The following is a 144,179-nucleotide window of genomic DNA, read 5'->3' on the forward strand; positions in this document are numbered from 1 at the left end:
CTTCCCTCTATCTATTATAGTTTTCAAGATAAAAGGCAAAAATGAAAAAAAAATAGTAAAATTTGTCATTTAAGGGCAATAACTCCTATAAGAAGTCGTCTGGCAGTTGTAACGTATAAGATAATTGGTAGAGCTCAACATTCTGAACATTTCTGCTCTGTCAGAATTTCTCTTTTTATAACGGTTTTCAAAATAATAGACAAAACTTGCATTTCACCTCTATGTTCTATTTTTAGCCATGTCGGCCATCTTAGTTGGCAGGCGGGATCATCGGACACATTTTTAAAACTATATACCCCAATGATAATTGTGGCAAGTTTGGTTAAATTTGGCCCAGTAGTTTCAGAGGAGAAGATTTTTGTAAAAGTTAACAGACGACGACGACGGAAGACGGACGCCAAGTGATGAGAAAAGCTCACTTGGCCCTATCGGCCAGGTGAGCTAAACAGAAGGAAATGTGATATGATTGACAATGAAACAACTATCTACCAGAGTTCAAATGAAGTTGATGTAAGCAATTGCAAGCCTTCAACAAAATAGAAAACGCAACACCGTATAGTCGGTTATATAAAGTTTTAAAACTTAGAGCTACTGATTTCAAGGGTTCCTACTGTTACAGTAGCTTAATGTCGTTATACAAAATAATAATGAGGGTTTAGGAATATTTAATTGTTGGATCATTTGCTTTTTGTTGTCATAGAATTAAGTGTTTTATTTGTTTTAATTTTTGACACGCTTATAAATCATTATGAGAGTTCTGATAAATAACTGAAACGTGTGCGCAAGTTCAGTAAATCTTAAAGTAATTCCGGCAAAAATTCGGTTTATATTTATACGCCGATGCTTTGAGAAATCCCTATTTTCAATGGCAAACAGGTCAGTAAGTCGACAGGGGATACATCAAGAGTCTACATGTACATATCAGTTAATTTTATGTTCTGCAAGCCTTCGGTTCAACAGACGGGTAATCAAGATTTAGACGACCAAAGATGTATTTCATGAAAATAATGCTTTGTAAATTTTGTGCGTCCGAAGCGCTTTTTCTCGATTACCGTTTATTTGTAATCCTTCTTTGTCAATTTAAAACATATCAACGAATTCTAGGTTTAAATCGGCAACCTAACGGGCCCCTCGTGTGTAGCAACAACTTCTTATGCTTCCACGTTGCCTTGGGTAATTCAATGTTGTTGCGAAGCGCGTGTTGCTTAATATTAACGATTACTTTGTACAATTGTACTTAATTGGAATTGGAATTAAGTCGATTGCTGTATGTCTCTTTGTGTTGTTTGTTTGTTTGACTTTGTTTTTTGATTGCCTGAATTGTATTTTACTTTATAACAAATTTCCCCTTTGATAGTCTCTATCTAAATATCGTATTAAATTTGAAAACAAGTTATTTGAATTACAACCAGAAAGGTAAGTATTACATCAGCCATGAAATTTCAGCCTTCAATTTATGAAGGTGTGTATCATTAGGACAAAATCAGGAGAGGTTTCTAAAACAGGAAGTAAAACGGAGCGTTGTCAGATCCCTGTACGAAAGCGTTGACACAGGAATTACGAATAAATGTTCAAGAGGATAAATGCAGTCTGTCGTATTGAAATGGGACAGGCGGATCACATTCCACATGACGCTTCTTCCGTACTGTCAAATATTTAATTGGATCAGGGAATTTTATCTAAAATATTTCAAAGAAAGAAACTTATATCAAGTAAATAGTATTGATATTGAAATTCTATTCAATATCTGATCGCCAGATAAAGAGGCACTCTCAATTTAGTGTGCCTTATATTAAAAATCAACTCATAGTTAACTACAAACTAAATTATTTCTCAACGTTTAGATATATTGCCAATATAAAATCATCTCATGCTTTTATAACACTATATAGTTTTTGAAATTGAACAAATAGTATTTTTCAGGCGTGGATAAAGAATTTGATTTTAGAGGGGAAGCGACGCTAGTAATTCGCCGAGCAAAGCATTTTATGGCAAACAGATATAGTTTTCCTCTTACGTTGGATGAGCACCACCGCCTGCATCCGTTCCTATTCTAACATGAAACAGTTGTTGATTGTAAAGTAGATCAGAATACAGTTACTACATAGTCGGTCATAGTTCAATAAAGTTCCAAATTGACAGTGGTGCAAGTTGTAATGTCATTCCTTTGGACAAACTGAAACGACTAGAATATAAAATTGTAAAATCAAGTACCGTCTTGACTACATACGATAAATCAGAAATAAGACCGCTCGGAAAGACAACGTTGAAATTAGTAAACGCAAAGAATGGCGAAATTTATGACGCGATGTTTATTGTTGTTAAGGAAAACACAATTCCGATTTTGGGTTATCAGACTATTCAACACATGAATTTAGTGACAATAAATTTTGACAATATACAGGCATTAATTACCGATGAGATGAGATTATCCGAAAAATCTGTATTTCGGGAATACAAGGACGTGTTCGATGGAACAGGATGTTTACCAGGAACGTATCGTCTCGAAATAGACGAAACCGTGAGACCAGTCGTGCACCCACCACGCAAAATACCTGTCGCATTACGCGAAAAGCTTAAAACTGAACTAGAACGCTTAACCGACAAAGAAATGATTACGGTGGTTACTGAGCCGACTCCGTGGGTGAACAATCTCATGATTGTCGAAAAACCGAACAAGTTGCGAATTTGCCTAGACCCTTGTGACCTGAATAAGGCTATTAAGCGCATTCATTTACCGATACCGACTATAGAGGAATTGTTACCCGATTTGAACAAAGCTAGGATATATTTTCCGTCGCTGATGCGAAAAACGGCTTTTGGCATGTAAAATTAGATGACGATATTAACGACATTTAACACACCGATGGCTAAGAATTCCTTATGGGTTAAATTCCGCACCTGAAGAATTCCAACGTAGGCAAAATCGGAATATGGAAGGATTAAACGGTGTGCGTTGCGTTCATGATGATTTTTTGATTTTCGGTGAAGGCGAAACCGAAGAAGGAGCTTGTCACGACCATGACCGTAATTTTAGAGCACTTATGGATCATGCAGAGATAAGAATCTCAAACTGAACAGTGACAAATTAAAGTTTAAACAAAAGAAGGTACGATTTGTAGGACACCTTTTGACAAATGAAGGAATGGGAGCCGATCCCGACAAAGTGAAAGCCGTAACGAAAATGCCAACACCGACCGACGTGTCCGCCGTCAAGAGATTTGTAGGTTTCGTTACGTATCTGAGTAAGTTCTTGACGAAGTTGAGCGGAATGGTGCTCGTTAGATTCACATGATAGAGCGGTATGCGAGATTAAAAAACTAGTATGCAGTAGTCCTGTTCTTCGATACTATGATCCAAAAGAGGAATTGACGCTTCAGTGTGACGCTTCGTTAACAGGGCTAGGAGCAATATTATTGCAGAACGGACAACCGATAACGTTTGCAAGCAGAGCACTTACCGATGTTGAAACCCGCTATGCTCAATTAAAAAAAGAGATGTTAGCCGTAGTATTTAGCCTAGAACGCTTTCACCAGTACACCTATGGTCGAATCGTTAACGTTGACAGCGAGCATAAACCTCTTGAGTCGATAGTGAAGAAATCACTTTTAGCCGCCCCGAGACGTTTACAGCGTATGTTGCTCCGACTATAGCAATACGATTACAATATCAGATATAAACCCGGAAGTACAATGTATATTGCCGATATACTGAGTCGTGCGTATCTGAAAGAGACTGATACAACAAGCTTCGAAAAGGAATTAGAACTTATAAATAGGGTGAAATATGTACCGATGACAGAATCTAGAATGAAAGACATTAAGTTACATACGCGTGATGATGAGTCGTTACAAGTACTGGAAACTACCGTATTGCATGGATTGCTGATTAAGAGCAAGGACACGCCCTCACTTGCGAAACCGTACTTTGACTTCAGAGATGAGATAACCGTACAAGATGGAAGTCTTTTCCGTAGCGAAAGAGCAATTATTCCGAGAACTCTCCGTATGGACATGATGCAGCGAATTCACTCGTCTCATATTGGACTTGGTGGTAGTTTATGCCGTGCGAAAGAATGCTTGTATTGGCCCGGTATGCATTCCGACATAACACAGTATATTCAATCGTGCCAAATGTTTAAGAATAAACAGCAGAAAGAGACTTTTATTCCGCATGAAGTCCCAGTCCGACCATGGGCAAAAGTTGGAACCGATCTGTGCAGCTTCGATTGAAATGACTGGATTACTTTTCTAATTTTTCGGAAATTGACTTTCTAGAGAGCACGAAACCGAAAACCGTCATTCGCAAACTACAAACCTTATTTGCAAGGTATGGCATATCCGACATCGTGATATCCGATGATTGACCGCAATTTAGTTGCAACGAGTTTGCAAAATTCGCGACCGAATGGGATTTGAACATAAAACGTCATCTCCAACTTACCCGCAAAGTAATGGAAAAGCAGGACAAGCAATGAAATCAGCGAAGAGACTCATGAAATGTGCACGAAAAGACAACAAAGATATTTACATGAGTATTCTAGACTTCCGTAACACGACAACCGAAGGAATGTCTAGCAGTCCCTCACAACGACTATGTGTAGAAGAACGAAAACGCGATTACCAACTTCGCAGTCTCTCCTGGAACCGTATATTCCGTTATCCGCATCAAAGGAAATCGAACGAAACAAAAATAAACAGTGTAAATATTACGACCGAAACGCGCGAGACTTACAAGAGTTAGAACATAGACAATGTGTATGGATATCTCCGAAACCGAACGACCGAACTAAGACTTGGACAAAAGGCATCGTTACGAGAAAAGTGGACATTAGATCATATGAAGTGTACACCGATCAAGGTCAGAAATTTCGTCGAAACAGGAGAGACATCCGTATTAGTAGAGGCACAAACAGACAATCTGACAATTATGTGATGCCGAATGATATTGCCTTTAATCCGTATAGAATACCAGAAGACTGATTTTACGAGCCGAAAACTGATAACAGGAACATACCAAACCAAAACATTGACAATACTCCGATCACAACTCGAGCCGAGACACCTCCTCGTAGTCTGTCTATGGAACCTAGTGTCAGTCAACCTGATGTTGATTGTAATCCGTCCGACCAGTCGATTAGAAATCCACTATCTACCAATACCAGACGCGGAAGACAAGTGAAGTTTACACAAAAGTACAAGGACTTTGAAACTGAATAAATGTTTAAAACTTAATGAAAATTTTGAACTGTTTAAGAGAATTTTCCAGTCAAGTATTTATATCAGACATAAACGATTTTCTAGTCAAAATATTAACTAGTCATTACAAATTTTATTGATAGACATTAATTTTGGAAATGTCATTTTGAATTTGATTAATTAGCTTTTCATAAAAAAAGAAGGATGTAACGATTATACTTTATTCGTTTCGTTTGATCAAATCTGTAAATTTTGTTCATCACTTCCGTTTTGATTATAGAGCATTAAAAAATGGCACCCTCCATGTAGTCACATGTTTATAACCGTATCACCATGGTGATACGGTCTGATTAGTCAAAGGCTGGACGTCTGGAATATGGTAAATCTGTTAACGGTATCTCATTGGTTATAAATAACATTAAATTGCTGCATCTCAGCTGCTTCCGGGCTGCTTCTGGGGGGAAGTGAAGGATATCTTAAAAGTCTGATTGGCTATTATTGAGTTGTATGCATTATATGCCAACGCGTCGTCGGATAAAAATCATGATAAAATTATAATGTACATATCCGGTGAAGGGAATGGTTGTGGATTTTGACTGTCACAGAAGAAAACGATTTACTTATATATATTGACTTGTGTTTTCTCCTATAACATTGAAATATTGATAACTTAGTATTGCTGTAAATAGACATTGATCGTTTGTCGTTAAATATAACAGTTTTAGTAATTTTTGATACAATTTTAACGCATCGGTTTTTCGCGCGCTTTGACTGAGTGTTGCAACCAATATTGAAAAATATCTAAAATGTATAGCCATCATTAGCCGTTGATACCATATACAACTATAATCATCATTCATATTGCTTGAAATATATCTGCGTGTGCATTTTAATACATACTTTTAACATTTGACGCTTAACTTTTCTGTGTATTCTCACCGAGACTAAATATCGTCTGCCTCACTGTTGCTTTGGATAGCCGCCTACATCTATATATATTTCCTTAAATAACTTCATCAATAGTAATTATGACTGAGAATAAGCTCAGAAAATATTTAAGGAAGTCAGTGAGTCCAGAGAGGGGGGTAAAATTCCGTACCCCAGTGGTATTATCAGACAGCAAAGGTATTTACCTTCAAAACCAGTCTGATTCATCTGCAATAGACCACATAAGGTGGTGGGTAAAGAGATGAGCGAAATCAGCAGAAAGGGTTGCTTGGCTGCGTGACAATATAAAAGATAAAATTGAACATCTTGGCCCCATCAATATATATATCTGGCTAGGTACTTGTGACCTAACGTCCATAACAGACAACAAGGGCAAGATATCTCTTACTTCTTCCGACAATACCACCGTTGAAAACATTGCTGACCAATATAGAGAGATAGTTAAAATACTTTCTTCGTATACTTCATCTAGAGTCACCTTCCTGAGTATTCCTATCTATAGTATCTCACTTTGGAACCAATATAAAAAACACAAAGACCCGGCAACCTTCAACGATCAGGACATCGATCTTAGGCATCAAATTGATAAACTTAACTTCGAAATTAAAGAGCTAAATACTTCAATTAACTCCGTTTCACCAAGTTTCAACTTGGACATACTACACAACCCAAGCAGACTAACTTATCGCAACACAAGCTCATTACTAAGATTCCAATATAATTTCGACCTCTATAGAGACGGTATACATCCAGATAGGCTCTTATCTAAAGTTTGGTTAAAAAAATTAAAAATTCAAATGCGTATGGACTGCTGGACAAGAAATTAGATTAGCAGGCAACTATATTTAACTGTTTATTGGTATGAATGGGAACCTCCACTCTACACCATTCCTACTTTATAATACAAGAAACTTCATAATATGAGTGGGAACCTCCACTCTACACAAGTTCATACTTAAAGGAAGAAACTCGGGTGACTGTTAATGTACAAAATTATTTTAATCATCCATTCTAGAGCAAAGTTATTTTAATCAGACATTTTTGTGTATTTTATCGAACGTTTGTACCTGTGTTGAAGTCAATTTTTATCAGATAATTGCCTATATTTTATTGAGACAACTCTGTGCAATAAGATTTTACCTTTTTGGATATTTTAATTGTGTATTGAATATATATTTTACAAGTACTGGACTATAGAATTTATACCGGCTTTATGGTATGAGTGGGAACCTCCACTCTACACCATTACTTTTGATTACAGAAATAGCGGAATTCACACAATTTGGTTCAATAAAAAGTTCTATTTCATATACTAGTATACTCATTGCATTGCAGAGCAGGCACTAGCACTTAAAGAAACTTCATCTAAATAAGGATTTCTTGGTACGAGTGGGAAGCTCCACTCCACACCACTAAAAACCGACATCTAATACTCTCTTATCATCTCCTTAAACGGCTCACTAAGCACTTCCATAACTAGCAGTAGCAAATTATTTGGTACGAGTGGGAACCACCACTCCACACCATCTCAAACAAACATCTTTTACTCTGATATACTCATAAATTTCAAAGAAATAGCGACTTCTTGGTACGAGTGGTAATCTCACAGGCACTTGTTTCTATCCATGGGAAGCCCCACTATCAACGTATATTTACGAGTAGGTACCCAACTACTTTTTTCAACTCTCCGCTGAAAATCATTATTTCTCTGTCAATTCATTCTCAAATTTCTTGTTTCATACATCAGTCTATTCGTGAAAAGTTTTTCTTTCAGATGGTATGCATTGTATTTACCCTTACAGTACCCCTTACCTCCAATACACAATCTTTGTCAATAAATTTGCATGAGTTCATTTTTAGTCCTCCTACAAAATACAACAAGTTCCGGTTTAAAGCATCAAATTTCAATATTGCTAGTGATTGGTCGGTTCATAGGTCATAGGGTCATTCAAAAATAGAAGGTTATTAGAAAGGGAAAGTGAAAGTAATATTGTATGATAACACCATGGTTTTGACAAAAACTCAAAAAGAAGTCCTTAACAAGGCAAATGAGGGACATTCTATGGTTTTCCTAGGCCAAAGTGGGACAGGGAAAAGCTTTTTAATTAAAGAAATTTCAAAACAGTTAAAAAAAGAAGGGAAAAATGTATCAGTGACAGCGTCAACAGGAATAGCTTCTTTGAACGTAAATGGCCAGACTATACACTCGTGGTCCGGAATAAAGGACGGTAGATTTTCAAATCAGGAACTAGAAGATAAACTTAATAAAAATGAACACTATATACAGTACAAGCAAAATATTTTATCCACTGATTGCCTAATAATTGATGATGTTTCCATGATATCAAAGAAAATATTTGAGCAAATAGAAAGTATATGTAGAAAAATATTAAAAAATGATAAGTTATTTGGAGGCATACAGGTCATTGTAGTGGGGGACTTTTTTCAACTGCCGCCTGTCCCCGATCATTTAAAAAATGATGCTGGGGAATACTGCTTTAAGTCATCAACTTTTCAACAATTATTTAAACATAAATTTATACTGACTGAAGTTATACGCCAAACTCAGCCTGATTTTATCCAAGCCATTAATGATATTGCCAGAGGAGAGCTCCAAACTGAAACCGAGCATTTGTTAAATAGACTACGCCGCCCTTTACCTCCTGGTCCAGAACCTATCAGATTGTGCGCCAGAAATTTTGACTGTTACATATTTAATGTCACAAAATTAATGGATCTACCAGGGGATTATACTGTATATAATTCAATTGATGAAGGGCAAATTTCCAAACTGGACAAAAGTCCAGTAACGAAACAGCTGCACTTAAAAATTGGATGTCCTGTAATGCTTTTAAAGAATTTGAATGAAAAGCTAGTGAATGGTTTACGGGGTATTGTGTCATCATTGTCTAGTAAGTGTGTTACTATAAATTTCACAGGGCTGAATGGGGAAATCTTGACAGCTAATTTGAAAGCTGAAACATTTTTGGTATTCAGTTGTAATGAAAATAGGGTCATTGCTTCGAGACAACAAATACCTATCTGTCTGGCCTACAGCATTACCATTCACAAAGCACAGGGCCTAACATTACAAAGGGTTGAGGTTGATGCTTCAAACATTTTTGCGCCTGGCCAGCTGGGGTTGCTATAGGGAGGGCTACAGAGAAGAAAGGACTGAGAGTCATTGGATTTAATAGGTCATCAGTCCTTAAGCATGAAGCCAGCTTGTATCAGTTTTATGATGCAAGTAACAATAATGAATTTGATAATTCTGGGAAACTCACTTGTTGTAAAATTGTATTCAATAATACAGAAGGGAATTCTGTGGACACTATTGAAAATTCAAATTCGGATGACGAATTATCAGATTTTAGTGATGGGGAAATTGAGGAAATAGATTTTTTATTGTCTAAAGATACTGATATAACTGAGCCATGTGAACCAGATCAGATTCAAGAACTCTTTATAGACTTGACAGAAATATCAGCACTTTTCTCAGACTTGAATACAGCACCAATTGATAAGTTAGTAAATGAACATTATAAAAATAAATTTGAAAACGTCTCAAGTACATTGAAGACATTTGTTAACAATTTATATTCGAAAATAAGCACAATTTTTTATGAGACTTGTGGTAATATTTCAGAGAAATCAGTCGAGCCTAAAGTATGGACAAAATATTATACTGAAGTCTATCAGTATTCAGTTTCATCTGAGTATGCTGGTCTTGCTAAGTCACTTTTTCAAAATGAACCATCTTCACTAGATTTTCAGCTGTGTAGCAAAATTTTTGATAAAGTAACATCAGCTGTTTTAAAAAAGCATGCGGATACCATAACATCGCAGGAAAAATGCATTTCCTCTTCAAAAGAAATGTCAGATTCTGGGAAAGGAAAATTAAGGTACATTGTTGGAAGATGCATCGCTAAATGTCGTTATCACATTATGAAACAGGCCTTGAACAACATCTACAAAAAAAGTAACCGACATAATTCGTCAAAATTATTCTTAAAAGTTAAAATGCTAGACTCTCTAACTGCAAGATATTCAGAATTAGAAGTTTCATCAAAATACAAGGATACCCTATACCAAACACAAAGGAAGCAAAATCTTTCTCAGGGTTTAACAAACATTGGTGATAAAACATTTCAATTTGCCATAGAAATGGAAGAAAAAGGTTTTCAATCCAAACTGATCAGTCGTTCAATTTATATGGGGCTGGAATACTTAATTATACTCATGGGGAACTCTTGAAAAACAAGCCATTATTTGAACTGTGGAAGAACCTATTCTGTGATTTTGAAATAGTTGATAGTATTTTTATGGTCTGTAGTCAGGATTCAGAACAGTGTTTGATTGAGCTATATACTGATGTTGTTCTTAGATTCTGCAGAATCTCAGACAATGAATTTCGAAAAGGAATCCTACGCCAATTTGGGAAAACTAAAACTGAACGATTGCGAAAAAAAGTTGATAGCAAAGTGAGCACATCAGGAACACTTACTATGAAAAACATTTATGGTGATAATTCTCAAGGTAAAGTAAGCTCACATTTAAAACTAAAATCATTGGTTTTTGATTCTTCAAAGTCTGCTTTTAGTAATTTTGTAAAGAATGATCTCTTGAAACTGTGCCATGCCTATGCCATTCAAATAGCTTCAAATTCAACAAATGACAAAATAAAAGACAAATTATGTTCCGTGTTAAGTTCTGCATTAGAAATTCCTTTTCCTGAATATTTAAATGAATCTGGGCCTACAAAATCACCACCAACTGATCAAACACTTGATTCAACACAAACAATTGTACAGTCAGTACCTGATGTCAGTGATGTGCAAGTGCCTTCTACATCTGGACAATCAGAAGTGACAATAAAAGCTAAACCAAAGCTAAAGAGAAAACGAAAAAGATCAAAACTTGTTACAAAAACTAAAAAAAGGAAAAACAATAATGAAAATTCAGGGGAGAAAGACACCATATGTCCTTTATTTCAACGAATATATGTTGACGGCGATGAATGGATTGCCTGTGACATTTGTGATGTATGGTATGACAGACAGTGTCTTGATTTAAGTGATAGTCAGTGGAGTGAAATTGAAGGGGATGACTGGTATTGTCCAAAATGCAAAAATAATTTTGTTATAAAATTCATTTCTTGCAGAATTTGTTATATTACTTTCTGATGGTTGACCTTACACCCTTTAGATCTGATTACAAATAGCAAAGAACATTTGGAATGTCAAATTTATATATATATATATATAATAAAGGAAGATGTGGTATGATTGCCAATGAGACCACTCCTCACAACAGATCAAATGACACAGAAATCAACAGCTAAAAGTCACTATACGGCCTTCAACAATGAGCAAAGCCCATAAAGCTGTAATCAGCTATAAAAGGCCCTGAAATCACAAATTTAAAAGAATTCAAATTAGAAACCAGACACTGCTGAAACAGTATAACATAAGGAAATGAACTATTAAAAACAATTAACAAAGGCTTAACTCATCAGATGGATACAAATAGAAATACATCTAACAAAAACACAGTGGAGGTGGCCGGGTTAATCTTTTAAGAATATTTTAAATCGGGAATATAAAGTGTACTAAAAAAACAAAGAAATAATGCTGTAATTCACTGATTGCTGTTCTTTATTTCAAAGACACTTTGAGGTCATTGAGATAAAACACAAAAAAGTTTCAGATCACTGAAAGTTAAAGGTGACCATTCACAGTAATTAAGTGTAGAAGTCTTATAATAATGTATACATCCACTGCTCAAAATACTGAAATCTAATTTGAACTGGTAATTTTGGGGTGCTGAATAGCTTACTTGAACTACATTGTGTCTTGGGTGGAAGGTTGTCTCATTGGCACTCAGGCCACATGTTATTTTCATATTGAAATGTGTCATTGGCACTCAAGCCACATCTTCTTATTTTTATATTGAAATGTGTCATTGACACTCAAACCACATCTTCTTATTTGTATATTCATGTATAGCTGACTAATGATATTGTTTGTTTCATTCATTTTTGAAGGCAGTTTTGTACCAAGACATGGTCTACATAATTTATCTTTGTTGGATATTTTCAGTTGTCTCATTGACAAATACATCCCCCTCCCTAATTTATGTAGATTTATAAGAAATGAAATAATGGCTTTATTGGATAGAGTTTACAAAACTACAATTACAATATCTTCCTCCCCTTAATTAAATGGGTACACATACATCAGATGCCATATCAATCACATAACATACCATGTACACTTGTACCATTTGATAAGTAAGAGTCTTTAATAACTTATATAAAAATACATAATAATTAATTTTTTGCATTTTAATTGTCTAGTTTTTGTCTCTTTGGTGGTAGTGAAAGGGCTAATGGTTTTGCAGAAGTGCCACCAACATTAGACTTTTTTGAAGTGGTTGTTTGACCAAGAATGATACTGTTTATTCCAGTTCTGTATTCGTTATAGTTTGGGTTAGAGTTTGCCCCATGATATAGTGCACGTTGCTGGCAGAATATGTTTTCTATAATGTCACTATTTATACGGCTTGGTACAATATCTGTTTTAAATTCTAAAATTGATACTTTTACTAAAGACATGAATCCATGATAAGTGAAGTCAATATCTTCTCTTGTCTCCATCGTTATTAAACTTTTATTGCGTTTTTTTTTCATCCCCTTGCAAATGCTCACTCTCCCATGCCTTAAAAAAGTTATATATTTCAGACAACAGTTTAAGCCTTGGATCACACATTTCTTTAATAGGCCTTGAATCTGTGAAAAAAGACACCAAAGCACTTGTGTATTTCAAAAACTCAAGAACACTGACCATTTCAGCCTTTGCATATGAATTTAGTGTATCACTATAGCATGTCATCAAGTTGTACATATCAGAATCAAGTGTTTGAAAGGCGAGTTTATTGCGCATTTTTTGGGCGTTTGACGGGAAAATATGTTCATCAGTCAATTTATGATGTATTCTGAAGCTATTTGTGCAATCCCACTGATACGCATCGACCCACATTTTCCAAATAATCACATGCTCATTTACAGTCAGAATTCTCTGGTGACTGTCTAAAAATCCACTACTTAAAACACTGTTTCTAATTTTTTTTATCAGATAACAAGGATCCATCATGAAAATCATTGAACGAGTTGGGTTTTTATAACTTTTAGCCACCATTTTACTATTTACAGGATTGCTTGAAAGAAAATGCATTTTTATGAATGCCCTATTATTTGCAGATCCATCTAAACTGGTATATATTGGTTTAAACCCCCAATTATAGAGTGCATCAACACATGTCCAAAAAGTAATAAAAATGTTAGCAGGAGGTGCTTGTGTGTTAGGAAAATTAGCAAATGGCCATCTAAATCCAGTAAGACCACTAAAAACATACTGCAGTACATGATCAGCCAATTCAGATTCAGACTTCCCATTTTTTAGCACTTGCATATGTTGGACCTCACTTCCACTATTACTTAGTCCAACCAAATTTGTTTCAGATTTATAATGAACAATTTGCAAGTCCTCCTGAATGGACATTTCGTCCAAAATAATTCCTCCATAAAAACCCTCCCTTGATAATTGTTGGGATTTAGCCTCACTATTCATCCACAGCATCATATCATGTATAATACCTGGTTTTTGTTGAACAGCATTCTTATATCTTTGCAATAAGGATTCTGATGGCAAATGTAGCCAATTATTAGTTGTTATATCTCTATATGCTGCTGGATTTCTATTATATAAAGTCAGAGACATACAAATAATGTCTTTGTCCCATCTTACACCTTTTTTGCTTGTATTTGAATTCAATATTTGGGTTTCAATTAGATTTAATTGATTTGATTGCAGGTTTGGGGCTAATTGTCTTAATTTATCTTTAATCTCTTCTCGACTTAAACAATATGTATTTTCTTTATCATCATCCTTCTCAGCATTATAATGCCTGTACTTTATGTGTTTTTCACATTTTTTACATCTTTTGTTTTTTGACCTGAGTGGACTTATAAATGAACAGTCTTTGTGTCTTAAAATATTAGTAATAAAGGTTCTGTCTTGAAAAGTCTCAATAGTACATTGTGGAGAAGTTCCATATTGTTTTTCCTCTTCAGATTTGATTATATAACCTTGGCACGGATTAATAAGTTTCATACAGCGAAAAAGGGATGCTATTGAGCTAGATGTCAGTTCTACTGCACTTGGTATTAATAATGATGAACAGTCAATTTCTTTATTGTCTTTTTTGACTAAAATGTTTTTGTTTTTAGTTATAACTAACTGTAGAAAAGGCTTTCTTCCATTAAATTGTAATTCAAAAAAAATATCCAAATATAACTTCATCTGTGTTCACCTTGAAAACAAACCAATGTTTAGGTACCATTTTGTGTAATTCTTTAAATATAACTTCCTCGTCTTTACATGAATTAATTAATAGATTCTTGAAACTTGTTATTGGCTTTCCGGTTGTTTGACTCCTTATTGTAGATTTTTTTGAATTTGGAAACATTTTAGTAAGCATCCCACTAACACATCTACATGTTATCTGTTCTTCATCATTGTTGATTTCTTCACGTAAAGACTTAAAAATTGTTTCAAGGCTTGTATTGCCACCTTCAGGACATTCAATTAAATTTTTACCTAACCTGCAAGAAAAAAGATTTTTTTTATTTTAGTATTAATCTAATTTTATTTCAGGAATTATTTATTCTATAATTTCAGAAAAAAAATATTTTCATCCAAAGTTTGGTATAATTAGATGCATATATCTAAACTCCTGTGTGGTCTCTGGCTTTGGGAATCTACTCCCATATCAATGATATCATGATATAATGCTGTGAATATATATAGTGAGGCTAAATCCTGGGCTAAATTTTCTTGTGTTGGGTAAAAATGAATTACAGAAAAGTTGGTCAAATCAGAAAGCATTTAATATAAAGCAATAATAAACAACTCAAAGATTTTAATTTCAAAACATAGTTTTATTTTGGAATTCTTGAAGTTGACCAATTTGATAACTGGACCCAAATCTAAAATCACTATACATGGTTGGATGCAAAAAAAAATCTTATAATTAGTTGAAATCAAACAAAGTTTAATTTCGGACTCTGATTTAGAGCAACTTGTTTAGTGTTTCTAACGGAGAATCTTTAATACACAGTTTAATATTGCCCATAAGCGGATTCTGGGGGCCTGACCCTCCCCCCCCCCTTTTTGGTGGGGAAAATTTTGGTTGATTATATAGGAAATCACTGAAGCATGACAGGAGTTGCCCCCCTTTTTTGGTGGGGAAAATTTGGTAGATTATTTAAGGAATACTGAAGCATGAGCCCCCCCCCCTTTTATGAAAAGTTCTGGATCCACCACTGTTGCCTATCAAATACTGACATATTCTATTATACATAAATAATGCTTACCAGAAAGCTACATGGAACATATTTTGTTCTTTTTCTGTTTCTTTTTCCATTTTTCAGTTAACCACTAAAAACTTTTCTTTTTCTGTATTTATAATTTCCCTCCAAATTACATCTGTACACTCTCTAGACTTTACTTATTCATTTGTGACTCTCTAGATTTATCATGGTTACCGTTTATGCGAATTATCTAGGACCAAAACTTTAAAGACAAGATGAATAAATGCATCCAATATATTTTCTGTTTTCTAAAATTTTACTTAAAAAAAATCCCAGTGAGATGATATTTCTAGCATCGTTTAATTCTTTTTAAAAAGTATTCAGTCCGTGAAATTCTCAAACCGGAACTTGTTGTATTTTGTAGGCGGACTAAAAATGAACTCATGCAAATTTATTGACAAAGATTGTGTATTGGAGGTAAGGGGTACTGTAATGGTAAATACAATGCATACCATCTGAAAGAAAAACTTTTCACGAATAGACTGATGTATGAAACAAGAAATTTGAGAATGAATTGACAGAGAAATAATGATTTTCAGCGGAGAGTTGAAAAAAGTAGTTGGGTACCTTCTCGTAAATATACGTTGATAGTGGGGCTTCCCATGGATAGAAACAAGTGCCTGTGGGTAATCTCCACTAAAAAAAAAAAAAAAAAAAAATAACGGACATCTAATATTCTCTCGTCGTCTCCTCAAAAGGCACATTGAACAATAGCTTAACCTGAAGTACATGTAGCGACCTGTTTGGTACGAGTGGGAACCTCCACTCCTTATCATCATAAACCAACATCTATTACTCTGATACTTATTGCATTATTTTCACGGCTCAGCAAGCATTATCATATATATATATATAAGCAAATATCTCACAGAAATAGCGACTTATTTGGTACGAGTGGGAACCTCCACTCCACACCATTATAAACCAACATTTTATACTATCTCGTTGCCTTCTCTAGTAATCTCTTCGCCTCACCAAACATCGAACATCAACATAACCAGAAATAGTGACTTATTTGGTACGAGTGGGAACCTCCACTCCACACCATTCTAGATCAACATTTTATAATCTCTCATTGCCTTCTCTAGTAATCTCTCTTCATCTCATCAAACATTGAACATCAGCATAACCAGAAATAGCGACTTATTTGGTACGAGTGGGAACCGCCACTCCACACCATTCTAAATCATCATTTTGTACTCTCTCATTGCCTTCTCTAGTAATCTCTCTTCATCTCACCAAGCATCGAACATCAGCATAACCAGAAATATCAACTTATTTGGTACGAGTGGGAACCTCCACTCCACACCATTAAAAAAACCAACATTATATACTTCCGTATTGCATTCTCTAGTATTCTCTCGCTGCCTTGTCTAGATATCTCTCATCGTCTCAAGATCAACAAACCTTGAACATCAGCATAAACAGAAATATCCACTTATTTGGTGCGAGTGGGAATCTCCACTCCACACCATTAAAACACCAACATTTTATACTCCCGTATTGCATTCTCTAGTATTCTCTTTCTGCTTTGTCTAGAAATCTCACTTCGTCTCATTGGTACGAGTGGGAATCTCCACTCCACACCATTTTTAACCAACATTCTATACTCCGGTACTCAGGGTTTGACACTTACTAAATCATAACCAGAAATATCGACTTATTTGGTACGAGTGGGAACCTCCACTTCACACCATAGTTTACCGAGGTATTACCTCCTCCATTGTCTCGAGTCTTCTTTATACGGCCCAGCAAACATTATGATAAATAGGAAATTCACAGAAATAGCAACCAAGGTGGTACGAGTGGGAACCTCCACTCCACACCACTCTAAACCGCCATCTAATAGTCTTCTCTATCTTCGGGTAACACAGTAAAATGGAAGAAAATAGAGTATTAAGGTCAACAAGGGACAGGATACCTACCCAGGTCTTCGCACCATCAAAGACCAACATAACAGTTAAAAACTATATTCTTAATGAGAAAAAAGTTGTTAAAAAGCTCATTGATGCGACAGAAAGAGACATTGACGTACATTTTGAACATAAGCATGGTAACATTGTTCTAGAATTTACGCCAGCTGCATATTTACACTTTGCTGAATGTATTCAAGCTCATTTTTCAAATCACGATACTATTGATGTCAAAATTTTTTAACGAAAAGATAAAATGGGAAAAATAGTTTGAAACCTCCATGTCAGTTCTTCAAAAAGAGAACTCTAAATTTCAGCTTTACAGAATTAACATGTACAACTCCACAATGAGAGTAGAGGTGAATGGAAAATCTCACATCTTATTCATTGAAGAACTAAAAACCATAGCTAACCTGATGTCAAACAAATCAACCTATCAACAGCTTAAAAGTAAAATTCGTGAAGCTTGTCTCAAACTTGTACATCATAATGTATCTCATTTGAGTAATCCATCTACAACTGAAATATCAATAACAGCAGGAAGTACCAATGTTGATATCTGTCCAAAATGTAACAGGAAGTGTCTGAGTAAATGTATTGAATGCTCTGCTGGTAACCATTGGATCCACTTCAAGTGTGAAAAACTCACCAAGGAACAAATAAATACATTAGAGCAATCTCCTGATGTTCCGTATGTATGTACAATATGTACAAAAACAGAGTCAAGAGACATCCAGTATAAGCAGATATACTAGCCTACCCCCTCCTAATAACTACAAGAGTATAACACCAGATGGTATTGGGGAAACTCCGCTTGTACAACAGAGCCAACAGAACAACACAATTGATTGCCTTCCTGTTACATTGGCGGAATCAATACTGTTTGAGGAAGTTAACATCAGATCTGGAAATATGACTGAAAACTCAAATCCATCAGTCAACTCCGATAATCAAACCCTGAGTATTAATATAGAACCGGTAATAAATAACCTGTCAAAATCAACATCCAAAGCCTTTGATACTGTAGAAATGGAACAACTGCCTGTAAAACAAACCAAAAACAGTGGAAGCAAGACCAAATCTAAAAGAAAAAGAGCTAAGACAAAAGGAGCTCCGTTTAAAGAAATTGGAAGAAGTGCTCAAACAACAAAATGCCACAAACTCGCAAAATTCAACCGAAAATGCTAAAGTTCAAGCATACATCATGAAATTAGAAGGTAAAATTAAAGAACTAGAGAATAGCAATAGAATTCTTAGAATATAAGTAGCTGGAAATGTAGATAGTACACCAACTAATGTTGTAAATAATGATATTACAAACTCAGACCTGCTCCAACACCATACAGAGCATATCACAAGAGGTTTTCCAATGCACCTAGAAACTCAACACCTGCATTCTTAAATACAAAGTATGAAAAACATCTACAGCCTTAGTAGAAGGGTTTCTGACCTAGAGTACAACTCCTTAAAGCAAAGACTAGATGCACTCGAATTGTCGAAACAACATTGGCCATCTCCTCAAGGTAATCATCTATACCATGGGTACCAGAATCATATATCAGGTCCACATGTAAATGGGTATCAGAACCATATACCAAATCCACATGTAAATGGGTACCAGAACCATATACCAGGTCTTCAGGTAAATGGGTACCAGAATCAAATACCAGGTCTACAAGTAAATGGTTACCAGAATCATATACCAGATCCAAATGGATATGGGTACCAGAACCATACACCAAGTTATAATGTGAATAGTTACTATAACAAAATACTTAATCCACAAGTAAATGGGTACCAAAATCTTAAACCTGATATGCATATGAGAAATATACAGCCAATGCCAAATTCAATGAGTCGCACCCACCAGGACATTTGCCTCTGAGGGTGAACATGCCACATATGCACAACTCCAATAGTCACACCTATCCATGGAATGTACCACCATCTTGTTACATGAAAATGCAACCAAAATCTGGCACACAGTCTGATATCGAAACAAGGTCTGACCAGAAACCACCGACGATGAAATGTAATGCAAAATCAATGAAAAATTTTATGACAGGCCTCCCTCTTCATCTAAACTCCACCCTGCCTAACAAGCCTCTAACTGATCCATAACCTTCAAATGATGCTGGATGTTCTAATACTGTAATACAAGAATTGGATTATGCAACGGTAGAAACTAAGGAAAAAGGCATACATCATAAACAAGTTGCTTCAACAGATCCAGAAACCGAGTGCAGCCATGAATTCAAATCAAAATCTAACCAACCTCTATTAAGCACTCCTACTGTAATTGCTGCTGCTAACATAGAACCGTCGGAACAAGACTTGACAGCCATAGGAAATAATAATCAGGAGGAACATTTTTTAGGAGTAACAAAGCCTCAGAAGAACCTTGGATAGACCAACAGCCAATACAAGCACTGGATATCGTTTCTTTCAATTGTAAAAATATACGTAATAATATGGACTGTATAAAAGATATTTTATTTAAGCAAAATCAGTTGACGAGCTCAACCCAATTGGACCAACTCAGCGTCCACGGTTATGGTGGAGTTGCCATACTCTGGAGAGAAAATATCAAACATTTAATAGAGAAACTGAAGGAGGGCAGTGAGAGAATCGTCTGTGTGATAGTGGATGTGTCTCCAAAACCCTTCATCCTGATATGTGTATACATGCCTTGCAGAGGTTCCAAGTACGTTAACTCTGAGTTCAATGATATATTGGACCAATTAAGATAAATAATAAATAAGTACTCCCCAAGATATCAATTTGTCTTGTGTGGTGACTGGAACTGTGATATATCTAGTAGATGTCAAAATATGAAATTGACAGAAAGGCAGGATGCCCTGAAGAAATTTCCCTAAGAGACACATCTTACTTTCAATGAGACCGATGTAACCTTTATACACCCGAATGGCCAAGAAGTCTCCACAATTGATTATATCTTCAGGAGCAATGATATAGACCCAGGATTATATCCCACAAAACGCCTAGATATGTTACCTTCAAATACATCAGATCACCACCCCATCCATACAATGATACAATGCCATTTCGAATCAAAAACTAAAAAAACAGAGTAAAATCAGTATCCATCAAAAGTAAATTGGTCTAAAATAGATTTGGGAAAGTATCAAACAGAAATTACAAATAAAATCAATGAGCTGGAAGCTAAAGAAAAAATATTGGACGTAAAAAATCTCATCCATGCTTTAACTATAGTGCAAGAAAAATTTTACAAAAAGTCTAAACCTAACAAACAGAAAAATACTCACATCTAAAACGATGAGATAGCTCTTGCACTATTAAACAACAAAAAAGCCTTATTTGAATGGAAAGAGGATGGAAAACCAAAATCTGGTAAAAGTGCAACTCATAGAAAAAACACTAGATCTGAACTCCGTAGAGCAAGGCGGCATGAGATTGCTAGACAGAGGGACGAGAAGTATGCTGAAATTATGAATATTCGGTCCAGTAACATTAAATCATTTTACAAGTTAATAACTAATCAGCGAAGCTAGGAAAGTCCTCTATAACTGAACTTACAGTACAAGGGAAAGTTTATGACAATTCAGCAGAAGAAATAATAAAGGGGTGGAATGAACATTCTGCAAATCTGGCTACACCTGCTGCTACTCCTGGGGATGACTATATCAACTGGGAGGCAGACATTGATGTCATAATGGAATCCTGTCTTGATGACGCAATTCCGATTTCTTTTACAATTTTAGAAGTTCAGAATGCCATTAACAAATTAAATAAAAATAAAGCTCCTGACATTTATGAAATAACAGCGGAACACTTCATCCATGGTGGACCAGACCTGGTTGGTGCATTGACAAAAATAATTAACAACATCTGTATATCATGTGCTATCCCAGATTACATCAAGATGGGAATTTTATCACCGATTTTCAAAAAGAAAGGTTTACCCACAGATCCTAAAAACTACAGAGGAATTACAGTTCTTCCTATTATTGGCAAAATCCTAGAAATACTCCTTACGGAATACCTATGGCAAATTATTGCAACCATCCAAAACCAATTTCAGAGAGGATTTACGTCTAAAATATCACCATTATTTTGCGCTCTTCTACTTAATGAAGAGATCATCGATGCAGTATACAGGAAAACACCTTTATATGTAGCTCTGCTTGATGCAAAATCAGCCTTTGACGTCGTTAACCACAGTAGTTTATATAGAAAGTTATACGTAGCAGGGATCTCTGGCTCAATATGGCTGCTTTTGCATGATCTAAGTGTTGGTGCACTAACCTCAGTTCAAAGTGAATATCTGGTCTATGAACCCTTCGATATTAAGCAAGGAGTTAGGCAGGGTGGAATAATAAGCACAGAATTATACAAACTATATATAAATGACATTCTTAACCAAGTAGAGGACAGAACACTGGGATCCTATATTGGACACATTCACTGTCCTATACCAACTTGCGCAGATGATGTCACTCTGGTCGTAAATGATCCTACCAATATGCAAACCCTATTAACAACCGTGGAGAATTACAGTCAACAGGAGAAATATTCATTACAGCCTACAAAATGTAAAATTAAAACTGGGAAACCAAAATTAGAGGATAACTTCAATTTCACATTAAATGATACACCTATTCAAAATGCTGAAACTGCTGTACATTTAGGAATTATTCACAGCAGCAACCCGCGGTAAACCATCCCAATCCAAAGCCAGGAAAACATCAACAAAGCAAGGAGAACAATGTACAGTTTGATGGGGACAGGCCTGCATGGCAAGAACGGCCTTAATCCTGTAGCATGCCTACAATTATTCCAAGTTTATGTGTTACCAGTACTCATTTATGGCTTAGAAATACTATTACCAAATTCTACACAATTGGAACCAATTGAAGTTTTCTATCGGAAAAGCATCAAACAAATCCTATCTATTCCCACTAACACAACAAACATGGCTGTGTATATACTGTCGGGTACGATTCCAGTAATTAGTAAAATCCATAAACTAGCTTTGGGAACATTTCAAGACAAGAGAACTCTATATAAAGACAAGTCGTAGAAAGACAAATCCTCATCTCAACAGCCGTAAAGGAAAGTTGGTTCACAAAAATCAGATCTTTATTAATTAAACACAGCCTACCATCAATCTTTAACATTTTTGATGAACCACCTTCAAAATTAAAATGGAAGAACTCTATCAGGAAAGCGATTGACACCTTCTGGGTTGAACATGTGGTTACCATGTCTGTCTACTACAAGAGTATTTCGTTTATTTCTACATCCAATTATAAAACTGGTCATCTACACAATGCTCTAGCAAATATCATCAATAAAAGCGAGCTCTGTCCGAAATGTAGAACATTAGAAAAACTAGAAATTAGTACACAACTAAGATTGGATGCTAGTGCCTTGCTCTGTAACTGTCAATGTAAATGTGGATGTACAGATTTTCTTCATCTTGTAGAATACATAAGTAGAAAACTTTGCTTTGCTGTGCACATTAGACGTAATACAATATTATCAACATTGCCGGTGAATAAAAAGAAAGGATTGCTTGCAACCACTCAGTCAAAGGCGTGCATATTTAAAATCTAAATTATCTTTTGTTTTAGATTTTAATAGTGTAATAAACATTTAGTGGGTGTACAAACACCATATTCTACTCTGTAACCAGAGGTGTGCCTTTTGAAAGGCAGGATCTTTACACAAGACAAGACAAGACAAGACAAGACAAGACAAGATAGTATGTCATCGGTAGAAACTATAATGAAGTGTTCAATTGCTATCATAATTTAAGCCAAATTTAGTTCACGAAGCCCTGTCAATTTGATCAAATTATATCATTCTGTGATGATGAAATTTATGTTATCTTGAAATTTTGTTGCAATTTTGGTACAAAGGTGTATATTTATGGATTATTAATGTTCTTTCAAAAACAAAACAATAATACATCTAATCTTCACCTTATAGTGTGTATTGAAATATATTTTGCTATATTTCTTCATAAACTATAATTTTAAATAGTAAATACACAAAACGTGTGCTCTATGAATAAAAATAGTATCCTCATATTTTTCATTGCTTGAACATATTGATTAGAAAATATTCAAATCACGGAATTTACCGTACTGATACGAAGATGTCCTTTCGTTTCTCGCGCATTCACCGCTTCATTGATTTCTGATGTAAACAAAACAGACAATTGCCGATAAACAGCTGATTAGAAAAAAAGAAAACAAACAAGGTGAGTAGTATGGTTGCGTGTGTGCAAGGAAGCAAACGCAAAGCATCACGGTTTAGTTATGGGCAAGGGTTTTGGTGCACTATAGTTTGTTTAATAACCCATCTAGCTGGACGTCTACGACTATAGATGAAATTATAATTGAAGGCAGCTATGAGCAATTTGAATTAATATGATCGCATCTTATTTCCTAAAAACCCAAGATACTTGCAACACAGCGAGGTCCCATATGATGTTCGCATGTGGGGTAGACAGTTTAATGTACTCGTATATGATGATTTATTCTTTGGAGTTGTTGTACACCACAGGCGGATCCAAAGGGGGGCGCCCCTCCCCTTGGTTGATTATATAGCCCCCCCCCCCCTTTATGAAAAGTTCTGGATCCGCCACTGTACACAGTGGCGCTCAGCAGTCATTGATAATTGATATATCAACAGCACTGAGAACTGCATTTGATATAGATAAATCCAATTCTAATTTGTTCACATTACAATGTATCAGGTCTTACAATAAGTATATTTCGTCGTGATGATAATTACTATTTGTTTGATTCACATGCTCGAGATAATCAAGGTTTCCCATTTTAAGATGGTGCTGCTATTTTGCTACATTTGTATAGGTATTTGTAATATGCGATATTGGCAGATGGAACTGACTATGTAAAGGCTCTAGTTTATGACTTGGATGCGTTAACAATGATGGTGGTTGATAAGGAAATCCAGATCCAGGATGTTATTCCAAAACCGAACAGGTATTTTACGTATATATATTAGAATTCATCCTCCTGAACAAAGTACCCATATATAATTACCATACACCTAATCGCTTCATGGAATTCTGTCCCAGCTGACCTGTGAATCTGTCCCGCTTCAACCATTGACATCATACAACAATCACTTTTCCATTGTGGCGTGAGATATTTTGTATTATGACGTCAAAATTTTACGTGAACCTTTGTGATGGCCAGTAATGGAAGACAAATAGCAATAAGTAGGATTCAAAGCACTCTTTAATAAATCAACTCTAATAAAATATTCTTATATATATAGATGATCACATGACATCATGAACATAGACGTCCCTTAACTAGTGCCGAAAATAAATTTTTCAAATGCATCTATTGAAAATAAATTATTGCATGCGTTTCATAAGTTCTGCTTTGGACATAACTGAATAGCAATGCCGAATATAATGGAAGCATACATTAAGTTAAATTTCTTTATTTTTTACATAGCATCTGACAGCATTGAATGATACGATATGAATCAGCAGATTTGTCGTTGTTTTAGAAGTTCAACGAGAAGTTATATATTTTATTTAGTTGGGTGGATAACATAACATTTATCTTGTCATTATACATATAAAAAAGAAGATGTGGTATGATTGCCAATGAGATCACTCTCCAAAAAAGACCAAAATGACACAGAAATAAACAACTATAGGTCACCTTACGGCCTTCAACAATGAGCAAAGCCCATACCGCATAGTCAGCTATAAAAGGCCCCGAAATAACAATGTAAAACAATTCGAACGAGAAAACCAACGGCGTAATCTATGTTTGCTCAGCATTCATCATGAAAACGATCACATTATAAATCATTTTAGGAAAGCACTGTGTAGGCAGACATTTCAGGAGGCAACAAGTCTGTAGGCTGACTGTACATGTATATTATCTCAACAAGTTCATTTCTTGTCAACTTCATAATTATTTCAAACATTTTAATAGATGTCACCCATATTTGGTCTATTTCATTTAGCTTAATATTCTTGCTTTTTCAAAGTCATGTTCATTTATTTTTCAACCGCGCCCAGAAATATGCGGTTACCTTTAATTTCAGAAACGGATTTTGGGAAAGGCGACCTGGGCTCCCTTTTTAAAACCTACATTTAATGTTAATGCAGACATTTTACTTGTTCAACACCAAACCTTGTCAAGTTTGGGGCCCCCGGGCACCCCTTCTTTCCATAATTCATCCTTCATCTACTTTTGAATTTGTTGCTTATTTGTTCTTTGGTCTATGAATATCTGTCTATATATTGACAATGAAACCACATTTTCATGGTCCCACAAAAATGTTGAAAATGTGTACATTTCATTTTTTTTTCTAGCTCCTCTCATATGATAGCAGTACCTTTCGGGTCACTATCTGTTTTGCGTCTAAATATTAATTGTAACACTTTATAGTGACTGAATAGGTAAAACAAATACTTCTCAAGAAATAGTAAAAGAAGACTACTTGGAACAGCACCAGACTATGTATGAATAAAAACTCAGATCGGAATAGCATGGATGATATATTTATACATCCTTGTGAATAAGCAAGGAAAGCTATTAATAATAGTGCATTTTTTAAAAGTTAATTGGGTTTTTCATTCATATTCTGTTTGAATTTTCACACAATCTGTCAAAAAGGCAAAACTAACTTTACTGAAACTTTCAAACAATGTGAGAAGTGAAACGTTTCATTCACCAAAACACTCTTGCAATTCTGCAAAAAAAAAAATCTTGCATGATTTTGTGAATGAAAGGGGAAAAAAGATCCTGAAACAGCGCACCCGTGCATGTCAATTGCGAACTGACCCAATAATTTATATATCACGACCAGTCAACTAATACTGACATTACCAGAGAGTACACATCAAAGGAAAAATGCACAAATTACCGATAGATTGTTATATATGATATTATAGAATTAAATATGTTTTACTACAAAAAAATGTGTTCTCAATCTTGTCGATAGATATAACAGAATGTCATATCAGTACCAAAGACAACTCTCCATCCAAGTCACAATTTGTAAAAGTAAACCATTATAGGTTGAAGTACGGTCTTCAACATGAAGCCTTGGTTCACACCAAACAGCAAGCTATATTGTATATAGTCAATATCAATCATGACAATAAACAAAAACAAATAAAACAACTATCGCTTACTAATAATCCTGACTATGTATTACATGAGCTGGTTGGCATCAGAAATGAAAATATAAATATTCCAACAAACAAAAGCATATGCTTACACATGCAACAAAATATAAAGCACTAAATGCTAATACCAATATGAAGCTCTCATCTATAGAACTTACAAAAACAATTGCAAGATTACAAACCACAACAAAATATTAAAAAATATAAGAAGCCAGCTGACAACATGCTCTAGGAAATTATTTGCAACTAATATTTCATTCCAAATCCATAACCACAAAACATCTTCTTACAGTAATACTACATCTGGAAATTAGTAATAACAACACTTAATCTGTACCTTCAAAACTAATTGCTTCTTCTAAGACAAAAGCCAGATGAGATATTCATCACTTCCAGTGCTCCAGCTAGAAATAGAAGGGGGCAGGGTGCCAGTGAAGGGCAGGGCACTTTTTTATGATAGGAAAAGGCACTCCTCATTTCTTTTGTCTACGTTTCTGTGTGTATTACGAGTTCACACTCTTTTTTTTACTGTATATGTTGTTGATAAAGATGCATAAGTTGTTGTTTTTATTATTTATTCTATAAAATTTGCATTAGAGAAGTCATTCATACTACATGTTCATAAAACATGGCAATACACATTCATACATCAGATCACTATTAACCAAAAGAAGCAAAATAAACTTACTATTCCCCCCCCCCCCCCCAAACCCTTTTTCCAAAAAAACAACATAAACTAAACATCTCATAGTTTAGCATACATGTGACAGAGTTGTCTTATTTCAAAATTTTCAGCTAGAGTTTGGCCCTCAAAACTTTTTTTCATTGTTTGTGTTTAGATATTATTTAGTATAGCTTCATCAAGTTGATTTGTCATGATAGTTTAACTACACACTACCCAATATTGTAGGTTTACAGCTTGACAACAGTTATTTCGATATATTTCTAACTTTACAATGTATAAAAAATGGATTGCCAAAAGTATGATTATCAAAAATAAATTGCAATATATTTGCTTTGGTATGTTCAAAGACTGTTAATATCCTTAAGGTAACTTCTTATATAATTTTGTATTCAACTGGTTATTTTTTCCTATTTTTAATACTAGATAATATTTTAGAAGACTTCTATACATATAAGATGTAATATTCTCATATTTGAATGGCCAACTATAGTAGTCAGAGGCGGATTTAGAGAGTTTTTCAGGGGACCTATAAAACCTATACCCACAAACCACCGATCTCAATATAAGCAGCTAAAATACGGCAAGCTTTTTAGAAAAGCTATCACTTGTATGCCTTACCACTCATACGGCCCGAATAGCCAAGCACACAATATAACAGTCTCCAGCAAGATTTATCTCCATTTTTGGTCAACATTGAATTACATCTAAAATACAGATTGGATATTGAAAACGGATGTAAATATTTATATATTACCTAGTTAGCTGAAGCTTATACGAAACTAATATTTGTTACCTTTTTTACATGTAAGGGTTTACTATGTAAGGTTTTACCGGAAATCAGAAGATAAGCTGAATTCCGGTGAGTTATATATATCATTCTGACTCAATAAATTGATAAAGGAGTGTAACACATAGGATGAAAATAACAAAATAAACGGAATACCAGTGTTATCATGACTTCGGTATACTTGGTCATATTGACACTTTTTTTGTATATTGGATGTCAGACTGCTGCTGAAGGTATGGATAACCAGATAAATGAACATTTTAAATATTTTCAAAGAATTTCAAATTCAATGACAAATTGCTTCATTTTAGCTTCATCGTTAACGATATATAAAAAGTTGTAGAGATTGTTATATATGTAAGCGGCAGTAAGTGAAATTAGGCATTGCGCTTTAATCCTAGGCAATAAGCTAACGCCTAAGCATTAAGTTACTGTCTAAAATTTTCAGGCATTAAGGTTCATCATAACAAATGGACAAACATGGCTGTATTTCCACATCAAAAACTACTCCGAGTACAGACTTACCTGTCCAGTTGGAAAAGTTTTAATGCCTGGCATCCACTAGATATATAAAAGTTAAATGCATTTTGTGTTTCAGAAAGATAAAATCTTTTTTGGATTTTGATGGGCATTTTTTTTCGTTCATGCAGAAGGTGTAAAAATAAACTAAGTTGGGATACAACTTTGAGATGTTCCCTCTCATGTAAAAACTGTATTGAATGAATGAATGAATCTTTATTGCAAAAGCATAAACATGCTATGGCAAAATTAACAACATATATTACATAATATAAAACATGAATAGACAGCAGAGAACAATAGTATAATACAATGACATATAAAGTTATGAGACTATATTAGATCGAATATTCCATGCAGCTTTTACATAATTACATAATTTGATCGTAAGAGACTTACTAGAAGCTTGTAGTATATTTAATAGTTTGCGATTATTAGGCCAAGAACAATAATACTTTGGTAAAAATTGTGTTCGTACAGATCTATAAGCTGGACAAACAAGAACAAAATGGTATTCATCTTCAATAACACACATTTTACAACATTCACATAAACGATTTTCTCTAGAAATATTATTATAACGACCAACTTCAATATTTAACTTTAATGTTCCACTACGTAACTTTGTTAGCAGACTAACATTATTGCTATAAGAAAGATATTTTTCAATATAAAAAGTTAATTTAAATCTACAATAAAAAGACAGTTTACTACATTCCTGAATAGATGTTGACCAATTCTGCAAGTATTGATCCTTAATACGAGTTTTAATATTATTTATACATATTGTGCTAGCATCTTGATTTAGCCATACATAATTTAACCCAAGATCATATAATATATCCCGTATATTTGAGGCCCAGTTTACATAACCATTGACAGCATCGTCATACAAGAGTTTATACACATCGTATACAACTTTTGGTTTATTTGTAATAATATGTAACCAATATTTCAATATTTTTTGTTTTCTAACAATAAAAAGAGGTAAATGGCCAAGTTCGCCATATAAAAAACATGTTGGTATATTTCGACCCAATTGTAACACAAATCTACAAAAACGGTTATGGATAAGTTCGATATCTTTAGCACGGTGGAAACCCCATATTTCTGATGCATAGCCTAAGACGGATCCGACCATACTGTCGAAAAGAAACATCTGTTCTTCTGAAGTGATAAAGAATTGTTTGAGAGAGTTCATTAGAGATGACATGGCTCTAGATCCTTGTTGTGCTAAACGTTTTTGAGTATGTAAAAACTTTCCGTTGTAATGTAATAATATACCAAGGTACACATATGAATTAACAACTTGCAGTTCCTTGTTATCATAGAAAAAATGAGTGTCTACTGGTCTAAATCCATTTCTAAATACCACTACTCTGGTTTTATCAGCGTTTACTTCAATATTCCATTTATTGCAGTAAAGTAAAAGTTTATCAAATAAGTGTTGCAGAACAGTCGGTGTTTTTCCAAATAAAACGGTGTCGTCAGCAAAAAGTATTAGATATATAAGAATTCCATTCAAAGATATGACATCTTCGTTTACATCAGTGGAGATATCTTGAATAATGTCATTTATAAAAAATAAGAAAAGTAAGGGAGATAAGGGTTCGCCTTGTTTTACACCAAGGTGGTTATCAAAAGCCTCTGATAGTACTCCACCAGACCGCACACGTAAACGCACAGATGAATAAATAGAATTTACCATTGATACGAATTTACTGCTAACTCCAGATTTGAGAAGTTTGTATATCAAAATTCTTCTGTCCACCTTATCAAACGCCCTTCGGAAGTCTACGAACCCACAGTATAACTTTGATTTATGCTGAAGAGTATGTGAAATAATTCCATGCAGAGTAAATATAGCGTCAACAGTCGAACGTCCTGGCTGGAATCCAAATTGGTTGTCTATTATATGATTTTCGTCCTGAGACCACGATAACAAACGGTCAGTTAGAATACTAGTGAACAACTTCGAAAGGATGCTTACTAATATTATAGGTCTATAATTAATCGGATTCGTAAGATCACCACTTTTAGGAACAGGAATAACTAAGCATTCAGTCCAATTTTCTGGATATATTCCGATAGCAAAGTTCGAGTTGAACAAAGTTTTTAAAATAGGTGCGAAAAATAAAGGACATGACGAAAACATCTCACCTACAATTTCATCGTTACCTGCACTTTTTCCGGATTTAAGTCTCTTTAGTGCTTTAATAACTTCGTCTTCGGAAATGTCTGTATCTAGTAAGTCTATATTTACACCATCAAAATAAGTGCTATTTAAAAGATCTACTACTGTATCAGATAGCTCGGGTGGGTTCATACCAAGAACATTTTCAAAATAATTAAACATTTCTTCGTTGTCCACTACACACTTTGATTTGTTTTTTGGCTTTAAGGTTGACCAAAATTTTTTTGGATTGGTTTTTGCAATACTACAAAGTTCAAGACCTTTTTTCCTCTTATAATTGTACTGGGCTTTTCGCTTCACTTTATTGTAAGAATTTCTAGCAATCACGTATTCACTCCTGTTTGCAGCCGTCTGGTGACGTATAAAAAAGTTTCTCGTGACATGAAATCTTTTTCGGGCGTTTTTGCAATTTTCATCAAACCATTCATTATTCGGACGATTTTGGCGATCTATGTTTTTATGAATAGAAACTGATTGTCCAAACACTTTGAAAGCGCTATCGTAAATAATACGAGTTATCTCCCTTACAGCGTTATGTATGTCGACATCTGATGTAATATTATTCACAACTGACAATAGTTTTTCTCTATGAGGTTGTAACATTTGTGCATATTCGTCATTTTTATTTGTTTCCCATTTAATGTAATTGCGTGTTGTAGTATTTGTTCTCTTTTGACATATAGTGGAAAAGTTAAGTTCAAAAAATAAAGGCATATGATCTGAGAACTCATTCATTTCTAGAACTTCAAAGTCACTAATGATACCATAATTGTTCGGAGACACAAGAAGATAATCGTTGACACTCGTCCCTTTACTATTACAAAACGTGAATTTACCATTCGTATCGCCACCGAGTCTACCGTTAGCTATAGTTAATCCCGTGTTGTAGCACACCTGTAATAATTTACGTCCAAAGTTGAAACCCTTGAAAAGTCATATGCTGAAATAGTAACATCAAAGTGTGATAAAACAGTTCAAAAACAGAATCTGAATATTATTGTAAAAAATCTTCCTGTAGAACATCGTGAAAATACAGACAAAACCTTCTTGAAATCTAAAGTGACAGCCTTAATAAAAGATGGTTTGAAGCTAGCTAATGTTTCTGTTAAAGATGTTGTCAGAAAACAAACTTATACAGGCAGTAATAAACCAGGTATCGTAGTCATTGGAATTGAAAGTCTTGAACAAAAGAAATTGGTTTTAAAATCAAAGAAGGTGTTAATGAATTCTTCTAAGTATTCAAGAGTGTACATTGAAAACGATATCCCTTATGAACAAAGAATCAATAACATTAACAACCGTACAATTTTGAGAGCCCTGGGCAAAGATAATGATTTTGTTGTTAAATCTGGTCGTATTGTTAAAAAACAGTATAATAACACGTCAATCAATAATGTAAACACTACACAACGGACAGAGGATCAAATGAAAGCCCGTAAGCAAAATAGAAACGATATTGATTCACACTCGAAAAACGGCAAAGCGTACGAAAATTCTTCGGATGGATGGCGAAGATACTCCGGAAATAATAGGCGTGGTAGAGGCAGAGGAGGTGCCGGCAAACCACGTAACGGATAGGTCAAATGTGGGTTTTGGAACATAAACGGCTGGAGTAAAAATCCGAACAGTGACAAAAATAGTTTACTAGCTTCGTGTTTAAAGAATCGAGGTCTGCATATAATTGGTCTTGCGGAAACCCATCTTGTTGGAGAAAATATTATAAATATTGATGGTTATAAATGGTACGGAAATAATCGAAAACTAATCCACGTACGTGCTCGAACTGGATCCGGTGGGGTAGGATTATTAGTGAAAAACGATATGCATTCACAGTTCAATGTAGTGAAAGTGGACGCATCAACAGACGGAATTTTATGGGTACAATTTTCTGAAATTAACAACCAAGATAATTGCTTTTTTGTATGTGTGGTTTATCTGCCGCCGGAACACTCTACGCGTTCGGTCAACATCCATGATTTCTTTGATACGCTTATGTCCAAAATATATACAATTCCAAATGGTAGTCCTTTTTATTTATGCGGTGATTGGAATAGTCGAGTCTCCGACATTGAAGATTATATACAAGGAATTGACTTATTACCAGAACGTAATGTTGTAGATTTTACACCTAATAGTTACGGCGACTTGTTTTGTGAATTTTTGAGCAATATTAATTGTTGTATTTTAAATGGTCGAAATTTTATCAACAATGACTTTACGTTTGTGTCAAGCAGAGGATCATCGGTCGTTGACTATTGCGTAGTACCTTATGAGAAACTGTCATTTTTTCAAAACTTTGAAGTCATTCGAGCAAGAACTCTAATTGAAGAAAATGCAGCCGTAGGCTCTTATGACCGGATCATTCTTTGTTATGCTGGACATTTGTCACACCTGGTTATGATGTTCAACAAACCGTGTCCGATCAATTGACAGATAACGGTACTGTAAGACTAGTTAAATACGACACACGGAGTATTCCGAACGATTGGATGTCTGACAATGAAACAATTTCCAAACTTAACACATTTATAACTGAATTAGAGGAATCTGAAATAAACCAGTTAAATTTAGACAATAAATATGAAAATTTTGTTAAAATTGTACATACTGAAATGGATTTAAAGCTAAATAAACGTAAAACTAATATATATGATGGCAAAAGTAACAAAAGGAGACGAATGAAAAAATCGTGGTGGAACGACAACTTAACACTACTTTGGAACGATGTATGTAAAGCCGAGCGTGCGTGGCATAAGTGTCATAGCGGATGCAAGAAGGATTTACGCCATATATTTGTAGAAAAACGGAAATTATTCGACAAAAGCAGTCAGAAAGCTAAACGACAGTTTTGGTACCACAGTCAGGAACAACTTCTAGATGACCAACAACGGGATCCTCGAGAGTTCTGGAAGAAGATTGGTAAAGTCGGCGTTGGAAATGAACGACAGAAATCTATACCGATGGAAGTGACACTAGACGATGGGACAACTAGTACAGATACAAACATTGTGTTAAATAAATGGAAAAACTGTTTTGATAAATTATTAAATTGTAATAATCAGACCATTGACACTAATGTTAATATTAATATTCCAGATGATTTTTTAGATAGGGAAATATTGTTTGAAGAAGTAGTAAATGCTGTTGCTAAAAGTAAAAATGGCAAGTCACCTGGTATTGATCAGTTGTCAGTAGAATTATTTAGAAATAATGCATTGATGTTAACTTTGCATAAGTTATTTAATATATGTTTCAAGTATGGAAAAATTCCTTCTGTATGGGGTAAAAGTATTATAACACCAATTCCTAAGTCTTCAACTTCAGATCCACGAGATCCTTTATCATACAGGGGCATAACTTTAGCTCCCTGTGCATATAAATTATATTGCAGTGTACTAAACGATAGATTAGTGTATTGGTTAGAACAAAGAGATATTATTCATGATGAGCAAAATGGCTTCCGTAAAGGTAGAAGTACCATTGACCATCTAAGTACATTAACTTCAATTATTGAAACTAGAAAACTGAAAAAGTTATCAACATTCACAGCTTTCATAGATTTTAAAAAAGCGTATGATACTGTTAGTAGAAAATTACTGTTTACTAAATTGGATGATTTAGGAATTAGTACACATTTTTTATGTACATTGAAAGCTATATATTCACATGTAGAATGTTGTATTAAACTTAATGGTAATATGACAGACTGGTTTAGCGTTAATTCAGGTTTAAAACAAGGATGTGTATTATCGCCTGTTATGTTCAATATTTTTATTAATAGTTTAATTGATGTAATAAAAGCACTAGACATTGGTGTAGACATTGATGGTGAAAAAGTTGGTATACTTTTATATGCTGATGACATTGTATTCATTGCTGAAAATGAAAATAATTTACAGACTCTATTAGATGTATTAAGTAGTTGGTGTGTTACCAATTGTATGAATGTGAACTTAGATAAAACTAAAGTTATCCATTTTAGGAACCCTTCGGTTCAACAAACATCTAAATCTTTTTTGTTAAATAATAATACAGTACAAATAGTATCTTGTTACCAATATCTGGGTCTACTGTTGACAGAATATCTCGATTATAATGAGATGGCTAAAGCTGTAGCAAGGTCGGCAAGTCGAGCTCTAAGTTTATTGATTGTTAAAAGTAAAGCACATGGTGGTTTCCAGCACAGTACCTTTACAACATTATTTGATACTCTGGTCTGGTCAGTCATAAGCTACGGTGCATCCATTTGGGGCACTCGTTCATTTTCTTGTATAAACGCTGTCCAGAACAGAGCTATCAGGTTCTTTATGGGTGTTGGCAAGTATACGCCAAATGATGCTATTAACGGGGACATGGGCTGGAGACCACCTAGTGTAAAACAATGGACATGTATCTTTAGGCACTGGGCAAGATGTAGTGTCATGACCAATGACAGAATAAATTACAAAGTTTTCAAATGGTCACATAAAAATGCTGTGAATAATAAGAAAAACTGGTGTAATAGAGTCATGAAAAAACTTAAAGATTGTAATTTTGATTTGTATACTAGTATTGATAGTGTGCTGCATAAAAATATTGTTCTACAACTTGAAAACGTTTTATTTAATAAATATATTGCAGAATGGCAAACGAAAATTTTGTCACAGGGTAATGGTAACAAGCTTCGTACTTATAAGCTATATAAATCACAATATTGTACAGAGTTATATTTAAAACAAAATATGTCTATTAAATTTAAAAGTGCTTATGCAAAATTTAGGTGTGGTGTTGCTCCACTTAAAATAGAAACAGGACGATATGAGAATAAACCAATAAATGAAAGATCTTGTTTTATGTGTAAAAATGAAATTGAAGACGAAAAACATGTATTTACTTTATGTCCTTTATATGCAGACCTTCGAAATATATTGTATAGTGAAGCAGTAAAACATAATGATCAATTTTATAACGTGTCTAATGACGAAAAGTTTATATTTTTATTCAGAAATGAAGAACTATGTCAGGTAGTTGCTAAAACCTGCTTTAATATTTTATGTAGAAGAACAAATTTCTTATTTGTATATAGCTGATGATATATTTTAAATCTTAGATATATATAGTTTTAAAATTATGTTAAATATTGTATATAATTAATCATTTAATAGTCTCTCATAATTCTTAATAGAATGGCGCTTGTATATGTTTTAGTATTTAAGCTAATGATATTTTACTGTTAGTTTTAATATACTATATGTTTTATATATGTTTTTCAATATTTTATGTTATACGCAATGTTTTATATGTATATTGGAATGTATAATGTTATACAAGTGGTGAGACTTTAATAAAATATTGAATCTGAATCTGAATCCAAAGGTGTTTACAACTTTATCCATTGAGCATCGATCAGAAATAATGGGGTTTTCAAAATGATTTACACTCGTTACAAATTTATCTAATTGATCATTATATAAAACGTCACTCACTTCACCAATGCGACTGTTAAAATCTCCGCATATCAAAACAATGCCCTTTTCACTATAATCTAAAACAATACTTTCAATAATCTCATGAAAATCAATATCACAAATATTATAATATTTCGATTTCTCGTGTGGAATGTAAGAAAAACAAACAAAGACATCTTTAGTTGTATTGAAAAATGTGTGCTCAAATTTTAAAAGTAAAATACCATGGTTGACTTCTTTTTCAACAAAAATACCTTTACATAAGTGTTGTTTACAATATACAGCTAAACCACCTTCATTTCTGGTACCAATATTTTTATTTCTACAAAGACAAGTTATTTTTTCAAACCCTTCAATGTTTATAAAGTTATTTTCTTGTAACCATGTTTCACTAAAAAATAAAATGTTATACTTGTCTATTAGATTCAGAAAGTTATTATCATTATAAACTGATGTAAGGCCATTGATATTCCAACATAAACATTTTAATGTCTCAGAAAGTTCCCTGGAAATGTCCTATGGTTTATATTCTTTACCACCAACAAATATGCGGTCTTTAACGAAATACGCCTTTATCTCTTGTTCGCGCAACTCCTTAAGTATGGGTAATTTTTCCTTCCTCCGTATCTGGATTTCTTTAGGCAATTGTTCCGAGACGCCAAATTTCGAACCTTTCAAATTTTTTGCGTTTTTCTTTACCAAATCCCTACTTTCAAATGTTGAGAATTTTACTAAAATTGGACGTGTCTTTTCACCCTTTTTGCCTAATCGATGAGCATCTGAAATAACCACTTTCGTAGCAGAACCGTCTATTTTCATGTTATTTTCACAAAACCTGCCAATAATTTCAGAACAAATTTCCTCCTCAGTTTCTTTAATATTATAAAAGATTAAGTTATTTTGCATCGACTTCATTTGGATATCAATCAATTCGTCTTTAAGTTTGTTGTTTTCTTTCTTCATGTTGTCGACGGACGCATTTATTTCGTCTACAGAATTTTTTTTCCCGCTTACAGATTTCATTTGTTTCGATACTTTATCAAGTTCTGACTTAAAAGATTCAACTTTATCGAAATTGTTACTGATAAGCTGCGTCGATTTTTCAACTTGTTCCAAACGGTCGTCCATGACTTTGGCATTTATTTCTAGTTTTACAACTTTAGCATTCAAAGAAGTAACTAAGGAGTCTATTTTGTCAAGTTTATTAAGTTTATTTTCAAATGTATCCATTCTCTGAAATAACTCATCAACCCAGACTGGACGTTGTTGGGATGTGTATTGCATGACTGGCGATGAATGTTGTACCTGTTGCATAGGATATATTGCACCGGAGTTCGGAGTAGAGCATAGCTGTTGATTTTGTAGTTGAAACATCGGGTTAGGACTAGGCGAGTACATTAAGTTTGTATCTTGAGTAAAACGTTGCTGGTTCATATTGTTCATATTGCTCATTAAACTTGGATTGTCAAATAAAGGGTATGTGTGATTGTTTACATTCGTTATGTCGCCTGTGTACAGCTCACCTTTGTTTACATTTGTCGAACTGAGTATGTCCTTTTTTTTACTTTTCTTTCTGGATGGCTTATTTTCTATTTTTGTATTGTATTGAATTGATTGTCCTTGATTGACATGGACAATAGACAGACAATAGGTATCTACGTATATGTAAGAGAATGATAATCCCTTTCTTCATGATTAAGTACGAGCGTTAGCGAGTACTTATCATGAAGTAAGGGATTATCATTCTCTTACAAACTTAGAATATTGCCGTAAAGTGCTCAAGGCTCAAATGATCTCTTGATTGGTTGTATTCAAGAATTAGTTTCATTGTCAGTACAATGTTTATAATTGATGCATGACTTCCTTTTTCGGTATGTCATTTATGGATTAGTTTTAGTGATGTAAGGACTTTCTTATCATTTGGAAAATATTTAACAAAAAATGCGTTATAGATATTAAGTGACACAGCAGTACAAAGAAATGGTAGGAATTATATATGTTTCCTGATTGTAAGTATGAATGTAAATCATGTAATATTTTAGTGAGGAATTATCCTTTTTTTTTATTTACAGTTTAAATCAATAAATATATTTGAGTTACAACTTACTTTTATTTCACAGCCAATATTTTGGTCCGGCTTTTTACATCAAATACTATTTCATTATATCAGGGAAATGTTCAAATAAAATGCCTTTGAAAGTTTTTAATATATTCAAAACCTAAATTAAATTCCTGTTTTATTTTTATTTTATCGGAATATTGGAATTAACTATTCTTCCCATACCGCTGATCCAGTAATCAAAGTTTTGGAAAGCTAAAGATTTAAGTAATTTTTTTATTTTAAAGATTTTTTTTTATTGCATTGCTTTGATATTGTTTAATTTTTTAGTAATTTGAAGTTATTAATATTTTTATAATAACATTCACGGTACCAATTTTACTGCACCAGTAAACTTCCAACTTATTTTGAGTTTTTTGTTTGTTTCACAATTCAACTTTTAGTCAGTTTCAATCACTGTGTGGTAAATCCTTTCAATCTGATAAATGTGCTTCGGACATGTAACTCATTTATATAAATTCTTTGTTTTGAACTGTAAATAGACCCAAAATAATAAAATAATCCCTTACTAAGAACATGACTTACATTCATTCTTCACAGTTAAGAGGCATCAATTATACATCTAGTGAATGCCAGGCATTAAAACTTTTCCAACTGGACAGGTAAGTCTGTACTTAGAGTAGTTTTTGATGTGGAAATACAGCCATTTTTGTCCATTTGTTATGATGAACCTTAAGCTTATATCCTGAAATTTGATGAAGATTTTTCAACCGAACATCATTTCAGGCATTAAAATACACCAGCGACGTACATCCTCTGTTTAAACTCTCCATTATTTCAGGAATTGAGAGTTATTTTCTATTGTTCATCTTCATTCATCCGGATGTTTTGCCTTTTGAATATTTCTATGGACACTTTCTTAAAATGTCTTCACCCATGGAAATAATTCTAAAGAACGTAACGCGATATTGAATGAACATGAAAACTTAGTAAAACGGCTGATACTGGTTTTTTTTTAGGTGGGATCGTAGTAATACAATGAACACTAAATATCTCGAGTAGTAATTCCATCGTATAAAATATAGTATAGAAATTCACTAAAAGCAAACAACAATATCCGCAGTTTGTTTTTTCTTGGCAGAATTTCTATCACACATAGTATCCAAGCGGGTAAAAACGAATATTATCCATTGCGTGCCGTTCCTCTTCAGTCTGTGCATCTACAAAATATTAACTGCGTTAACTCAGTTGAATTATTTTGTAATATTGAACACATTAACATTATTCAATAATGAAAATTAGAGAAAGAATTTATTTCACTTAATGATTTCCTTTTCATTTTATCGTTTAAAAATCCATCTCCTTGAAATTTAAAATGTTGTATTTTGATTTTGTACAGCAAAAATCGTATGTTGCATTTTAATACTTTAATTAATAACAGAAGAGTTACTCTGATAGTTTCTACAATAATATTGTGGTGTAGTAGCATAAATATTTCAAAATGGCGTATTCGGCATATTATTTAAATGTTTGTTGTTGTATACATTTGAATTCATTATAGTACTAATGATTATAAAATTTGAGGGGGGGGGGGTAAAATTTGAATAAGGCTTCTATAAAATATTGGGAGCGGTTTTATTCAATTTTCGACAGTAACGCGTAACATAATCAAATACTTTTAGTTTGCTTGGATTGCAATTTTTGACTCATCTAAAACATGCATCAAATTTGTGTTCGTTGTAATGAGCAAAGGGAAGGAAAAAGTTGGGTTAAGCCTGAAACACTGTTTTCTTGTTGAATTTTATTACATCTAATAGAGTGGTTTGAAATATAGAATCACATTTTGTTTCCGAAATGACTTATAATCGAGTACACCCTTATTAGTTAAATAACCTAGACTAAAGTGTTACATACCTGGAATTTTTTTCTAGTTGTACCATTTCATTTTTCTTCGACGATTCAACATCCAATATAGTTTTTATCAAACGAAAAACACACATAAACCATTTACATATATGCATCAATATTAACTTTTCTCTCTCACGAAATACCACTTATAACACAAATAAATATCCTTTCAATCCCACTAGAAGAAAGACGTGCGTATTCAATGACTTAAAACATAAATCTGGATGAACTTTAGTCAAGATCTTTTATAGTAATTATTCTACTGTTCATTGTGCTCTCGACCAATGAAATTGTAGGATTTGATGTCTCTTAATTGTGAAGAATTAATGTAAATCATGTTCTGTAATAGTTATCCCATGAGGACGCGGTGTGTCAGTTTATCATCACCCCGATGGCCGGAGGCCAGAGGGTGATCTTACACTGACACACCAAGTCCGAGTGGGATAACTATTTTACATCCCAGCTCTTCTAGACTATATGAAAAAAACCATTTACGCTTCATAACACCTAGTTCAGAATGCCGTACAATAATTATAATATACTTTATATATTACTATGTAGTATATACCCTTTATGAGCCCCGGATACAATGTTTAAATATCTTAAATTAACAGTGAGTCTGTATCTAGTCGTCTTGGTGTAGGGGTATGAATCGTGGCTTCATATGCTTAAGGTCTTGAGTTCGATTCCCGGCATAGACACTGGAATTTGAGTGGATTTTTTCTACATAAATTTTGAAAGTTAGTCTTTATTCCAAATAAATATTTCTAAGTTTTATTGTGTGTTCAACATTCCCACTCAAATGTTACAGAATGCAGAACAAGGAAACTCAATGTAGGCTGATCCGACTCAGATCACCCCTGTTAGAACAAAGGAGTTGGGATGTAATAGTACGGGATTATCCTATTATTTGGGTCTATTTACAGTTCAAAACAAAGAGTTTCTATAAAAACGAGTTTCTATATACAACTGCCCCGAAGCACATTTATCAGATTGAAAGGATTTATCACACAGTGATTGAAACTGTCTAAAAGTTGAATTGTGAAACAAACAAAAAATCAAATAAGTTGAAGTTTACTGGTGCAATAAAATTGGTACCTTTAATGTTATTATGAAAATATTAATGACTTCAAATTACTAAAAAAAATCAACAATATCAAAGCAATGCAAAAAAAAAAAGAAAAAAAAGTTTTAAAATAAAAAATAACCTAAATCTTTAGCTTTCCAAAACTCTTATTACTGGACCAGCAGTTGGGAAGAATAGTTATTTCCAAAATTCCCCCAAACTTCGTTCTGAGTAGACGATCAGTTTGATTATAAATTTTCCTGCAGATTATTGGGTACAACACGGGGTAAATGAAAAGAAAACCACACAAAAATTACAAAATGAAATAAAATTCTTTAAATATTATACTCAGAAGATTCATTTCTAATATTTAGGTGTATTTTAAGTTAGCGAAAGTCCAAATAACTGTCCAATCATTGGAAATAATGGGCGCCGGCCCTACGGGCCTCCGCAGTACATAATTGAATTATTTGAGTTTTGTTTTATCTTCCAACTACATGAACATTCGGTGAAATATTCTTAATGGATGGTTTTTAAAAAATATAGGTTCATAAATAAAGTAAAGAAGAATGATTAGGGAAATTTTAAAATAAATGTGTTTTGCTAGAAGGACTGTACTGTAATTTGGAAAAGGCACATTCAGAAACAGGCCAAGACGACAGAGACCGTATGATTAAACAACTTAATAATGGCTATGGAAACATTTTGAGTGCGTGATTACATTGAACTATTTCTTTCACTTTGTGAAAATTGAAGCATGGATGAGAAAAAAGGCACATAGGGAAAGGAGTAGTATAGTTAATATAATAAAATATTGCTAATGAGACAACTCTCTACCAAATGATTTAGAAGTTAACAATTATAGGTCACCGTACGGCCTTCAACAATGAGCATCTATCTTAAAATTAATACTATTTAATCTAAAGATTTTAACAGCAGAGGACAGGTCGATTTAATGGATTTCCTATCAAACCATGATGGAAACACTTTTAAGTTATTATGGTGTACTAAGTATGAACACTAAAGAGATTTATCCTGCTGAACTGACTTTAAATATAGCTAATACTAACAATGAACACTGTCCTTTCCTGAATCTTGATATCTATATCTTTATCGGGAAGCTTAATACCATAATTTACGATAAAAGAGATGATTTTTCATTTCCTATTGTTAATTATCCATTTTTAGATGGTTACGTTCCCTTGTCACCATCTTATGGTGTTTATATATCTCAACTTGTTCGATTCGCTCGTGTATGTAACAACGTATTTGATTTTAACGAAAGAAATCTCTGCATTACTGAAATATTATTACACCAGGGTTTTCGATATCACAAACTTGTCAAAAACATTTCCTAAATTTTATCATCGGTACAAGGACATCATTCGTAAATATAAATCAACATGCAGACATCTTATACGTTCAGGTATTTCACATCCAATCTTTTATGGTAATATTCTATACAAAGCACACAAATGTCGTCATTCTCCTCAAAAGCTAACCAAACCTTTAAACAGACTTATTCAGAAGTGATATAGTTTCGATACTGTTGTCAGGTCATTAAAGATGGCATTTTTTTGAATTCATATTGATTCGCTCATAGGGTCTTTGCATCGGAAATAAACACATTTATTCTAAAACCAATTGTTGGTATGATACGGGTTATGTTCTCGTATATTTTATGATGGTATGATACTTAACCCCTAACGGGAGATGAAAACATAATCTTTCAATCAGTTTAAATGAGATCTGGAGCTTGCATGTCAGTAACTGCTAGTAGTCCTTTGTTAATTTATGTTGATCATTGTCATTTTGCTTTGTTTCTTCTGTCACCTATTCCAACATCGGACTCGGACTTCTTTTAAACTGTACTGTTGCTGTGTGTTTGTTTATTCTACATTGGCTAGAGGTATAGGGGAGGGTTGTGATCTCACAAACATGTTTAACCCCGCCGCAGTTTGTGCCTGTCCCAAGTCAGGAACCTCTGGCCTTTGTTAGTCTTGTATGTTTTTTAAAATTTTGGTTCATTTATATGTTTCGGAGTTTAGTGTGACGTCCATTTTCGCTGAACAAGTATACATTTTTGTTTAGGGGCCATCTAAAGCCCGCCTCCGGGTGCGGGCGGGATTTTCTCGCAGTGTTGAAGACCCATTGGTGGCCTTGGGCTGTTTTCTGCTCTTTGGCCGGGTTGTTGTCTCTTTGACACATTCCCAGTTTCCATTCTCAATTTTAAGATTACATAACAAAATGTAACAACAGAGCTCTTAGTAATACGTCCAAATCTGATTCAGAGGTGGCTTTTAATTTGACTGATTTTCACAATGTCTGGTGTGTTCCATGTATTTCAAAATGGCAATGGTCGTGAATTAACAGCTTTTACGTTTTTTTTTGATAAGCCTGTAAATCCAAATGCTAGAAGAACAGGCGCAAATGCAAGAAGAACGGGGCACTGTGCAAAAGTCGGTGCCACAGCTCCGCACCCTTTTGTAACAAATATTCTTAACACCACTTTCTATCAAGTTTACAATTTTTTTTAATTTTAATAATGATTTTATATTAGGTTATTAGAATTTTAAACCTCAGTTTTCATCATGTTATTATGTACCTAATATATTTCAAATTTGAATAAATATCTTTTTATTTACTCTGATTTAAATTTTAGGCATTAAGATTAATACCTGAACATATTTTTCAGGATTTACGCTTAAATCCTAGATTTAACAGTAATGCTTAACATCATTTAGGCAATAGACTTAATGTTTAGGCGTTAGCTTATTGCCTAGGAATTAAGCTTATATATACCCTGCCACCTCCTGTCTGTGTTTTTGTTTGATGTTTTTCTTTGTATCGATCTGATGAGATAAGCCTTTTTCAACTAATTTTTATATTTGTTCTTATGTTGTGCTGTTACACCACTGTCCCAGGTTAGTGGGAGGGTTGAGCCCGCCACTTTTTTATATGCCTGTCCCAAGTCAGTAGCCTGTAGTTCAGTGGTTTTCGTTGGTTCATGTCTGTCATATTTGTTTTTCGTAACTTGTTTTGTTATGAGTTAAGCCGTTAGTTTTCTCAATTGAATTGTTTCATATTTTTCATGTCGGGGCCTTTTATAGCCGACTACACGGTATGAGTTTTTCTCATTGTTGAAGGCCGTACGGTTGCCTATAATTGCTTACATCCTCTTCATTTGAACTTTGGTGGATAGTTGTCTCATTGGCAATCATACCACATCTCCTTATTTTTATATTAAAACCTAATTTCACTTATTGCCGCTAACGTATACATGAAAATCTTCTAAATAGACGATAGCAAATATGTTGAGGTTATAATGTTAGTGCTGTAATAAATCTAAATATAATTTCTGTGTCGATTTGTTAAGATAATTATTTCTCAATTTAAATCGATGCCGTCAGTGATATAAACTTGCATGCTATGATATCGTGTATTACTGTAGTATTCTGTAATACGTTTGATTATCACGGTAGGTATAGTGCCCGGCTGGGATCTTGGTTGTTCGAGTAATTTGATCGGGTTTTTTCGAGTGTGACAACATTTTTTCAAGTGAATATGATCAAAAATGTAAACACACAGACTTCCTTTCTGGTAAAACGTGAAAACAGATGCTAGAACCTTATTTACAAGATCATAAAGGGTAAATTAGTATTTTTGATAAAAAGATATTATCAACCCTACATTATTTTGTTCTAAAAACGTTTAATATAGCCTTACAATGCTTTATTCCAAAATATAGATTAAAGCCATTTTTATACACATACCAATGCAAATGTCAACGGAAATGTGCACATGGAATCTATGTATGCTTAGATATACAGACACTTTACAAAATTTCTTCTTTTTGCATTGAAAAGGACATTTTGGAGAGTAAATTCAATTTCTATGTCCGTGTTTTTCGAGAGCAGTCCGTGTTTTTTCGAGTGTGTCCTTGTTTTATCGAGTGAAATAATACAAAATTCCTATGGCTTAGAATGTAATATGTCAGTGCATTTACGTTTAAAAAAACAATGAAAAGGTTCAAATAAAGTATTTTTCAAAGCACGAAACAATACATTAAACCAGTTTGATAATGCTGTATTAACACGTACATTTCACAAAAAGTCATCCTTCATTTGCATTCAACAATCTTCATATTAGTTTTCCAATATGGATTTCATATAGTAAATATCTAGTGATGTAAACAATCTTTATGTGAGCCCAGACATGTTGGACTGAGACGTACGTACACATAGTGTGTAAAGCGGGTAAATGTGTTTTTTTACAGAAAACATATCCTTAATGTTTCATTTACTATTTGTCTTGATGAAAGTATTAGCTATCTGGGTGTTATCAGGAGTGTACTGAATTTTACACATGTGTTGAAAATATAAACACCCTGAAGCGCAACCGAAGGTCGTATGCATTTTTAACACCAGTGTAAAATTCCGTACACCCCTGACTGTACCGAGATAACGAATTTATTTCTTATTTAGCGTTCGTTTACTTTTTTTTATTCCCGGGAATAAAAAATTGAAAAAAAATCTTATGACAAACTTCCACTACACATTTTTCAACACCGACGTTGTTGTGCATTTTTTAAATATTATCTATTTACTTTCTTTTTATTTTTTGGAAAATTTGGTATTAGTTGAAGAATATTGGAGAATTTTTCCTCTTCACTTGTTTTTTTTTTGTTTTTTTTTTTTTGGCAAAAAATTCAAAAATTTTATTTCTTTTTAATCTATAATTATTTTTTTTATTATTCTTTTTTCCAAAATTCTAATTTTCATAATTTTGGCAAATATTTTATTTTTTGGAAATTTTGGCATATTTTTTTTTATCGACGCTTGCCAAAGTGGGACGTCCGTTTGGCTGTGTGGGATGTTCAAGTACGCAGCCACGTCCGGTCAGAATGGAGCGTGTAGAGAGAGTGCTACGCTAATTGCACGTTGAGAACCCGTTCAACAGCTCTTTGAAGGGTCTGTAGGTGGCCTGTTGCAACGCAAAATTTCTGTCCAAATCCAATATACTCTCATTTCAGTGGCATTCTAAATTTCCCGACCTTTATCCCGAACGTCCTCTGTTACAGGACCTACTTATTGGATTTTTTGTTAAATTGTTCTCGTCCTGAAAATGCATGACACATTTGCCATTGGACGTTAAGCAAGAATGAATCATTTAGAATTGTCCGTTTATAAATTTGAAAATTATAAAGAGGCTAAGGTTTCAACTCCATCAGGAAAAATTGAAAGTTGACCTTATTATGGATTTGGCTATTTTTTTAGGTCCTTTTGGTCATATAGCATAAAATTATAAAGTATTGTTTTCATTTTATATTAGATATTTCATTCAATTCATGTGTTATTGTAATGGGGGGTTTGGTTACTCCTTTTCCTTAGTTTTCTTGCACCTATGTTTTTTCGTCACTGTAATATATATCAATCATAAAATATTATTGACTGTAAAAACAAAGGTAGCATGCAATGAAATAAATTTTTTTTTAGTTCAGAACAGAAAGTTGTCATTAAATTGAAAAAGGTTTAATTTTATCAACATTGTAATATGTTTTTTGTGAATTTTTGTGAATACATTATATTGTCCTTCACTTAATTACAGTTATAAATTAGAAAAAGTCAGTTTTTAAGGTCAAGAATGACTTATTTCTTATTCACATTTTCTTCAAAAAACCCGGACCATTTGTTAAAAAACCCGGACGTTTCAACTGTTGCTCTCGAAAAAACACGGACTATGCAAAACACTGAATTTTAGGTTAAATACAACAAAATTGGGCGTCTTTTGTGCTCAAAACATGTATAGTATTCAAAATAAGATGGACAGTCATGAATAAAACTATTATAATTGCAAAATATCAGGTAATTGACCTGATCGCATGTTTTATCACTCGAAAAAACCCGATCTACACTAAAAAAAAGTGGACCGATTCACTCGAAAAAAAAACACGATCTCCGCCGGACACTATACCTACCGTGATTATAAGACATTAAAAATACAATTAACCGTATTGTCAGTAGGCCATTTTTTCCTTAATTTCTTTCATTCGTGATGGGATCAAAATCTGAAAATAAGGACATGAGGTATGATTGCCGATGAGACATCTTTTTACCAGATACCAAATGACGAATATGTAAGCAACTTATATGTCTGTACAAAACCCATAACAAATAGTAAGCTATACAGGGTCCTGGTAAGACAACATGTAGAACAATTTAAACGAGAAAACCAATGGCCTGTTCTTCATGTATGCATAAAACAATAAACATAAAATAAGTATGAAAGGTAGCAACCAACGACTACCACTGAATTACAGTCTCCAGATTTTGGACAGGCACATACAGAATTTGGCGTTGTTTAACATCTTTTTTGCGCAACCCTCCCCTTATCTGGGACATTGCTGCAACAGCACAACAAAGTACAAACTTAAAAAAAACAGTGAAGAAGGCTTGACTGATCAAATCGACACAAAGTACAAAAATAACCCAACTTACAAAAAGACTAAAAGACACAAAATACCAATCTTAGACTTAATGGTACTCACAGTTTTTAAAAGCTAGTTCAAAGCTACGCCAATTACAACTTATTTATAAATCATGTTTCCCAGACTTAAATATTAACCAGTACACGCCAATAATTGAGTGTAAAGACTTCATAAGCAATTACGGAGTTTCATAGAAGACAACAATAACTAAATTGAAATAATTTGAAAGCCAATTTACAGTTTTACTTCCGGTAGAATTTTGGTTTTTGGTAAAACGGTTTTTCATATTATTTATTGGATAAATACTCAGCATTGTCTGAAATCATTCAAAATTGCAGTTTTATAGTATAATTAAACACAAAGCATTCATTAAACTTACTAAAATAAAACATGATGTTTGGATATTATATCTGTTTTACTGAACAAAAAAGAGTACTTATAATTGAATTGCTTGAATAGATTTTGAAAATAATATAAAGTTAGATACAACAGTAGTATGGTGATGTTGATATCTCGTAAATCCATGCATCGACACGGTTGACGTCTCGGACTTGGTATGCACGAAATACCCGCTACGTGTATGCAGACTCGATCAAACTGCCATGGTTAGCAACATTTGGATATGTGTTCAGATTAACGTTATAATTGTGTTACAACTGCAAAGTATGTCTAGGTTAGTCTATGGAAAGGTATACACTATGAAATTTAGAGCGAGGGGCTTGCCCCGAGCTCTTAATTTCATAGTATATACCTTTCCATAGACTATCCAATTTAGCACATATTTACAACTCGAGTAATCTTTTAATTGGTCTATTGATAGTTTATTTTGGCTGACTACTTGTATGACAGGTGTTTGTAAAACGGAGCTCATTAACGAGTTTTGTAAATCTACTCACTAGTATCATTGTAAAATATGTGATTTCAAAAGGCCCTTCACTCCAGAATGAAAAGATGGTAGCTGCTGGTGTAAGTATGTATACTGATATAAAGCGGTGTTTTACTATACGTGTTCTTCTTACAAGGTAAGATGACAAAATAAATTGACCAAAAGCAGACAATAATTAAATTGCAGTGGAAGCTTTACATGTTTTGAAAACATTTTTTAATTTCACAGTAAAACTAAAGCTATAATAAATTTGAAACATAGAGATAGTTTGTCCCCAAAGATATAGTCTAGCAGATAGGCATTAAAAAGCAACTACAAATAGATCAGAGATTATAGGTTTTGTGTTTTTTTTTTATTAGTTCAAAGTAAAAACTAAAAGATTTATCAGAATATGTTTATATATATATATATATAGCTTGCACATTATCTTCAGACATAATCACAGTTTTTCAATTCATGACATCGTCCTGAACATGCATGAAATATTTGCCACTGGACATTAAGCAACCAATAATCAATAAATCAATCAATTCATGACGAAATAGATCACTTTCCTTAAGAAAGTTTAAAAAATTATCACCAAGTTGCTTTAATTTTTCTTCAAAAGGTTTCATAGTACACACTTTTCTGTGTACAAAGTAATTGCATGGATGATACATTATCATAATTTTAAGATATCGTTGTACTCTAATCAAGGTATAAAGAACCATATGTATTACCCTTTATTTAAATGATAACATTTGCAATTGTCAAAAACATTTTTTAGATCCAAAGATTTTAATAGCAGGATATTTAAAAATCAATGTGAAAACTAATCACAAACTATTTAATTTAATTTGGAACACAGCATTTTATTTCAAAATAGCCAGTGGCAATTTTTGTTTTAAATATCTTGATTACGATACAATGAAATCTTACCCTTGTGGTCATTCATGCGTAGTTACTTAGTACACAGGAAAAGTATGTACTATGAAAATTAGAAGGCAAATATAAGCAATTTGATTGGACGAGAAGTTGTAAGTATGTGCTAAACATGTAAAGGTATTACTTTGGTAAAGTTTAAACAACGTTTTGGAAACTGTCTTGATGTGAAATAAAAACCGCTTTGTACCAGACATGTTTGATATCATACCATGTTATACTTATGTAATACACAATTTTCTAATATTCCGTGAATTATATAATCATAAGTTCAGTCTTGATAATTTGTCCTAAATATAAACTTGATCGTACATTCCACAATTTCAAGGGGGTCCCTCTTATTGTTTTATAGGAAAGTAAAATCGGGGTTATCCACTGATCTCTAGTAAGAATATGACAAATAGTTTCTGTCACATAAGTATTGGTCGACTTTTGAAAAGATATCAGATCATAGATCAAACAACTTCTTTAACGCCGATAGCCGAACTAGCATGAATACTCGAGCACCGAGACCGATGTTAAGATAGACAATAAAATTATTTATAAATAAATGTTTAAAGCTTAAATACATTTGTGACCTTCAAAGCACCAATTAAAATCTCAAAAAATCTTCAAATGCAACGTGCATCAGGGAAAAATGTATACATGTACTACATTATACAAAATTCTCTGCTCTCTTTCAATCGAGTTTGGACAGTCATAATCGTTGTGATTTGAAACTGTTCTTTCCAAAGGGAGAAAGAGATAAAAGAAGAAAGTTTAATATGAAATATATTTCTGATACATATGAGTAAAAGGAGATTTGGGAACAACAGCTGTTGAGGTCCCAAACATTGAGCTGGTACATTGAACATTGACACCCCTGGGTTTAAACTACTTTTGTTAGACCTCGATTACATATCTTCAGATAATACTGTTCGGTCTTCAGTGAACGGAAGAACTTTTTCTCTCTTCTTTTCATATGATTTTTCTTAAAAAAACCAAAGCCTCAGTGGTATTCAATGTGTAGGGTAAACTGGACGTGTATTTTTCAATGGAACACAAGAACATCTTTACCGCTTTGGCAGACCTACAAAATTAAAAAGTTTAATTGTCCCCCGCGTAACGCGTTGCGGGGGACATTGAAATACCGGGCGTTCGTCCGTGCGTCCGTGTGTCCGTCCGTCTTTCCGTCCCGTCTTGTTAGCGCTCTCACGGGTACAATTCTTACCAAATTTTTATAAAACTTATTCTTTAGGTTAATATCAGCAATATCTCGGACAAGTTCTATCATGGTGGCCGATCGACTATTTTTAAAAAAGTTATGCCCTTGGAAATATTAAATTTATGAAAAATGGCCTCGTTAGCGCTCTCACTGGTACAATTCTTGCAAGATTTTTATAAAAATATATACTATAGGTTAATATAAGCAATATGTCGGACAAGGTCTATAATGGTGGCCGATCGTCTTTTTTAAAAGAGTTATGCTCCTTGGAAATATTAAATAATGGAAAATGGCATCGTTAGTGCTCTTACGGGTACAATTCTTGCCAGATTTTTATATAAAAATATATACTATAGGTTAATATCAGCAATATCTGGGACAAGTCCTATAATGGGGGCCAATCGACTAATTTTAAAAGAGTTATGCCCCTTGGAAATATTAGATTTATGGAAAATGGCCTCGTTAGCGCTCTCACGGGTACAATTCTTGCCAGATTTTTATAAAACTTATACTATAGGTTAATATCAGCAATATATCGGACAAGTTATATAATAGTGGACGATCGACTTTTTTAAAAAGAGTTCTCCCCCTTGGAAATATTATATTTATTGAAAATGGCCCCGTTAGCGCTCTCATGGGTACAATTCTTGCCAGATTTTTATAAAACTTATACTATAGGTTAATATCAGCAATATCTCGGACAAGTTCTATAATGGTGGACGATTGACTTTTTTTAAAAGAGTTATGCCCCTTGGAAATATAAAATATGTGCAACGCGGTGTTCTTTTATTTACATGTACCTATATTTAGAAAAGCACAAACACAATATTAAAATCATAAATTTCCAACCACCTCAAACTGTCCAAAAACAACCAGGACAATCACATAAACAATTTGATTCCCGTAAAATTTGCGAACTGTCTTGGATTAAACAACTACAGACAGTGTATCCCCTAGGTCTAAATGACAATATCATGGGCCAAGGGAATATATCTAAAATTTCCTCTATCGATATCATGATAATTGTTGATAAAAGACAACATAATCATGGGTCTCATTACAATCGCATTAGCCACAATCTACGAAATAAGCATCGTTTTAATTTTACACTTGATAGACTATCCTAAATTGAGGTAAATTGTATGGCTTTCCAAATACCGTTTCGATTCCTAACATCACTGAAGAGACATTAATTGTCGAAATCCGGATATGGTGTACAAAAACCTTTGCACCTTTTGTTTGCAGTATACCATCTTTTCCGCAAGTTTATTGTTTTCTGTTTAGTATTGAATTTATAATTAAGATCCTTTATTACATCGGTGATCCGTTTATTTGGCAATCGTCAATGGCAGTCAGCAGGGTTAAAGAACATTTGTTGTTCGACCTGTTAGTCAAATGCGTTTTGTTTAAATATACTTTTTCACTTTTTTGGTCTTAAGGAAAATGTTGTTTGTGCTGTATTTAGACCCCTCTAACAAGAAATTTGTTTTGCATGCACACGTATAAAATTGCGGTTTTTATCCAACGCAATCATAGGTTTGAACGTTGTTTTCAATCTAGACTTGTTTATATTTTAAAAGAATGATAGACATCAATCATTATGCAAACTGGGTCAAATACCAATTAGTAAATTACATAATATTTGAACCGAGTGTGATATCGTTTTCCAGTCCAAAATATTAGTGTACACGTATCATAACAGCTTTTTGTCAAAATAGATTGTTCCATCGAATTGATAAACCTGAATATCATTTAAGGTATTTTCTAAAATACATTGAAGGTATTGATTTTATAAATTTGTCTAGTATTTTTATTGACTCTACCGTTCAAAACTTTATACCTGCTTATTTTGATAACATAGAGCCACCTATAATTTCTTTATACGTATAAAATCCCAGAAGAAGTTTAATTTTTAATTATACGTCAGTAACATCAGACGTCAGTATAGAAAACAATGCACCTTCAACATGAGACTGTGAAACATCGAAGTTTAGATATGATCCCTATGACCATGTAATTACAGGGGACCTCAACATCGTTCAAGACCGAGAGGTTATTAACTTTCATAAAAAAGGGACCAAAATATCGTCCACCATCGAAAATAAACCGAAAAGAGTGTCGTCAGGTCATTAAAGATGCTCTTTCATCCTATTGTAAAAATTGGTGTAAACAAGAGAAATCTGACAAAAAGTCACTTGATTCCTTTTTAAATAAATATCTTAACTAATATTGTTGATATTCGCATTTCACATTTCGAAAAATAATTTAGAAATAAATAAAAAGAGTAAGTAATACGCCCATTTTCTAGGATTAAAAACAAAATTCAAGTACTCGCAAAACGTTTTGTGTTCGTACCGGCCGACAAAGCAGCCAACAATGTGGTGGTGGTATGACATTGATACTACACGGAAGTCAAATTATACATTCATCTATATTCAAGGCCGTGCGCTCCACAAAGAGTCAAATAGTAAATATTCATGTCACTACCACTAAGCTTAAGGCCTCCTCTGAAAATTTGAAAGTCCCTACCATGTACTGGCTTCCTGAATTATCCCAAAACCCGTTCAATGTTCGTTTAATCTCAGCTTCTAGTGAATGTTCTACGACGAATCTTTCCTGACTGTTTACTAGTTCCCTTACTTCTATTAAACAAATTGTTTTAAAGGAGTGTCAAAAACTCTTTGGATGTTTTGGATATATAACGTGTTTTGATGGTCCGTTCAATTCAGTTGACAGCTATGATTTTTTCGACTCTGTACACTACACTTTCACACATTCTTATCAAACAGAAGTTCTCTTATTTAATGAAATGGTTCTTTTTCTGGTCGGAGATTTATTTGCAGCAACTAATATAATGCTTTTTTCTTCTGTAATGAAAAAAGGAAATATGCTTGTAAGATATACTTACTATGATAAAGCGGTAAATTTTCTTCTAAACAACATTGATGTACCTTTCGGTAATACAATTTACAATTACATTTAATGGATCAATTTAAAAACACAGACCGTTACCTTGATGATATTTTTCCTTTAAATAATCAAGAACTTTCGAATTTTACTGCGAAAATTTACACAAAGGAACTTACTTTAAATAAATATAATACAGACAGCAATAATCGTCCTTTTCTAGATTTGGATATTTTAGTGATACGGGACAGTCTATAAAACAACTTAGGACAAAAGAGACGATTTTTCGTTCCCGATTATTAATTTTTCTCTTTTTGAACGGTGATTTTCCTTTGGCCCCTTCTTACGGTGTGTATATTTCATAACTTCTTCGCTACGCCGATGTCTTTAATCGCATTTGCGATTTTAAGGTACGTAATTTTGTATTACTGATATATATATTATTAAGTAAAGGATTTCGTTATCACAAATGAATTAAAACCTTTACCAAATTCTTTCATAGATACAAAAATTTGGTTTTGAAAATTTGGCTGTACCTGTAGAGTTCTTATCAAAAACGGGATCTCATATAGAGATCTATCAAAAACGGGATATCATTGTTCGGTTTAAAGTGAAATTCGGTTTTATCAGGGTTCGGTTTTCGGTTTTTGTAAATTAATTGATCCTTTGAATAAACTTATTTTTAAAGGTCCAATTTAACACAGTAGTAAAATCTTTAAATTTTGTTTTTATTGGTACTAACATTGTTTTTTGTTTTTGAAAAATTAAAGCATAACTAAATATATATTGCTATATATGTACAATCATCAGAACTCATTTTCCTACATCCTGTTGATACATGTACTGCTTACTTAGACTTTGGCATTGGGCAGGGTCATGCATTTCTCAGACTTCTTTACGCTTTGAACTAGTTTTCAGTAACTTCGAGTACTCTTATTTAGGTGCTTTGTGTCTATTGTTTTTGTTAGTTGTTTTTATGCCTCGTACCGGTCTTTTGAGTTAAGCCAATTGCTATTGATTTTGATAGTTTGTTATTATGTTGTACTGTTACACTACCTTCCAAGGTTAGGGGAGAGTTGAGCGCCCACAAACTACTGTTTCCGGTTAGGGTGAAGGTTGGCGCCTGTTAAAACGTTTAAACCCGCTGCATTTGTATGCACCTGTCCTAAGTCAGGAGCCTATTGTTCAGTGGTTGTCGTTTGTTGGTGTGGTTCATAAGTGTTTCTCGTTTCTCGTTTTTTATATAGATTAGACCGTTGGTTTTCCTGTTTGAATTGTTTTACACTAGTCATTTTGGGGCCCTTTATAGCTTGTTGTTCGGTGTGAGCCAAGGCTCCGTGTTAAAGGCCGTACTTTGACCTATAATGGTTTATTTTTTACACATTGTGACTTGGATGGAGAGTTGTCTCATTGGCACTCATACCACATCTTCTTATTTATATTAACCCCGCCCCATTCTTTATGTGCCTGTCCCAAGTCAGGAGCCTGTAATTCAGTGGTTGTCGTTGGTTTATGTTTGTTTTTTCATAAATTGTTTTGTTAAAAATAAGGCCGTTAGTTTTCCCAATTGAATTGTTTCACATTTATAATGTCGGGGCCTTTTATAGCGGACTATACGGTGGATAGTTGTCTCATTGACAATTATACCACATCTCATTATTTCATATAGCATTCTCTTTTTTATACTTCCTTATAAAAAAGAAGAAATTTTTACTTCCTTTTAGTCACCAGGAATTATTTTGTTGGACTAACAATGTGTGTTTTAAAGATTGTAACTCACAAAAGCAAATAATTTCAATATGACTGATAAACATGGATATATAAATTAATCTTTCATTGTATATATTTATTGAAAATCGAATAACCTTTGACATGTAACTAAATTTCATTTAAGAAAAAAAAACAAAACAAACAAAGGCTGTCTATTGCTCGTGCATAGATGATTTCATTTGTAATTTTGGGTATCTTTTTATCCACTGGAAGTCTTCAATGTCGAAAGGTATGTATAGAAACTCATAAGTTAAGTTTTAAAATGAAAAGTTACCATATTTCATATCCAAGCCTTTTTCTTTTTAAAAGTCAACAAATTTTATGTCTAGCAATAGTCACATGGCTTGTTCTTGTGGTTGAAGAGTTTCTGTCGTATAGCAATTTGCAAAATTATACATTATTAAGCCCATAACAGCTTACATTTAGATATGACCATCTATTGACAAATTGTGGTCATGGATTGGCTGTGTCAGATCGGGTAAGCATTTGTCCGTTACGCTCACTTATTACATTGTATTTACAATGGAGATTTAATTAAATGAACAGGGTCGCCAAAGGTTTCTCAACGCATAAAAACAAATAACAATGGTTTCATGCAATTACAATACGGACCTCTCAATGGGTATGTACATAATTACTACATGTATATGTAGTATTTCGGTACTGGCATGAAAATACGGATTTTGTGTTTTTTAAAATTTGCTGTTACAAAATTGGGGAAATTATTTTAAATTAAGAAATATATCTTCTTACGCAAATTCTGATTCCTTTACCGACTTTGGCTATATTTTTTTTGTAATTTTTGGTTTATAAGCTCTTCATATTTTTAATAAGCTTGGATTTTCAAATATTTTGGCCTCGAACATCACTGAAGAGACATGTATTGTCGAAATGCGCATCTGGTGTAGACAAAATGATACCGTTAATGTTATATCTTCTTCAATGATCAGATTTGCTTTAACATTCAAAAAGCATGCTAACAAAATTATTAACAAAAATGAAATGAAAAAAGCCCAGTCAAATATGTTCATAATACAGAAACATGTTAGTATTGTATACCTGTAATAGTGCAATCATACGCATTTTTGTTTTGAGTGTCGCTATACGTGTTTTTTTTAAATGTTACATTGTATATGACTACGTTTTATTTGGAAATACAATGGATATAGCCAGACCTAGAAATATTAAAATGTAGTAAAACATATTTATTTAGTATTTGAAAGTTTAAGAATAATCAACATTAGGAATCTGATGTTCAGTAGTTGTCGTTTGTTGATGTGGTTCATAAGTGTTTCTCGTTTCTCGTTTTTTATATAGATTAGACCGTTGGTTTTCCCGTTTGAATGGTTTTACACTAGTAATTTTTTGGGGCCCTTTATAGATTACTGTTCGGTGTGAGCCAAGGCTCCGTGTTGAAGACCGTACTGTGACCTATAATGGTTTACTTTTATAAATTTTGACTTGGATGGAGAGTTGTCTCATTGGCACTCATACCACATCTTCTTATATCTAATTAAGCGTTAATTAGAACATCAACCATTTGTATGTCTCTCAACACAACTCGCAACGGTTGTAAAAATAACCTAAACGGTGACATGAAATCAACGTGTGGGAATCGAGATTAATGAACTAGCGAATTTACGATATCTAAGCAGTTTCGGTTTTCAGACTACTAGAAATATAATCTATGTATATGCGTGATGCGTTCTAAAAGTCGATAAAAAAAAATGTAACACACAAAACTCACAAAAAAGAATGAAAGAAAAACATAAGGTGAACAACTTTTTTTAAATCCAAATTGACAGAAAAGGGGAAAATTTATTAAGTATTAATGGCATGACAGTCTTTTTTTATATTCTCTGCTAGATTTAAGCAGAACCTTTCTGGATTTGTGGCTAATTTAGGTGACAATTATGCAGACACTTGTCTACTGTTGAATACCTTAACCTGTTCTATACATGTCCTTTCGCTTTGTCGTGTCATTTGCCTTTTTGTCTAAATGACTCTTTTGTTGACCTTTATGACTTTTTTACACTGAATACGTTTGAATTGTTTTGATTGATATGTTAGTCTGTGATAGCATGATTTAACGATCAGATGTTATTGACCTTGAACTAGCTTTGAGGAATTTCGAGTTCTCTTAGACTGGTAGTCTGTAACTTTAGTTTCTTTGTTAATTGTTTTTTTCTTGTCGATCAAACTTTTACACTTTGTTCAAATGTTATGATGTAACACCACTGTCCCAAGGTTAGGAGGAGGGTTGAGTGCTCAGAAACATGTTGAGCCGCTACATTCTTTATGCGCCTGTTCCAGTTCAGGATCCCGTAATTTAGTCTTTTCTTGTTGTCTGAGTTTCGAGTATTGTTTAGCACAGAACATACCGTTGGTTTTCTCTTTTGTAGTGTTTCACAATTTGCCTTTGATAGCTTACTATACGGTTTTGCTCATTGTGGAAGCTAAAGATGCTTACATGCACGTCCATCAGTCTCTGGCGAATAGTTGTCGCATTGGCAATCATATAACATCTCCGTATTTTGATATGTATGGCCCACATCTGATACGATACAAACATTTGTTCTGTGCTGTTAACTAGTTACCGTACTTCTACTAAAGAACTTGTTATTAGTTTTTTTAATATAGAAAACCAATGCTAGGGACCGTCTGAAACTTGCAGTATGGTGAGGATATTTTTTTTGCTCCGTGTTGAAGGCCTCACTGTAACTTTGATATGAAGAACAGCAATTAAAGCGCTGTTCCTTTGCTTTTTGTGTGTTTTTTGCTGTGCATTTACTGATTTTGTGTCATGGATGGATATCCTATATCCTTTGTTTTTCTATTATATGAAAAAATAGAATCTATATATATTGGAGTGTCATAAAATCTGTAGGTGTTTTGGATACATTACGTTCTTTTGAAGGTCCGTTCAATTCGGTTGACAAATATAACGTTTGTACTCTGTACACTACACTTCCAAACAATCTTATCAAACAGAAGTTCTCTTATTTAATTAAATGGTCATTTCAAAAATCTGAAGGCAGATTCACTTGGTGCAACTAATGTTATGTCTTCTGCTGTAATGAAAATATGAAGATATTCTAGATATATTTACTGGAACTGTGATGAGTTGATTTAAGCGGTAAATCTGCTCTTCTCATTGAAAACATCTATGTCCCTCTCTGCATTAATGTTTCTCGACAGGTTGTATGCATTCCTATGGGCATCACTTGCGCCCTTTTAATAACAGATTTGTTCCTGTAGTGTTGTGAATCTCATGTTATGTCCAAACTCAGTAATGATCCGTCTAAGTTACATTTAATTGATCAATTTAAAAACACTCATCGATACCTTGATGACATTTTCGCTTTAAATAATGAAGATTCTTATAATTTTACTGTGGAAAATTACCCACGGGAACCCAATTTGAACAAATACAAATAGTTATAATTGCCATTTTCTAGATTTGGATATTTCATTTTCTATTCTTCATTCATTATAATTAATTATATATATAAGCTTGTCTTTTTTTACGGTAATTTTCTTTTGATCCCTTCTTACGGTCTGTATATTTTGTAACTTGTTCGCTATGCCGGTGTCTGTAGATTTCAATAAACGTAATTTATGTATAACTGGTAAATGTTTAAGCCAGGGATTTTGTTACCACAAATTGATTAAAACATTTACTACCATACTAAATTCCTATATAGGTACACATATTTGGCTGTACTTGTAGAATTCTTATTATCTTATTAAAACAGAGTATCATGTCCTAACTGTTATCGCGATGTTGTTTATAGAGCCTGTTAATTTAGATTCAATTCAATTCAATTCGATTTTTTATTTACGTCTCAGCTTATGTTGGGTTTAGTCATTTTCAACTGATTTTTACAGTTTGTTCTCATGTTGTGCTGCTATATAACTGTTCTATGTTATGAGGAGGGTTGGGTGCGCACAAACATAATTAACCCCGCCGCATACTGTATGTGTCTGTCCCGAGTCAGGAGCCTTTAGTTCAGTCGTTGTCGTTGGTCCATATGTCATATTTGTTTTTCGGAAATTGTTTTTGTATAAAATAAGGCCGTTAGTTTTCTCAATTGAATTGTTTCACATGTTTCATGTCGGGGCCTTTTATAGCCAATTATATGATATGGGTTTTTCTCATTGTTGGAAGCCGAACAGTTGCCTAAAATTGCTTACATTCACTTCATTTGAACCTTGGTGGGTAATTGTCTCAATTGCAATCATACCACATCTTGATATTTTTATATCAAAATGTTGTAACGCTAACAATGAAACAAGAAATTATTCATAGATAGTGGAATAATTCATTTAATGTTGATCAAATTTCTTTAAATAATAAACACTTGCTGATCATCAATGATCTTGTTCCTTTGAAATGAAATTTACCAAATGTAGAAATAAGGAGATATCGTATGATTGCTAATGAGACAATGAGGACGAGAATATAAACAAATAAGGTCACTATACGAACTTCCATAATGAGAAAAACCCATATCATATAAAACGCCTCAGATAATGAATTGTGAAACAATACAAGATTATTTAGTGGACTGAATAGCTTTGGATAAAATTATTCTACAATAACTAGCCATACAGAAAATCTCAAGATCTCTCTCTTTTTTGGAGTTGTTGGCAAATTTGATATTGGAGGCCTTGGCAACTTTTAGATTTTGACACTGTGAGTGGAACTTATACAGAGGAAATTGGGACGAGAATACATGTATAAACAAATAAGGTCACTATACGATCTTCCGCGATGAGAAAAAGCCATACCATATATTAAGCTACAAAACGCATCAGACAATGAAATGTGAAACAATACAAAATTAGTAAAATAAATACTAAAATAGCCTTGGACAAAATTGTTCTACAATAACTCTCCATTATGAGTTATATCATGATCTTTCTCTTTTGGTAGGTGTTGGGAAATTTGGTATGGCTTCTACTTCAGCTGTAATAGGTTCACTTACCCTCTGCCAAGAAATGAGGAAAAATTCTATTGTGGAAATGCCAACGTTAGATTAAATTAATATATAATCCTTAAAGTTAAATCTGCATAAGACAATATTTAATAACACATATTTAACTTAGACCTGCCTTTCCGAAATGTCACTGTAGATAATAACGTCATGTGAGTCACATCGACAGACATCTAAAGAGGCCAACATTTTATTTGTGTAGAACCCGTATATAGTTTTCAAACATGAGGGCGATGTAAGATGATGTTCTTAGTTCAGAAAAAAAACCTTTTGGAAGTCGCTCCACCATTTACTGATTAGTTAGTAAAATAATTTCGATTTTCCAATCCCCTCTCACCCTCAACATAGACACAGATTTGAATATTATGTTGAATTTCTAAGCTGCGACACTAAAATAGAATATATTTATTAAAAACGTTAATGGTTACGATGGTGCGAAGCAAACGCTCAACCCCAAACTCCTTTTTAAAATATCTCTTAAATGTCAACCTCAGCCAATTTTGAACACCAAGTTTTATTTAAAGTATATTAAGTACAATTTTAACGTCCAAAAGGGGTGAAGCAATCACAACTAATTAAGATATGTGCTTCGAATGCAGTAAAGACAAATTGGGTTAGTTACACTATATTTTGATATCGTTAAATTTTTTTGCGACATTTCTGAATAGATCAAGTTTTATGTCGTGTTTTGTGTACTGTAGTTTGTCTTTTGGTTTTTTCCATTTTTTGCCATGGCGTTGTCAATTTATTTTCGACTTTGAGTTTGTATGTCCCTTTGGTATCTTTCGCCTCTCTATTAAATTCATTGGTTATAACAGTTTTATTATATTTTATGTTATAGAGGACATTTCTCTGAAATACTTTTTAGATAAAAATACGCAAAAAACTTCAAGTTCGAATATTATGTCTTCTCCCTAAAGTTCACCAAATTGACATAATTATTTCACTTTGCAAAAGCCCAATTGAGAAAATAGGCCAATGCATAGACTATTTTCTTCAACCTATTGTACGCCAATTATGGACATATACACACGATACAACGTTTCTTTATTAACAAAATTTAACAAATATAGACACCTGATGAAGCAGTTTAAGCTACATTTGACATAACTAGTATGTACACAAAGCTGAATGACGGCGAAATCATTCAGGCTGTGTACTGAGCATGGCATAAGTTTAAATCATATAATTATACAATCCCACTCCGATCAAGAAAAGATTTTCTGGACTAATAATTACAATAGAGAACAATGCATTTGAGTTCAATTAAAGTGAAACATAAACATATAGTTAGGTTTCCCAGGTGAACCCCTACGCCACCAAGTGTAACAGACTTGAACATTTTTGAAATCATCTCTAAATTACTAGGAACATTTGCACACGCTTTAAGAATGATACACTTGTCAGTATATCGCGATGACGGCTTCATGTTACTTGACTGAAATCAAAATGAACTGGTTATTTTTTTCAAAATTGCTAACAATGTTCATCAGCTAATTAAATTCACTTATGAAACTTCATGGACAAATATTCCTTTTCTTAGATGTAACTGTGCACAATAAAATCAAATCTTATGCGTGCAATTATATCGCAAACCCTAAGATAACTACCAGTACTTCTTCAGCCCATCAATCTTCTTTGTTAAAGGGTTTTATTACAGGAGAAATTATAAGGTTTATTCGGTCATCTAATACTGTGAAGGAAATAGTATCACAAATTAAATCGTTCAACTCCAGAAACGAAAATATGATGCTGACGAAAGTCAAGAGGAAAGTACATTACGATATAAAGTAAAGACTAAAAGAAGATCCCCACCATTTTATTTCATAACAAATTATAATCCTAGAGTGAAAACATTGAATTTTGTTTTAAGAAACCACAACCACTTGAATGATATATATTATTTAAAAAAAACACCCATTATCAGGCTCATATCCAGTCGAAATTAAACAAAAGAAATGGAACTTTTTATTAGAGAAGATATAAATGATCAAGTTGGTATATTTAAATTTTTTACATCTGTTTCTATAGGATTTAAAAGTTTAATGTTGGTGCATTATTTAGGATTTTTTGCATCTTATATACATGTGTATAGGTAAATTAAAGTATGGAGCTTCGAGATATTTGTAAACTTTAAAAGTAAAGAAAACTTTTCACAAAACAGCCGATTAGATGCATATATATGAAGATCTTTTTTGTGCATAAGCCTAAATTCCGCCGAATAAAAATTCCACAGAAAGATAAAAAATCGATCTTTTTAAAGCATCAATTTGCACATCTGCCCCCCCCCCCCCCAAAAAAAAACAACATTTTTTGGGGAAAATTCTTAAAATGGGCAATAATCTCATCATCAAAAAAGAAAGTCGGGTACACCGTTTTATGTTCAGGCTTATTTGAGGTGACTATTTTGTCTTGAAATGGTATAAAGAAAACATATTAGATACATAATCTCGCTTCAGATTCCATTATTTTTATATATTTATGCTACGTGTAGATATAATAACACTAAAAATGGACAGTACCAAGAAATAAAGTATGTGGGTCAAATGAAATGTCTTACTAATAAGTCATAACAACAGAGTAGGTGTGTTTGAATTACAAACAAGAAAAAAGCTTCGTGCCACTACAAATGTTAAAATTTGAGCTGTATTTCTTACTTGAATTCTATTTCATTTTTTTTGTTCATTAAACTTAGTCATTTTTATTATTTTATTTATGAAATATACTAAAAAAATGAAAAGGCGGACACACCGTGCACTAACACCCCCTTAACATTTTACTGAAAACCCTTGACGACATACTTTACAAGTTGATCTTAAAAATGCATAATTAAATAGTTTTTTTTTCCAATTTTTGTGTGTAATATTAAGGGTAAATTGTCTTTAACCCTCTGAAAATTTTTAGCGTGCCCTTCCATGAAATATTTTTCATTAGAATGTTTTTAATGTTCTTTGAACTTTCGAAAATTCACCATGATAACCATCAGACAATAGTTTTAAGACGACAAAAAGCATAAAACTACAATACATGATGCTGAATAGCTTGTAGATACATTTGTCTTTTAAAATACACCTTTCATGTTAGGATCCTTAATGATGCTATGTGGATAAATTTATCGGTTTGCGAGACCTAAATTAAAAGCGCGTCATCCCTACAATGGCTTCCATTTTCGCGATTGAAAAAATTAGGTGGCGTAATGGGGGGATAATTTTAACGAAGTAGAATCCTGACTGTTATCGCATACATGAAACACAAAAATTTAAAGGAATATATAACATCATAATCAAAATAGTAAATAGAAGATGAAGCACTATCACATTATTTTCACTTAAATGTAAAAAAAAAAAATAAGAAAAGAAAAAAAGAAAATTCACCGGATAAGCCCTAGTTTGTTTTATTATTATTTTTTGCTGCAAAGGTAGAGTACCTGATGAGGATCATACATTGGTTACATTAACCTAAACCGAAACAGCAGGTGAAATTACATTATGATATCAATTTTGCATCATTTTGTAAGCTAGACGCGCTTTTCGTCTATCGCTCGAATAAAAAAAGTTCATAAGGCCAACTAAAGTACGAAGTTGAGAGCATTTAGGACATACAATTCCGAAATGTTTTTGCCAAATACAAATATGGTAATCTATTCCTGGAGTATAAAATTCTAAGTTTTTTTTAGAATTCAAAGTTTTGTAAACAGTTAATTTATAATTATGACCATATCAATGATAATTCTTGTCTACACAGAAGTGCTGATTACTGGCTCGTGATACCCTCGGGGGCAAGTGTATTGATGAAAAATTGATGTAATAATAAAATAGTTATTTGACAACATGATCTTATTTCAAAACAAAATTGATATTCATATTGATTGATAAGAATAGCTACCTCCAATATGTAGGAACTTGAAATATACTATTTATACTACTAAAATAACGAGGTCCAATTTGTTAGCCGCAATGACGTAAAAACAATGAATCAAAGAATTCAACTTTATATATAACTAATATAGGACAATGATGTTGTTTAAAAATTATCTTTTGTTTTCCACATAATTAATATTACCAATAATTAACAAGTTCCGGGTCGAATCCGATACCGATACCAATAGTATATGTCTCATTTAGTTTCCGGTTGTCTGGGCACCTTTCAGCGTAGTCTCGATCATCCAGCCGCTTAATTTTTCAAAGTATATCGTCTGGATGATAAATGAAAACGAGTTGGTAATTTATGACAGTCGGAATAAGATCGGCGTTTTAGGTAGTTTAAATGGATAATATCCAAGATAAATAACCAAGAAGTTGGTTATCAGATATGAACGTCGTTTAAAGCTCTTTTTATTTTTTTGCTGTGACGCTAAACCTGGAAAACACCAGACAGCATGGCTTCCATAACCACGATGGAAAATAATAGCTCAACCAATTTGGTAAGATAAGATAGTTTTATAACAATACAAACTGTAACATACATTTCAATGCAACCATTGAGTAGTTATAAATGTTCACGCATGTCCGTGCTATGCTAACGAGTTATTAATTAGGTTGAATGGTGAAGTATGTGACTAGTAGTATACTATAAATAAAACCTGTAATTGATCTGTAGTTAAACCGTGAAGTACATATAGCAGTTTATCTTTAACTACACACATATTTAATGAAAAGGGGCAATTTTTACCCTAGATAAGATTGGTGCATCAATCAGAGTTTGCTTCTTGATATGTGTATATAAAAGGGGGAGGAGAGATTCACTGTACCCATTCAAAGGAGGCAATCCAAAAAAATAATTGAAGAAAAAAAGAAAAACTATGTATCTTCAGATGTCATTTTGTACATAAATCCAATGTTCTAGGTTACCTTTAATATTTGGGACTTGTCTACAGGTCAGATGTATAACCTGTTATCATCTATTAATCATAAGAATTGAATGTTTTTTTACTGTTTTTTCATAGGGTTGTAAAAGCCTTGATGTTGCATTAGTATAAAGTGCTTCCACACTATATAAGAAAGAGGCGGAAAATACAAAAAGATTCTTTACTCAACTTTGTTAAACATATAGCTCGATCTATACAGATTTGAAAAGGACACATTATCATGATAAGTCATTTCGTTTTACTCCTATTCCACTATCTGAAATTTTAAATATAATGTTAGATAACAAAGTCTCGAGTGGTCAACTTAAAATACCAAAATATATATTTTTGTACTATAAAAATGAAGTCATTTTTTTCACAAAACAAAAACTGAATATTTTTTTTATGTATCATGAATAAAAAAAGAGAAGACAATCAAAACAATGACATAAGAAAAACACTGAAAAGACAATTTTCCGCAAAGCAATACACAGGAAAAAAAAGATTGAGCAACAATGAAAGGCGGCGTGGGTATATGTCAATGACGCAGCAACCAAATGAAACACATGACCAAAAGACATCAAGAGGGCATCAGGAAGTCTTAAACAAAAGGTGAAGACAAAAGTGCCTATATGTCAATTCTTTTTTTCAAACAACATATTTTTTTGTCATATATGCTGGTAACAAAAATTAAAATGATTTTTATATTTATTTTCTTTTGTAGAGACAAAGGTTGATTACTTGACACAGATTTGAATTGTGAAAAAAGTCAAGAATTAAACAATGCTTAAAGGAACCAAACGAAAATTCTAACAGAGAAAGAAGACACAATTATACGTAGTATTTATTCTGTGTTTGTGTAGACATAATTTCTTTATCATAAAACAAAAATAAAAAGGGTTCATTTAATGCCTGTCCATCTGACAAAATTGATACTTAACAAGTGTTTGCTCTTGTATATCGTAGATATATATCTAGTAAGACAATTTGAGAGAAGAGTTTTTAAAAATCAGTAACATGGCTTAGATTATAATTATAAAAAAATCATATAAAAGTAACTCTTGTCAAATTCCTCCACTGTCCCAGGTTAGGGACACAGCCCACAGGTTTCAGCCCACACAAACATGTTTAACCCAACCACATTCTGTATGTGCCTATCCAAAGTCAGGAGCCTGTGATTCAGTTGTTGTCGTTGGTTTATGTCTTTCATATTTGTTTTTCGTAAATTGCATTTTGTTACAAATAAGATTGTTAGTTTTCTCATTGGAATTGTTTAATTTTTTTTATGTCAGGCCCTTTTCAAGCTTACTATATGATATTTATAGAATAACTAATCGAAGAATTCAAATAGAGAAAAATATTCAACGAGTGACCGAACAACACATTAATTCACGAATGCGCGTAGCGCATGAGTTAATTATCAGTGTTGTTCGGTCACGAGTTGAATATTTTTCGATATTTGAATTCTTTGATTAGTTATTCTTTTTATTACATTGGCAAAGGGCTTTTTTTAATGAAATTAATGTAGAAAATGTAAGGAACTATATCTTTTTTCTACGCATTCACAATTTGTTTTGATCCGACGTTATCGACGTCTTGACAACGCCTATTGTTGTATGACGTCAGAGAGTGAAATAACCACGTTTATTTCACATGTGAAATTATCGGTTTTTATTTGACTGGGAAATCAATGTAATTCATTGCTACCAATGTAATAATGAGTTTTCTCATTGATGAAGTCTGTACAGTGACCTATATTTGCAAATATCCATGTCTTATGAAACTCAGGTGGATAGTTGTCTCTTTAAAAATCATAACACATCTCCTTATTTTCACGTAGAGATTCACAGGAGAAGATATTTTTCTTGTGAAGCTGACTTGTATGCTAATAAATGCTGCATATTAAAATAAGGAGTATATTACACTTTTGAGTTATTGATTTGAAGTTACCAGTGTGGGATAAATCCCATTCCATCTTCTCCATGTGCATAATGTGAGCATGCATTCAAACAGTATTGAGTTTCATGAAAGGCTGGTTAAGTTGTTCATCTCTTCTATAGACACGAACAATACTGGCACCGTGGTAATGTGTGAAGGTTTGTTCTTATGTTTATTCTTCCCAAACGAATTAGGCGATACGGATTATAGGTGTACAAGCTGAGAAACATTCAGACTTGTGTATCGTTTGCAGACTCTTTTGTCCCATGGTTGTCATATTGACATTTATTGCTATCCAGAATCTTTTATTTATGCTCAATATCAGAATAATAAAATTTCATCGAAACAAAAATGTTCAGCAAATCATGTATGCATGTAGCCTTCAGTAATAGGCAAGTAACCTAGACCACATGTACATAAATGTACATTAATATCAAACTATATGGAAGCCAGAAACTATAATAAGATGTTTAACCATCAATAACAAATCAAAAACTATATCATTCCAACCCACATTTGTATTTCTAGCTTCATACTCTTTTTTTATCAAATTATCCTGGATTTTATTTTAGTCAAAAGTCCCACTAGCCAAATAGTTTGGTGTGAAAGCATATTGTTACAACACATTCTTAACCGAAGTAAATGAAATTTGAGTATAACAAAGCTCATTGTGTGATCTCACTGATCTTCCAATAATATAATATAGCTGTTAAAGAAGTCTTTTTACATTGCATTCTTAGTACTTGGGCGAGTTATTTTTCTTTACAAAGAAGTAATTGATGTATGCTTTTTTATAAGGTAAGTGTATCAGAATTCAGAAAGGATATATAAAAAGGACAGTATAAATTAAAACAATATTAGACAACAATAGACCATACTGACTGGCATAAAATGAGATGTAGCTTAACCAGTTACATTGTTTATATGCACACAAACTTCCCTACAGACCAAATGGCATAACATAAGAAAAATGGACAACAAAATAAAAAATGGAGAAAAAAACATTATAAAGAATTTGAGAATACTGGTTTGCTATAATATAAAGAATAGAGAATAATGGTGTGCTATAATATAAAGAATAGAGAATAATTATCAAGAAAAATGAAGAATAGAGAAAAATGGATCAAACGCTGATTTAGGAAGGGGGGGGGGGGGGGGGGGGGGTGCTTATGGAGCTACATATATTTTAAATCATAGACTTTTTTCAAGATTAGCTCCAAACGGTGGCTTGCCAGGTGTGCCTTTTATCAATTTCCTGGATCCGCACTTGTGGCTTAAGAATTTAAAGAATCCGGAAATGAAGCCCCATCCCCATCCAGGCCTTCACGGATAGAGGAGGGTCTTGATGGGTTTTACAGAACAGAGAATAAAGGGCTACAAAAAAAATAAAGAATAGAGAATAATGGGGATGCTAAAATATAAAGAATAGAGAAAAACAGGCAAAATTTATAAAGAATAGAGAAAAATGGAATTAAAAATTTAAGAATACAGAAATGAAGAACCCCCATCCATCCCCTCATAGAAAACTTTTCCATGATATGATTCTGTAAAACAATACAAATGTGACAATTTAAAAAGACATGACCTGCATTTATTGGGTACTACTGTTTGTTTATCATTGGATTCTCGTTCTATATTGGAAAAGATGGACGACTTATCATGTCTGGATTTATCTATTAAGCTTAAAAAATTTTAAATGTACATGTACAAAATTGATAAGACAAAACGACACACTTCAATACAGTTTACCATCGTTTTGGTAGAAATTTAAGCTAGAAAATTAGTTTAATGATAGTTTTTTTTAGAGAAAAATACAAAAAAGAATTATAAGTATTGTCGGAGACTTATAAGAGGGACTAGATGGGGTTTACAGAATAGAGAATAATGGCCAAAAAAATAATGAATGGAGTAAGATGAGCAAACCAAATAAATAATAGAGAATAATGGGGTGTAAATGTATGAAGAATAACTGTACTGTGGAAAATAAAAGAAGTCGGCAATATTATACTGATCACAGAAATGATCTATGTACAGAATAAAGAAATCATGGAATTACAGATAAATCTAGTTGTAAAATAAAGTTCATAGTAGCGTTATTTTTAAAAATAAAGAAAAAATCCCCAAAACATTAAAGAATACAGAAATTAATGACCCCCATACAGTACCTCATAAAATATGTCACTGGTATTGTTAATCAATGAAAAATATAGGAAAACTAAACATGACTTGCCCTATATATAAGTGCTTAACAGATGCACTTGATCTTATTTTCACTAATAGATCTTAAAAAATCGGTATATAAACTGAGACAACTAGTAGTCTTGGTTATGAATAATAATGTTTGAAACCGTCTAAGTACTTATAGTGTCTCATATTGGAAATGCACTTTGGGCATCAAAGCGTGAGATACAAAATGTCAGTTATTTTAATCAGAGACATCCACCGTTATTTTGGGGATAACGTAAGTGCTATTTATAGATTAAATTCTATATTTAATTTTTAGTTACGCCCCCTATAAATATCTGACCAGTCCGGTAATACAACCCAGACGCTATATTTATATGTGCGTCTGGGTAATCGAGACTACGTTCAGCGTAACTATCATCCTTGTGCGTTGTAGTTACCTGTTACCCTCTGTAAATCCCTCCTCTATCAGGAGAACCGGGAATTCTTCCAGCAGTTGTTTTATATCTATGTTACACTATAGTACCCTATTTAACAAGTCTGTATGGGGTCTTTCACACCAATACCACTATTAATTTTGGTTCATTATTTAAAAAAATAAATTTAGTTTAATATAGTAAGTTTACTGTAGTAAGAAAACCAGGACGGGTTCAAACAGAAAGATTTTGAAACCAGAGAAATCTGTACACCTTACAATCAGCATGACTTTATCAGATGACAATACGAATACTAAAAATCCAGGCTAAACATAAGGCATAGGTACTTAAATTCAGTCACAGACCCTCGACATGTCCCGGGTGTCCTACTATATATATTAAAAAGAAAAGATAAGTATATCTTATTTGAATTCGCTGGGCATATATGGATTTATGCTGTTACAAGAAAGAGAGAACTATATCTTAGAGTTTGTATTGAGATATTTGGATTGGTTAAGGACTCGTTTCTTTACAAATTAAATAGCAATATAAATTAGAATAAATCTCAGAAAAATAAGTGAAGATCCTTCCATGGGAAAAGTTGAAAAATAATTATCATATTTAATGTCTTAATTTCAATTTCAGAGATAAATTGCTACAATAGATATACCAAAGGATCGAATTATTTAAGAAACATAAGCAAAACAAATGGAATTCCATGTTTGAAATGGAACATGGTATATTCGCCTATTGTAAAATACCACGAAGACCATAACTACTGTCGTAATCCACTACCTAGTCAAGTTGACAGGCCGTTTTGTTATACCAGAGCTTCAGATTTTCAATTTGAAAAGTGTGATATTCCAATCTGTGGTAAAGTATTGCTGTATTAAGAACGAAAAAACAAATTTATTACAATTGTTAGTTCTTGAAATTTTGACTACAAAATTCATTCAATGCCAAAATTGAATTAATGATTACTAGTATTCTTATTTGACTTTTTGAATAAAATTAGTTAATAATAATTTTTATATAATTTTTCTCCTTTGAAACACAAGACCTTTCTCATGGGAATTCCCTGTTAACTACTGCTTATTTCGAATATAGGAAAGTACCAATCAGGCGGACGTATGGAACATTTTGCAGAAAATGAAATTATCTCTTCATATGCATATATTTAATATTTCATAGTTTATCTGTCTTCATAAAATTATAAGAGTTTAAAAACATTGTTAAAGAACGCACTTAAAATTCCCAAATTGGTAGGAAACAATGATAAAATTGTAGCTATGATTAGATTTAGATACGATCCATGTAAACTCATTGATGCTTTGAATAAATTTATTCTTAAAACTTCTCAATTTTACACAGTAGTAAAGTAATGCAACAGTAGTTTATCGATGTTCACATCTCATCAATCGATTAAGAAGACACAAAACAAGGTAACAAACAAAAACTGAGGCAAGATTGGGTGCGTCAACAGAGTTTGCGTGACCTTCTAGGCATGCATCATCAGCCATTTTAACCCACTTTTAGTCAAAATTGCACAACCGGGAATTAGACACAATCGATAAAACATTCGAGATTAGACGACTACTCTCCTGTCTAAAGATCTAAAACAGCAAAAACTTGAGTTGATATACAGTCATATCGTCCCGGTCAGGATATTCTTGATGGTGTTAGAAGCACAATCTGCTTTTGAAGTCCATATAATTTTAACATGCACCAACTTAATGTTTCAACTTAGATTTGTAAACGGCCTACGGTGGGGCACACGAGAGGATATGTTACTGCTGAGAAATGTGAAGTTGAAATCATCACGTTTGTCATAGATTCTAGTTTGAAGTCCATCTGTGACAATATCGAGGAAAAGATCGCACTTCTAGTTTAAAAGTATCCTTAATCTTAAGTTCACTGTGATATATGCGATGCAAGCACTCACAAAAATGGGGATTTTTTGTCGGGGCGGCACATTGATAGCAAATACATAGAATTGAGAATGGAAACGGGGAATACGTCAGAGACAACAACCTGACCAAAGAGCAGAAAACAGCCCAAGGCCACCAATGGGTCTTCAATGCAGCATGAAAATCTCGCGCCCGGAGGCGGGCTTCAGTTGGCCCCCAAACAAAAATGTATACTAGTTCAGCGAAATGGACGACACACTTAACTCAGAAACATATAAATGAACCAAAATTTAAAAAAAACATACAAGACTAACAAAGGCCAGAGGTTCCTGACTTAGGACAGGCGCAAACATGCTGCGGGGTTAAACATGCTTTGTGAGATCTCAACACGCCCCTTTACCTCTAGCCAATGTGGAATAAACAAATACACAGCAATAAATGAAATATGAAAACAATAAAAAGCAATCTGAGTAAAAGACAATTTCAGAAAACAAACAGAAAGAGTAAATATTGGGCCCGAATTTATATATTAGTCTTTGTAAGATTTATTTGTATGTTTGTTTGCATTTGTTAGTCAGTTGTGTTGTATATCTGTGATGCATGTTTACACAGTTTTGGCTGCTGGATCCCAATAATGGTTACATTAACCTATTATTTGTGTTTCGGTTGCTCACCCAATTTGTCAATAAAACGGAACTATAAACTACTATCATACAAGTGGGAGATTTTCTGTAGCTCAACTATTTCCAAAAATTGATTGTCCTACTGCAAATATGTGCGTTACGACTCCCATAGCTCCTTCTCCTCATTATCATTAATCCCTAATTTTCCAATATATATCAGTTTTTTGTACCATATGTATTCAAATATACCATATGTTTACTCGGAATATTCATGTTTACCTTAGCCGTAGGTCGGCGATTCTCACCGGGCACTCCGGCTTCCTCCACTAATGAATAGCGCTGAAAGTGGCGTTAAACACCAATCAATCATGTTTACTACAAGCGGGCCACTCGTCTACAGAGCGAAGCGAAAGGTTGCTAACTTCGTTCCAAGAAATTGGGGCACAGGTGGGGAAGAATTATTTTGAAATGTAATCAAATATCACTTACCGGTTTAAACGACGAGTTCTTGCTGTTCACAGATGATTATCTTTATTGAATATGCATATCCCGAGGTAATATAATACCGTTTAACACTTTTGGTCGTTTTTTTTGCTGCTGCTGATGTTGTTGTTTTTTTCTCGACTTTTCTCTGTTTTTCGGTAAAGGTATCTGTGTTTCAAAATATATCCATGAATTGAATAATATGTTAATAATACAAAAACACAAAATTATTCTAGGTTAGTATGTAAACACAAACCAGTGTGACTATACATATATTTTTGATTTTTTTTTTAATACAATGTATATTACCAGATTTGAGGTATTGAAATGCAAAAAACTTATGTTTACGTAAAATATTTGAAAGTACTTCGGTACTAGCTTGAAATACAGGTATTGGTATTAGAATTTGCTGTTACAAAATTTTTAAAATTATTTAAAATTGAGGAACATATCTACCTCATGCAAAGCTCTGATTTCTTGATAAGTGTTGGATTTTCAAATATTTTGGCCCCGCGCATTACTGAAGAGAAATTTATTGTCGAAATGCACATCTGGTGCATTAAAATTGGTACTGTTAATGTTATTTAAGAATAATCAACATTAAGCGTTAGAATATGTACATTTTGTACCCTTTGTACCCTCAATATAACCCGTGTTGGTTGTAAAAATAAGCTAATCAATGCCCGTAAACCAACACGCGGCAAAACCGAGATAAACGAACTAGTGAATTTACGATATCTAAGCAGTTTCAGTGTTCATTCTAGTATGGTAAATATGGTCAATTTGCAAAATAACCTTCAAGACTCAAAATTAACTTTCCCAAACTGTGAATTTTTCGAAATACTAAAGTTTTCTATCCATGGAATAAATTGCCTTAGCTTTATTTGGAAAAACCTTTCGGAATTTTTCGTTTCAGTGCTCTTCCACTTTGTACTTTATTGGCCTTTTTAACTTTTTTCATTCGAGCGTCACTGATGAGTCTTTTGTAGACGAAATGCGCGTTTGGCGGACAAAATGTTAATCCTAGTATCTATGATGAGATCCATGCCACTGCTGGTGGAGGTTTCCACCCGAGGGTATTACCAGCCAAATAGTCAGCACTTATGTGTTGACATGAATTATCATTAATATGGTCACAATTGTAAATTAACTGTTTTACAAAACGGTGAATTTTTCAAAATACTAAGGATTTTCTACCCCAGGAATAAAGTAACCTTGACTAAATTTGTCAAAATTTTTCGGAAAATTATGTTCTAAATGCTCTTCAACTATGTACTTTATTGGCCTTTTTAACTGTGTTGATTCGAGTGTTACTGATGAATCTTGTGCAGACGAAATGCGCGTTTGGCGGACAAATTTGTTATCCTGGTATTCATGACGAGTTTATTTACAACCACTGGGTAGAAGCCACTGCTGATGTATCACCAACCTATCCCAGAGTGTATCACCAGCCTAGTAGTCAGCACTTATAAGTTGACATGAATTATCATCGAGATGGTCATAATTGTAAATTAACTGTTTACAAAACTGTGAATTTTTCGAAATACTAAGGATTTTCTACCCCAGGAATAAATTACCTTAGCTGTATTTGGCAAAAAAACATTCAGAATGTTTGGTCTTCAATGTTTTTCAACTTTGTACTTTATTGACCTTTTTAACTTTTTTTTATTCGAGAGTCACTGACAAGTCTTATGTAGATAAAACGCGCGTTTGGCGTGCAAAATTCTAATTCTGGTATCTATCATGAGTTACGGCACATAACCGTACGGTTGCCTATAATTGCTAACATCCACTTCATTTGAACTTTGGTGGATAGTTGTCTCATTGGCAATCATACCACATCTCCTTATTTTATATCAATATATTAGTTAACAAAACTCCACAAAACAAAATCTTTTATTAATACATATTCATTGTTGTGTTAATTTCTTAAATAAGGACATAATATTAAACCTTTCTTATAGACTGCAGAAATTCAACAACTGACCATAATTACAGTGGAAAAAAAAACATAACCAGGACAGGAAACACATGCATTCATTGGATGAGTGCTTCTGCACACATCACACAAGAAGAAAATTACTGTAGGACACCTGCAGGAGATACTTACAATGTTGATGGTCCTTGGTGTTATATTGATAAGTCTGGCAGCCGGGAAACGTGTAATGTACCTGTGTGTGACGGTAAAAAGTAAAATAACAGAAATACCGAACTCCAAGGAAAATGCAAAACGGAAAGTTCCTTATCAAATGGCAAAATCAAAAGCTCAAACACATCAAACGAATGGAAAACAACTGTCCTGACTTGGTACAGGCATTTCCTTATGTAGAAAATGGTGGATTAAACCTGGTTTTATAGCTAGCTAAACCTCTCACTTGTATGACAGTCGCATAAAATTCCATTATATTGACAACAATGTGTGAACAAAACAAACATACATAATAGATAGAAATGTCAAAAATAGGGGTAACATTGTGTTATAATCTTTAATCACTATAAACACAAACAAATATGTCAACAAAGAAAAACGAAATGGCATATAGACAAAGTACATTAGCAAAAATGAAAAACAAGAATACAAAAATTGACCATAGCACAATAACACAATGACGGGATGTATTAAATCATTGATACGGTCATAATTATAAATTAACTGTATACAAAACTTTACATTTTTGAAATACTAAGGCTTTTCTACCTCAGGAATAGATTACCTTAGCTGTATTTGGCAAAACTTTTAGGAATTTTTGGTCCTCAATGCTCTTCAACTTCGTACTTTATTTGGTCTTTTTAACTCTTTTTGATTCGAGCGTTACTGATGAGTCTTTTGTAGACGAAACGCGCGTCTGGCGCAAATACAAAATTTCAATCCTGGTATCTATGATGAGTTTATTTAATACCGAGTCACGCCAAAGGGATATTACCAAAAATAGACTAAACAGTAAAGGGAATAATTTACAAAGACAAACAAAATAACACTATAACACGTAATTAAGATGATAAACAACGTCAGTTCCTAGAATCTAACTTCAAGACCATCATGTATTATTTGTGAAGGTGATACGGAATATTTATCAACAAGGTCTTGGTAACTTCCGATGAACTTTTTTTAGAAAAAGGACGAGACGTTCCTTGATATAACCCTGGTTCATCAACTTTCTGCTCAGACACTGGTGACGTTTCATAGTCTGAGTAGCAGCTGCAAGGTCTTGAATATCGAATGAGTTTGGAAATGTATATCCCATATGCAGGTGGAGTTGGTATATTGCTACTAAGGTGGGGGGAAATTGATAATTTCAAAATTAAAATCGTCTCGTTTGTCATAGATTCTGGTACTGAGATGACCCCGCTTATGTCAAATTCGAGATATAAGTCTAAAAATGAGGCGGAGGAAGCCTTGTCTGTTGTTTTTTTATTTTCCTGTTATTGAGGATATATTAATTGAACCCAATTAGAAAATTTTGGATTGTTCATTGAAAGAACATAATCAATATATCTGAATGTGAAATCAAATGATTTAGCTTCTTTGATCTTCTTGTTTTTAACAAGTGTCTGGAGGAACTCCGACTCATATGAAAATAAGAAGAGGTCGGCAAGAAGAACCGCACAATTCCTTTCCATATGAATGCCGACAATTTGTGGAAAAAGTCTACCTCCAAATTCAACAAATATGTCATCAATAAGAAACTCCAGCATACTGATCACTTGTTCCTCTGTGTATCATGTTTTACCTTTTTGTTCACTATTAACAAAATATGCCGTATGGTAAGTTATGTAAATTCAAACAAGGTATGCGATAAAAGGAATTGACATCAAATAACAGCTCTGCATGTACATAGATATAAGAAGATGTGGCATGAGTGCCAATGAGACAACTCTCCATCCAAGTCAAAATCTATAAAAGCAAACCATTATAGGTCAAAGTACGGTCTTCAACACGGAGCATTGGCTCACACCGAACAACAAGCTATAAACGGCCCCAAAAATTACTAGTGTAAAACCATTCAAACGGGAAAACCAACGGTCTAATCTATAAAAGAAACGAGAAACGAGAAACACTTATGAACCACATCAACAAACGACAACTACTGAACATCAGATTCCTGACTTAGGACAGGTGCAAACAATTGCAGCGGGTTTAAACGTTTTAATGGTACCAAACCTTCACCCTTTTTCTGAAACAATAGTGTAACATCACAACATAGAAAGACACACTATAAAATATCAACTGAAATGGCTTAACTCAATCAAAGGACATATTAACACCAGTGAACATACACTGAACAAATAAATTTGACCTATGATACAATGTAAATACAAAATAAATAAACTAAGGGAAGAATAATAAAAGTAACGCTATGAAATGTTAAACAATTTAAGAAAAACAATATGCTCGAACAAAAATATCATCCATTTGCAATTACTTTAAACACAGGTAAATGAAAATAATTTTGTTGTTAGGTATACGTGTACAGTTCAAATAGAGAAAGGAAATATTTTTACAATTTTGATGTTCATAGTACGAAGTGAAAATTTATAGTAATACCAAACACTTATCAAAGCTGGTATATAGACCAGATATAACCCCGAATAATGTATAGAATTGAATTTTCTTTGCGTCTTACGTATATTGTTACTCACATTGTAAACTGTACGGAACAAAATCCAATTAAAGCAATGCATAGTAAAAGCTCCAAACTTTTTTAACGTAAAGTTTTACTCTTTTCAAGTTGTCATGGTGATTTTTGGTGTTATTTTTTTTATATAGAGACTTGAAATTCATATCATTCAAATGAATAAAAACAATTAGGTTATTGAATACCACATATAAAGAAGCATAGATTTGTATTTACAAATAAATTCATATGAGGTGGTATATATGTCAATAAAAAGGCAGACCAAATGACATATATTCTTATTGAAGACAACAATTAAAACAGGGTTCATTCCCAATAGATGCATGTTTTTCTAATTCTTTGGCAATTTAACCAATTCTGGGCCCATTGTTTAAATTTTTTTAAACAACGTGTGGTTGTCGATGATCTCAGTAGATTATTTGCTAAGTTAAAAGTTCATACACTTAATCAGCTCTCTGGATGAATTGAAATGTGCTAACAGGTGTAAGAGAAATTGACAACTTTATATTTGTATCGTGTAGAAATCAGGAATGTGGTAGGCACTCGAATGAGTTTTCGTTTATCAAAAATGAAAACATATCTGATTATCATTAGAGAAACATATTATTGCATAGCTTCTCGTGGATTATAGGATTTATCGAACTCGATGGTTAAATTTTCAAATATATTATGTAAAATAAAACAAAATGAAGCGACAGACAGCAACCAACGACAACAACTGGATAGTAGGCTCTTGACTTGGGACAATAAAATATATAATGAGGCGGGTTTGTGAGCGTTTAACCCTCCCCTAGCCTTGGATAGTGTTGTCACAGCTCAACATAAGATCAAACTGTAAATAGTTCGAAGTAGCTTTACTCAATTGATTGGTCCACAGTTGCTGACAGATAGCTTACAGCAAAAAACAACTAATAAATAAATCATGTTATCTCAGACTAAGGTATCAACCAGAACACACCCAACGGATTTAGTGTGAAGACGTCATAAAAAGTCTGTAAAAGCATAACCTTGTTCATTTCTAAACTGTGAGTACTTAATATCTACAGAATGTAGAACCGTAACTATTATAGTTACAAAATGTGATATTGCAAAAGTCCATTATAAATTTTGTACATAATTTTAATGCAGAAAAAAAGAGAAAATTAAGCTTGGTTTCAAACTATAGATAAGCGACCTTATATTCATTAAACAAAATGACAGATGCCATTATTGAACAAAAACTATAATAACCTTAATAAAAATTTGTCACTTCCAAATGAGATCGAAATATTAAAAGTTGTTTTCTTTATAAATCCATTTAAAAAATAACCGGTATAGCTTTGCTAAATTACAAAACGTGTTGTTAAATACTACTCTGTTATTTTACTACAAGTTTAACCCATTTTTTTTCATCGAAAAGTGCCTGTACCAAGTCATTATATGACAGTTGTTTTTCAATTGTTCCGTTGGTTGATAACGCTTAATTTTGTCAGTTTTTGTGGACTTCCCTCTTTTTTTAATTACCTTGGAGTTCGACATTTGTTATACTTTTTTATATTAAATACATGTGAATCACATACTACATTCAAAGTATAAAAGGGTTCATAAAGAATACTAGACAATACAGCAAACCAGACAAACATCCGACTCTTCTGAAAAAAGCACGTAGAATCAAAGAAACAGCAACGAACAACTTATAGTCCAGATATGTTGACTTGATTAGACACAATGTTTGCATACATGTGTATTAGGAAATTGGGAGGGGGATAAATAATGTTTACATGTGCATTAATCTCCCCTTTACCTATCTAGATCGAATTTCGAGCTAAAACATTCAATAAAATCTGTTAAGCCTGCATATGGCAGCTACATGTACCAACAGAATGACCAAAGATTTGAAAAAGGAAATGAAAGCAGGATCAAAGTGTCACACGTTGAGTAGTATTGTGAAAATAAACAGAAGGGACAAATTTCAAATTGTAACCAATACGAATGAGTACAGGGCGAATAGATTGTATCTTAATTTAGATTCTTAAAAAAATCTGTTTGCGTCATTGTTAAAAAAGCAAGTTTGCTTTAATTAAACTGAATAGAATTTAGTTCACAATAGAAAGTAAAACATTCCTTAGTTATTTCATATATGTACACTGTAGGTGCACAATGTTCTGACCTATCTGTGAGGCCTAATGTGATTTCAAAAGAAGAAAGGATTACATTCCAATACGGCGAAAAGGCTGCTCTTACATGTAAAGCTGGATATAAATTGAAAAACCCGACGACTCTGACGTGTCTGCAATCAGGGAATTGGAATGACAGGTTACCTCATTGTGAAGGTTTGTTTATGAAGTCTTTTTTTTATTTTCTTTTAATAAATTTTTTTTTAATTGATTTATGCAGTTATTTTTTTAATAAAAATTGTAATGTGCATTAATGAAATCAATATAATCTGTTGAAAAAAACAAAGTAAAGCCCCCGCCCCCTGTATTGATAGTAAACCTTTTGCCTTTCTAAAATCACGTATAATGAACAAAATATGGATCGCCAAATAAAATTAAGTATATATTTTTATTTGCATGTATATGATTTCAGAGGTGACCTGCTACAACAAGTACAACCATGGTCAAAACTATGTAGGTAATGTCAGTAAAACATTTTCAGGAGAACCATGTTTGAACTGGAAGGTAGTTAATTCTCCGTATGCAAACTATCACGAAAACCATACATACTGTCGTAATCCACTACCAAGTCATATTGATAGACCATTTTGTTATACAGCAGCGGGATTTAAATTTAGCAAGTGCATCATCCCAGTCTGTGGTACAGTATAAGCATATTGTGTTGTCAATTTACTTTAAATAACTGCTCCAATCGTACAAAAACCCAACCGAATAATTAGATCCTTTATCAGTATGATGTAAAATGCATATTATCAATCTATTCTGATTTTACTATAACAATTTTGAATGTAATACAAATTAAAAACCGAACCATGCTTGTAATCCTTAAATTCAAAGTTCACGCATATCTAACATTTACAACGGAACTGCATATCTATAATGCACCCAAAAATGAAACTTACACACCCAGCTGTCGTGGTTAACACTGCGCGATTTAAACTTCACCTTTAATTGATTTCATTTGGTTCCAACGTTTTTAATTTTCTTATCGGAATCATTCCCGAGGGATTCTCTCCTCCTTAGACCAAGCAGTGTTGTGGTCTATGACGGTTATAGTCAATCATTGAGATCTGCCTTAGTGTGGCCAGGAGATCTCAAATATCGACTGATGAGAAGGTGAGAACAAACGATGTCCGACTTTCAATCAAATACTGAATACCCAGACTTTTAACAGTCACTCGATTGGTACGAAATAAACCATATTTTGCAATGTTAATTTCAAGACTACAGTTGCTAACCACCGCAGCGGGGTGTGTTAGTTTTATTTTGGATGCATACATGCAGGTACGCAGCTCCGTTGTAAATACTAACGTGAACTTTGCAAGTTTAAAATTATACGTGCGTGGTTCGCTATTTAATTTGTTTTAAATCAAAATTAATCATGTTATGTACGTTGTTTAACCTATTTTTAATTTACTTTTATATTATGTTTGAAATTATATTGTAATTATTCTGCTCATTTTGGGCGCCGTGATTGGCAAAGAAAGTATTTGTTTGTTTGTTTGTATTACGTTTAAGATTGTTTTAGTAAAATCAGAATAGACTGATAAGATTCATTTTACTTCATACCAAGTGGTTTCCTAACTCTATAAATCTTTATTCTGCAATCAGACAACTAGTGTGCAAATAATGAGAATATGAATATCTGTTTCTCTTTCTCTGTACAGAATTACTGTATTTGCGCTGAAATATGAAAGGGAATCGAATATTACGAAGTACAAGAAACAGAGAAACACTGTTAACAATTTAAAAAAAAATCGTTAAAGAAAGATTTGAAACTAATTTAGATAACATTATATTTAGTAATGCTCGAAATTCAAAAAACTAATTGGAAAACAATGAAAAGGTTAATAATGTCGAATAAGGGTTTAAATAATATTACTCCTCTACAAAATATCGTAAACGATGAGGATTTCAGTGACATAGTATATGAGGATAGTGAGAAGTGTGACCTGTTGAACAAATAATTTGGTTTGATATGCAAACTCGAGGAGGAAAAAATTCCTTTTCCAGAGTTTGAGGTAAAAAATAATACTTATATTCAAAATATATACATAAATCACTATTTATCCGAATAAGGCATCGGGACCAGATTTGATTAGTCACAGAATGCTGAAAATCTGCACTAAGACTGTGGCGGTTCCTTTACAAATCATATTAAATAAATCTCTTCAGCATGCAATAAAATTGAGAATGGAAATGGGGAATGTGTCAAAGAGACAACAACCCGACCATAGAACAGACAACAGCAGAAGGTCACCAACAGGTCTTCAATGCAGCGAGAAATTCCCGCACCCGGAGGCGTCCTTCAGCTGGCCCCTAAACAAATATATATACTAGTTCAGTGATAATGAACGCCATACTAAACTCCAAATTGTACACAAGAAACTAAAATTAAAAATAATACAAGACTGACAAAGGCTAGAGGCTCCTGACTTGGGACAGGCGCAAAAATGCGGCGGGGTTAAACATGTTTATGAGATCTCAACCCTCCCCCTATACCTCTAGCCATTGTAGAAAAGTAAACGCATAACAATACGCACATTAAAATTCAGTTCAAGAGAAGTCCGAGTCTGATGTCAGAAGATGTAACCAAAGAAAATAAACAAAATGACAATAATACATAAATAACAACAGACTACTAGCAGTTAACTGACATGCCAGCTCCAGACTTCAATTAAACTGATTGAAATATTATGTCTTCATCATATGAATATCAGGCACAATCCTTCCCGTTAGGGGTTTAGTATCATACCATCAAAACATATATGAGAAGAACATAACCCGTGTCATGCCAACAACTGGTTTTTAAATAAATGTGTTTAGTGCCGATGCAAAGACCCTATAAGTGGATCAATATTAACGCCAAAATATGCAATCTTTAATGACCTGACAACAGTATCGTAACTATATCCCTTCTTAATAAGTCTATTTAAAGGTTTTGTTAGCTTCAGAGGTGAATACTGACATTTTTGTGTTTTATAAAGAATATTTCGATAAAAAATTGGATGTGAAATACCTGAACGTATAAGAAGTCTGCATGTTGAGCTATATTTACGAATGATGTCCTTATACCGATGATAAAATTTAGTAAATGTTTTGACTAGTTTGTGATATCGAAAACCCTGGTGTAATAATTTTTCAGTAATACACATAAATTTCTCTCGTTAAAATCTAAAACATTGTTACATACACGAGCGAATCGTACAAGTTGAGATATATAAACACCGTAAGATGGTGACAAGGGAACGTCACCATCTAAAAATGGATAATTAACGATAGGAAATGAAAAATCATCTTTTTTATCATATATTTTAGTATTAAGCTTTCCGTTAATGATATAGATATCAAGATCGAGGAAAGGGCAGTGGTCATTGTTAGTATTAGCTTTATTTAAAGTAAGTTCAACAGGATAAATTTCATCTAGCTGCAAGACTGCAAATGTCATTACTATTTTTAAAAAGGTGATTCGTCTTTACCTTCAAACTATAGGCCAGTCTCTTGAATAAGGTGTTTAGTTAAAATCATGGAATGAACTGTTTTCAAAAATGTATACAATCATCATTTACATATGAATAAGCTATTTTATGAATATCAGTCTGTTTTTTTTCAAAATATTCAACTGTACATCACATACTAGATATGTATAATTGTATTCCCAACTCGAATGAAATAAAGGATATAAATTGTATTGTCTTTTGCCATTTTTCAAGAGCTTTTGACGAGGTTTGGCATCGAGGGCTCTCACATAAAATGAAAGCTTACGGAATACATGGTAATTTATTTAACCGGTTTGAAAGTTATGTTGGTGATAGAAAAAAATGTGATCAATAAATCATCATCCTCATTTTGCAGTCTTTGAGCGGGAGTACCTCAAGTTTCGATACTTGGTCGCTTACTATTTATAATATATATAAATGACATTGCAGAGAAACTCGCATCTCTGACCAGACTATGCGGATGACAGTTCGTTATTAACATTACTCGGGGCACGACGAGGGACATATAAACGCTGTTGTTGATCGTGACTTGGGAGTTGAACGAATGATTAAGAAGGCGGATTATGTTTTTTTTTAATCCAGACAAAACAGAAATAATGATTTTTTTTTCAAATAATGACGCACCAGATCTAGAATTCTTCTTAAATGATAAAGAAACCCCTGTTACAAATGTCACAAACACAATGGGGTAACGTTTTTCTCTAATGCTTGGTGAAATAGCCATATCGACAATTTGATAACCAGTGCTACAAAACATTTAGAGATACTGAGAAAACTCAAGTACCGACTTTGCAGGGAAAATTTTGAAAAACTATGTATTAGTCATATGACCAATTTTTGAATATGCAACTGAGGTTTGGGATAATTGTGGGATAGGATATGCTGATATACTTGCAAGTTTGCAGCTAGAATAGTTAATGGTTTGCCTATATTTACAAGAACGGAAAGTCTGTATGAGGAAGTTGGGTGGGAAACTTTAGCTGACAGGAGGAAATGACGAAAATTACAAATGTTTTATAACATACTATATAAACAAGCTCCGGGTTATCTATGACATCTCGTTCTACCCTGTGTACAGAGCTCAACATTATATCCCTTGCGAAATGGTAATGATAATATTGTTCCTTTTTGTAGATTATCACTTACTAAAGAAATGTTGTACCATTAATTATAAGACTATGGGATTATACTAATTTGTCCCTTTGAAAATCAGATTGTATCTCAAAATTTAAAATCCAATTAAAATGACTAAATACTATAAATAAAGATGTTACAATAAGCACAATTTTTATGGACCGAGGAAACTAAATATAATTCTAACTCAATTATGATGCTCCTCATCTCTCTTAAGGATCATGGCTTGTTCAGAGTCAATATAATTGCTGACCTATCTTGTCTTTGTGGGTGCAGTATTGAGACTGTTCTTTATATACAGACTAGAGAGAAATTCTGATGAACATAAGATTGCTCCTTAATGACCCGATATTGAATGTTAAGTTACTAACATCTGGTAATCCGAACCTCTCGTATGAACAAAACGTCCAAATATTTACACATGCATTCGAATTTATTAAAAGGTCTGAGATATTTCTTGTCATATGGTACTGAATAGTGTATTTGCGGTACATGCACATTATAGCTAGACTCGTAAAGTACTGTTTATTTTGAAAAAAATGCATGCTCATATTAATATTGTATCGTTATATATTGTAATTCGTAGCGCACTTCATAAGTATGGTTTACTTGTGTCCAGTCTATTTTACTTTGAGTAAATAAAATATGTTTAAAATTAACTAAAACCATGTCAATTATATTTTTTTAGCTACGAAACTTTTCTTCTTGTTTCTAAAACTCTCACAAATGAAATTTAATATTTACAGTGTACAGCTCAGTGCACATGTATTTTTATATTGATGACAGTATTTTAAAAAAATGTTGATTTAGTCTCTCTGACATTCATACTTCTATTTATCCAAGTGAGCTGAGCATTCATTTATTTTAAGAACGATTCAATTAAGATTGGAACTATTCGTCAAGGACGTAATTCAGTTTAATGAGTACTCAGTCCGTTTATCTACGTTTTGTATAAGTTACATCGGAAAAAGTCCGTTGGTCAAGTAGGCTACTGGTCCGTTGAGAGTAATTAGTAAAAACTTACCACAAATATGGTTGACTCTTTTAATATACTAATATTAGTAATGGGTTTTCCAAAAAGTAGTGAGTATCTATTATAAGGGTTCAGAATTACAAAAAGTAAAAACAGTAATTCAAGTTAGAGTTAACTGTTTGCCTGCTATCTCTGAATAAAACTGAAAGGTGGCAATATAATTCTTCAAATCTTCATAGCTGTCACTTAAAAAAGAGGAGTGGAAATTAACATGAAAATAGATTACCTTAGCCATGTAAGCTGTATTTTTTTGACAAAAACATTTCATAACTTGGGTCCTCAATGCTCTGTAGCTTCGTACTTGATTTGGCATTTTAAATTTTTTGATTCGAACGTCACTGATGAGTCTTTTGTAGACGAAACGCACGTCTGGCGTACAAATGATAGACTATGAGCTTATTCACAAAGAATCCTGGAATGCAAGCAAATAAGATATATACAAACCTTCTGCACCGACAACTCTTAATATTCAACGTGACTTGTGATTAATTCATGGGGTGAAGGTGTGTTTCTCGGGACAAACTAGTTTTCAACAAGAATACTTAGAATCAATGTTGTTTTTATCTTTACTTTTTTTCAAAACAAACTTTCAATTTGTGAATAAGCTCCTGGTATATTTGATAAATTTTCTTATAGGAATTATTGTCCTTTCATTAAATGATGATTTTTACCCTTTTGGGAAAACAGAAAAATAATTATGAGAAATTTATTCATGGATTATATTCTATGGTACAATGTTGGATCGTGTTCATTGTTGAAAATGCATGCACTAAGGCCTGGGTGGGCGACATAGACTCTTCAGAGCCTCTACTTGTTTTCCTCATATAACTCAGGCCGTTAGAATTGTTTTACATTTGTCATGTTGGGGTCTTTTATAGCTTGCTATGTGGTATGGGTTTTGCTCTAATATCATATGGGCTCTTGTGGAAAGTTGTCTTATTTGCAAACAAACGACGGCATCTTCTTATATTATTAAATTTACCTTACCGTCTATCTTAACATGTGGCTTTAGACTAATGGCCAAGTGTCCTATCAAAGTGATCAAGTCTTCAATATTAAGAATCTGCTTATCAATTTCTCCATCTGTTGTTTGGGCGAAACGTTCGCAGATTTTTCTTCAACGTCATGTTGTTTTTACAAAGGGACGTAACACTGCTACTAACCCAATATTAAAATAAAACACGCCCACTAACCCTATATTAAATATACAGGGTCTCCATGCGGTCGCATTCCTAGAAATGTATAGGAGGTAAGAGTAATATAAAATATATGAATAGCAGTGAATACGCAGTAAGATTCGTTATCACATACATGCATTTCTATCGTTTGTTGTCTGTACGCATAATTATGCTATTTTGTTCAGAATTCATTAGAATTGCCACGAAGAAGACGACCAAATATCTCATTATTAGCTCCTGCAAATTAAAACATTTAAACATCGATGAAAGATAGACTAAAGCGTTTTGTAATCTTGAGAGTCATACAAATTTAGTATCCAGCGCTGGACACAGTGCATGCTGTTTTGCCACGATATCACAGAATCCCACTGAAAGAAGAACAAAAATTTGTGAAATCATACATTATTGGACTGTGGCGAAGCATATAAGTTTATTGTTTTCTGTCTAGTATTAAATTAATAGTTAAGATCCATTTTGTTACATCTGGTGATCCGTTTCTTCGGCAATCGCCAATGGCAGTCAGCAGAGTTTAAGAACATCCGTTGTTCGACCTGCTAGTCAAATGCGTTTTGTTAAAATATACTTTTTCACTTTTTTGGTCTTTAGGAAAATGTTGTTTGTGCTGTATTTAGACCCCTCTACCAAGAAATTTGTTTTGCATGCACACGTATAAAAAATGCGGTTTTTATCCAACGCAATCATAGGTTTGAACGTTGTTTTCAATTTAGACTTGTTTATATTTTTTGCTTGTATTATATTTGCCTTCGGGTTTATATAATCCGTTCATCCTATTTCGACTCTTCAAAATTGAAAAGTCAATCCTAAATTGAGGTAAACTATAAGGCCTTCCAAATACCGTTTTGATTCCTAACATCACTGAAGAGACATTAATTGTCGAAATCCGGATATGGTGTACCAATTTTTGCACTAGATGTTTACGGTATACCATCTTTTCCGCAAGTTTATTGTTTTCTGTTTGGTATTAAATTAATAATTAAGATCCATTTTGTTACATCTGGTGATCGGTTTATTTGGCAATCGCCATGCCAGTCAAGCAGGGTTTAAGAACATCTTTTGTTCGGCCTGCTAGTCAAATGCGTTTTGTTAAAATATACTTTTTCACTTTTTTTGTCTTTTGGAAAAATGTTGTTTGTGCTGTATTAAGACCCCTCTACCAAGAAATTTGTTTTGCATGCACACGTATAAAAATTGCGGTTTTTATTCAACGCAATCATAGGTTTGAACGTTAATTTCAATTTAGACTTGTTAATATTTTTTCGTTTGGGCTTGTATTATACTTGCTTTCGGGTTATATGACCTGTTCATCCTATTTCGACTCTTCAAAATTCAAGAGTCTATCCTAAATTGAGGTAAATTATATGGCCTTCCAAATACCGTTTCGATTCCTAAGATCACTGAAGAGACATTAATTGTCGAAATCTGGATATGGTGTACTAATTTTTGCACCTTTTGTTTGCGGTATACCATCTTTTCCGAAAGTTTATTGTTTTCTGTTTGGTATTAAATTAATAATTAAGATCTATTCTATTACATCTGGTGGTCGGTTTATTTGGCAATCGCCAATGGCAGTCAGCAGGGTTTAAGAACATCCGTTGTCCGACCTGCTAGTTAAATACGTTTTGTTAATATATACTTTTTCACTTTTTTTGTCTTTTGGAAAATGTTGTTTGTGCTGTATTTAGACTCCTCTACCAAGAAATTTGTTTTGCATGCACACGTATATAAAAATTGCGGTTTTTATCCAAAATTAAATGATGATTTTTGCCCTTCTTCGTATTATGGGAAAACAGAAAAACAATTATGAGAAATTTATTCATGGAATATATTCTATGGTACAATGTTGGATAGTGTTCATTGTTGAAAATGCATGCACTAAGGCCTGGGTGGGCGACATAGACTCTTCAGAGCCTCTACTTGTTTTCCTCATATAACTCAGGCCGTTAGAATTGTTTTACATTTGTCATGTTAGGGTCTTTTATAGCTTGCTATGTGGTATGGGTTTTGCTCTAATATCATATGGTCTCTTGTGGAAAGTTGTCTTATTTGCAAACAAACGACGGCATCTTCTTATATTATTAAATTTACCTTACCGTCTATCTTAACATGTGGCATTTAGACTAGTGGCCAAGTGTCCTATCAAAGTGATCAAGTCTTCAATATTAAGAATCTGCTTATCAATTTCTCCATCTGTTGTTTGGGCGAAACGTTCGCAGATTTTTCTTCACAACGTCATGTTGTTTTTACAAAGGGACGTAACACTGCTACTAACCCAATATTAAAATAAAAACACGCCCACTAACCCTATATTAAATATACAGGGTCTCCATGCGGTCGCATTCCTAGAAATGTATAGGAGGTAAGAGTAATATAAATATAAATATATGAATAGCAGTGAATACTCAGTAAGATTCGTTATCACATACATGCATTTCTATCGTTTGTTGTCTGTACGCATAATTATGCTATTTTGTTCAGAATTCATTAGAATTGCCACGAAGAAGACGACCAAATATCTCATTATAAGCTCCTGCAAATTAAAAAATTTAAACATCGGTGAAAGATAGACTATTTGCCTTCGGGTTTATATAATCCGTTCATCCTATTTCGACTCTTCAAATTTGAAGAGTCAATCCTAAATTGAGGTAAATTATATGGCCTTCCAAATACCGTTTTGATTCCTAACATCACTGAAGAGACATTAATTGTCGAAATCCGGATATGGTGTACCAATTTTTGCACTTTATGTTTGCGGTATACCTTCTTTTCCGCAAGTTTATTGTTTTCTGTTTGGTATTAAATTAATAATTAAGATCCATTTTATTACATCTGGTGATCGGTTTATTTGGCAATTGCCAATGGCAGTCAGCAGGGTTTAAGAACATCCATTGTCCGACCTGCTAGTCAAATGCGTTTTGTTAAAATATACTTTTTCACTTTTTTTGTCTTTTGGAAAATGTTGTTTGTGCTGTATTTAGACTCCTCTACCAAGAAATTTGTTTTGCATGCACACGTATAAAAATTGCGGTTTTTATCCAACGCAGTCATAGGTTTGAACGTTGTTTTCAATTTAGACTTGTTTGTATTTTTTCGTTTGGGCTTGTATTATATTTGCCTTCGAGTTTATATAATCCGTTTATCCTGTTTCCACTCTTCAAAACTTAAGAGTCAACCCCAAATTGATGTTAATTATATTGCCTTTCAAATACCGTTTCGATTCCTAACATCACTGAAGAGACATTTATTGTCGAAATCCGGATATGATGTACAATATTTTGCACCTCATGTTTGCAGCATACCACCTTTTCCGCAAGTTTATTGTTTTCTGTTTGGTATTAAATTTATATTTAAGATCCATTTTGTTATATCTGGTGATCCGTTTATTTGGCAATCGCCATTGCAGTCAAGAACCTATTATTCAGACAAACAATATTAAGATATGAGTGTCATACATTATAATAAGTGAATATGTTAACTCAAATAGAAAAGGAATGCATAGAATCATATAATCCGATCTTGAAAGATATAAATCATTATTTCCAATTGGCTAAAATCGAAAATTTGTAAATATAGATTGCAGAAATTCAACATCGGATCATAATTACGACGGAATGATAAACATCACTAGAGATGGACATACATTGGAATAAAGCCATTAGTTATCTGTCTCAACAGGAGAATTACTGCAGGACACCGACAGGAGATCGATATAATGATAATGGACCTTGGTGTTATTTTGATACGGAAGGAGGACGGGGTAGTTGTAATGTGCCTATATGTGATAGTACGATAGTTTTAAAAACTTCATTATCATTTTTTAAAGGAGTGGTGTTTAAATGACTACAGGTAGATTCACAATATAGCATGTCTTACATTCTGTGTCGATTCCACTGCTAGTGGAGGTTTCCTCCCCGAAGGTATCACCAGCCCAGTAGTCAGCACTTCTGTGTTGACACGGAGAATCATTGATTTGCTCATAATTATACATTAACTGTTTACATACTTTGATTTTTTTGAATAACTAAGGATTTTCTAACCCAGAAAAAGATTACCTTATCTGTATTTAGCAAAGCCTTTCGGAATGTTGGGTCCCTAATGCTCTTCAACTTCGTACTTTATTTGGCCTTCTTAACTTTATTGATTCGATCGTCACTGAATAGTCTTTTGTAGACGAAACGAGCGGCTGGCGTACAAAATTTTAATCCTGGTTAATCTGATTCTACGAAAACTCTACCATAACAAATATTGTTAACTGTAATGCTACAGGTGTAATTTGCAATGCAGATAATGTTTGTGATAAATTTGACATAATTCATGTTTTATAGGTCTAATGTGTCATTCATTAAGACACATGTAACTACCTTCGATGTTTATGAGTTATCTCTCGATTTGTAGTTGGATTCGGATTTTCTTGTTTGTTTTTGTGTTTATTACTTTCTATTCTATATTCATATAAAAAAAGCTAAACATTTATACTTAAAGGCGCATCATGTCCAGATCTATCGCTTCGGGCCCATTTACAAACACAGGACAACAAGGATTCATACAGATATGGAGAAACTGTCAACCTTGCATGCGAAACTGGATACAAATTAAATGGTTTAAGAAACCTATCATGTCAAGAGTCTGGCAATTGGAGGAATACAATACCAACATGTGAAGGTAGTAACAATTTGAAACCTACTAGGCTTTAAGTCTTAAATAACTATGTAACGTCAAGTTTGAAATCAATTTTCTGTCTTTTGCTTTTATTATACATGAATATGCTTATTAGAAAGAAAAACTGGTGAACCAAAAATTGCTTCAAACGATAAATACTGGTAAAAATCAGATGTTTAAATGAGATGACGTCTAAATGACATCGTAATCAAATATTTCCATACTTTATTTTGTTGTTGCAAAACTAGGCTTATTTTAAGGGCACGCGAAACAGTACCAGGGGCACATAAGTATAGATTATCGGGTTTTCTACCAATTGATATTTCAAGTTACACAGTGTGCTAGTGATCTAATACGATATATAGGTAGAGCAAAGTTCGAACCCTATATGAATTTTACTGACCCCTATATATCGTATTAGGTCACTAGCACACTGTGTAACGAATTTATCTTACCGATTATCTTAACATGTGTTATTTAGACTAGTGGCCTATCAAAGTGATCAAGTCTTCAATATAAAGAACATACTTCCATTAGTCTATATTAAAACAAATGCCAACAATAACAATTTCTTAGTCTTTAATGTGTTTTCAACATTTATTTAATCGTTCATGGTCAATGTTTTCGTCTGTTGTCCGGGTGAAACTTTTCAGATTTTTCCTCAACGTCGTGATGTTATTTTAAAGGGATGTAACACCTCTACTAACCGTGTATTAAAATAAACCACGCCTACTAACCCCATATGAAATACACACGGTCTCCACGCGGTCACTTTTAACCAATAATATTCCTAGAAATGTATAGGAGGTAAGATAATGTAAAATATCAGTCGCGAACCACAATGTGAATCTTTTCAGCGAGTGAGCTCAGCAAACGAACAAATAAACATCACATTTTGAAGAGCGGAATTAGATATATACATTTCTGTACTGTTTGTTGAAATATAAATCCAAATAAATATTTAGAACATCAAAAGTCAAGCATTTTGATATTATCGTTTGTTTTGTATTTGTTGTTGGGTTTTATTATTATGGAGTTCAATTTAAGCAGAATCTGCATTTGTATATAATTTTGAACATTTGTCCAAATCACGGAAGATTCTAAAAATCAAAAAGAGTTTGAAATATACTTAATTTAAGAGTCAGTTATTTTGAATGGATTTCCCCGATTTGAACATCGGCCAACTACTGTTGCCTCCATTATTTTGCACTGAATAGTACCTTCTCATTTGAAAATGTGTTTTTTCTCTGTTTTTGTTTCAGTTGTTACTTGTCATGGTTTCTCAAATGAACTTCATCAAAAATGGCACCCAGTTAAACAATCATACATATATAATGACAATGTCACGTTCACATGTGATGAAGGATATGCATTGGCGTCATCTACAAGTATTACATGTCATTCTGATGGAACATGGAGTGACATTCAACCAAATTGCACAGGTAAGCATTTATTTATATAAGCATTGTCTTTCATATTCTGTTTATTCTTTCATTATTTAGATATATCATTTGTTTATCCGAACCACGAACATAGGTTTTTTATAAAGTTATTAATGTAACATGTTTCAAACGTAAATAATGAAATAAAATCAAGAGTTTCGGGCAGAAAACAACCCAACGTGAATACCGTCAATTGTAGTCAAAGCTAATTATAAATACTCTGATCGTAGTATGTTGACATTAAACCATTGATTATAGAAATCCTGGTGTGAAGGTAAAAAATTGAAAACAACACGTTTAATAATTTCATGCGTCCGAAGCGCTTTTCTGGATTTACCTTCATCAGGAACGCTCAAAGCCAAACATTTGAAATCCGAGGGATGTATAAGTACCGAAACAGTTGAAGAGCTATATGACAAAAATACCTAAAACAAATAGCCAAATCCATCTAAGGTCAACTTTGCCTGAGAGAGTTGAAACCTTAGTTTCTTTATAATTTCAAAATTTATAAACGGGCAATTTTAGAAAGGTTTGTTATAAATCATGTCAGTACCGAAGTACTTACTACTGAGCTGATGATACCCTCGGGGACTGATAGTCCACCAGTAGAGGTATCGACCCAGTGATGTAAAAAAATTAAAAACAACACGTTTAATAATTTCATATGTCCGATGCGCTTTTCTGGATTTACCTTAATCAGGAACGCTCAAAGCCAAACATTTGAAATCCGAGGGATGTATAAGTACCGAAACAGTTGAAGAGCTATATGACAAAAATACCTAAAACAAATAGCCAAATCCATCTAAGGTCAACTTTGCCTGAGGGAGTTGAAACCTTAGTTTCTTTATAATTTCAAAATTTATAAACGGGCAATTTTAGAAAGGTTTGTTATAAATCATGTCAGTACCGAAGTACCGACTACTGAGCTGATGATAAAATCATACCTTCGAAAATTTTACGGACTTCATCAAGAGCTGGTTGACCGTAATGAACGTCTGTTTCATAGATGACGACGGATATTTATGTTTCAATTGTCTTACATGTAACAACAATCCAGTCCTCTTTTCCTCGAATGTAACCCTCATTTTCTTTTCCCATTCTGTCAAATTGCAAATTGCAAATTAAACAAATTATTTACCACCCACAGTTGACACGACACACACGCAGAATGGAAGTGTGTTCTCAGATAATTTAGCATAATTTTCCGCTAAAATATTGTACCTGAGCTAGCCCATATTTTTGACAGACATTCGTCACCATAGGGGTATGTGTATACACATGCTGTGTACAACTACCATGCATACTTTCACAGAGCAATTTGACAAGTAGTTCCCGAGCGGTATAGCCCTACTTGATTTTCTACGTGGTACCGCGTTAGAGTAGAACTTAGAGAGTATAAACCGTCGTGATATAGAGCTGATCAGCAATCAAGATGAGAGCTATTCCTCGTTAAGGTACGTCAGCTTCCTATCTACTCAGGAAATTTTGGAAACGAGAAAAATGTCCAAAAATATATTCATACCCAAAAAGAAATATGTAACGTACTGTTGCCTGCCAGAGTTTTTTTTCACGTTGTGTTGTAGTTAAAGGATAACAAAAAAAAATCCCTTTATATGTTAACCGAACAGTGTTATTTAAAGATATTGAAACAATGCATATCAATATTAATTGTACTGTAAACCATAAGTTTTAATTTTGATTTGCAGTTTTTTGTTTTTTAGATTTCCTTCAGAGGAGTTGTGGCTCATTCAAACTAATGTCTAAATAAAATACAGTATACATTTCGAACTGGAAACAATTTCATTTTCAAAATCTAAGACATCTACATTAAAGAAAGTAGAAAACACCAAGCGGCCAGTCGGTTATACGTTTTTTTTTAAATAAACCACAACACTTATTCACTAACTCAAGTCTCTGATCTATCCTACATGCATTTGTAATGAATCATACTTTTGAGAATGTTTCTAATAAAAAAGAGTGAAAACCAAAAATGAAATATGTTCCATCGCCCATTTCAAATGCAATATACACTCTAAAAATTGTGTTTCGGCCCTGAACACTTTCTTTAACATGTTTTACCTAAATATGAGCACACGTTTTTTAGCTGAGTATGTTTATCGTCAAAACATGTTACGGGATTAATGTGTTGGATTAGAAAATGTATATTATGCCATATCTATCAAATCTATAATCCCGCCAAAAGCTCAAGGCCAAAACATATCGTTTTATACAAAGAAGCAGTCTGGTCAGCCATTATCACAAAAATGAGTTCCAATAAACAAGAAGTAGTCACAATTTCATTGTAAGTATATTCATTTATTATTTTGTTTAGTTATTTCTGCCCAAGTAAGAATGCAACAGCATCTATAGTTCATACGAAGTTAAATTAGTTGTACATATATTTAACTTCAAAGTTAGATAAAAACTGTAATTTAAGGCCCAGGCTTAGCGTGGCACTGTGTGTGCCACATGTTACACCTGTCTTATTATTATCACGGGTGCTGAAAGTGTAAATTATACCCTTGAATGTACCATCGGTGAAAAGTGGGATGGTCTTGAATACTGACCATTAATTATGTTGGCTTCATATTACCCTAAGTTTTAGAAGTTGAATTCTTTTTATTTCGGTTCACAATGTTAATATTAAAAAAATCTTTAAAAATAATAAAGATGTTTGATTCCAAGTACGTCGGTATGATTGGGATTTTTTTTTTAAATTAATCACGTTACATTCACACCAAATGTTCGCATTTGTTCTGTTACTGTGTTGGGGAATCTTCTCCTGATTTGTGAAGTGATTTTATTAAATAGTTGTGCTAGAAAATGCTTTGAACAAATCACAATTGCATTTCCGCTATAAGTAAACATTCAATATGAGGTTTTGTTACTATTCCAATGTCAGTTAACGTACTTTGGAAAGAAATTTTAAAATATATATTTGTTTGCAAATAAGAGCAATTAATTTTCACATCTTACTGTTTATATTTTTAAGTGTATATATCATATATACAACAACTAATAGCCTGATAGAATATCATGATTTTTATCATTCTTAAGTTAAAAAAAGGTTTAAATAGATGTGACTAAGTTTTAACATACATTTTTTGTGAGCATGTTGTAAGAAGGCTAGCACATTAATCTGTCAGTGAAGCAGTCAATTGTATACATGTTGTAAGAAGGCTAGCACATTAATCTGTTAGTGAAGCAGCCACTTGTAAACATGTTGTAAGAAGGCTAGCACATAAACTGTTAGTGAAGCAGCCACTTGTATATATATGTTGTAAAAAGGATAGCACATTAATCTGTTAGTGAAGCAGCCACTTGTAAACATGTTGTAAGAAGGCTAGCACATTAATCTGTTAGTGAAGCAGCCACTTGTATACATGTTGTAAGAAGGCTAGCACATTAATCTGTTAGTGAAGCAGCCACTTGTTAACATGTTGTAAGAAGGCTAGCACATTAATCTGTCAGTGAAGCAGCCACTTGTATACATGTTGTAAGAAGGCTAGCACATTAATCTGTTAGTGAAGCAGCCACTGTATACATGTTTGCAACTTATTATGTATTCAACACATTTTTGATTGAGATAAAGGTTCATATTTCTCTAAAAACTATTTAAAACCTTGAATAAAAAATCACTCTTCCTATTTCAAGTCAAATTGTTGCCTAAATCATCCCAAAAGAATTCAATTTGGTTAGCTAGTTACATGATTTTTTTTTTACATCTTAATTAGTTCTTACTGTCTTCACATTGTAAAATGATTTCGATGTTGAATAAGTTATTTACATCCTCCTCCTTTAGTCTTTGCTGAATAGTTGTCTCATTCGCAATTATACCACATCTCCTTATTTTTATACCAGTTGTAGAAATTTGCAGAAATTACTGGATTGTGATAAATTTTTCAAACAATGTATTAGTTTATTGTTTATTTTGTGAGCAATCATTGACCATATGCTTGAATAGGGAAATATGTGTTGTAAATATACACGAATTTATAAAAATTAGAAGAAGTTGAACATATTCCCTCATAGCTTTTCTTTAAGGGTTGGTGTATTGCCTTCAACAATGCACAAATTCATAGAGGGCTATGTAAAGGTCACAACCACTTAATTTTACATGTAGAATTTGAAAGACAACTACAAATAATTGTGTACCCTTCATTACATGGGGAGGACTACTATGCCTAACAGCAAACTCTTTAAATGGCCACAACAAAGGCAAATGCAAAAAGATTCTATTTACTATATTTGCAGTCTTAGTTACCATAAGATGATTTATTATGTTTTAATGGCCACCTAGTTCATGTTCTATTTAATTTTTAATGAGTGTTTAGCCTAATCTAAGTTATGATGTGACTTACTTAAAATGTTTTATTTTTTGTTGATAAAGGACCAGGACATAAACATGTGTATCTTCAACATGTTGTCAGGTTAAACACATAGAGGGTTAAACATGTTTAAGCCTTAAACACTTTCCTCAACATGTTAAGAAGAAGAACATATTTAGCATAAGAACGAGTTTACAAATGCATTATAAGTAACATGTATAAATTTATGTTAAGGCCCTAAACACATTTTTAGAGTGTACGTCCGATATTTGCCAATTGAAAAGAGAAGGTGTGTTATATATCTACATGCATTAGACAGCAACTGAAAATTTAAAATAGAAATGAGACTCCTGTTTGTTTTTTCCACTGTATAAAAAACAACTTTTAATTAATTTAAATTTGCATTAGGTATTCCATGCTCTCCGTTGCCTAAGATTGACAAAGCCTTACTACCAAACCAGACAAAAGATTATCGATATCCTGAAACAGTCAAGGTCACTTGTGAAACTGGTTATACAGTTGAAGGTTATGATCTTCTTGAGTGTAATTCAACTAGATTTTGGAGTTCTGTACCACAGTGTACAAGTATAGGTAATAGTGTTAACATAAAAAAATCATTACTTTCATTTGAAATGATGTAAATGATATCGATAATTTGGTCATGCAGTAAACAGATAATTTTATTCTTACTGATAAAACCCTGTTCCGGATATTCTTTTTATCATATCTCTTTTTCTAAATTTTCGAATTCAGTTTCTAAGAATTATATTTTAATACACAATTGCATTTCATCAGGGTTTTTTTTTTAGCTCACCTGACCCGAAGGGCCAAGTGAGCTTTTCTCATCACTTGGCGTCCGTCGACCGTCGTTGTCGTCGTCGTCGTCCGTCGTCGTTAACTTTTACAAAAATATTCTCCTCTGAAACTACTGGGCCAAATTTAACCAAACTTGGCCACAATCATCATTGGGGTATTTAATTTAAAAATGTGTCCGATGACCCCGCCTGCCAACCAAGATGGCCGACATGGCTAAAAATAGAACATAGAGGTAAAATGCAAGTTTTGTCTATTATTTTGAAAACCGTTATAAATAGAGGAAATCTGATAGGGGCAGAAATGTTCAGAATGTTGAGCTATACCAATTGTCTGTATACGTCAAAATTATCAGACGACTTCTTGTAGGAGTTATTGCCCTTAAATGACAAATTGTACTTTTTTTTTTCGTTTTTGCCTATTTCCTTGAAAACTATAATAGATAGAGAGAAACTTTAAATTGCAAAAATTATCAATTAGACAAGTTCTACATATAAATCTCATGTTCGAAATCGTCAGTCGACTCCTTATTAGAGTTATTGCCCTTTTATGACAATTTGTTTGCGTTTTTGCCTTATATCTTAAAAATTATAATAGATAGATTGAAACTTAAATAAGCATAAATGATCAGCAAGACAAGATCTACAATTATGACATTTGGAGGAAATCGTCCGACGACTCCTTATTAGAGTTATTGCGCTTTAATGACGATTTTTACCATTTTTTTGTGTTTTGCCTTGTATGATAAAAATCATAATAGATGAATAGACACTTTAAATCACAAAATGATCAGATAGGCAAGATCTACTAACAAGTCAAATTTTGCCGATATAGTGTGTAGACTGTCACTCTTTATAGGAGTGATTGCCCTTAAATGATGATTTTTAAACCCTCTTTTGTGTTTTGAGCAAAAACTAAAAAAGATAGAGAGAAACTAAACAGACTGAAAGTAATTTAGACTAAAAGGCTAGATCAACAAAACAGAGATTTTTTTCATGAATTCTATTCTCGTCTACAATGTTGGAGAGTGTCCTTTGTTAAATATGCACATAGACCAAGGTTAGCGACACAGGCTCTTCAGAGCCTCTAGTTTTCAAATTATATGTGATTTTTTATCAATATAATCTAAATCAGCAAATTATTTCTTGAAAAATATGAGTGAATAATTAATTATTTTTTTCGTTTCAATATCAATTGTATTGTTTTAAAGCTTTACATTTTCAAATTAAATAGTACATGCATAATAGTGATATATTGAACATCCTTTTCCCGAATTCTTTTAAATAACAACCAAAGAAAACTCAACGTTAATCTTATATACCACCATGAAGAAGAAATAGTAGAAGATTGATTGATTGCTGATTGCTTTACGTTAAACAAAAGAAGAAGAAGTAGCAATGTACAAAAAGATTATGTGTTTATTTTGTAGATGTCCTTATTTGAAAATTCCACAATTCTAATTTTGAATCCATACTGAATCATAGAAAATGGATTTTAACCGACATCCAAACCACTCAATATTCTGTAATGAGGGGTACCTAAATTGCATAAATGCTTCACTTCACATCATCAAAAATCGAAAAACCGATGTTTTGTTTTATTTTCCACATATTTAGAACGATTTGACAACAGTCCATCATTAATATGTACTTTTTAAGAAATGGATGCCTGTGACATATTTAAATTGCTCAATTCCAAAAGTTGACTTTTTTGTGGACGTTGCATGCGACGCTTTCGTGAATTTTACTTTTTTTTTGCTGGATTCTTCATCATTTGATAAATAATGTGACCGTTTTGTGTATATTTAAGTATAAAAACACCAACACCAAGAAGATTACTTACATTTCGTACTTTATTTAGCCTTTTCACCCTTTTTTCGAGCGTAACTGATGAGTCTTTTGTAGATGACAGCGTGTTTGGCGCACACTATTTTAATCATGGTATCTATGCTAGTAAGGTTTCCTCCTTGAGGGTATCACCAGCCTAGTAATCAGCACTTCTGTGCTGACATGAATTATAATTGATAGGGTCATAGTTATAGATTAACTGTTTACAAAGCTTTGAATTTTTCGAAATACTAAGGATTTTCTACTCCAGGATGAGTTAACCTTGACAAAACCATTCGGAATTTTGGGTCCTCAATGCTCTTCAATTTTGAACTTTATTTGGCCTATAATGTGTTTTTTTTTTTACAAATATAAAAAAGTCACAAAACGCTAGCAAAACTAAAAATAAAAATCTTAAGCAAATCATTGGACCTTAAATGATTTGTCAATGTATCGGTAATTTAAGTGGAGATTGGAAAATTCGGTTTGCTTCTGTTTGTTGAAGGATCTTCTGAAATATTTTGATATGTCTTTCCCTGAAAATCAATATGCATGTAAAACCAATATATATATAAATACGTAGTTTGCGTTCTTTTGTCTAGACAAACTACAATCTAAGAAAGATTCCGTGGAAATTAGACGTATATGTATGTCCTATGGATTATTTGGAGGGATTTTAGCTGCAATAGTTACAATATCTGCAGGGGTATATATAGGAACTTGCTTTTGTTACAGGTAATAGAACTATTTTATCCATACATAGACAAGGAAAATAGTTTTATAAAATAGCACAAGCAATCCTTGCAAAAATAAAAGACAATATTCATCGATATTTTTATAACTTACTATCATATTACTCATAATAATGAATTTTTCAAAATATTGGACGTTGAAAAATGTTTACGCGCACGCTTTAGCCTAAAAATGTGGTAGCCTTTCGAAAGTTTCAAACATGTGGAATGATATTAGTACATATTTTTGGGGTAAATTAATGTTGGAAAAACAAGGCAGACGAGTCGTGAAACCGATGTTGGCGCAAAGAAACAGGAAGAACAAACCCTCTCACAAAGGATTTTTAATCTGTTACTTTAGTATTTTTATTTACTAGCTCTGGATCAAATAGTCTGCTGGTAGAATATTAGTCACTGAGGGTTTTCTCAGCCCAGAAGTCAGTGATTCGCCACCGACGTGATTTATAGCATATTTCTAAAATCCCCGTTGATAGATTAAGAAATTATTAAGAAACTTAGTCTTCTACTACCTAAAGCAAATTTTACCTTAGATGAATTTAACTATTCTTTTGATGTCCTTTTTGGTCTTTTAGCTCCTAACGATTGTAAGATATTTTATATATCCCTAGCGTTCACGTGTTTATATTTGATCGTTGAAGGTAATTATCCGAGTCAACAACGGCGAAAGCAGGTAGAATAACCTCTGCACATCGTCCGTCCGAAAATAATATTATTAAAAAAATACAGAACTCTAATTTAAATTCAAAAAGTTCGTTAAACCTAAAATAAACAAACGTTCGACTATATCAACCAATGGAATCACTGAATCACTGGACTAGACATCGTCTATGACCCCTATGATCATGTAATTACAGGGGACCTCAACATCGTTCAAGACCGAGAGGTTGTAAATTTTATGGAAAAAGGACCAAAATATCGTCCACCGTCAAAAATAGATTGGAAAGAGTGTCGTCAAGGTCATTAAAGATTCTTTTTCATCCTATTGTAAAAAATTGGTGCAAACAAGAAATCTGAAAAAAGTCACTTGATTACTATTTATATAAATATCTGACTATTGTTGATATTTGAATATCACATTTCGGAAATGATTTAGAAATTAATAAAAGGGAAAGAAATACGCCCATTTCTAGGATTAAAAACAAAAGTACTCGACAAGCGTTTTGTGTTTGTACCAGCCGCCAAAGCAGCAAACACGATGTAATTACTTAATGCTACACGGATGTCCTTTAGAATGAAATTATACCTTCATCTACATTCAAGGCCATGCGCTCAACAGAGACTCAAATAGTTAATAATCATGTCACTACCACAGCTCAGCTTAGACATCCTCTGTAAATTAGAAAGTCCCTGCTATTTATTGGCTTCCTAAACTACGAAAAAATGTTTAAATTTTGTCTCAGTTTCTCGCTGTGTTGAAGGCTCATTTATGGTCTTGGGCTGATTAATGCTCTTTTGTCGGGTTGTTGTCTCTTTGATGCATTCCCCGTTTCCATTCTCAATTTTATAAGTGATTGTTCAACGACTAATCTTTTAGTGTTGTTAGCTAGTTCCCTTACTTCTATCGAACTGTTTATTAAATTTTGTAATAAAGCATAGAAAAATAATGAAATAACTATTTTTGGAGTGTCAAAAACTCATTGGATGTTCTGGATAAATTGCGTGCTTTTGATGGTTCGTTGAATTCGTTTGACAGTTATGATTTTTCGACTCTGTACACTACACTACCACACAATCTTATCAAAGAGGCGTTTTCTTTTTTAATTAAATAGTCTTTTGAAAAATCTGTTTGCAGATTTATTTGATAACTCACAAAAAAGTCTTCTTCTGTACCGTTGGTTTTCCCGTTTGAATGATATTACACTAGTAATTTTTGGGGCCCTTTATAGCTTACTGTTCGGTGTGAGCCAAGGTTCCGTGTTGAAGACCGTACTTTGACCTATATTGGTTTACTTTTTTAAATTTTGACTTCGATGGAGAGTTGTCTCATTGGCACTCATACCACATCTTCTTATATCTAGATCTATTTACCTAAAATGTGATGAAATGATTAAAGCTTTAAATTTTATCTTTGATAATATTTATGTACGTTTCAGCAATAAAGTTTATCGACAGGTTGTAGGTATTTTTATGGGCACCAATGGTATCCCTTTGATAGCAGATCAGTAAAGATACTTCTAAATTACATTTAATTGATAAATGTAATAACACTTCCCTTTTATTTTATTTACCTTGATTGAATTTTTGTTTACTAGTGAACTTTACCAAAAAGAATCATATGAAACGAGTTTCTTTTAAATTTAATGTTATCGAAATTATTGAATCAATGCATGCATATATACTAAACTAAGTCCTATATGCACGTTGTTTATTTTTAGTACGAATTTTATAACGTATTACCGACAAATAATATTTCATTCTGCAAGCTAATTAACTTTCGAGTTTGTTGCCGAAGTTTACCGGATCGTGACAATAATAAACAATAAAAACAGAGCACATGGAGCACGTGACAATTTAGTGAATTGATAGAGCCATAATAATTTTTTTTTACATTTTCCATGCGTTCCCATCTGTTAATAAAACTTTTCCTTAACAGTTGTTAAATGATTTGTTGTATTAAATTTTGTTCTTTAAAAATCTGTTATTACTATTCAACCCCCCAGTGCATTTACATTCTTTCATCATGGTTTCCCCCTATCACTTGCGCTGTGCGGTGGCCGAAGTTTTAACGAGAATTCTCGTAGTTAAGGTCACTGCATACGGGAAAATATCTGCGAATTGGTGTACGGGAAGGCAATAATTCAATAGCAGTACATTTATGATTATTAAGAGAAAAAAAAAGGATTTTCTTTTACAAGAAAGCTCAAGTACACTTGTTTTATAGTAAAACTTATTAATTCAAGTATACAAAACATATTTATCTTTTTTTTTAGATTTGAAGTTTCATATGACTTTAAATAAACCTAATAACAGACAGTATTTAATGTACTTTTCTAGGTTTGGATATTTTAGTTTCACATGGGAAACTCTACACTAAATTTTGTTTTTCTCGGTACTTACATTGAGTCTGTTTTTGAAAAATTAATATGCTATATATGTACAGTTATGCAAACCCATGATCCTACATCATGTCGATATTGTTTCCCTATATTTTGGCATTGCACATGGTCATGCGTTTCTCAGATTGTTTATGTCTTTACACTAAATCCGTTGAATGGGTACTGATTGATACTTTAGTCTGGGAAGACAAGATGTATTTATTAGTTGTTATTGGCTTTGAACTAGCTTTTTGTAAGTGTGAGTACTGCGGTGCTTTGTGGCTACTGTTTTGATGATAGTTATTTTTGTGCCCCGTACCGATCTTTTGAGTTAAGCCAATTGCAACTGATTTTAACAGTTTGTTCTTATGGTGTGCTGTTACACCACTGTCCCATATTAGGGGGAGGGTTGAGCTCTCACAAACATGTTTTGTATGTGCCTGTCCCAAGTCAGTAGTCTGTAGTATAGTGTTTTTCATTTGTTCATGCTTGTCATATTTGTTTTTCGTAAATTGTTTTGTTATAAATATAACGCCGTTTGTTTCCTCAATTAAATTGTTTCAAGTTTTTATGTCGGACCTTTCGTGGTGGCTATACGGTTCTTATTGTTGAAGCCAGTACGATGGCCTACACTTGATTATTACCACTTCATTGTAACGCTGGTGGATTTTTGTCTCATCGGCAATCGCACCACATCTCCTCCTCGTTTATATAGGTAAAGACAGCGGAAGAAAATGGTGGGTTAAACCGATATTATAGCTAGCTAAACCTCACAATTGTGTGATAGTTGTATATCTTTCCATTATATTGACAAATTGTGTAGGCAATACAAACACACTTTATTGATTAACCTGCAGCAAAAATCATTTTTTAGATCTGCCTTTCAACTTCTTCCTGTTTGCCGATAGTTTGAAATTTAGCAAGGAACATTTCCGTCCCTTAACATTACATCAATGAAAGTACTTTCTTCAATTGGACATAGTTTTGCAAATCATCCTCATCAGTAATGCTTCAATACCCATGTTACCTAAATCAATTGCATGATCAAGTATTGGGTCTTTTTCAGAAATCCTCTCCGGACGAACATAATTTATAAAGTGTTATTTCATTTATCCACAATCCATGTCTTTTAGAAGAAATGGTGCATTACATGTTTTTTGTATTCAAGTGAATTTAAAAACTATTTAAAAAATATCGAGCTGTCTAAAACTGTTCTAGATATAGAACTGTTCTGTTCTATGGTAAAACTGTCAGAATAAGTTCTAGGATAGAACTGTCGAAGGCTGTTTTAGGAAGAACTGCCAAAATCTAGGGTAAAACCGCTTCTTTCAGGAAAACTGTTCTACAGGCAGATCTGATCGATTTCAAGAGAGTTGTGAACTGATCCCAACTGTAGGCACCATAATTTAGATAACGGGGCGATACGGGCGTATCAAATATGTTTTGATTATGTTTTGATTTTCTACTTCAGTCGGCTTACAGATAATTTTATTGGTTGTTTATTTTCAATATTGCTTGATTTTAATATTAACAATGCAGAATCTTTCACAAAGAAAGATTAGATGTATAATATAATCCCCCCTCCCCCCCCCCCCCACAAAAAAAATCTGAATTTTTGAAATAATGTTCTTCGGCTTGTAACAATTTATATTTCAAAAATCTAGAAGTTGATCTGTAGGTAGATGTTGAACAACCTCGTAAAAAAAACCAGTTTAGGTTTTTATTTATATTTAGAAAGATGTTTCTGTACTTGAACATGCCATTGGGGTAATCTTGAACAGTATAAAAAGATATAAAACACCATGATGGAAAAGATATATTTCCTTTTTTTTTACAAAATATTCATTTCTTAAAATAATCAATGTTTCTCTATCTTCCTTAAAATATGGAAATTTAACTGCAATTATCAAGAATGTATTTAAATACTGAAGTCAAATTAGTATTTTCACATCAATTCGTGAAGCTAACTTTATCTTTCATGTTGCTTAAACGTTAAAACATTATATACGTATATTACTATATAGAAATGACATCAATATTTAGATGTATCGAAAACAAAATCAGGCTTATTGTTACAAGTCATTTACAAAATGTACATGCAATGTCAGTGTCAGTATCAAAGCGCCGGCTACAAAGCAAATAATTGATATTACCTTATACTCGGGATGTAACTACCAACTGTAACCCCCTTTCCAAATTAAAGCGAAAAAACCAGTTGAAGAATATGCATGAAATATTTGGCATTTGATAAAATTATGCTCATCTTAACACAGTAATGGACAGGATGATAATTTTGGGTGAAATATTCATGTTTAGCTGTTGCTAGGCTGGCTTATCTATTTCGTGCTTACTTTTGTAAACAGTTATTTCCCGTAAGTTGTTGGGCAGAATATTCATTTACATCCTACATTGGTCTAGGTTAATATTTGATTTCTGTTTTTTCAAGGATATTTATTTCCGAATCCCCCCCCTCCACCAAAAAAAAATCAATTGGCCTTCCCTTAATATACTATTTTGTAAGAGTTTTTTTCCTCTTGGATGGGAGCATAATTATAAACCTCTATAACAAAATAAGTTTTAACTAGATCACCGCGGGAGGATGTAAAGTTTATTTGGAGGTGTTGACAAGATACACAAAATCATACTTTGATTAACTTCAATGGGTCAATTGCAAGCACATTGAATAACCCATTAATCAATTAAATTTCATTCACCTGTTTCAGCGTCTTCAATCTTGAGATGTTGGTAATATTGTTTACGCACATCATCTTCCTCCCAGAGTCTGTCGTCCTTAGTGCGGTCAATTATTTGATTAAATATTAGTGCAATACACCTTATTATCGGTCGTCCCACTGTCTGTATCACTCTGCTCAGCTCTTAACAAAATTGCATATCACAGCTTTGTGACGTAAAATACGTTGACCCACCCTTAATAACTTTGACCGGGACATATCACCGACGTTGATAAGTTTGACCCGAACTTATCAAATCAGCTTCCAGTTTACTGGTGAATCAAAGAAAACACTTGTGTCTATCATGCAAAATACAATCTGATAAATCGATTATCTGGTTGTCTTCATATTGACACAATATGACGCCTTTTTGAACTCGTTCGCTGCGCTCACTCGACAAAAAGTTTGATATTGTGACTCGCAGCTTTCAATATGTGGACAACCTGATAATCGGTGCATCATGACTGTTATTAATTGATCGAACAATTTAAGAGTGTAAATTGATAATATGACAAACAATATATATACATTTTGGCAAAACCCATGAAAGATGTTGGTACACATTTTATGTGAAAATTTATTTCTTGTCATTTTCGCTTGAAGTGAAATTTCACATTTACTTTATCAACAGTGATGTTACCTTTAAAGGGGCATTTGCTACGAGATATAAAAAAATATTAAAGAACGCTTTTTTTCAATCATTAATGGAAGTGAAATAGAGAAATAATAATTCGCTTTTAGCAGCAGGTTTGGTTCAATTTTGTCAAAATAAGCTAAGAAACATCGGTGATGAATTATTCACTTGCAAGTAAATAATTCGACCTCATTGAATCCGTATTAATGTGACCTTCAATTTAACCCCTTAAACCCTTAGCTAGAGATGGGTTACGCATGATTTATGCGTGTTCAGTTATTAAAAGGAATAGAATGTCAGCATTGAAAGTGAAACAAGGGTAAACCAATTGATTGACTAATTCGATCCACAAAAAACTTATTCTTATACAGGTAAAAACATATATTTTTAACCTATAATATGAAATCAAACAGACATAGAAAACTCTAATTGCACGAGTTCGCTATCTATTTATATCTATATTTATGTTTATATCAGTTATATGACCGTCGGCAGTCTTCGGAGGTCACCTCGATGGTTAATCAGATGGCGTCTAGACTAAAATACACACGAAATGCTAATACATATTATCGAGCCCATGCATTGTTAATAATTTTGTTTATTTTAGACTTTTTATATCTGGATATACATTTAAGTATGTTATATATCAAATATGAGAATTTGAGTCAAATCGGTGAACATGAATGTGGCAGCTAATGCCCCTTTAATGGAATAATGGAACACATCCGGTAATATAAAATGAATAATCTTTTGCTTTTCTACCTTCAAAGGAAACGATTGAGGAAACACGTTACAGTATATGAAGATATGCAGTTAAATACGGGTACGTTTATAATTGCTCTCCATTTTAACAACGGTATTTGTCCATACTTTTTGCCTTTTAATCGGCAGTTATTTCTCACTTGTTCCGTTAATTAATAGCTTTTGATTTTGTCAGTTTTTATGACCCCCAGTTTTTGGTGTGGTTCGTGTTGCTCAGTCTTTAGTTTTCTATGTTGTGTTTTGTGTACTATTGTTTGTCTGTTGGTCTTTCTCTTTTTTAGCCATGGCATTGTAAGTTTATTTTCGACTTATGAGTTTGAATGTTCCTTTGGTATCTTTCGCCTCTCTTTTATGGACTTCCTCCCTTTTTTTAATTTGTCTTGTATTTTTGTTGTACTTTTCTTGTTAAACCTCAATGGAATTTCACTTTGTCAATATTGTGCGTTATATGAATTTTTTAACTAGACCCAGTGAAAAAAATGTTAAAATTGTGACTTTCAATTTTTACCCTTCACTCAAAGTTCGAGATCATTGCAGATGTCTGAAATTTGACCAAGATAACAGTAGTACTTTTGAAAACACAAAAGCAGTTCCTGAAAAACAAATCTAGCTATATAAACCAAGCGAAACAATTAGAAGTACAAATCAATTATGAAGTTCATGGAATATACTAGAAGCACAAAGCTTTGCTGGTTCCAATATTGAATTATCCATTGAATTTTGTTGGGAACTTATACACTACTTTACAAGATGAAAATAAATAGTAGCAATATATGTAAATTTTGCAAAGAAGAACCAGAGATCATAGAGCATTTATGTTGGAGTTATCATACGATCTCCAGTCTCTGGCACGCACTAAACAACTGGATTTTTGAAATGACAAATATTGAACTTCCTTTGAATATCAAAATTATTCTAAAAACATTTCATTTAAAACCCTCTCTGAAGAGGAATATAACAAAATATGGAGTCCCTGGATCCCCATTATAGACTTATTAATAATGTCGGTTTTTGGTTTATCAATTTGCATTTTTAAAATACCACAAAGAGATATCCAAGAACGAATTAATAGTCCCTCGTTATTAGATAATTATTTTTGTTTAAACTAATGTTATACCATTATCTCCTCCCAGTATATATTCAATATACAATATAGTTACAATGAAGCAAATTCATTATAAAAAAAAAGTTCATGAAGTCGACAATGTAAGTTTTAGGACAACACTTATATATTTTGGGAATAGCAGATGTTAAAAATTGATTTTTGCCCAAAAGATGTTTAACCTTTCGTGAAAATGGTTTAATTTTAGACTGATTCTGGTAACATTATAACAGTCAGCTACTGAGGTTAAAACATTAAATAAAAGGTACAGAGATAAAATTCTAAACATGTTTCACCTCATTTTCAAAAAATGCTCTGTCCTCATCCAAGGAAATTTGAGAATATCAGGAAATATTTTGAAAACTAGTTAGTCACTGTTTTACATTGGACTATTGATATTAAAGACATAAACTTGATGTTTTCAAAAATATTTATTGATTATGTACATTGTGTTATATTTTTACTTAATCTTGGTGTTTTATGCAATAAAGTAATGTAAATGAATTGCAATATAGTGTGTATATCCTCATTTAACATGACGATCCGAAGCCTTCGTACGAATGATTGTTGATTTTTATTAGCACGTAAAGTTAGGGTATCAGTTCTAGCCTCCTTTTAATCTATCAGGAACTCTATAAAACTTCTATCGCCGTTAGCGCAGTTAATGACAGAAGCTGTAAACCCTAGAGCAGTTTAAAATTTCTATGAAGTTCGAATTCTATCAGAACAAGTAAAATTGTTAAAGTGTTAATTTTATTTTTTAATTTCTCGTTTACAAAAAGGAATTATAACAATAACAACTTTGGTTGTTTCTGAATCCTGTATTATATGTATACAGATTCCTTGCTGCTAAGGACTAGCTATAGTTGTAATATTGAACTTATCATTTTTCAGTTGAAAGACAGAATTCAAGGAACGAGGAAACGTACACTGAATTGACATGAAGATTGTATCAGAAATTTTTCAGAATAATGGTCAAAAATTTACTTCTCAGTTCTCGTTCTACCAAGGAACACGTAGAACATATGTTTTTATTTAAATATCTTCGTACGTTTTATCAATATAAAAAAGAGTGAAACCGTGTCATCAATGAAATTGTATATAGGAAGTGTGTTCAGATATTTATCTTAGAAAGATATCTACTCTGACAGTCATATTTGTTTTTATATCTCTGGACCAGCCTAATCTAATTAATAGACAACTTGAATGAATTGTTTTTTGTAAAAGTGTTCACTGTGGTTTATGAGAAACATTGTTAGATGAAGTTTATCTATATGAATGGATATAAATACCCAAAAATAAGGCCAACATGATATTATTTACGGCATAATTTTGTAACCTTGTATGATGGGGTTTACATCCTAGATGTTGAATGGTGTAAGCTGACTGATGCTAAAGTTACTGATTATATATGTTGGTGCTACGACCAATCCCAGTGTAGAGTAAAGTGTTTTGCAAACTCTAGAAGTTTAATTTTTAGTTAACCCTACATATTAATACACTGGAACTTTGTCAAAGTGGGGCGTCCGTTTGGCTGTGCGGGATGTACAAGTACACAGCCACGTCCGGTCAGAATGGGGACGTTAAATCCGTTGCTTTGTGTAAAGAGTGCCCTTGCAACAACTCTTTGAGGCGTCCGTAGGTGGCCTGTTGCAAGGCAACATTTCTGTCCCTATCCAACATAACCTCATTTTCCAGTGGCAATTTTCCCCGATTTACATCCCGGACGGCCTATATTACAGGACATACATATTGTGTTTATTGATATCTTGTTCTCGTCCCGAATATTCATGAAGTGGTTGCCACTGGACGTTAAGCACTCAACAATCAATCAATCAATCTGTACTTTCTTAAACAAGGATAAAAATAGACAGGTACATGTACCTGTAACTTATAGTCCATTGAACAGTTCAGACAACTGATTGTGATCGAGTTTAACATTCATTACACTTATCACATAGCTTTATATGTTGCGTTTTCAAATTATAATTTTTAGTCAACAAAAGTTCCTCCTGAATTTACAAACCTAATGTGATTGGTTACAGACGGATACTTTTTTCTTGAAGATAAATCTCTGTGGCCAAAATATCATGTTGATTCCTTGCCATATTGAACATTTTTTTCAGATAAAGTTAAGCCTATCCTGATATCAGATTCCATAAGCAAATATGTGGATAATGTAAATGATTTGGCAGTTCAACCTTACATGCGAGCTACTTCAGTAAATGCTGAATATTCATTTAACATGATAACTTAAATGCGAGCTACTTCGGTTAATGCTGAATATTTATTTAACATGATAACTTAAATGTGAGCTACTTTAGGTAATGCTGAATATTCATTTAACATGATAACTTAAATGTGAGCTACACCAGTAAATGCTGAATATTCATTTAACATGATAACTTAAATGTGAGCTACTTCAGTAAATGCTGAATATTCATTTAACATGATAACTCAAATGCGAGCTACTTCAGTAAATGCTGAATATTCATTTAACATGATAACTTAAATGTGAGCTACTTCAGTAAATGCTGAATATTCATTTAACATGATATTTAAATGTGAGCTACTTCAGTTAATGTTGAATATTCATTTAAAACATGATACTTAAATATGAGCTACTTCAGTAAATGCTAAATATTTATTTAACATTATAACTTAAATGTGAGCTAATTAAGTAAACGCTTAATATTTATTAAACATGATTACTTAAATGTGAGCTACTTCAGTTAATGCTGAATATTCACTGAACACGATAACTTATAATTTTAAACTTACCGGTATAATAGCATACAGTTATTGTTGTCATGTTGGTACGAATGCAATACTGATTAAAAGCATATAATAAATGTTCGACCTTTTCTAATCTAGTAAGAACAACTGACCCTTTCCGGAGGACATGAGTTCTTCGCCGTTTTTTTTTGTGGGGTTTATGTTGCTCAATCTTTAGTTTTCAGTATAGACTGCAATTTGTCTGTTCCCCTGTTTTTTGCCATGGTAGTGTCTCATTTGTTTTAAGTTTTGCCCATGCGATATCTTTACTCCTGTTTTCTTTCAAACAATCCCAACAACAAAACTTTTACAAAATAAAGTAACACATTTTAATTATGGAATGAGATATATATTTAGGACGAGAACAAATCAACAATAATAGCAACAGGTAAGTACTAAAAAGCGGGTCAATTCGGATCACGGACAGAAATTTTAACTGTCACAGAAAAATTAGTGTAACTATGTTAGTTATGGATAGACATTTTGCCTTGCAACATTTACTGATATACCCCCAGAGAGATGTTGCAAGGATTCCTCAACTTGCAGAGAAAGTAGCGCTCTCCTATCGAGACATCGGAGATCACATCCCTATTCCGATCGAACTAGACTAGATATTTATGCATTTTGCACTACTAAACGTATGGGTTTTACTGATGAATGGGAGAAGTCAATGCACGATCATATTGTTTCCGCGTTAACCCTTAGTTCAGAGAAAGATAATTCCTGTTGTGCAAATCATATTATATAACGTTTTAATGGGTATTCCTGTTAATAATAATAGTGCAATTTTATTTCCAATAAATATTCTTTTTGACATATTAAAAGATGACTGTACTACTAAGAGTTTTTCATTCGTATCCCAAAATAATGGCAGGATCTCCATTTTTACGACTATAAAGAAGTAAAACTGTTTTCGGTAGGCGGGGGAACAGTTTTGAAATTTATTGTATTCAACCTTTTGAATTTTCAAATACCATTTAAACTTCAATATGAAATTACGGGATGTGGTATAATTACCAGTGAGACAAATATCCATCAAATACTACATAACGTAGATGTCAGCAACTATAGGTCACCATACGAGCAAAATCCATATTGCACAATCAGCTATAAATGGCATCGAAATAGAAAACAGTAAAAGAAAAACAAATTTGAAATACAGCAACAAATGACAACCACTGAATTACAGGCTCCTGACTTTGCACAGGCACAAACAGAATGTGGCGAGTGAAATAATGTTTACGGGCGTCCACTTCCCCTAACCTGGGACAGTGATGTAACAGCATCTCATAAAAACATACTAAAAAAAATACTTGAAAAGTGGTTGACTCATGAAATTGATACCAAGCAGAAAAACTAAAATACTAAAGACACAATGTACCAATTTGAGAGTGCTCGCAGTTACTAAAAGCTAGTTTAAAGGCAATAACAACTAATTACAAAATCGTGTATCCAAGAAAAAATATCAATCCGTGCACATGCAATGGATTTGTCTGTTTTCTTCGAATTTAAGCCTTTCGTTGCCTTTTTTTATATATGTTACTCCTATTGTATTTCCTTTTTTATTTCATTCAAGAATCTTTACATATTAAAAATCTGTTTTTTCACCTTCAAGAAAATTTTTGACCGATTTTCCTTTTTCACTCCCCCCAAAAAAATGATATGATTATTTTAATATAACGTTTGCTAAAATATTCAGTTACATCAAGGAGGTTATATTAGAAGGAGGGTGCACGAAACATGATATTTACACTTAAAATGTAAAATGTTACCGCCTTTTTCGTAAGGGGGTGTTTTAAATAAGTTGTGATCGATTCAGTTGCACATCTGACTAAGAACGGAAACACACGAAGTGTTATAAAACGGACCAAGATTTTACAAAATAAGTCTGAGATCATGGCTCAAATCTCGACAGTAGACTTACTTACGCTATGACAGTATTTCATTTTACTCCCATGCTTACACGAAGGGGAGGTTTGGCCAGGTCCAAGGCTATAAGAAAATACAAAAATGATGTTTTATGTTGACAGAACATGGTCGACGATTTAATTATTGGCGATATGTACATTAACAAAATGAATGTGTAAGTTTTCTGACTCTTGATTGTGTTACTGAGACAATTAAGTACTAGCTTATAGCAAAATTTGGCTAGTATTGTCTCCAATATGTTTTTTTTGACCATAGACATATCTGTTTAAACGTTTCTGGCTTGGCCAATATAATTCTATTTAGTTTTTCTCGTATCATACTTTCGAAAATAAGTAAATTAATGATAAAACATTTAATCTTAATGTATGAGAAAATACAATCTGATTGAAATTCAGACCCTGTGATACCACTACGCTTCCAAGGTTTGCAAGCAAAGCGTGGACTTTAATCTGATTGAAGAAAAATATGAAATTTAAATTGTAATTGTACATCCATATTTGGTGTTTTAAGGGAATATCCGTAGACTCAAACACGCCTATGTTAAAAATGTACATCACTTCCTCCTTCAGGATAAGATTATTTTCTATTTCAAGATTGTTTTTTAAACTACCATTCGTAGTGGACAGAAATGCAAATTGATGCTTTATTAGATCAATCTTTTATCGTTCTGTAGAATTTTTCGATTGCAATATTGAGTCGTCAAAATAAAGACAACCATGATTTGTAAATTACCAAGTCAGTTTGTTCTACCATGCATTAATCAGATTACATTATGCAGATTACAGACTATTACGATAACATTCATAATTAATAAATTTTCACGAGGAAATATGCAGGCTGTCGTATTTAATAACTTAATTATAAAGGAAGGGGCAGTCGGGTCATTTTCCACATGACGCGCCTACTTGCGTACTGTCAAATATATAATTGAATCAGGGAATTTTAGCTAAAATATTTCAAAGAAAGGAATTTGAAGTAAATAGAATTCATATTGAGTTTTTTTTTTCTATATCTTATCGCCAGATAAGGAGGCACTTTTAATTCTCGACGTTCAAATTGCCAATATATATTTAACTGATAATTTTTATATACCGAAATAGTTTTTGAAATTGACCCTTTTCCGTGCAAGTAATTTTTATTAGACGCGGATGAAGAATTGATTTTTAGAGGAGACGTGACCCTAATAATTCATCGAGCGAAGCAAGTCGAAAACTTTTGGAAGAATTTTATGGCGAAAAATATCTTTTTCAAATTTTAAGGGGGACTGAATCCTCTCCTGCTTTAACAGGAAACAATTATGAAGTTAACCACGGGGTGTGTATAGATTTGAATACAGTAACTGCATAGCCATTCATTGTCTTGATAAAGGTTTAACACTATTTTGGGTCAAAGTTGATTTACGTAAAAAAATAAGATTTGATATTGAAAACTAATGTACATATTTATATATCATCTTATTGACCGAAGCTTAAAGGAAACCAAATTTTGTTAAGTTTTTACATTACTAAATTATAATGTTTTTACAAAGTAAGGTTTTACCGGAAATAAGATGATGTACTTGTAAAAGAGTCCGGCGTATTACATTATTCTGACTCAATCAATTGATAAAGTAGTGTGTAACACTTTCGATGAAAATAACAAAATAAAAGGAATTATAGTTAGTCTAGTGTAACTATGACTTCCGGATATTTGGTTGGTGTAACAATTGTTTTGTATATTAGATGTCAGTCACAAGCTGAAGGTATGGATAACCATTTATTTGAAATTTTAATTATTGTAATACAAAGACAAATTGCTTCATTTTTATTTCATTCGAACAATATTAAAAAAGACGTAGAGATTGGAATGTTATATACGATTAATATCCTCTAATTTGCAGAAAGTAAACAAGCTAAGGTTCTAACGTTAAGTAATAAATCTAAGTTTTGTTTCGATTTGTTAAGATAACTCTTCTATTTTCAAATCCATTGTGTCAGTGATATGAACTGGTATGCATGATATCGTGTAAGACTAGTATTCTGTAATTCAGTTGGATTAAAAAATAATTGAGTGTCGTCAGTTGGCCAATTCCCCCCCCCCCCCCCCCCCCCTTTAAAGTCTTTCACTCATTGGATCAAAAGCCGAAACATGAATATCAAAAAGATTAATGTGGTATGATTGTCAATAAGGCAACTATCCACCCAAAATCAAATGCCGTAGATGTAAGCATTACCGTATGGCCTTCACCAATGAACAGCAGCCAAGCTGTATAGTAAGCTATAAAAGGCCCCGACATGAAAAAATGTTAAACAATTTAAACGAGAACACCAACGACCTGATTTATACATTGAATTAGTTCTAGTTTCTTATTAGAACTATAAGAATAATCTGACATAAAATTTCTAAACAGAACTGTTCTAGAGTAGAACCGTCAAAATCAGTTCTGGAGAAGAACCGTTCAAATCAGTTCTAGGGTAGAAATGTCAAGATCAGTTATTGGATAGAACTGTCAACATCAATTATAGATTTGAACTGTCCAAATCTGGTCTAAAGTAGAACTGTCAGAATTTGTTCTACGGTAGAACTGTCAGAATTTGTTCTACTGTAGAAGTGTCAGAATCTGTTCCAGGGTAGAACTTTTAAAGTCTGATATAGGGTAGAACTGTCAGAATCTGATCTATGATAGAACCATCCAAATCAGATCTAGAGCAGAACTGTCAGAATCAGTTATAGGGTAGAATCGTCAGAATTTTATCTTGGGTAGAATCTGTCAGAATTTGTACTAGGGTAGTACTGTTCAAATCAGTTATAGGGTAGAACTGTCCGAATCTGTTCTAGGGTAGAAATGTCCAAATCAGTTATAGGGTAGAACTGTCAGAATCTGTTCTAGGGTAGAACTGTCAGAATCTGTTCTACGGTAGAGCTCTCAGAATCTGTTCTAGGGTAGTGTGAGCCAAGGCTCCGTGTTGAAGGCCGTACTTTGACCTATAATTGTTAACTTTATATACTTTTTGTGACTTGGATGAAGAGTTGTCTCATTGGCACTCATACCACATCTTCTTATTTATAGATCTGTCAGAATCTAATTTAGGGTAGAGCTGTCAGAACCTGATCTAGGGTAGAACTGTCAGAATCTGATCTATGGTAGAACTGTCAGAATCTGATCTAGGGTAGAACTGTCAGAATCTGATCTAGGGTAGAACTGTCAGAATCTGATCTATGGTAGAACAGCTCTGAATGAAGTTTAATAAGAGCAGTTTCCTGATCGTGATTGAGAAAAAGATAAAGATGGTTAAAATAATTTCAGTCTAAGATGTATGTTTTGATTTGATTATTTCTCCATGTTTATCATTAATTTTCACTCAGAAATATTTTTTTATATGATAATGATTAAACAACGAGGAAATATACTTTTAATATTTCCGTAATTATTATCACATGTCAAATACTAAAAATGTTTTCTGTTTGAAAAGGCGATAACACACGTCAACTATATGTTTTATCGGTAAAATAAGTGGGATATTTATTAATATAAAATATTCCGATTTTCTATCATTTCGTATATCGAGAAAAACGTTCATTGAAGAATAAATAACGGTGGTCAAGTATTGCGATCGGATCGTGAATGCAATTAAATACAATGCAACTTCAAAATCTTTGAAAAAATCCGTTGAATTATCAAAATACGAAACAAATCAGTAAATAAGGAAGAATGTGACTGTCGAAATAATTAATATTTCTCAATTATACTGTGTACTAAAGCAAAGAAAATATGCAGTACTTAAAAAAAAAAAAAAAACACAAAAGGCGACACATAAATTAATGCCAACCATTAAAGAAAAGTCATGATATATTTCAAGCTATACCTTAAGCTTATACTAAAGGAGAGGCGAAAGATACCAAAAGGGCATTCATCTCACAAGTCGAGAATAAACTGACAACGCCATGGCAAAAAAAAAAGAAAGAAAAGGACAAAAGGACAAAAGGACAAACAACGGTATACAAAATCTTTGGTATTTTAAACTTTTAACCTAAAATGCAAATTTCGCCCATTTTTTGATTTGTTATCACCAGATATATTAGTTTTACAGATAATCAGTCTTCCTATACACCATGGTTTAAACCTTTATAATCCTTTGAAAAAGGTTCTAAAATATTGTTTGAGCAAGAAAAAAGGAGGGCTTCCATAGTTTATTAACAGCACTTAGAAAAAAGAATTATTTTCAAGGCATTTGGACAAATTAGTAACTAGCCCATGCAATACTGGGAAACAGTTATGTATAAAGACTTTATCTTTGTTGCGTATAAAACGATGTTCATAGCCAACTTAGGTAAACTCATGTCCAGGTTTTCAAAGCAAACGAAACGTGAAACATTTGACCACAAGAAACAAAACTGAGCTTTAATGATTATTATTAATTAACATTAGAGGTAGGGCTAATTTCTCCTGAATTAATTTTTCCTTCTAAGTAAAATATTTTGAATTTTGACTCATATTCATACAGTAGTATCACTATTTCATATGTTTACTTTGAGATTATAACAATATGACAACGTATTTCCGAACATTTTTCCAAACTATAAACGTTTAATTATGGTTCTAAACTGCAATGTTTCAGGTACAATAGATTTATATTGGTTTACACTGTCTTTTAAATCTTTTAAATACATTGTACATTAATTTTTTCTTTATTATTGAATTCTGGTTCGTTTGAACAACTTTCCAATTTTGATCCTCTAAGTTACGAATATATGGCAAGTTGGTTAGCCTATTTTATGACCCCCCCCCCCCCCTAACCACCGGGCCAAATAAAAAAAAAAAAAAAAAAGAGTAAAAAAATACCATTAAAAGAAAAAAAGAAAAGAATCAAGAATAGAATGTAGGTCAAATAAAGAAATTAAAAAAAATAAAAAGTATAAACTAAAATTAGCAAAGAATTTATGATAAATCATATAAATTCTTGAAGCAAGAATATACACACATTATAAACAACGGACGATATTATTGCATTATTGTATAGACACCTGCCTAACGTTGGATTTGATTTGATTTGATTTTTGGTGTTTTAACGCCACTTTTAAGCACCGCTTTTGGGCTATTTCGTGGCGGCCAGTTTTTATTGGTGGAGGAAGCCGGAGTGCCCGGAGAAAACCACCGACCTTCGATAGGAAAACTGACAATCCTAGTCAATTAAGATTGGAGTCGAGTGCACCCGCACGAGCGGGGTTCGAACTCACAACCTCAGGTGTTGACTGGTTAGTGATTACAGTAATAACTACTTAGACCACTCGGCCACCGAGGCCCCCCTAACGTTGGAGACTGCTTGTTGCCCTCTAGACGTAATTTGGTTATTTTTATTGTTGGGTGGCGGCTAAGTAAACTTCACAACTACCTCTATTCATGGAAATATACTGAAGGCATGTGTATCAATGTAAGATGAAGAAATTGACAAATAACAAGAAATCATTAACAAACAATGTCAAGACTACTTTAATAGCCATTTAAATCAATATGAAATTGTTGAAGGCATTTGATTCAAAATTTTACATGTTTCGTCTACTTTTGCCTCAGAGTCCATCGCTAACCAAAATGAATTCACTTGTTTACAGAAGACAATATATAGCTTTACTTTTAAAATAATTTTTGTTTCGGTGATGGACGTCATTTTTATACATAAATACGCAAAATTGCCAAAATCTCTCAAAATTGGGGCTTTTGGCCGTTTTTAAAATTAGCCAAAATATTGTCAGAATCTTAAAGTATATACACTGGTCTGTGATACTATGAATTTAATTAATTTAAAAGATTAAAAGGATTCCAGATAATGATCCTGTTGTGAAATAAATTTAGGGAAAATTGGTGCTATAAGAGTGTGAATACTTAATGGTTATTTTCATTTCTAATAATAAGTGGACTGAATAAACGAAATGTTCTTCTCTTCATTAACACAGCGTATAGTCAGTAATAGATAGAAATGTTCTGGTTTTCTTGATTGCACAGTTTTACAACTTGGTAAGTGTGCCTCTCTTTCAGCGACCAGTATTACAGACAGTAGGACAATAACTTTTATAATTTTGATTGTAAAAAAAAAATAAAAAACACAAATATTCAATTGTTGATTTTTTAAGTTTGTATGGTGTGATACTATGAATTTAATTAATTTAAAAGATTAAAAGGATTCCAGATAATGATCCTGTTGTGAAATAAATTCAGGGGAAATTGGTGCTATTCCTTACGAGAGAGTGTGAATACTTAATGGTTATTTTCATTTCTAATAATAAGTGGACTGAATAAACGAAATGTTCTTCCCTTCATTAACACAGAGTATTGTCAGTAATTGATAGAAATGTTCTGGTTTTCTTGATTGCACAATTTTACGACTTTGTAAGTGTGCCTCTCTTTCAGCGACCAGTATTACAGACAGTAGGACAATAACTTATATAATTTTGATTGTGAAAAAAAACCAAAACAAAAAAAACACACATATTAAATTGTTGATTTTTTAGGTTTGTATGGTATGAACACCAGTCAGCGAATGTCAAAGGGGTTAAAATCTAAAAGATTGTATACAGACGAAAAGTCTATAAGCTTGAATTTAATTTTATAAAGAGAAGAACTTGTTTTACTGAAATAAGTATCTGATATAAATTGACGTGAAAGAATAAAAATCTAATATATTTGGAGACAATAGAAGATGACTTCACATGTTTGAAATGTTTCCTAATTTGTAAATTGAAAATTATAGATGTATTTTGAAATTTTCAATTTATAAAATAGGAAATATAACATATGTAAAAATAGATTGGTTGCTTTCATCGTAAACAAGCGTTCTGTTCTTTTAATTATTTACCTCCCATCTCTTTTTGTTTGCGTTCTTCCTTTGTTTTTTTTAAGTGCATGTTAGGATTTTCCCGTCGTGAATTAATACTACACATTCCTTCTTCCTTTAAAGATGAAATATCTTTTGAACTTCTTTTTTAATACAGGACGTTTTTTTTTTCTTTTAAGAACGGAAGACTACTTAGCTTAATTATATTTATAACGCGAAAAATAAAATAAGATGTCTTTCAATGACAACAACTCCTGTAAAAGGTCAATTGACAATTCCGGCCATATAGACATATATGTATCTATGATTTTATTATACTGAACATAATTGCTTTTTAAAGATTCTCTCTATTTATCATATTCATTTCTGTGAAAATACGCAAAAATAGGTATAAGTTGTCTTTCAAGGGCAATATCTCTTATAAGGCGTTAACAGACGATTTCGACCACCTTGACTTGCTTGTCAAATTTCTTCTGCTAAACATTTTTGTCGGTTCCGTTTTCTATCTATCTATCATAGTTTCTGCAAAAAATGGTCGACATAAGTTTTTAATGGCATAAACTCGTATAAGGGATTAATTGACGATTTTGGCCATGCTTACGATAAAAAAAGAAGATGAGGTAAGATTGCAAATGAGGCAACTCTCCACCAGAGACATAATGACGTAAAATTTTTTAAACAACAATAGGTCACCGTATTGCCTTCAAAAATGAGAAAAACCAATACCGCGTAGTAAGCTATAAAAGGCCTCGAAATTACAAATATAAAACCTTTCAAACGAAAAAACAAACGGCCTGATTTATGTACCAAACAATAAACGAAAAACAAATACGACATACAGCAACAAACGACAACTACTCCATTATAGGCTCCTGACTGGGAAAAGGCTCATACAGAATGTGGCGTGGTTAAACATATTTGCTGGCACCAACCGCAGTTCACCTCTCCCCCCCCAAAAAAAAAAACACCCCAAAATGGAACACTGGTGTTACAGTACAACATATGAATAAACTATAAAAATAAGTTGAAAGGTCATCACTTATTAGATCGATACAATACACAAAATAAATAAATAAAAACACAAAAGACATAAACTACAGAGCTAACGTTTACTCGTCACTGGAAGCTAGTTCAAAGCCAATAATAACCAGTTCATTTGTAAATTTTATTGTGCTGAACTTTTTTGCTATTTATAATTTCTGCCAAAAACACAGAAAAAAGAACAAAAATCGCTTTGATGACTTCTCTGGAGATCTTATTATGCTGAACATTTCTGTTACCTACAGTATCTCTCTAAATATCATTGTTTTCTGTCAAAAAACAAAATAAACGGGTTTTAAGGGCAATAGCTCCTATAAGGGGTCAATTGACGATTTCTGCCATGTTGACTTATCATGGTTCTTGCAAAAATGCAAAATTTTGTAAAAGAGTCTTTCTTTTAAGGACAATGACTCTTATAATGCGTCAATTGATAATTTGGCGATCTTGATTTTTTTTTTAAAGAAAAGGCTCATGTGAGCCTTGCCATAACTGGGCGTCCGTCGTAAACTTTTAAAACAATCCTCTACCCTGAAACTATTAAGCCAAATGTTTCTAAACTTTCCCTGAAAGTTCCTGAGGGAATCTAGTTAAACATGTATCCATGGATTTCATCCACAAAAATGGCCACTGCTACTAATAATAGAACATAAGAGTAAATGCATCAAATTTCCTTGATGACAAAGAAAATAAAGATCATATGAAGACAACCTATGATGATGTCCCTAACATGGCAGTAGCACATGGACATGCTCAGCGCTTATTTAGATCTCGACCTTCTCTCTTTTAAGTCAATTAGTTGCAAAACAAATAGTACATAAACGGTAGTACAGTAAAAAATCAATGCAAAAAAAAAAAAAAAAAATACACTAAAGTCTGTAATATCGATTTAATAAATAAATAAAACACAAGTACAGGCAAAATAATGAAAAAAAAACAACAGTTTTTAAGACATTTGTATTTATTGAAGGCATGCTTTCAGTCCTAAAAACCTGCAGATAAAAAAAATCATGCCGTGATACACTGTAGTAATGAGAATTTCTCATCCCTAGCAAAAGCACTCAAATAAAAAAAAATGTAGACTTTATCGCATTCCTTTGGTATTTTCAGTTCTTTCTCCAAACTAGCATTCTGCATTTTTACGTTCTTATAAAAAGAAAAGAAATATACTTCCGTGTCGTTTTGAAATACCCTTTTCGTTAGGGAATAGACATCCAGGACCAAAACATGTAAGTAAACCAATGTAAAGTATTTGTAAAAATTGTACAAAACAAGTCATGTAATCAATATTATACTTCACAAAAGTAAATGATTTCAATAGGACTGATAAACATGAAGATAGAAACTTATCTTTCATTAAACATATGAAACCAGATTTAAATTTATGACAAAAATCCGAGACAAAGGCTGTGTATTGCTAGTTCATAAATGATTTCATTTGTAATTTTAAGCTTATTTTGTTTACTGGAAGTTATTTAATGGCGAAAGGTTTGTACAAAAACACATAAGTTAAGTTTTACATTGAAAATTTCCAGCCCTTTCAATCACTTGGCTCTTTCTTTTAAAAAATCATCAAAAGAGTAATTTTGTTTTTTTTAATTTTTTCTTCTTCATGAATTTACAGGTATTAACATATATTTATCTTGTGGCACAACAATCAAGCAAGCGAAATAGATAAGCATAATAAGCATACCATGATACAACAGTATGAAATCTATGGATTAAGTATGATCATAACATTTTCATTGATATAATAATAGTAGTAATGATAGTGCAAGAACATAATATATGTACATACATGTGGTATAACGGAATACATATACATTCAAATAAACATATACACATGAAATACACATATGTATATGGATTTACACCATTAAAATTTAATCAGTGACCTTAACCCTGAGGTTCCAGTACGAGTTGTTTTCTTCCACACTCAGATTTTTTGAAGAAATATGTTTTTCTAAAATCAAGTTTTCTTTTATGTAATTTTGAAGTTCTTTTATATGAGGTTTTACATCTTGCATCTTAGATCTGTAAATGAAGTACTTGTCAGTAAAATAACTTTATTTTTGATAAAATTCAGATGATAATTTTTATAGAGGCCAAAAATGACAATATCCAAATTAAGTGGAATTTTGATATGTACTATATAAAAAATCCAAGAATTCAGATTGTGCCAAATGTTGGCTTCAATATGACAACCCCAAGGAAATGTTCTATAGATTCTGGCTCTTCCTTGTAAAATGTACATAAATTACAGTTTACAAGGTTCATTTAAAAGAGTAGAGCGTTTATACCAAAATATAATGAAAAATTCTATATTGAAACCAAAATAGCTTAGTGTTTTTTGAAACCTTGGTAACACAAAAGTGTATTTTGTCCAATTCTATAACCTTATATTTCTCTCTTTCAGTGTTGGTTCCAATGGCTTGCAACCACTTTTTTAGTATAAGTCCATGAAATTGTAAGAATGTGGGTTTGAAATTATACATTCTTTCAAAGTTTTCATATGTTAATATATTTTCATGTAAAAATAAGGAGATGTGGTATGATTGCCAATGAGACAACTATCCAACAAAGTTCAAATAGAGTGGTTGTAGCAAGTCATTTACAGTCCATATCCCATGGTGTGCCCAATTTTTATAGTAAACGCTGTCATTATCAATTTTAAAATGCTCATTATTCCATATAGATGCCGAAATGTCTTCCTCAAAATGACAAGGACGTCTGAGTTTTGACAATTTTTTCCAGGCATTAAAAACTTCATTCCAAAATAAGCCAACTCTGTAAAATTTATATTGTGTGTAGAGGTAAATAATTATATCCATTTAGGTTTTGACTTAAATAATCTTTTAACCCAAGTAAGTTTTAACCTAACCCTTGTATAAAATTTCTCAAATTAATAATTTTTAGGTCCCCTCTGTAGTATTTTTGACATAGAAGATCCCGCTTTATTTTGTCAGGCTTATCATCCCAAATGAATGAATACATTTTATTATTAAGTTGTGTATCATATTATCATCTGGACCTGGGATGGACAGGAACAAAAAGAGTAATTCTTGGTTAGCAATATTTTGCAAAGGAGTTCATAAGTCAGACTGCATGTTTGAGTTTAGGTCAAATTGAAATTTACACTATGCTTGTTACGGTAAAAAAAACTTACAAAAAAAAAAGATCAAGTAAAAAAAATAAATGAATTTTTGTAAGGTTCAGAAATGGAATAGCCAAAATCAATCTAAGTATCACTTTTCGCTACTTTAAGGTCTACAACTCAACAATGATAAAAGCTAAAATCGTGAAAATCGTACATGATCTTCATGTAGCTACAGGAAACATATTGAAATTTGAAAAGATTTCGTCAAAGCATTTTCAAGTTATTGCACGGACACTGTTCGGCAGCCGCCCGTCGTACACCACAAAATTATTAACCGATATTTTCATTGGAAATCCGGTTAATAAATAAAAATAAAAGTAAATAACTTCAAAACAAAAGAATTATTATAGACAAACATAGGAAAAAATTATCAGTATTGATGGCAAACGTTAACTTTGATATTATCTGTTAATTTGTCAGAGCTTTTCTGGACTCTTGACGATTTTAAATGACAATATGACTATAAGGACACAATGAAAACATAAATTAGTCAATTTGACCAATTTAATTGGTCATTTTGACTGTCCTCTAGATGACAATGCACTTTAATCATTTTGACTATGCTCTTTGTCGTTTGACTAGATGGGTAGTCACATTTGACTGAGTAGGGTGGTAATTATGACTATGTTTGGAAGTCAAAATGACCATATGTTATACTCGTTATGACGAATTGGATTGTTCAATTGACTATGCACATTTGTCAGTTTGACAATTGAATGCAGTCCATATGACTTATTGAAATAGTCGAAAGTGACCATGTTGTTTAGTCAACATGATTACTGTGAATAGTCACGACTGTTAGACTGTTATTTTAATTTGTGTTGTGTTTTTTGTTCCACCAATTTACCTTGTGTGTGTTTCTATCCGTTTTGTACTTTTATGTTTCATTCTTCTGTTATTCTACTTTTTGTTGTTTCTCTTCCATAGGATTGACAAATACATCTGGAATATAATATCATTAAAAATACCACAACAGCAAAACTAACATCGAAACCGTATAGGACCATAAAGTGATCAATGTTCAAAACCTTCCTACATCTTCATGATTTTCATGTGTTACCATTACTCAGTGACATATATTAAAGTCTAAAAATCAAATAAAGAAAATATATTTATTATAAACTCATTGTTAATTTGAAGTGTTTATTTCAGATATTTTTTTCGGTATCAACTGTGTCAGTGTAATAATCTCTCTGGTCAAAAATCTCTCAGCTGTGTTCATACAAATAGCAATGTCTTCATTTGCTGAAAAATATAATTATATCATTTTAGAAGCTAAAATATAACAATAAACAAGTATATCAGTCATGTTAAAAGTTAAAAGAAAAAAACAAATTTTAAAATCTTTGATCTAGTGATTTTGTCACTCATTTTATACCATTATTTTGTAATGTAAGTTCCGGGATCTTGACAGCCACCCATCTTATACCACAACATTGTAATGTAAGCACCAGGATCTTGACAGCCACCCATCTTATACCACAACATTGTAATGTAAGCACCGGGATCTTGACAGCCACCCATCTTATACCACAACATTGTGATATAAGCACCAGGATCTTGACAGCCACCCATCTTATAACACAACATTGTTATGTAAGCACCAGGATCTTGACAGCCACCCATCTTACAACACAACATTGTAATGTAAGCACCAGGATCTTGACAGCCACCCATCTTATACTACACCATTGCAATGTAAGCACCAGGATCTTAACAGCCACCCATGTTATATCACAGCATTGTAATGTAAGCACCAGGATCTTGACAGCTACCCTGAGGGTTTTTTTTTAATTCATTGTTGTGAATATCGATTGCAGTGTTTATTTTTAACAGTTTTTGATCAGGTGAAAAATAGATATCGCTAAATACTCTTTTCAATCGAAAATACGTTGTATGTGTATCAAAATTGATATCCCGTATACATATCTCCCTCTGTTTTGTATTGTCATTAATTTACGTCAACATGTGCCGATATATTACATTCATTACACTTCTTTTTTCTCAAATTTAATTTTTGTAAGTTAGAATTAAAACAAATGTACATGATACTTACTTTAAACAATTGGTTTAATTGACAAAATAGCAGTTTCGTGCCTCCTGGTTTGTTTACATCTACACGATCTAGGGAACAAAGGGAACGCGAAAGAGTGCGCGTGAAAACCGATACTCTACACCACGTGGTGCTGTGACCACCTAACATAGTCAACTGACTATGCAGGTAGTCATAATGACTTGATGGGTAGTCATATATGCTGTTGACTACCTTTCGGCTAATATTTGACTAACTGAATAGTCATAGTGACTAATTTAAATTTTCAGTGCACCAGCCCTGTCAATTATTGAATACCATATATTGACATCTACATGTCGTTTCGCTTTCTTGGGTCATTTGTTTTTGTTGAGTTTTGTATTTAAAGTAAATCAGTTAAAGAAGAAAATCACCAATTGCGTCATTAGTGATGTTTTTGTGACGTCATATATGTAGGTGAATTTTGCAAAATGTATGACAGTTTTCTGAAAAATTAACGTGGCGCCACCCCTCCCTTGAAATATTTCTTCTGAAATATTTTTTATAGACAATATTCTTTACTTTTTAAACAAAATTCAATGAGCGAAGGGTGGCGCCACATATGAAATCATGAAATGAGGTAAAAAGGTTACACATTTCTTGAAAAATGGACTAAAATTAAATCTATTCCTATTTCAGGCTAATATATTTATAATTTATGAAGCAAATATACAATATTTCTGATTATACATTATGCATTAAAATAAATGCATTTAGCAATACATGCACATTAGATTTACTAAAACAATCTAAAAACGTTTTAAAAAATACACCTTTACAGGCCTTTTATTGGGGTTACTTACTCTACTCTTTTGTTTAAATTATTTTTGAATATATTTATCATTCATGTTATTTTGGTTCAGAACTGTCCCGTGTTTCATCAGAGTGATTGAAAATGTGAAATAGGTAGGGACAGTTTCCTTCACTTATTGTATCAAAGAATCTTCGTCGTATACTTTAATTTTTTTTTCAGCAAATACTTATTTTCATTAATTCAAAATGTAATTTCGTACTTCTACTAGAGTCACTTATTGCCAGTTTCATATTTTATTTTTATTTTGCAACGATGGACGTCTCTTACAAACATGCATGAATTTGTATATAAAAGACAATAGGAAGCATAACTTCAAACAAAATTGTTTGTGTTTCGAAGACGTGGCCTTCTTATACATGTTTTTGTTTTATAATTACTCAAAACATTTCTAAAATTTGTCAGCATTTCGAAACCTGTTTATATGCTTAGAAATAAGCCATACATTTGTTAAAAAAACCCTACAAAATAGACACATGGAGGTGTGCTTCTGCGAATATACGTAAAGATTGAATAACGTTTTCCTTGACACACTGTGTGAAATTAATGCAAAGGAAATTGTCCCCATTTATTTATTCCCATTTGGTGTAGAATGTTTCCGTAGAATTTATGGTTCATCTATACACATATAAACATTACAATTATGAATAGTATGGTTGCATTTGGACTTTTTGTCAATTCTTATGTGTCTGTTATAAATTAAAACAAATGACAAGAGATATTCTTTTTCACCATTCCCTCTTAAAAAAATTAAAAGAATATAATATAAGACCTACAACTCCTTTTTTTCATAAAGTTTTATAGTCTTTGCAGCACGTGAATTTGGATGTTTTTCGATACTTAGATAGAACTATTATGAATCGTTTCCTATTCGTGCCCATGCGGTCATAAAAAGGCAGATTATTTTTTTTTCCAATTTTCCAATATATATTTAAAACCAACCCGCATTGAATATTTTTTACTAATTTCAGAAGTTGATTGTTATAACAGATACAATAATGGAATAAGCTATACTGGGTATATTAGTAAAACAACATCTGGAAAACTTTGTTTAAAATGGAATGAAGTGAGACGACATCCCATGCATAACTACGCAGAGGACCATAACTTCTGTAGAAATCCATTACTGTCACAAATGAACAGTCCATATTGCTATACAGATTACAATTGGCGCTATGAAAAGTGCACCATTCCAATCTGTGGTAAAGTATTTCAGTATACAATATTGTAAAAACGGAATATAGTAAATGAATGTTTAAAAAATTTTATGTTGTAAATTCTAATTAATAAATATTTTGCTAGAAATAGAACTAAAAATAGTAACTATGCTGAGCAGTGATAACATTGTTGTTTATTAGAAATATGTTTAAAAGTCGTATTTTGACTATCTTGAAAAAAACCTTAAATCTAGAAAGAAATATTTTTTCTGAGGTACGCAAGGTTTCGTTGTACATACTTTTTTCGTGTACAAAGTAACTGCATGAATGTTTAATGACCACAATAATAAGATTGCCTTTTTTACTTTGATCAACGTATTTAGAACCATATCTGTTATTCTGTATATATGTCTAGCAAAACAATATTTGTTAGACCAAGGATTTTAATATAAAAATAATTGTGAAAGCTTATAACATATATTTCTTTAATTTGGGACACAATATTTAATTCGAAAGTAGCCAATAGCACTTTTTGTTCTAAATATCTTGATGACAATACACTGAAATATTACCCCTGTTGTCGTCCATGCATAGTTACTTAGTACACAGAAAAGTATGTACTCTGAAACTTAGACGGTATGTTCAAGTAATTTGATTGGATGAAGAGTTGTATGCAAGTGCTAACATGCAATTAGAACATACTCACCCCTTCTCGTAAGAGACGACGAAGAGAATCGCGAAACTCAACCGACAATCTAAAGGGAGCCCCAGCAAAGAAAGCGTGTAATGGTATGACAAACGTTTTTGACAATGAACAAAGTTCAACTCGAACGAGTAACTGTAAAATTAAGATGTTGACTTTGAATTGTTGTGGTTAATTAAACATATGCATTATCCCGAGTTTATAGATATGGTTCATACATTTGATTTTATATCTCTTGTTGAAACCAAAACAGATGATTTGGATAAGATAAATATTCCAGGATTTACTTTTCAATTGAAAAATAGAAAAAATATAGCAAGAGTTAAATCAGGGGGCATAGCTTTTGGCTATAAATCACATCTGGAAAAATTTGTAAGGCCAGTTGAAAATGCCAGTATTTTAGTATATTGGTAGAAAATTTCTTCAGATTTACTTAAAACTGACCAAGATGTAAAAATAGGAAATATTTATATCCCTCCTGAAAATTCTTTATATAAGGTTCCTGATGCATTTAACGAATTAGAACAAGAATTTTTGAAATTTTCTGTAGAGTACAAGTATATACTTTTAAATGGTAATTTCAATAGTAGAACTAGTCGATATGTAGAATATATTGAAATTGTTCATATTCAACATGATATTGTCGTTACTGATAATGTAGATACTTTAAACAATTTAGAATTATATGATATGTCTAAAGTTAGATGTAGTATGGACACAAGTATAAAACCCGTATGGTAAAATGTTGTTAGAAATGTGTAAAAACAATAATCTAATTCTCCTTAATGGCAGAGTAAACGGTGACAAGGAAGGCAAATTTACTTGCCGCCAATCCAGTGTTGTTGATTATTTTATCTGTACATATGATTGCGTGAACCCCTGAGGGTTCACGCATATATATTAGTTAGAAATATAGTCTATGGAGGAATATTCGGAAGCTAAATTATTGTTCATTCGGAACACCTTTTCATCTTATCTGTATTAGCTTCCTGCAATTAAGAGCACCTCCATACGGTGTATCTAAGATATTTAAAACATGGCAATAAAGAATTTTCACAGATCGCTAATTCACTTATCTGATATATGATAATAAACAATCTATAGATCCTTTTCAAACATGTATATTTATTGTAAAGCTACATTTTATGCATTGCAAGGGTTTACTGACTTGAGCAAAGTTGACAATTGTAGTCTTTGATAAACAAGTGAAAGTTAAATAGTTAATTATAACGACCTGTGGTATCAAACATCTGTGTCTAGATATTCAGAGAGATATTTTAAAATAGTGCTGTGGTTTCTACATAATGAGTTATAGTGGGGTTTGGGATTTGATTTGTAACAATAAAATCATTATGCACACTTGTCATTTTGACAAATCAGATAACAAAAATCTGTTTCAAATGAAAATAAAACATTGTCAAGTAAAATAAAGACTGTTCGTTAATATACATTTTTATAACTTTTACTGTTTCCTTTTTACAATATTCTCTACTGGCAATTAAGTTATCTTGTAAGTTAATTAAATGTTTATTCAATTCATTGATGTCACTATTATTTCAGTGACCGCTGCAGAAAGTCTTGACTCATTCAAGGGACTACTGCATGCCCATTAAATTTCAAGTCCCATGTTTTTATTTGCACCATGTATAAATGTTATGTACAGCACAAATTATTTCCTTTCTCTTTAAATTATTTTTGGATATGTTAAGTATGCAAGCGCACACCAAACAATGACAGGATAGTCAACCAAATGACGGTGGTCACTTAGTGGTAGAAGTAGAAATTTCTTATATTATTCACACATTGTAATGCTCTTAAATGTATGTGTGTTTTGGATGCGCACTTGTGATTGGTAAATATTGATACGTTTCTGTGTTTTTAATATATGACTTAACATCAAGAATTCCATTATTATGGAATCGTTCACTTTCGTACACTTCGGTATCTAAATAGAGGGTGGTAAAAGGGAGGGTCTGAACACGGAAACACGTGAAATAACAAATCGCAAAAACGTTGCACGGAAAAAAAAACACTCTGGAAAAACGAAGCCAAGGAATAAAATCGTAAATATTAAGGAAAAATTACCAAAAGTTATTACGCAGCCGTTCTTGGAGATCATGCAGTCATTATAAATGGACATGGCGACCCTGCATGTGGTCACCTTTTAGCGTCCGTTAGTTGCATCCGATTTATCATAGTAATACAATAGACTATTAATAAATATCTCGGGACCAGTTAATAAGTTTATAATTTAAAACAATATTTGGACTGACTTTGAATTAGTCCCGGTTTACTTTTTAATCAAATGCGGGACAAGCACGAGCAAATAAGAGTACCGACACGAAACACGGAAAATAATTAAGGGAAAACACGAAGCACGCACATCGAACCAAACACGAGAAAACGAGAAATAAAACGTCGAAACACGGAAACACGTGAAATAAAAAGGCCGAAAACGTTGCACGAAAATAACCCTTTACCACCCTCTAAATAGTCCATACTACATGTCGACACCTCATATTAGAACTTAAGTAGATGGTCAATTTCGTTTGCAAGGTTAAAGAAATCTTCAACTTGCTCTAATTTGCCTGTGAAGACCATAAAACCGTCATCCCTATTGACAGTGTAATTTGATGTTTTCTCTCCATTGGAACTTATCTAAGATTTTAATGAATAGGTGTTACCCGGGTCTGGTTGGTACCTGAGAAAGAATAAAGAATTATAAATACATTTTCATAATATTTATTTTACATGTGGTATGTCGGCTTATCAGCAATATAATCATTAAAAATTAATATACTATTCACAAATAACATAATATCTGACATAATTAATAACCATATGATTGTACCTGATGAATAATTTACTTAATACATTTCTTAAACTCTGTTATGTCTAGGAGTCAATTGAACTTAAGTATTCACTTTAATGGGTCTTAAAATACTTTTTACGCATTGAACGAACTTCATTAGTTAATTTAAATAACTTGTCATGACATTTATTCAATTAACTAATCTTTCTTTTCATAAAACAATATGTGTATTTCCTAAAATCAAAGATGTTTTTATTTCTCAGAACGTACATTAGAACATTTACGGTAATCTATTTTTATCTTGGAAACTCTTCATTGATACCAATTCGTAATGAACTTGAGGGTCAATAAGAGAAAAATGCGATAAGAAAATAATACAAAATAATAACTAATTAACGGGTATAGGGCTACATAAAAATATATAAAAACTAATCTAATAACAAAGATATAAATGTAATAAAGCATTCAATGTATTTTCTACTAGAGCACAGCTCTATATCGAGGTATCACGTGCATTCCTTTGTTCTCTGAAGACACGTGTTATTCGTACATTCCCATACATTTCATGAGATAAACAATATTGTACGACTTTGCCCCCAGCAGAGCTATAGAAAAACAGTACATTAACGGGTGTTACACGGACACTTTTTAGATGATACACGGACACTTTTTAGTTGTTACACGGACACTTTTTATGAATAGAATCATTCGTGCATGATCGGTGAGTTCATTGGCACTTTAAATTTCAATTAGATTTGAACTTTTAGTTTCACCGACATATTTCCTGTCTTTTTAATTAAAATATTTACGCTAGCATCAATAACTATATTTTTTTTCAAACAATTCCAGTAACTATTCATATTAGTACACTAAGGGATTGACCATTTAACTTCAAAAGGTGGGTTATGGTTTTTTCCTAAAAAAAACCATTTTGATCCCCAATTTTATGAGAAAAAATATATAATATATTATACAGTTGAAAAACTAAATAATTTTCTTACTCAGAAAAGAACACACCCCCTTTTGATGCTAAATGGTCGGTCCGTAAACGTTTTTTTTTTTTTCAATATAAAGACATGAATAGTATTCTGGACAATGCTGAAGGAAATGCTGGTACCAACGTTTATATTTCAATAAAAAAGACAGGAAATATATATAAAAAAAATCAAATCTAATCAAAAGATAAAATCCCTATCAACTCACCAATGTACGATTGATCCTATAAATAAAAAGTGTCCGTGTAATACATGTTCAAATAGGCAGCAAATCTTGAAGAAAATCATTCAACTTATGTCATCAATTTTGGACGGTAAGCTCTGATTGGATCATATAATGACACGTGTTTAATCCTGATCAACACTATCAGAGACATTTAAAAACCTATAAGCATGAACATTTTTTTTAATCCAAAATATATGCCTATATATATCTAATAACAAGACAAAATGCATTTTTTCATAACATTTCATTCATTAATAAGATAGGTGATACACTTATATTTTTATTGAATTCATATATATTGAATTCACATATTTGACGGCAAACGTACGATTTTTACGATTTTTTTTAGGGGGAATGGGGGGGGGGCCTGGAATGGCACATCCTGCATTCTTTCAACAAAAAAAGGATGAAGCCTGTTTATTTTAAATTTGTTTTAACCCCCCCCCTTTTCCCCAAATAAAAATCAAATGGTAGCTTGCTTAGCTCTGAAATCTTTTTTTATACATTACTTACTTGCGAAGTTGCATCTCAAAAAGTACCTTTAACTTGAAATGGTTCTTTTTTATAAAGTTATTAGATTCTTGAATCTTTTGAGAAAAAACTTACGGCTGAAGGGAAGTGAGAAAAAAAATTGAGTTTAAACTGTAACTTACATTAACTGGTATATGGCCATTTAAGTTTCTAATATCTTTAGTTTTGCTACCTCTTCTAAATGCAAAATGAACTCCTTCCTTCTTGAAACGTCGTACAAGTCAGATACAAAACAAAGGTAACTAAAAACAGGCCGGAAACAAACTGCCGTATAGTTTGTCTGCACTTGTAGTCAGGTCAAGGTCCTCGGCTATCGCCTCGGACCTTGACCTGACTACTCGTGCAGAAAAACTATCCGGCAACGGTTGTTACCGGCCTGTTTCTTTGTTACCTTTGTATTGTATCTAATACATACACTAATCAACAAAACTAATACTTTCTACCGATAGTTTAAACTGGAGAATTGTAAATACTTAACGCTTTAAAAGATATATGTTTAAAATAATAGTGAAAATCATTATTAAATCAATAAAAACAAATGAAGATGTAATCAGTTAAATTAATCAAATAATCAATTAAAATTAACTAAAGATTCAAAAATATCCAAAAAGTTTAGAAGAAATTATAACTTTCTTTAAAATGAAAATATAATAATATTAAACTTCTTACCTGGGAAAGAATAAAGAATTATAAATACATTTTCATAATATTTATTTTACATGTGGTATGTCGGTTTATCATCAATATAATGATAAAGCCCGATGCATCTCGCAGGATCCACATGATACCGTAAACCACCTAAACAACTGTATTGAAATTGTAACTATTATAATATAATAAAAAATAGGGGTCCCTTCTTTTTACAAAACTTCACTGTCTCACATCCTTCCCCACTGAAAAAAATGACGTCCCGACATAAGAAATAAAAGCAGATTCTATGACACAATTAACAACCTCTTTCTTAAATGATATGTTTAACCATTTAATACTTCACATCAATTTCTTCTTAGGACTGTTAATTAACTGACTATTTGGTCTTTATGGATATCACCATAATGTAATCAAATACATAATAATGGCCATTTTCCAAAAGGTCATTTGACATTTGAGCCTATTTTTGAGTCATACTGAAGTACTGAACAGTTCAGACACGCAACTTAACTGTACTTTCACTATATGCTTTTTGTTTCTGTCACTTGAGTGGTTTTAATTCGTTGTTTCGTCACACGTCTTTTCACTTAAACACGGCTGTTCTGGTGTACCAAAAAAAACAGTTACTGAAATTTAATTTTTGTTGCAACATATATCAAGGCTGTATGAAACGGACATAAGGATGTTGATACGGTTGCTGATGTTGCGGAAACCATGGAACCGATTTAGGATTTAGATTGCTCTCCAAATGATTAGATGTGACTGTTGTTGGATATTGTCGTATATGATTACTATTCACATCAAAAGTTTGTATGCTTGGCTTTCCGAGTGTATCGTATGTAAACCTTGCGGCAGGATGCCGTAACCTTTTTGGTTTGTCTTTACTTGTTACATTCTCGATGTTATTCGGTATAATGATTTCAGATTCGTCGTCTGATACAGCATTAGGAACATTGTCAATTTCATTATCAACGTGAATTCCATCGGTCGGTAGTTTTGAATATCTATCAGTAGATCGAACCTTGTCCGTTAAGTCATTTGAATTGTCACTATCTTTTTCACAGACATCATTATGTGGTGTGATCGTAGATTTTTGTGTTTTTCGGTAATCGGTTTTCTTTTTGTCACTTCCGTGAGCACTTGTTGTACTTTCTAGTGGTAAACTGTCGCATTGCATGAGAAGGTTTCGATGTAGTACCCTATTTCTTCCGGTTCCGTTTTCCTTTTTAACCTCATAAACAGGACTTTCGTCATTAAGACGTCTTAAAACTACATATACGTTTTCTTCCCAATATGATCGCAATTTCCCCGGTCCTCCTCGTTCTAGAAGATTTCTAACTAATACACGGTCACCTTCTTGTAGACAGCTACTTCGCACCTTTGTGTCATATAGACGGTTTCCTTTAGTTGCAGACTTACAGGTATTTTCAGATGCCAACTTATAAGCTTTCTGCATGTTTGATTTCCATTCCTTAGCATACATCGATGTATCGCATGAATTGTTTACTTTATTTTCAAATCCAAAAGTCAAATCGATTGGTAACCTTGGATTCCGTCCAAATAATAGATAAAATGGTGAAAATCCTGTTGTGTCGTGACGTGTGCAGTTATATGCATGAACTACTTTATGACAGTGATATTTTCATTGACTTTTAAAATCTTTAGGTAACGTTCTTAACATGGAGAGTAAAGTTCTATTAAATCGTTCAACCTGTCTAGTACCTTGTGGATGGTATGGAGTAGTCCTACTAGCTGCTACACCTGATAGTTGATGTAAATGCTTAAATAGTTTGTTCTCAAATTCCCCTCCTTGGTCATGATGAATTCTTTGAGGAAATCCAAACTTTAATATAAAATCATTAAAGATTTTCTCGGCGACTGTCCTAGCTGATTTATTGCGTGTCGGATAAACTTGCGCAAATCTTGTAAAGTGATCCATAACCACCAGCATATATTCATAACCACCCGAACTTTCTAGATGTAAATAAAATGCTCCGCTGGGGCGCAGCTTGATACGACAGCAGAGGTCGAACACTGAACAGTTGGGGCAAGTATGGACACAACATTCAAGCTTGATACAGCACTGAATTTGGATTGTAATTAAATATTTGACACAGCATAGGTTTCTGACACAGAATGAATGTGGTCTAACAACTTAATTTTTTTTAATTTACCTATTCAAACCATATCATTATTATCTGCTTTTATATATAAATCAGAAATAACCAATTTAAAATGGAAAATCTTAAAGAAAAAAAAGGGAAAAAAAATCCCCCCCCCAAATTTTTTGAACCCCCTTATGATTCATCACCCCCAAACTCAATCCCAGCCTTCCCTTTGTGGTATGGTACCTTGCAGTACAATTTCAGAGAGATCTATACACTTGAACACAAGTTATTGTCTGGAAACTAGAAAAATGCTTGTTTTTTGGCCCCAAATTCCTAAACGTTTAGGGCAATTACCCCCAAACTCAAACCCAGCTTTCCCTTTGTGATATGGAACCTTGTAGTACAATTTCATAAAGATCCATACACTAACACACAAGTTATTGTCCTGAAACTAGAAAAATGCTTGTTTTTTTGCCCCTTTATGGCCCCTAATTCCTAAAATTTTTAGGCACTTACCCCCAAAATCAATCCTAGCCTTCCCTTTGTGGTATGGTACCTTGCAGTACAATTTCAGAGAGATCCATACACTTGAACACAAGTTTTTGTCTGGAAACTAGAAAAATGCTTATTTTTGGCCCCTTTTGGCCCCTCATTCCTAAACGTTTTGGGCAATTACCCTCAAACTCAATTCCAGCATTCCCTTTGTGATATGGAACCTTGTTGTACAATGTCAGAGAGATCCATACACTTACACACAAGTTATTGTCATGAAACTAGATAAATGCTTGTATTTTGCCCCTTTTTGGCCCCTAATTCCTAAAATTTGGAGGCAATTACCCCCAAAATCAATCCCAGCATTCCCTTTGTGATATGGAACCTTGTGGTACAATGTCAGAGAGATCCATACACTAACACACAAGTTATGTCTGGAAGTTACAAAAATGCTTATTTTTGGCCCCTTTTTGGCCCCTAATTCCTTAACTGTTGGTACCATAACCCCTAAAATCAATCCCCACCTTTCTTTTGTGGTTTTGAACCTTATGGTAAAATTTCATAGAGATCCATTCACTTAAACTAAAGTTACAGTGCGAAAACCAATGTGTCTTCGGACGACGACAACGACGACGCCGGTAGACGACGACGACGCCAACGTCATACCAATATACGACCGCAAAATTTTTTTGCGGTCGTATAAAAATCAACTGACACTAGTTCGAATGGAGATGTAGTCTTGATGGACTGTATTGGTGCAATTTCCTTTTTCCTTGGTATCATATCTTTCACGTAGGAACACTCATAGTTAATATATTGTTCTATGTCTTTGAACATATTGGGCCAATATAATCTTCTCTGGTGAGAGCCCATACTCTTTCCTTTCCAAGATGTCCCATATCGTTATGTAGTTGTTTTAACACTAGTTTACGATAGTGCTTATGTACGACTAACTGATCTTTTATTTTTCCATCGATGGTTATACTATTCTTTGTAAGATCCCCTTTTCATTGACCAGTAGTTTATTCCAATCCCTGACAAGAATTTTCTGTGCATGATTGAATTGACGTTTCTCGTGATCTGATGGAGATCTTTTATGAATCTTCAAATCTATTATCGGCCCTAAATCGAGATCCTGATTCTGTGCTTCGATAATATGTCTTAATGGTATTGTACCACTTGTCTGCAAATTAGTTTCTAATTTGTTTCCCGGATTTGTCAAACTCTGCGTTTTATCATTTGCTTGATCCACTTTCTCTGACATACTTCCGAACGGACTTGATAATTTTTCAACTTCATCGTCGGTCATTTCAACGGTGCATTTTGATAGTGTTACAGTCCAATCAATTTCACCCTTGGCTTGTGCGTCAGCAGTTTGTAGTGTTGTCGTAATACTATTATTTTCAACCGTTTTAGAGCAGCTATTCATGTAACCTTTAAAGCAGAATGGCATCCTTGACAATCCGTCAGCATCACCATTTTGAATGCCGGGCTTGTAATGAATCTTAAAATTAAAGTGGGCAAGTTCGGCCACCCATCTGTGTCTTGTCGCATCTAATTTTGGGGTAGTTAATATATATGTTAAGGGATTGTTGTCAGTATAAACGTCGAACTCATTTGTGTAGTAGAGGTAATCCCGAAAACGGTCACAGATTGCCCATTTAAGTGCTAAAAATTCCAACTTCCCAGAATGCAGGTGATAATTTTGTTCCGCCGGTGTCAACGTTCTCGATCCATATGCAACTACCCCTAAACGTCCGTCTGCCTTTGTCTGGTATAAAATGCGCCTAACCCTTCTTGTGATGCATCTGTATGTACAATATAAGGTTTTTCGTATTGTGGATAAACCATTATGTTCGGCTTAACTAAACAATCTATCACTTCTGATAATATCATTGTGTGTTCTTCTAACCATTTTATTTTTGTTCCTGACGAGGCCTGGTTCGTCGATTTGCCTTTAATTTTGCTCTTTTTCTGTGACTTATCATTGACTTTGAGCAAGTTGTAAATTGGTTTAAGTCGTTTTGAAAAATTAAGAATGTATTTCCTATAATATCCTACAAATCCCAAAATTTTCCGAAGTTCTCCTATAGTATTTGGTTTTCTTTCTTTTAGAGCAATCACTGCTTCCTTGTCTGCTGGGTCCATTTGGTATCCTGTCTCAGATATAAAATGTCCTAAATATCGAACTTCTCTTTTAAAAAGTTCACACTTGGAAGGGTTTAACTTTATACCCTTTTCTTTGAGCCTTCGCAATACAGTTCTAACATTCATAAGGTGTTCATTAAAACTACTACTGAATACTAATACATCGTCTAGATATGGTATGCAAATGTTATCTCTGATATCAGATAACGTTCTTTCCATGAACGATTGAAATGCTGCGGGTGCTCCAGTCAATCCAAAAGGAATTCTTATCCATTCGTACAAACCCCAAGGTGTACAAAACGCCGTTAATTTTTGAGAAGCTTCATCCATAAATCCTTGATGATATGCTTTATCCCGATCTAGCACGGTGAACCATTGTTTCCCACCTAGAGGTGTAATACCACCAAATCATAGTACGTCACATCCGGTTGCATACGAAAATAGGTCGAAAAAAAATATTCCCTTGAATTTGACAGTTGTAGATAATTGATCCTACATTTCATTGCAGTAAAACATTTCTGGGTCATAAACATATATATGGGTATTTCAAAGCACCATTTTTTTTTATTTGGGGTTTCTATAGAATATTTTGGAAACTTGAGGTTACATGGTTACTAAAGCTTGTACACAGGTTAAAAAAGGGGGAAAATTTGACTGGTTAACTTCCAGTGATGGTTATTTTCTTATATGCAATGAAATGTTATGTGAAATTTTTTCTATAGTACTGGACAGGATCAAACTTTACTCGTGCCAAGTATTTCTTTATTTGAAACAAAGATAAATTCTGCACAATTTTTTGAAAAGTGCAAATTTAACAAAGACTAATAGGGGAAAATCAATGGTGGTATTACACCTAATATGGGAAGCTGTACATGCACCTTTGACCTTGTGAGTACTCTCATGTGTTAAAATTTCTTGCTATTTAAGTGAAATATTACTAATAATGAAATATTCTGAGTGGATTGAGTCTTCAAAACACATTTTATGAGAAAATTTCCTTGAAATAGGACTTTACCATGAATATTAGTTGACAGAATAAGCCATACTTAGAGTTTTGGGGAGCTTTTTCTCCTTTTTTCTTATATTCTGCTATACTAGAAAATTTTTCCTAAGAAATACTTTAATAAATATATAGTTTTAAGTAAATGAAATTATTTTTAAAGCAGTAACAACAAATTATTCACCAAAAGAGAAGCTTTTTATGTCCCTCTCTGGAACGCGGCGTAAATTTAAGTTTTACGTAAGGACTTATGGAAACCTCCTTGGAGACGGTAAACTTTTATACGGATAGTTCATTCAGCTTGAATACTTCAATTAATCATTTATTATAACATTTCTATCATAAATGAGAGAAAGTTACCCCAAAATTTTTATTTATTGGCCTATAAAGTAGAAATTTTGAGGAAATGAGAGGTATAAATGGACCAAAAGAGACCTTATAAAGAAGACAAAGAGGTCAATTAGTAGTATTTATCATCCTAAAGTCATCTTTTGTATCATATTCAACTGTTTGTAGGCAGATGAGATAAATATTTGATCATTTATTGGTCCACACTATATTCTATCATGATGCGGTTTGGTTTGGATTTTTCGAAGAAATTTAGCTCGAATCGCTGTAGATGTCGTCTTACATTATACCAGATTTTTCTCAAACTATTGAACTGATTATGACAAAACTTGACAGGAATGCTTGAAATAACCAGTATTACAAAGGAAAAAAGTCACATTCAGTTTATTTAACAAAAAAGTCTTCTTTAGGTGTAATACCACCAAATCATAGTACGTCACATCCGGTTGCATACGAAAATAGGTCGAAAAAAAATATTCCCTTGAATTTGACAGTTGTAGATAATTGATCCTACATTTCATTGCAGTAAAACATTTCTGGGTCATAAACATATATCTTGGGTATTTCAAAGCACCATTTTTTTTTTATTTGGGGTTTCTATAGAATATTTTGGAAACTTGAGGTTACATGGTTACTAAAGCTTGTACACAGGTTAAAAAGGGGGAAAAATTTGATTGGTTAACTTCCAGTGATGGTTATTTTCTTATATGCAATGAAATGTTATGTGAAATTTTTTCTATAGTACTGGACAGGATCAAACTTTACTCATGCCAAGTATTTCTTTATTTGAAACAAAGATAAATTCTGCAAAATTTTTTGAAAAGTGCAAATTTAACAAAGACTAATAGGGGAAAATCAATGGTGGTATTACACCTAATATGGGAAGCTGTACATGCACCTTTGACCTTGTGAGTACTCTCATGTGTTAAAATTTCTTGCTATTTAAGTGAAATATTACTAATAATGAAATATTCTGAGTGGATTGAGTCTTCAAAACACATTTTATGAGAAAATTTCCTTGAAATAGGACTTTACCATGAATATTAGTTGACAGAATAAGCCATACTTAGAGTTTTGGGGAGCTTTTTCTCCTTTTTTCTTATATTCTGCTATACTAGAAAATTTTTCCTAAGAAATACTTTAATAAATATATAGTTTTAAGTAAATGAAATTATTTTTAAAGCAGTAACAACAAATTATTCACCAAAAGAGAAGCTTTTTATGTCCCTCTCTGGAACGCGGCGTAAATTTAAGTTTTACGTAAGGACTTATGGAAACCTCCTTGGAGACGGTAAACTTTTATACGGATAGTTCATTCAGCTTGAATACTTCAATTAATCATTTATTATAACATTTCTATCATAAATGAGAGAAAGTTACCCCAAAATTTTTATTTATTGGCCTATAAAGTAGAAATTTTGAGGAAATGAGAGGTATAAATGGACCAAAAGAGACCTTATAAAGAAGACAAAGAGGTCAATTAGTAGTATTTATCATCCTAAAGTCATCTTTTGTATCATATTCAACTGTTTGTAGGCAGATGAGATAAATATTTGATCATTTATTGGTCCACACTATATTCTATCATGATGCGGTTTGGTTTGGATTTTTCGAAGAAATTTAGCTCGAATCGCTGTAGATGTCGTCTTACATTATACCAGATTTTTCTCAAACTATTGAACTGATTATGACAAAACTTGACAGGAATGCTTGAAATAACCAGTATTACAAAGGAAAAAAGTCACATTCAGTTTATTTAACAAAAAAGTCTTCTTTAGGTGTAATACCACCAAATCATAGTACGTCACATCCGGTTGCATACGAAAATAGGTCGAAAAAAAATATTCCCTTGAATTTGACAGTTGTAGATAATTGATCCTACATTTCATTGCAGTAAAACATTTCTGGGTCATAAACATATATCTTGGGTATTTCAAAGCACCATTTTTTTTTTATTTGGGGTTTCTATAGAATATTTTGGAAACTTGAGGTTACATGGTTACTAAAGCTTGTACACAGGTTAAAAAGGGGGAAAAATTTGATTGGTTAACTTCCAGTGATGGTTATTTTCTTATATGCAATGAAATGTTATGTGAAATTTTTTCTATAGTACTGGACAGGATCAAACTTTACTCATGCCAAGTATTTCTTTATTTGAAACAAAGATAAATTCTGCAAAATTTTTTGAAAAGTGCAAATTTAACAAAGACTAATAGGGGAAAATCAATGGAGGTATTACACCTAGAGAGTCTAATACATCCTGGATTCTAGGGATCGGTTGTCTATCGGCTATAGTTTTCTTGTTGAGCTATCTGTGATCGATACAGAGACGTAGACTACCATCTTTTTTTCTCACACAGACCATACCACTTGAATAGGGCGAGTTGCTTCGTCGAACCCAATTCCTATGTATAAGATCGGCAAGATAATCTTTAAGCTCTTGGTACAGTGGTTTTGGTATTGAAGTATATGACCTATTTACGGGAGTTTTGTCAGCTAATTCTATCTTCATTTTCAAGTTTGAACCTAGATCGATTGGTGGATCCCAAAGTTGTTCATTGTTATTGTCTTCCGATATATCTTGTTTGTATGTGTCTTTAGTTTTATCGTCCTTATCTGGTATGCTAAAAACGCCTTTAACGTTCTGAAGCATTCCCATATTTACTTTCTTTGGTAAAATGACATCATGAGCTGATGTGTTCTCCACAACGACATTCATTTTTGAAGTGCTACCATTTCCACATCTTACAAGACTTTCTTGGATTCATAGTTCTTCTGGTATATCGAAATTTCCTTCTGGCATGAAAACAGCTGATGTATTATTGCTGGTATCCCTCACGTGCGCAATTAACTTAATCACAGACTGTGAGTGTCCTGGAATAATGATATCCCTTTTCCCGTTTCTTACGGAGCTAATGTCCCCATTACTAGATTTGATGATGCTCATTACTGTGTTTATTTGATTGACTTTGATTCCCATCGAAGATTTAAGAATTTCAGCGGCATCTCTATGTTTTTCCATATAATGTTCGATTACGTTATATCCTATAATCGGTTCTTTCATGTCCGGATGTGAGTTAAGTAGGAATGGCACTTCTAGACTATTTTCTAATTTTTCCTCTTTGCTTTTCAATTTGAAGTTAACTTGTACCCATCTCTCATATGGAATTTCGCTGCCATTTGCCGAACGGACTATTAGTTCGCCATCCATCAATTCACTCAATTGTCTGATTTGAGTTTCGTTCATCTTTTCTTTCAGCCATTGAACTGGGATGATTGATATCTGTGCTCCCGTGTCCCATAGAAGTCGAAATCCTTTCCCGTTCAAGGAGCAGTCAACCTCGCATTTCGATCCAACTAGTCTTACTAAATTTCTTTTTTGTTTTGATGAAAGCTGGAATACAGTTCCTTTCAATTCACTTACAGACATTTTCCGTATACTCGGATCCTGTCTGTCTTGTTTGTCTTTGGCTCTAAACCTATTTTTACATCCGGCTTTGAAATGTTCGGAACTTCCGCATATCCAACAATGAGAACATTGTCCTCCATTTCCTGATTGTTGACATTGCGGACATCCTGGTTTTCTCTCTCGTGTGGTCTTGTTTGCCGTATGTTGTTGTTGTTGTTGTTGTTGTTGTTGTTGTTGTTGTGTTGTTGTTGTTGTTGTTGTTGTTGTTGCTGTTGTGGTTTATAGGCATTTGTGACTAGCTGTCTGATTTCTGCCAATTCCCTTTTAACTTCATCCTTAAAATCTCCGAAAACATCGCTCTCTTCTGTCGCTT

The 144,179-nt window shown here is 33.0% G+C and overlaps 2 protein-coding genes across 2 annotated transcripts; both read left to right on the forward strand.

The window, feature by feature from the left end:
• The first annotated feature begins 28,227 nt into the window (after positions 1-28,227).
• Positions 28,228-80,339, forward strand: LOC127732118 (plasminogen-like). Its single transcript, XM_052241179.1, has 5 exons — positions 28,228-28,366; positions 70,528-70,755; positions 74,860-75,078; positions 79,665-79,844; positions 80,101-80,339. Exons 1-5 carry the CDS (start codon positions 28,300-28,302, stop codon positions 80,337-80,339), a joined length of 933 nt encoding a protein of 310 aa, XP_052097139.1. The 5' UTR covers positions 28,228-28,299.
• Positions 80,340-90,181: 9,842 nt separating this feature from the next.
• LOC127738861 (P-selectin-like) lies at positions 90,182-110,653 on the forward strand. Its single transcript, XM_052250307.1, has 7 exons — positions 90,182-90,335; positions 91,034-91,213; positions 92,473-92,652; positions 97,389-97,571; positions 100,222-100,354; positions 107,543-107,595; positions 109,531-110,653. The coding sequence occupies exons 1-7, from the start codon at positions 90,182-90,184 to the stop codon at positions 109,578-109,580; spliced, it is 933 nt and encodes a 310-aa protein (XP_052106267.1). The 3' UTR covers positions 109,581-110,653.
• The last annotated feature ends 33,526 nt before the right edge of the window (positions 110,654-144,179 follow it).

Source organism: Mytilus californianus, unplaced genomic scaffold (genome assembly GCF_021869535.1).
Source record: "Mytilus californianus isolate M0D057914Y unplaced genomic scaffold, xbMytCali1.0.p SCAF_1, whole genome shotgun sequence".
NCBI lineage: Eukaryota > Metazoa > Mollusca > Bivalvia > Mytilida > Mytilidae > Mytilus > Mytilus californianus.

What these genes read in the sequence shown, in the direction of transcription:
- LOC127732118 (XM_052241179.1), top strand. Translation starts at nt 28,300, where the DNA reads ATGACTTCGGTATACTTGGTCATATTGACACTTTTTTTGTATATTGGA. An exon ending in GTGTGATATTCCAATCTGTG is followed by an intron (nt 70,756 to 74,859) that starts GTAAAGTATTGC and finishes CCTTTCTTATAG; the next exon opens with ACTGCAGAAATTCAACAACT. An exon ending in CAGGTTACCTCATTGTGAAG is followed by an intron (nt 79,845 to 80,100) that starts GTTTGTTTATGA and finishes ATATGATTTCAG; the next exon opens with AGGTGACCTGCTACAACAAG.
- LOC127738861 (XM_052250307.1), top strand. Translation starts at nt 90,182, where the DNA reads ATGGACATACATTGGAATAAAGCCATTAGTTATCTGTCTCAACAGGAG. An exon ending in TACAATACCAACATGTGAAG is followed by an intron (nt 91,214 to 92,472) that starts GTAGTAACAATT and finishes TTTTTGTTTCAG; the next exon opens with TTGTTACTTGTCATGGTTTC. An exon ending in ACCACAGTGTACAAGTATAG is followed by an intron (nt 97,572 to 100,221) that starts GTAATAGTGTTA and finishes TCTTTTGTCTAG; the next exon opens with ACAAACTACAATCTAAGAAA.